At 40.7% G+C, this 115,304-nt stretch overlaps 2 protein-coding genes across 3 annotated transcripts; both read left to right on the forward strand.

The window, feature by feature from the left end:
- The first annotated feature begins 23,171 nt into the window (after positions 1-23,171).
- LOC134218258 (uncharacterized) lies at positions 23,172-79,198 on the forward strand. Of its 2 annotated transcripts, XM_062697186.1 has the most exons (23): positions 23,172-23,387; positions 24,907-25,024; positions 42,148-42,621; positions 42,685-42,791; positions 42,856-43,028; positions 43,084-43,213; positions 43,823-43,956; positions 45,168-45,239; positions 56,023-56,129; positions 56,188-56,258; positions 56,316-56,371; positions 67,335-67,406; positions 68,000-68,165; positions 68,236-68,930; positions 68,996-69,128; positions 69,187-69,344; positions 69,409-69,521; positions 71,593-72,533; positions 72,594-72,750; positions 72,811-72,916; positions 77,942-78,077; positions 78,139-78,233; positions 78,333-79,198. In XM_062697186.1, the coding sequence occupies exons 2-23, from the start codon at positions 24,973-24,975 to the stop codon at positions 78,787-78,789; spliced, it is 4,605 nt and encodes a 1,534-aa protein (XP_062553170.1). In that variant the 5' UTR covers positions 23,172-23,387; positions 24,907-24,972; the 3' UTR covers positions 78,790-79,198. The 2 variants fall into 2 exon arrangements, with proteins under 2 accessions (XP_062553170.1, XP_062553171.1); XM_062697187.1 differs by lacking the exon at positions 45,168-45,239 and having other exon boundaries at positions 23,173-23,387.
- A 16,772-nt stretch (positions 79,199-95,970) lies between these two features.
- LOC134214151 (uncharacterized) lies at positions 95,971-96,698 on the forward strand. Its single transcript, XM_062693572.1, has 2 exons — positions 95,971-96,317; positions 96,390-96,698. The coding sequence occupies exons 1-2, from the start codon at positions 96,258-96,260 to the stop codon at positions 96,678-96,680; spliced, it is 351 nt and encodes a 116-aa protein (XP_062549556.1). The 5' UTR covers positions 95,971-96,257; the 3' UTR covers positions 96,681-96,698.
- Positions 96,699-115,304: the final 18,606 nt, after the last annotated feature.

Consider the following 115,304-nt stretch of genomic DNA (forward strand, 5'->3'; position numbering starts at 1 on the left):
CACAGCAGTCTTCCGCTTTTCGCGGTGTGAACGATGGATGGTTCTTCCAGCAGCTCATGCAACTCGTGGTTCATTCGCCTCCTCCACGTACCGTCTGCCATCTGCACCCCATCATATATGGTACTAGCAGAACTTTTCTTTCGAAAACTCCAAGTGCGCGTTGGTCCTCCACGAGCATCGTCCAGGTCTCTTGTCCGTAGAGAACTACCGGTCTAATAAGCGTTTCGCAGATAGTCCGTTTGGTACGGCGATGAACTCTATTCGATCGGAGCTTTTTGCGGAGTCCAAAGTACGTACGATTTCCTGCCATGATGCGTCTCTGCTGGTATCGTTATCGGCGGTCACCAGTGAGCCCAAGTACACGAATTCTTCAACCACCTCGATTTCGTCACCACCGATAGAAACTCGTGGTGGGTGGCTTACATTGACCTCTCTTGAACTCCTTCCTATCTTGTACTTCATCTTCGACGTGTCGATGACTAGTCCAATCCGTTTAGCTTCGCTTTTCAGTCTGATGTAGGCTTCCTCCGTCCTCTCAAAGTTACGTGCCATGATATCATAATGTCGTCGGCGAAACCAAATAACTGGACGGACTGCCGCCATCTTTCGATCACCTCACGCTCGTTTGTAACAAGGTTCCCGTTTATGTAATTACATATATTGGGCTGTGGCACGTGGCTCTTGCGTGAACAGCTTAACCTTTCATAGAACTTTCGTGTGTTATTAGCGCGGTACAGTTGCTCAGTATCTTCATGGTCTCTATCTTCCTGCTGGCGCTTTTTCCTCCAAAAAAAATCGAGTTTTGTCTGTTTCACGCCCGTTTGTATCGTGCCTCGTTCGCCCTCGTGCGGTGTTGCAGCAATCTCGCCCATGCTGCATTCTTCTCCTCAACTAACTGCTCACATTCGCCGAGTTCAGTGCGTGATCTCTCTTGTTTCGGACAGCAGAGCGATCGCGCGGTGGGCCGAAGTATTGTGTTCTGCATTGCGCGACCGGTAATGAAAACTAAACAGTTCAGTGCGTGATCTTTCATGTTTCTGACAGCAGAACGATCGCGTGGTCAGCCGAATTATTGTGTTCTGCATTGCACGGCCGGTAATAAAATTAATCAGTTCTGTGCGTGATCTCTCTTGTTTCGGACAGCAGAACGATCGCGCGGTCGGCTGAATTATTGTGTTCTGCATTGCGCGGCCGGTAATAAAATTAATCAGTTCAGTGCATGATCTCTCATGTTTCGGACAGCAGAACGATCGCGTGGTCAGCCGACTTCTTGTGTTCTGCATTGCACGGCCGGTAATAAAATTAATCAGCTCTGTGCGTGATCTCTCTTGTTTCGGACAGCAGAACGATCGCGCGGTCGACTGAATTATTGTGTTCTGCATTGCGCGGCCGGTAATAAAATTAATCAGTTCTGTGCGTGATCTCTCTTGTTTCGGACAGCAGAACGATCGCGCGGTCGGCCGAATTATTGTGTTCTGCGTTGCGCGGCCGGCAATAAAATTAATCAGTTCTGTGCGTGATCTCTCTTGTTTCGAGGCGGGCTTGGTAGTCATATGGCTACTGCTTCTGCCTCATACGCAGGAGGTCATGGGTTCAATCCCAGGTCCGTTCCATTCTCCTACTTTTTATCTTTCTCTTTATTTCTTATGTTCTAGCAATCGCTAGAACTGGAAATGGACTTCCATACCGTTTCCATTACTATTCCTATACCTTCAACTTGAGTATTCTAACAGTAATCTGCCAGCATTGGAAATGAACTATAGAGCTCGTTTCCTACATCCAATTAGAAATTCCATCAGTTACCTTCTCCTATCTATCACATTGGCAGCTCGTTAACCAAGACGGACCCCTGCCTCTCCAACCTAACCCAGAAATTCCAACAAATTCCGCATGAACTCGTGGCAAGTGCAGAGGTATATTCGGCTTGCAGTGGGCGAGTGATAGCATCATCATTTCCTCCCCTTCCATACATTGACTTGCATTCTGACGTGGCTGGCGCCAGTATGACCTAACAAATGAGATCACCAGTATTTTCAGGCTATTGAAGATGTGTGCTAGTCCCAAGCAAACATCTGTTGGTTACTTGTGCAAGAACAGCTGATCTGGTCATAATAGAGTAGCAACTACGAGCAGTCAATCAAGCTCAAGCTCAAGCTCAACTAACTGCTCACATTCGCCGTCATACCAGTCGTTTCTCTGATCCGGGGGCACCGTGCCTAGTGCAGCGGTTACGGTGCTTCCAATGGCGGATCGAATATCTCTCCAGCCTTCTTCAAGAGACACTGTGCCTAGCTGCCCTTCCGTTGGGAGTGCCACTTCCAGCTGGTGCGCGTAGTCTTGGACTTGTCTGCCGTCTACCGTCTACCGTTGTACACCGTCGAGAGTTTTGAGCGCAGACATACTGAAACGAGCTAGTAGTCGGATTCAATATTCGCACTGCGGTAAGTGCGTACGTTCGTGATGACGGAGAAGAATTTACCTTCGGGGGAAGAAAGTGCTTCGGACTACCATTCCGCGGGAGGCTGCAAAGTTTATGCATCGTTGGCCGTTGTCAGCCGCAGTGGGCATCCATCGTATGTCTGATCCAGTTATATATAGAACACTTCTTTCTCGTTGTCGGGTCTCCCTTCGTGTGGGCTGAGCGTGTGCACGATGATGATGCTATAGGCCTTTTATCCTCAGCTTGCACATCCTTAGGTTGATTGGCTGCCACTCAACTACGCGTAGGCGCATCTTTCCCAGCACTATGAAGCAGGTTCTCAGCTCGATGGTGGTGCCACAGCTTTGGTAGAAAGTAGCCGGTCGATGCCCGCTTTTCCACACTTTCTGTCCTGTCCATCAGATTTCCTGCAGCGCTACGACGTCGAGGTTGTGGGGATGTAATTTATCGTTTATGCTGCCGCAACCTGCAAAGCCTAGCGACTTGCAGTTCCATGTTCCAAGCTTCCAATCGTGATCCTTTATTCGTCGCCTAGGTCGTAGCCGATTGTATCGAGTCGTATTATCTTCTATGTCGTTCGTAATGGTTGTTTTTAAAGGCGGCTTATTGGGCCTGCGCAAACCTTCTGTCTAGTCGGAGGGCCTTGCAGCGTCCCACCTGACACCAGGACTTGGGCTTGTGCGCTTTGAGCGGCAAACGATCGCTTTGGCGGAGCCTACTTGCGGATACATGCAGCTTTTTATAGAGGTTTAACAGAGCCCACTGTCAAACCCCACCACATCCTAGACAGGCACCACAATTCGCAGATGGCCTGGGGAGGGATCGTCAAGCCCTTGGACATAGTCCCTGCTGCCCCCAACATGAAAACATGAATAGACACACGAGACTGGATGTCCCAACGCCTGTTGGTTAGATTGGTATGCCAAAATTGAAAATTGGATTTTTCTTTATAAGAAAAAGGTAGTTTTTCAAATTTTTCAATTTTCCGGCTTTTTTTTAGGAGTTTTCTTACTGTTTTTCCTTAACCTTCAAACATTGATTTGTATATTTATAGATGCATTTTTTTCGAATTATACAATTTTCCAATCGTTCTTTGTATATTTTCTAACTTTTCTTTTTTTCTAAGCGTCCGTTGAGTGAAAAGGAACTAATCATCCGAAAAGGCTGTCAAGATTGGTCCAACCGTTCTCGAGTTTTTTTGCGTCCATGGCAAACATTAATTTTATTAAACAGATTTACGAATGCAAAAATTGTAACTTGGATTATAAACCTCGCAGTTTATAACTGTGGAAGTACTGATTGAACACCAAGTTGCAATGGCGGCAATGTTCCAATGGGGGATGTACTACGAATTATTAAGAATTCGAATTAAGAAGAAGAAGAATCAAATCCAGTTCCTGTTTTATTGCCATTTAAAGACATCCAGACTTCCACAGAACGACTGGTCCCTTATTCGGTTCAGCCTTTACACAGCAAACTTTACTTTATACAGTCCAATTTTAATTTTGTTTATTTGTAAGTTATAATTTCCTGCGCTGCCCATCATTTCATAGTTGACGTAACAACCATCGCACTTTCACATGTATGTGGGATGATTTAAGGACATCAATCGCGATGTTGAAACATTTTAACTCGTTAACATTTAAATAACGTTTGAAACATGCAATTCATCGATGTTTCAGTACTTACATTACCATAGTAAACCCGAAATAATCCAAATTAGCTAAAATTTTAAATGGTTTTTACATCAACTATAAAATTATGGGAAGGTCCCTCGGTTAGACCCAAGGGTGGTTCTCAGACCCCTTCACCACCAATTGCCATTGGTCTTGGCAAACTACGCAATCTTGGCAGTCTATTCTTAAAATTCACATTTGAATCTTTGCGTATAAGTCTCACTTACAATTGTTGTCAAGTCATTAAAAATTTAAAATCAAATTAGTTCCATATTTACGAGAGATGATTACAACAACTGTTTTGACTCGTTTTGTAGGATTCCCTGCCACGGGAGCGAGAAAAAAATGCGAGTTAATTGGAACAAGATTTGGCATGTGCTCCAGAGTATCAAAAGTTGCTGCACAATCCAAACATTTGCGGCTTAGTTCACGGGGTTTTGTCAACAAATTTTAATGTTATGCAAAAAGACATAGAAAATCCACTGCAAACCGGTTAGAGATGGAAAAGGTAAGGAAAAGTGGTCAAAATTGTTCTATTCGTTTCGTGCAGAGAAACAAGATGGAGTTTTTTCATTTACGTTTTATGAAACCACGAAAAGATGCCTTAGACATATTGCCATCTGAAACGTAGGAACAAAAATCAAGTTGAAACAAAGTGAAACACTTTCTCAAAGGGCTTACAGTAGGACCGAATTACCAAAAAATTAGTTTTGTCAGGTGTTGATGAACTATAGTGCCATCTAAGAAAAAACAATCATACTTTCATTGTTCATGGTGTTCGGATAAAAAAAATGGTACCGTGAACAGTAAAACATTTTATTGTTTCTGAGTTAAAAATGAAACGATTTTTACTTATGTCTCGGTGCTGACTACCACCCCCTTGTTGAAGATTATCATTTACCGCAATGAAATTAAAGCATCATGAGCTTGTTGTTTTCAGAATTCAATTACAATTCTGACGCAAACTGGCTCACCGCTTACTTCATCCAATGGACATCATATTTCGTTTTTTAATAACTGTAACCTTTATTTAGCAAGTTCTTAGATTCCGATATTATGTAACCGTTACAGCACATATTCTTAGTATGCACATGCATTGTAATTATAAAAAAAAAATTAAAAAATCCATGATGTAGTGAATTAATGAAGCTGAAATAACAAATTATCGATTTTTTTGACATGATGTGAAATATATTCCTGCAGCATCGGGGGTATCTTAACAGTTATGCTGAATCCTTCCTACCCTCAAATCATTCAACTCAATAACCAATTGAGATTTATTCTGCCAAATAACGGAACATGGGTCTCCAGATTGCCTTGCGAGCAATAGCGTAGGATTAACAATCCAGACATATCGAGTTCGATTCTCGATCTGGTCTAGGATGTTTTCGGGTGGGAAACATTCTCGACACCTTGGGCATAGTGTATCCATTGTACTTTCAATTAATAACTGAGTGAATGCTAATGCTAAAGTTTTCAAGTAGAAAACGATAAACGTATCTGTTGGTACAAAGTGATTATAGTGTAAGTAAGTGGAATAGTGAAGTCGTGTAACTCCAGGCAAAACATACTTTTGCATATAAACAATAAAGACGGATCCATAAAAAAATGAAAAACGATCCATAAATAACATCTGAATGTTTCATAAAACGCTACCATAAATCCATAAAATAGTTCAGGAGATTCCTTAAAAAATATTTTTTTGATTCATAACTAAGCTAAAATTTAGCAATTCAGAGGGAAGTATGCTCCATTAACATGGTCAAGAAAAACAAAACAATTCTTGCTATTTTCCCATGCACGTATGACAAATGATCCATAAATCTTTGGTAAATGATCCATAAAAAACTTTGATCCATAAAACTTCAAATTTGCGCATCATTTATCATCACGATCCATAATTTCAGTAATATGATCCATAATTTTAGTCACATGATAAATAATTCTGGCCATTTGATCCATAACTTTGTTCAAATGATCCATAGTTTTGGTGATATGATCCGTAAATTTTGCTATATGATCCATAGATTTTATAAAATGTGTAGATCAATTAATATAGTTTCATTGGCCTTCTTTCCAAGCATTATGGATCACATTATCAAAATTATGGATCATATGACCAAAATTATGGATCATCATCAGGATAAAAATTGCGCAAATTTGAAATTTTATGGATCATTTTTCAAAGATTTATGGATCATAAAATTATTCTTTATGGAATCTCCCGAACTATTTTATGGATTTATGGTAGCGTTTTATGGAACATTCAGATGTTATTTACGGATCGTTTTTCATTTTTTATGGATCGTTTTTGCACATTGAACGGTGCAAAGTAAGAACTGCCGTAACTCCATAACATGTTGATTTTGTCAATTTATATAAAAATATACAAATAAACAATTAATCCACACCATGTTCCTCAATCCAACATTCATTGCAAATGAGGTTTTTTTTTTCAATAATGTGAAAGTTTGAACACATGCATACAAACTATTCATGAAAGTTACGTGACTCAATTCATGTTAAAAATCTTTTTCCAACTACTAAGCAAATAATGACTCAAATATCTGCTCCATCCATACGTTTCACCTTTGCCCCTTTCCAAACCGAAACCGGAGTATCGCCACCGAACAATTAAACACAGTTTTCACTTTCAAGAAATGACCCAGCACTCGTCCCCCTGATGTTGATAACACTTTGGTTCACGGCACTAAATCTCATCGAAATCGAGTTCGACCCGCTTTTGGGTGAATCACAAGCACACGCGGAAATGCATGCCCTCTCAATGGACGGGCAGGTCCGCATCAACGACGAACGGCGGGAGTGCTCTTGTACCCGTTTGACCATAATCATAACAGAGATAGATGCTCCAAAACTAGCCGCTGACCGTGTGATGAGAGGAATCAGCATCTGAGAACGTGAAGTAATTTAATGTATGGATTGCAGTTAGTCTGGGTTCACGGATGTTGTTTCATCATTCATTTTCATGCAGTTTTCTGATTAGAAGTCGTGTCCATATACGATCTTGGTAAACCTTTTGGTAATATGCAAAAATAGGATAAGATGGATGTGAATATTCGCCATGTACCAAAATTTATATCTAACAATTTCAACATACAATTCGACACACAAGTCAAAAGTTAGAAAGGTTTGATGAGATGTTTTAAGTGCATTTCATAAAATACAAATCAATAGTTCAAACAATGTCGATATAAACTCTCAATTCTAAACAATATGCAAAAAAAGCACATTGTCATTACGTACTGCACACTAACGCAACTTGCATATCACCTATGAGCTATAGCTACCGTTTTCTAAGCCTCCGGTCCAAAAAAAATGATGGGATTTCCTTCTTACGGTGGCGACCCCAATCAACTCATGAGCCATTAACGCTGAAAACCTCAACCGTAATCATCCTAACGGTCAAGCCTACCCACAACCTTACACGAATTGTTTTGAAATTTGCGAACGAAAACCAGTCGTCCGGAAAGGGCACACGGGTTGACTGTTATCATCTCCCGGCACCGGCGAACGCGGTGCATCCAAACAAAACAACAAACCATTTTGGTTGGTACCATCATAACCATGCGGATGAAGTGTGGCAGCTCTGTGATGGGCAATCGGGAGCAGGGTTTGATTACTTGATGCGCCCGGGTGCATCTCCAATGATTGCATGGATCATAGCGTTTTTGAGTAACAACTCTTTTCGGCGCTGTAAATTTGTTTGGATTTGGCACGTGTTATCCGCAAATGAACCGAAAAGATTCACCTTTTGGAAATTCGTTTATAATTAATCATTTCCACTAGATTTTTTTTTAAATGTTCGAGTACGTGCAGCGAATCGGATCCCTAAAAGGAACAATAATAAGTTCACATTAAATTAAAGATGTACAGCGGAGGTATTACAATTGATTGAAATTGTTTGAATGATCCATATACATTTTATGCTCATCTTTGTCGATAGCAAGTTTGATTCTCATGTTCTGGCAATCGCTAGATCTTGAAATAGGCTTTCATACCGTGTCCATCTTCTATCCTATAACTACAACTTGACTAGTTCTAGCAGGTAAATGTTAGAATTCGAAATGAGCTCGTTTCGGCATCCAATTTGATTATACAATATACAATTCATTACTATTACATTGACATTCCGTTAACCAAGACGAACCACTGACATAGAATCTAACCCCAAGACTCCAATGAAATTTCGCATGATTTCGTGTCGAGTGCAGAGGTGTTCTCCGCTTGCAGTGGGCGAGTGATTGTATCATCCTCAGTCCCATTACCGATAAACCCTGAGGACGTGGGCAGCGCCGTTATCGACAATTTAAATAAAAAGCTAGACTGTGCACATTGAGGTTCGAGAGCAAATCAAATGCTTCCATTCGTTGGTTTCCTGTGAAGTTGCGATTGCTCTGGGTCAATCAGGGATAGGGAGTAGCAACTACAAAATGCACGGTGGTGTTTTTTTTTGTCATTAAAAAATGTTACTTCTTCTACAGAATTCTAATTCCGATTGTTGCGCCAATTGCTCATTAATTGCCGTAATCTGGCAAACTGACGCTTCCCAAGTCAATGTAATAGATCAATTGGGCATAAAGAGGTATCGAGATAGGGAAAACGTTTAATATTTTTTTTGCAAAATTCAAACACTTTTCTTAGAAGATGGTTATATGGTTTAGAATCATTTGTACGAATGTCATTTGGCCGAAAGGGTCGTTTGGCCGAAAGCTGTTTGAACGAATCCCGTTTGACCGAAGAGTTAACATTTGTTTTATTAGGCCGATACAAATATTAAATTTATTTTATGTCACCCCCCCCCCCCTCATCTTTCTAAAAATATGAAGGGGGCGAAAATTTTTTTTTTTATTTTGATCATGTGCATAACTGTTTTTATCTTGGTACGAAATATGTCATTTATAGACCATATATTTGTCGCCAAGAGTACACAGCAAATAATTTTGAAAATTCAACGACGTGTAAAATTGCCGCTAGTCCCGACAAACTAATAAACACTTGATGTTCAATTAAATTTGATTGAATTTTACAAGGAAGCACGGTTTAAGTTTATTTCTATTTGAAAGAAATATAAGATCAATTGAATGTTACGTTTATTTGCATGCTCCAAATATGTGCATAAAAATACATTGAAAATCACAACATATTTTTATCTGTGTATATCAAATGAAAATAACAGCATATATATATATATATATATATATATATATATATATATATATATATATATATATATATATATCTATCGGCATAATATAGATCACGCATATTAAGTGGACTCTTGCTTACAGATTCCATCTAAGCTCCTTTGCAATATGTGGCCTACCCATTTCCACCAATGTTCTCGAACATCCATCATTTGATGGCTTTTATGTTGCTCGGCACACGCTATCCAGCTGAATGGTCGTCCGAATTGTAAATTTTAAACATCATCTGCGTTATCTTTGCCTATATACTCAACACGTTTCAAGATCGAGTGGTACACTCAAATATTTGGATAACTCGCAAAGTTATTCCAAGCTCGTGGTTCCATGTCGATCCCAATTTCGCTATCTGCAGATATCAGTCTGTCAAGATATTTAAATCCTCCGATCGTCCGGCTACTGCAAAGTTTGGGGGGCTGTTCCCGTTGACACTGGTCTGCTGACTTTGATGGTTAGAAGCCGCAAAAAAGCAAACGGTCAGCCCTTTGAACCCACTCAGCATAAATGAGCGCCGCAGTCCTAAAGCCTGTCCACGTTAAATTTCAAACACCCATCTCATCAGGCAATTTTTGAAAATATTCACGAACCACTGAGACGATCAATTTACATGACAGCTGAATCTGTCTGCTTTATGTGCTGCTTTCAGATGTTTTGAACACGCCCAAATTGATAAAAATGGCGACAAATCAATTGGACAGTACCTAAGTGTCCGAAATTTAACGTGGACAGGCTTTAATATAGCGTTTCGTGATCATTAGCCAATACTTCAAATTGTATGGCTCTGATGGGTGGTTTTTGAAAAACACAGGCTAAGACTTGAAGACGCTGTTCGAAGTTCTCGAACCAACACTTTAGCTGTTCAAGTCAAAGAGCAATTGAGGCAAAAACCTCCGGTTGCTGCAGCCATCCTTTCTTCATCGATCACGGTCAGGAAGTCTACCCATGCCCGCCTGTCCTGTCTGCAGTAGCGCCCGACTCCCACTCACAGGAATACATACCCTTGACGAACTCTACTTTACTTCTCTGATTCTTCACTTTCCTCACCGTTTGCTTCTCTACGCTCCTCAATCTCCCGTCGGGTTAAATCTGTAATCCATTATTTTCGCTGAGTGAGCAGTTCAACCAAGTTTTTCTCGCCGATTACGATAAAAGCATTCATCACTGCCCAATTATCTTCTACGCTGCCACCTTCCAGAACATCCACTACCCGAGTTCTAAGATCTTCAACGAACGATTTCTTCACAGCTGGATTTTCTGGACGATCTATTTTGTTTCGTCGCCCGAGCTTTCCCTGACACCGCTGAATCCAAGCAATGCGTTGTCGCCAATTAGAAGATGATAGTCAAAAGCGATGTCAGCGCTGTGAATATTACGGACTTAAGAAGGCATCGTCTCTGTTATCAGCTGATTTATTTCCAGATGAGCTAACTAACTAAAACTAAAAGCGGCCCTGGGAAGTAAGTCAAATGCTTCTGCCTACAGACATGAGAAGCGGGCGCAGGAGGACTGACGATGGTAGGAAACCCGCAACAACCGGCGATATTCATTTACTCTTCGATATTTCACGACGCCTGAATGGAGCAAGGACAAATCCGTACATGATAGATAAAGACGCGACATGTCAGTCACTCATCGATCCAGCTGATCAGCTGGAACGTTGGCTAGACAACTTACAACAACTTCTTCAAGTTTTGACAACCTCTCCTAATTCAGATATAGGGAAAGGTTGACAATTCTCCGACGGCAGTAGGCAGGATTCCGCTTCGGACGACCATGTGAGAACTATTCTGTCACGCTTTGCATCATGCTGGAGCAGGTCATTTAATTTCAAGAGTCCCTCCATTTGGTACTGATTGACCACGGAATCGTGAGTGAGTACAAGAGTGAGACAAGGGTGCATGTATTATACCTCTTGTGCTATTTCACATCGTAGTCGACCAAATCTACTTCTCTAGCAGTCTACCTCCATAGAGCAATCGAACGAGATGATGGTACTGCTCTACTAACGCCACAGCGCTCTACCTAGTAGAGTAAACTGAGTGACCTGGTTGCATGTTCCTACTCAACAAACTCCAACTGCACAGTAGCCGGGCAAACAGTGGAGAAGGTTGAAGCCAAAGCCAGTCAACGTCGGACGGCGGACCAAGATCAACATAGAACATGGAGATTCAATCTGTCCAGGCAACGCACCAAACTTCGAATACTCAACTCTAACATGAAATCTGTGATGCTATACACCAGTGAGACTTGGTGCGTATTGGCAGAGATCACATAGATTTGCAAGTAGTCATCACCCGATGTCTATGTGTTACAGCTCGGGCCTGGTGGGTTCGCAACTGGATCTCGAATACTGAGCCCCATCGACGATCCAATATCAACGGCAACTCCACAGTGTGAATGGGCGTAGGCCGGCCACAGACAACGTTAGAGCAGAGACGAGATCTGCAAGCAAGCGCTGGAATCCTGCAGGACATCGCAGCAGAGGCAGACCCAGAATCGCCTGGCGGTAAAACCCTAACAGAGAAATAAACAAAGTCGATGGGAATCAGACTTGGGATCAAGCCAAGGATGGAGATCCTTAACGTTGTCCCCATGTACCCTAAAAAGTGCTCAGAACACAAGAGTGGTTGTGTGAATTGGATCCCACTTAATGAATGCCACATGTACATGAGTGCTGATAAAGAAACCAATCCTAGTGTCGTTTAGCCTATGAATTGTATAACTTTGATTAGTTAAGTAATAGAAATTTATTTTAGAATTTGTTTGGAAGAATTTTTTATTTTTCATAAAACAAGTGGAGCGGTATCTCTCAAAAAGCAAAGTTGTTTTCAGTGTATCGTACCTTGGAGTAAGATAAACCAAAATCTGCAACCAGACACCTGATAAGACATCTCAGATCGTGTAAGGATTGGGAAGCGCCCATACAGCAATCGCCTTGCATGAGCCGAAATGGCCTCCTTACGACTATACAGAAACCCCCGCAGCTGATCCACGCATATTTCTGGTACTTAAGATTAAGTTCAACGTCCATTGCATTCTCTCTACGGGTTTATCCGAGGCCGTATATATGCCGCTAACAAGTAGCATGGCATTTCAATAATTCTGAGAACGTGAGCATGATATGACGAGCTGATATGACGTGCTTCACCGATTCTACTTCAAACTTCACCTATCTGTTCCGTATATTCCGAACCTTCATAAAACATCCATGTTCAGACAGCACATCTCTGATCTCAAAAGTACAGCTGACCGTTGCACCAGTACATCCAATTTGAGCTTCATACTTAACTTGAACAAAAGCTTATAATTCTAGCCGTACTTTAAAAATGTTGGTGTTATGGGTTCAACAGTTTAGAGTCCATCAACAAAAACTTTTCCAAAAAGAAAAACTAAAATTTCTGTGGAAATAAGTTCCAGTATTTTTTAAATTATTTAAAGTTTCTGCTAAGCTCATTACTGCATAAATATATTACAAATATTCAATTTTTTTGCTATCATTTTCCATTAAAATTCAATTTTTTTATGCGATTATTCCCATTTTGGATTTTTTTTCGTTTCCTTGTTATTTTTTTTTATTCCCCCCCCCTCGTGTTTTCCAAGAGCTGTCGGACATAAAATAAATTTAATATTTGTATCGGCCTTATTAAGTGAATTGAAAAGTGAGATGTAAATAGTGCAAAGTTGTTACCAGCGGTAACATTTTGTTATTCTACTTAAATAATTAAAGCGTGTAGTGCCTTTACTTTTCAAACGGTGAATTTAAATTTATGGGGTGGGTGATCTAAACGCAAACCAGGCGAGTGAGCAACCTTCACCCGTGTGATTGAAGGATAGGAGGAAAGGCCAAACGCGCGCCTGTTGATAATGAGTACCCAAGCCAGAGGGGAAAAAAGATAACCAGAGCGTTTGATCGGCAGTGAGTCTTATGGCTTAGTGCGGTACAGTGGTGTCGGGTTATAAATCCGTAGTTTTTCGGCGTGCGATTCCACCAGCGACTCTAACAACCACGTTATTGGACTGCCACGTCATCACAGCCACCTCGTTGCTGATCGCTACTCCGGCCTTTTGTGGATAAACCGGAGCGCTATCCCAGTAGCTTTACCACTGTTCGGCCACATTACTTCTCCTGTCGTCCGCCATTGCTGATACGACTGCATCCGGCCATACGCCGGTTAGATCCTCGCCCAGCCACCCGCCAGCGGCCCAGGACTCGTGACCTGCATCACAGCCAGGGCAACCGTCGACTGCATCATCGTCCGACGACTAGTCGGTCATATTGTCGACCGAGCTCCTGTTGGCGGCCACTCCGTTTCGCCACTCGTAGGCCGCCTTGCCATCTCTCGTCGGTTGCATCATCGTCCGACGACTAGTCGGCCATATTGTCGACCGAGCACCTGTTGGTTTCACACCATTTCGCCACTCATAGGCCACCTTACCATCTCTCGGCGGCTGCACCATCGTCTCGGCGACAACTTCGGAGTTCGCCCGCTAGTCGCTTTATCGCATATCCGCCGGCCAGGGGCCGTATCATCCGACAGCCACGTTGTAAATCGCCCGGTGCCACCAACATTACTTCCCAGCTCTCTGCATCGCTGCCCCTCAGCAGCATCATCGACCAGCCTCCCTCCGACCGCCTTACGCCCGCGGGGCGCTTCACCGTTTGACCACCTGTCGGCTGCGCTCACTGTGTCAGCCCCAACATTGAACGATCACCCGTCGGCTACCCTAACGAATGGCCACCTAGACACCCACCCGTAAGTGTTGCGCAATAAAACCCCTAAATTCACCATAGATTTCCTCTATTAAATGGTCCACGCTTCCGAAAGCCTCCCCCACACCTAACACCCTGAGACCCGGAACAAAAGAGGTCTTCTGCGCCCACCCCAGACGGCTGCCGTGGCTAGACCAGCAGCTAGGGGTTTAAGCCAGTTCCCTTCTGGAACTGAGCAGTTCCGGGGCCATCAATTAGAGTCTTACAAAGTGAAAATTGAGAAATGAGAAATGAGATATTCGAAGTGAGTAGTGAGTACTGGGAAATGGAAGTGAGACTGAGTAGTGAGATTTGTGCTGTAACATATGAGAAGTGGGTAGTGTTTTTTATTTCCCACTTGTCACTTCTTACTACTCACTTCTCACTTCTCAGTTCGCACTTCTCCCTTCTCCCTTCTCACTTGTCACTTTTCTCTTTTCATTACTCACTTCAGACTTCGCACTGCTCACTTCTCACTTCTTACTTTCAACTTCCCACTTTTCACTTTGCACTTCTCACTTCTCACTTCACACTGCACTATTTTCTTACTTCTCACTTGTCACTTCTCAATTCACTTCCTCACTTCTCACGTCACTTTTAATTTCCACTTTAACATTTTTCATCTTACTTCTCACGTTTCATTTATCACTTCTTACTTCTCACTTTTTACATCCCACGTCTTATTTCTTATGAGATGTGAAAATGTCTCATTTCTTGTTTCTCGCTGTGCACGTCATGTGATTCTCACTTCTCATTTCTCATTTTCCACTACTTGCCATCAAAGTTTTTATTAACTATTCGGCCACATGATCCAGTGGGCCAATCGGTATTCGGTCAAATATTCCGACACCGTGTACATCATGCATATGAAGTGTTTCCAATGTTGTCAACATTGGGTTAGCGAGATGAAAATGCATTGAAAAATTACTTCGACTTACAAAAAAATCGAGTGAGGGAGATATCGACTTAAGGAAGGAACGCAGTACGGTAGATTTAAGGGACTTTGAATTTCATCGAGTACGGGAAAATATCGAGTTAGGGAGAGTTCACTGTATTTGACATTTTTGCACCACTTCAGTCACTGAAAAAAGTGAAAAGCGCAAAATGAGTAGTGAGACGTCTCACTACTCACTTCGCGGTCCTCTTTTATCACAGTTAGAAGTAAGAAATGAGGAGTGAGAAGTGAGATGTCTTACTTCTCACTCCTCATTTATCACTTCTCGCTGTAAAAAGTGAGAAGCACGAAGTGAGACGTCTCACTACTGACTTCGCGCTCCTCATTTTTTACAGTGAGAAGTGAGAATTGAGGAATGAGAATTAAGAAGTCTCTCTTCTTATTCCTAATTTCTCACTTTTGAAATGACGAAATGGTCATCTATTCGGCCAAATGACCGTTTCGGCCAAATGGCCCTTTCGGCCAAAAGACCATTGCGGTCAAAATACCATTGCTGTCAAACGACCCTTTCGGTCAACTGACACTTTCGGCCAAACGACCCTTTCGGTCAAATGACCCTTTCGGCCAAATGATCCTTTCGCCCAAACGACCCTTTCGGCCAAATGACCTGTTCGGCCAAAGGGGAAAAGTAATTCGACCGAAAGCCATTTGGCCAGAAGGGTCATTTGACCGAAATGGTCGTTTGGCCAAAACAGTCTTTTGGCCGAAAGGGGCATTTGGTCGAAAGGGTCGTTTGGCCGAAAGGGTCATTTGCCCGAAAGGCTCATTAGGCCGAAAGGGTCGTTTGGCCGAATTTGTCATTAGGTCATTTGGCCGAAAGGGTCATTTGGCCGAAAGGTTCGTTTGGGCGAAAGGGTCGTTTGGCCGAATGGGTCATTCGGCCGAAAGGGTCATTTGACCGCAAGGGTCGTTTGGCCGAAAGGGTCATTTGGACGAATAGGACATTTGGACGAAAGGGTCATTTGGCAGAATAGAACATTTGGCCGAATAGTTCATTTGAAAAGACAGAAATAAGGAATGATAAGAGAGACGTATCACTTGTCACTCTTCATTTTTCTCCTATCACTGTAAAAGTGAGAAGTCTCACTACCCGCTTCGCACTACTTACTTTTTACAGCGAGAAATGATAAATGAGGAATGAGAAGTGAGACGTCTCTGAAGAAAGTGAGCAGTGAGACGTCTCACTTTTTTCAAATGAACAATTCCGTCAAATGATCTATTCGTTCAAATGACCCTTTCGGCCAAATTATCCTTCCGGCTAAATGACCCTTTCGCCCAAATGACCCTTTCGGTCGAACGACTCTTGCGGCTAAATGAATCCTTCGGCCAAATGACCCATTCAGCCAAACGACCCTTTCGACCAAACGACCTTTTCGGCCAAATGACCCTTTCTAACGAATGATCTTTTCGGTCTAATGACCCTTTCGGCAAAAAAAAAACATTCGGCCAAACGACCGTTTTGGCCAAACGACCGTTTTGGCCAAACGACCCTCGGCCAAAGGACACTTTCGGCCAAATGACCCTTTCGGCCAAATGACCCATTCAGCCAAACGACCCTTTCGACCATACGACCTTTTCGGCCAAATGACCCTTTCTACCGAATGATCTTCTCGGTCTAATGACCCTTTCGGCCAAAAAATCCATTCGGCCAAAAAATCCATTCGGCCATACGACCCTTTCGGCCAAATGACCGTTTTGGCCAAACGACCCTCGGCCAAAGGACACTTTCGGCCAAATGATCCTTTCTGCCTAATGGTTTGTTCGGCCTAGTGGCATTCGGTCAAATGGCTTTCGGCCGAATGGTTTTCGGCCAAATGACCCTTCCCCCCAGACGATTATAGAAGAAGTGGCACGGTCAGTAGGGAAGGTGTGTAGGAGATGTAGAATGCGAAAACCAATTCCACAAATTGGAAAATTTCTCAAAAATAGCATAAGGTACCCCGGGGCAAATGAAAATACGGGGTAAGTGGGTACTATGACTGCAGATGAATCGATGAACGATTTCAATTGTAACAATGTTCTAGGAAAATGAAGCAGAACTATAAACGAATTCACCCGACACAAAAATATTTGGAATCAAAACCGTTTGAGGCACCATACTAATGCTATTGCTTGATCATGACCTTAAACTACTGGGAAAATCTATTACTTTTATTTAAATTCAATGGATTTCCAACTAAATAGTCGTTCCTAAATTTATCATTGATGTGGAGAGTGAATATTTTGAGCAATTAAATAATTGTGTGACATCGAAAACAATTTAAAATTTTTCATTAAAGAAATCTGCCCTTGACTTTTAACATACATGGGGCAAGTGGGACTTATTTGAACAACACTTTCGATAAAGCTAATTTAATTGTTTTCAGATGGTTAGATGGATGGTCTTAGTGAAAAATAACATCGTCTTTATATATAATATGGATCCTAATCAGATGCAGTTTATTAAAATTATCTCCCGCGAGAAGAAGAGCAATCGCTATACCTACGCGATATTCTGCTGTTTACAGTGCAAATAATCTATTTATTCTACAATGGGTCAACAGGATTTGTCTTGCCTTTTGTTATTTTCAAACTTCGCATCAGATTTTCAGATAAATATAGTGCTTAACACATAAATTGACTTTTCTGTTCTATTCCAAATTAAAAACACTGCGCATCGCCTGAATGAAATCGTTTCTTCTGAAGTATCGATTTATGTAATAATTTGTGTTCTTAAAAGAGAAATATTTATTCATACGAAAAGTGATTTGCTTATCCTTGCCACCTAAAACATTTGGTACAAAAGTAAGCTAATGGAGAACAAGACAACAGCCAAATAAACAGTAAATCGGCTGTTATTTTGTTTTCATATCTACTAACATTATAATCCCTTTCTTGTTGCAAAAATAAAGCCCGACATGCAACCAATCTCCATCCATGATCTGCAAATACTAATACTCAGAAATAATATTAACAGTATATCTACATTCCTCAAATTAGTTTCGTTCGACAGTAGAAAACAGAATAGGTCCCACTTGCCCCGTTTGAAGGGGTAAGTGGGTCCTGAAGGTAAATTTATTTCTTGCGTTACCAATATTTTTGTAATTGAATAAATGGCCTCCAACACCTCTACACTTCAACAATGGAAGCATATAATGGTGTATCAGTGGTTAATGTTCTGAAATAACCAGTTTTCTAAGTATGCGTTAACAATTTTGCTGAACTAGCGTTTTTTTAGGTCCCACTTGCCCCGGGGTACCTTATAAATAACATTTCCACGAAAATGACATTTACTTAATTAATGTATTCCACAGCGTAATCTGCCTTCTTTTAATCATTGGGTGTTCTTCTATCTTTTGCCCTTCTTCAAATTTAGGAATTATTGCATTCAAAAGTAAAACCTTCTTTCTTTCTATCACTTGATGATCTTGGTTTAACCTATATGTTGTGCCCTTATTTTCATTTGGTGAAATATTAGGGGCCCCATTCACGCTCCGATATGTTGTACAACTTTGACTCCGCCCCCGCAATAACCACGTTGACCAATCCGCTTCATCATTTTCCAATTATATCAGCAACTACCGTGCAAGGCAACTCCGTGCAAGGCCGGGTACATACAGCTTGTTCTCAATAAAATAAGCCCATACATTGATACGAAAAATATCACAGGATAGTCAAAAAACCGCTTGGTGCGGTTTAGCAGACCTCGTCCAAATGTACCACGCGTCTCCACATGCTCATACGCTTATGATGATGCACATTTTTGATATCTCTTCATCATCCTGGTGCCTGGGATACCAATGTTTTCTTGAAAAACACTCATGGGGACATAATAATATCAGATTATCGAAACTTAGTAGGGACATGGCAGGTATTTTCGTCTGTTCGTCATAGTCTCGAAAACCAATAAAAGAGACGCTTTTTTGTAAAACTCATACGTACCAAATCGTATGCTCAGGAAAAACGTTCTGCTATAGTGGAGTTCTAGCAAATGTACGTTGCTTTCGTTGGTTTTAGCCCCTACGACGATGGACGGAAATACCTGCCGTGTCCCTATGTAAAGTTGATACAAAAAACTAGCTAATGTAGTTCAACTAAAGATCAAACATGTAAGAGATTTCAACGCCAAAGAAATGCACAAGCGATGAATCCCCCTATTTTGTAACTAAATGATCGCGGAATCTTCCTAATCAACTCAACAATCAATCGGGAGCTAAAAATAAGGCAAATGAGCATCAGGAATACAAATATTTTTTTCTGATTTTGTCGTCCAGTTTTATCTATTGCGCTATGCAATGAAGGATAATTCACTGCTAACAGTGATTTAAACAGAATGAATTTTATCATTAGATTTCGCTTGAAAAACTATACGCTAGGAAAAGAATGAACGCTGTCATAAAAAGGAAAAGTAGAATCATGGAAAAATATTCACAGCATGATATGGGACTCTTCAACTATTTCGGAAAATTTGATAGTTTTACTTATTTGAAAAAGATTTAAACTACGAAGTTAGACTTTCGATTATCTACATTACACATCTATGGTTAATCACATGATGGTTAATGATCACATGATGGCTTATGATCATATTTTTTTCTTCTTTAAATGATCCCGGAGAAGTAGTGCCTAGTGTCAATAGAATTTCGTATCCCGTGTTATTATCATTTCAAAAAATATCTCGATTTGTAATTTAAAAAAATATTTTTCATTCCATGGGCTATATCTTGCCGTATTGAATTTCTGTGATTCTACTTTTCCTCTGATGACAGCGTTCATCCAGTTCTTCTAGCGCATTGAAAACAATGGTTTTCCTTATTAAAAATAACTCCTCACTCCCCCCAAATGGACTCCCTTTGATTTCCCTGTAAAATGTAATACTATATCATCGATTACTTCTAAACCTTCCTTACAGCCCAAGCAGGAGAGAATAACAAATTTATATCATGTGGTGTTATTTAGTTCAACAGTTTTCCTATCGTATGCTGTTATAAACTTGGTTTAGGATGTTGTTAAAATATCTACGTTATCGAATAAATCCTTAAAGCATAGCTCAAGATGCTAACTCAAATAATTCAACGGTTGTTATGAGTAACTGGTGCTCTTAAATTGTTTTATAATCTTGCTTTGGCTTCCTACTAAGGAGTGTTATAAAATAGAAGTCAGGAACAACGTCTTCGGAAATGTTTCTCCTTACTAGGGCGGAAATTGAATCCACACCCAGTGCACGTAAATACGAAAAGACGACTGTCGCACGGGCATGCGCCGCACAAATGTAATGTAATGTTCATCATATTTTGTATTGAAAGTTCCGAATAAAGCTAAAAGTTACTGAAATTAAAATTTATGTGGCTCTGGACAAAAGTTATAATAAAAACATCATACAAAATGAGGATTATAAAACGGCATTTTATATTTATTAACTTTAAATGGAGTAAAAACAAAGCTCACAATAATTGCAAATATGTTTTTAAAGACACTATTGACGAGCTGGAAAATAAGGACACCTCTACTAGGGGTAAAAGGGTCACTCTTCGAATCGCAGTTAGAATTAAATATAACCTTGAACAAAACTGTCAAACTGTCATTGTTGTGATTTCTTAGTGACCGATCAAGTATGGTACTTAAGTAATTAAAATTTTGACACAGAAACAAGGGCCTTCCGCCAGCTTGAACGCGGCAATAAGAGCAGTGATGGAGTCCAGCATGCAGGTGAAGTAAGCATTCTCTAGCATAGTGTATTTCGTCTAACGCTGATAAACTATTTGTCTCATCCGGATCAAAAGATTGATGATTGTGGCTTGGGTCGCTTGAATTCGCAAAACAAAATTTTAAAACATTGTTTAAATTCATCAAACCGTGTATTATTGGTTGCATACTTTAACACAATAAGTGGGCTAGTAGTACCTCCAAAATTTATCAAGGATTTGTCGCAGAGTAAACATCTAAACCGCTGTTGATCCTCTTTCTCGAAAACCACTTTGATATTCTCCGACAAAGTTCACCGCAAACGGGTGAAGTTTTATACCTCGATAGTTAACACTATCGAGCATGTGCACTTTCTTGTAGATAGGACATAAGAGGCCATCAAGCCAGCTCAAATGCATTTCTTCTTTCTCCTAAATATTTTCAATAACTTAAAGCTGTTTTTTTTTCGTTCAGCAGGTTACTCCCAACTTTTAGAAGCTCTGCCAAAGAACTTTAATTCTCCTATCCATTTGACACCACGAATAAAAATTGTGGTTTAGTTTCAAATGCTATTCTAATCAATGCTATGCTTATTATTATTATTTTTTTAATTTGGTACAAATATGCGTAGAAAGCCATTGCACATATTTATTCAGAGTAGCTTTTAGGAAACACAAAGGATAAATGTAGAAAATATTCATAAAACTGAAAGTGATTATGTCAAATCAAAGTTTTAGAGGAAATATTCGAAACAAGTTTCGAATGTTTTTGAAAGAGACGTTCAAATTTTTCCCGGGTTAGAAACTGTTGCATCTCAAGGAAAATGGATCAACATCAGAATAACAGCAAAGAGTAGTACAATATTCCGTGTTCTTTATGGAATATTGTACTAACCCAGTTTTATCAAGCCGCGATTTATTGATTTTAGTGGCACAGTAGAACAATCAGAACATGATATAATATAAAAAATGCTGAAAATAATTGTCCTAACCTAAATGTACATAGTAGGGAAGCTGTTCCCATTTTCATCTTACTAAACATATATTCTTCTAATCACAAAACAAATAAATACAGCAATAATATCATCGCTTCTTTTTGCCAACATGCTGTAAAAAAAATCACAAAAATTAGATACAAATCAAATTTCCTTTCATTGCTTTGTTTTTAATGAGAGCTATGAGATTAAGTCCAGAACATTTACCCTACATGTTCATGACAGAATAACAGACAAAAGAATAAAGTTGAATGTTTCTTTTTGAAACGGCTGACATGAACAAGTTTATACAGCGGGATCAATTCTGTAAATACTATGAACAGTCATCTGATTTCACAGTGATTCCTGTATCATGATTCCATTTTTTTATACGCTTTTTGAGAGCTGGCACTGTACGTATAACGTTGGTCTCATATTGTTTTTACATGATATAACGTTAAGAAAATTATTTTGAGCTTTTTAGTGGAATGTCTTCACTTGTCATAAGACGAGTTAATACAATCCCATTGAATTCCACCACTTAATTGTATCTTGACAGATACGTATTTCGACCTCAACAGTAAGGCCGTCTTCAGTGTCTCGTACTTGACTCGACTTAGTCGACGAAGTCGAGTCAAGTACGAGACACTGAAGACGGCCTTACTGTTGAGGTCGAAATACGTATCTGTCAAGATACAATTAAGTGGTGGAATTCAATGGGATTGTATTAACTCGTCTTATGACAAATGATATAACGATATAAATCGAATGTTAGGCTCATTCTCCTTGCTGGGCTTCCAACGGCAAAGTTCCAATTGGAAGTTTGGAAGGGTAGAAGTGTAGGATCTGATCTCGCCTTTTCAAAATTGCCCTCCGCTCACTTCAAATTTTTCTCCTATGTAAAAGTCTTCACGCCTGTATTATCCAAATGGACTATCAAATCGTTTCTATCACCTTTTATTCTATCACAAAAATTTGCAATTTCTCAAAATAAAATTAACACATCATTGCAAAATGTGTTAACTTCACGCAAAAGTATTGCAATTATCTCTTTAATTAAAGTGTGCTACCCTTGACGTGAGTGTCCATATATACATGCTGTTGTTGATGGACGGTGTTACAGGCAATATATTTACTCAGCTTTGTTCGTCTCCGCTTTTGCTCAGGGACTATTTCCATCAATAATCCCTTTCGTAATTGGTACATGGCCCGTTATAAATGAGTATCGTTTTGATTTATTATAATTTATCAAATATCAACAAGGCAGTTGATTGTAATTTATGAAACCTTCATGTGCCACAGACAATCACAACGAAGCGAACGACGATAATGAAGTACTAGATCGATTTCCATGCCCCTCGCATTTCGTCCCATTCGCTCACCCCTCGTTTGACAGCTGTCACCGCTACCGGGACCACCTCGCATCAATGCACCCATCGTTGCAGCGTATATCGCAGGCAAACAGTGTTACCCGATGGTGGCCTCACTACGGTGGTAGTGGAGTTTTTTCCGTCGTCTATGCCCATTAAATTATCGCAAAAGTGCTCCAGAGCCAGCCACAGTGGTTTTTCGTGTCGGAGCTAATCGAGAATTGAGATTTTCCCAGTTTTTCTGCACGGAAAAGTGACATAAAACGGTTCGGTAGTGCCGGAAGAGACCATGTAACCCGCAGGTTGTCCAGTGCTCAAAGTGCGGCCCGTAATTGTGGTACGAATCGTTCGTGAAAATGTTCACTTAAAAGTCCAAAATGTCGATGTAGGAAAAGAGCTACAGGTTCAAACTTTATTCCTCCCCCACCCTCTCTCACGCGCGCGCTCGCTCACTTGCTTGTTCGGTGTTCTCCAGTCAGTGTAGTGTCGTCACCCCCTTGCGTGGTTCTTCATACATTCCTTCCGTCCTACCCTCTCTTCACCTGTCTTGCAAGGTGGGTGCTCTCGTTTACACGCAACAATCTACCTTAGTTCTCTCTCTGTGCCTGCTCTCTGCGTATTGTATTTTTTTTCCGTACATGTTTGTAGTGTCTTTTCTTGGGGTCTCTTCACGTCGACAATTTGCAGCACTGTCTGTCGGTCGGGTCGGTGGGAGCCCAAAATCGAAGAAAGTACCTGCCGATGTGACTCGCGCATTACTGATTTCGGCATTGTGCACCTCAAATTATGCACAAATTGTGTGCAGAGTGGCACATTATCGAACGGGCCCCTCAGCATAACACTTTTGACTTGGCCGAGAAGAAAATATCTAAGTGTGCCTTGCGCGATGCAAACGAAGAGTGCTGTGCTGTTGTGTGTACGTTCTCTCTATCCTCTTCCTCATGGCTGGTCTCTTTTGGAATGATTGAAGAAAAGAAACCAGCTCACGATTGTTTTTCTTTTCCAAGCATAGCCCTTAGTGTTTGTTTGTTTGTATGCGAATACATTATGTTGCTTAGTAGTTTTTTCCGTTGTTGTTATTTTTTGCTGTGCTTCGACATTCAACAATTTTTCCTTGACATGGAATCCTTCCGCTCTCTTTTGTAGCTTCCTTTAAGTTTTTGTACGTTTTGCATCAGTGAATTCAGTGTCAGTGTTTTCTTATGTGTTAGTGTATGCTCAGCTCATGTAAACATCATTGATTGGTCCTGCCAATTAACCAAGGTATCCAATGATACGTGAGTGCAACAAGATCCAGATCGGGCTCGAGGAAGAATGAAATCCGTGAAACTGCGAAAAGCTGTGACAGTTTTTTTGTGTGTTGAAAGTGCTTTCGAGTAACTGGTTTTCCATTTTTTGTTACGTGTACTTTGTCGCTGTTCTTTCTCTCACCCTTTCTCATGAATATAAATGTGTGCTCTCGTTGAAAACGCATCGAAAAGTTTAAATGAGTTTAATTGCCTGGCCATTTTAAGTAGATAGCGAACCATCGCACCTTAATAGTAGAATAGAAATCATAATAGCAGTGGCGAGCAAAAAGAGCGAAATTCCATCCAACCCACAACGAAGGAAGAGGGGTATCAAGTGTCCATAAAGTGGTTTTGTGTGTTGAATCGTGCTACTTCAGCGTGAGCAGAAGGCGAAAATTCCAGCATTCCGCACCTGCAAGCAGTCAGAAAAAGTTTTATAATTCACACTTAACTTATTGTGTTTTTACTATTGTTGGTGTTATTGCTGCTGAAGCTTGTTGTTCTTATGATTTTCAACATTTTCTTCGTTCTTTACCCCCATTTGTGTGTATGCTTTTGCACCATCAGACGAGAATCAGTAACAACAAACGCAACAGAGATTAAACTATAAACAGTTAATTTTGCTTCCCCAAGATGGATAGCAAAGATCACCTCGCCTCGGAACAGTTGATACTGTTGTCATCAGGTAAAAAAGACTTTTTTTATTTGCTTTAGACGTTTCTCTATCGTACTGGCGTAGACAGTAAGACATTCTAATTAGAAGGTGTTGCCCTGCAGGGTTCTTTCGTAGGACGGTTGTAATCTTTCCAGTTAGTTAGTGCTTCAACAAGTAGCTTCTTGCTTTTAGATTACAATTGGAAAAGTACTGTAATTTAAATTCGCAATTGAATGCTGTTTAATTGCGATAAAAAAGCATGTTTGGCATACATTTTACGAAGTAAGAATAACACAAAACATACTAACATTTTTGAGCGCTGCAAATTAATCCTAAATGGTTGGATATTAAAAATTGCTTCTAATTGATTAACGAATAATACCTAGCTTTAGTCTTTTTTGATCAATAGTCATGAATTACTAATCATAATTTTAGTGAAGGTCAATCTATATTTATGTGCTACAGCACAATATACAGATCAATAGTCACAATGGTTCTTACGGATCAAGAGGTCAAACTGGTTTTGGCGATAAAAGAATATTTGAAATTTTCCCAATCCGTAATAGTACCATAGTATTTTCATGCTTTGTGAACATGGTAACATGGTATCATACCGGCTTAGGCAGGTTTGATTTCATTACTGGCAGTACAGCCAATAATATTGGATATTCAACGACACATTAAACATAAACTGGGAATACAAACAAATGAAAATTCAAAATTATTTTTGAATAAACTGAATTCAACTGTCTAAGAGGCAAGCCAGAGTAGACGCGACGAGCGATGTGACGCGACGCATCTCACGTAAAAGAATAACAATCATAATCAACAGGCTGTCAAATTGCACTGTCGCGTCGTGTCGCATCGCATGTCGCGTTTACTCTGGCTTGCCCCTAAGACGAGTTTAGTACTTTTCATCCAATTCCACTACGTTTTATTTTTTTTCAGATACGTATTTCGACCTCAACTGTGAGGCCGTCTTCAGTGTCCCGTATTTGACTCGACATGTACGAGACACTGAAGACGGCCTCACAGTTGAGGTTGAAATACGTATCTGGAAAGATAACAAAACGTAGTGAAATTAAATAGAAAGTACTAAACTCGTCTTAGACAGTTGAAGACATTCAACTAAAAGGGCTTAAATAATTTTTCTGTAAACTGAATTCTCCAAGCTAGCGTTTTTCGAATTCATATCGATTTAGAACTGCACCAAGTTTGCTTATTTGCGTATTTCTAATGTGTGCATTAAATACCTATGCAATGCAGTGAAATTCGTTGGAATTCGCTGAAATTCTCCAGTCACATACACACCACTAGTCATAGAAGTCTTCTATCAGTTAGTCGATCATCTGGGGACGCATGGTCGTTCATTTGCTTGAGCAAGAGCAGCAGTAGAGCAGACCCCATTCGATTTTGGCAACACGTTCGGTACATTTATGTTGCTAATATCGAATGTTACTAAAATCGAATAGTTTTTGTTTTTGCGGAATAGTAAGGCCTGCATCGTGATGCTATCAAAAAATAGGGTGGCCATCATATAAAAATATATATTTTTTTATTTTACTGGTAGTGACATGTAATGTTCTGCAAAGATGTAGCACAGCTTATTCTAAATTTTTTTTCTAAAAAAAAACTTTTATTGTAGCTCTTAAGTTGGCTGATTTAGAGCAATTTTACCTACTTGGATTAAGGTGTCCCTACAAAAACAGTATTTTTGATCTACTTTTTTTTTGTTTTTGATTTTTCGGAAAAGTCGTTCTCGTTTTAGAGCTTAAAAAATTCAACTTTTGATGTTTTTTTGCTGATCAGAAGTTATAATCGTTTTTCTGTCAAAATTATTCTTTTTTTTTTATTCGATATCTCCGATTGGGCAAACCAAAGAAATATGTGTACACGGCATTTGAAAGAGCAACAAGTCATCGTGGTTATCTCTTCTCCAACGGCTTCGACCTGGACAAATCTGCAAAATGTGCGCTCTGCGTATTGAAGTTCGTCTCGAGAAAGTATTGGTGATGTATTAGTATAGTATTGCTGAAGCTCTTCCGCTTCAGTTGTTCGACGAATCGGTGAACGTATGCAACTGTTCGGAAACAGCGTTCCCACTTAGAAAATCTGGAAAACTGCACTATTTGTTTTTTTACGCTTGTTGGGTGAACGTGTACCGGGCGAAGTTCCTCTGTGGTATGACAAGGAAATGTTGTAGATTGGGGCCAGGAATCTGAAGTTTCGTACAAGATGCTTGGACCCCGAAACCAACGGTGATGGATGGTGATTTGTAGGCCTTCCTTCCATTTGTTAGCATCATCGGCGACATTCAAGCAAGATGGAGCGTGATGCCAATCTTCCACTTTTGATGAGTCCAAGATTTCCGACACCCGACACGCTACGAATTGTCGGTATTTGCATTGATCTGAATGCAACCAGTATAAAACAGTGGAAGAATCACTTCAGAAGAACCGTTGATGAATGCGAAGAGTATGGTTCTCTGCCACAGACTTCGTCAATCTGGATCCTAGCAATGCCGCTTATAACTCGAGACGGGGTATTGAAAGAGGTTTCAACGGTGACACTTTAGTTTTAGAAGACACCAGAACACAGCGCACTTGGCTTTGATCTACGATCCGGAAGAATGCCGTAGCCACATATGCTTCCTCGCTAGCGTCGATAAAAACATGTAGTTCCAGAGTATTGAAGCTTTCTGGAAGATATCCAAGGAAGTAGTATCTTGGTATGCGAATTGCGTCCAGTTGTCCTAACAGACGGATCCACCAATGCCATTCCTGGAACATTTCGCTTAATATTTCTCCGCCCCAATCGATTTTTGCACGTCACACGTTTTGTATGAGAATTTTCTCGTGCACCACAACAAGCGACACCAGTCCAAGCCCGAGTAATATTTTGAGATTTATGATTTACTACACGAGTACTTGAATCCTACAATAATAAAACCATAGTCAAGGCATTTTATTCTTTATCGCTAACACCAAAACCTCTTGGAGAGTAGTATCTGCCTAGTTGGCCTACTCTTGAAATGGCTTTGAAGGGTAAATGCAAGACGGGTTTCAAAATATGACAAAACATGAATACGAATTCGGCACCAAAAACCTTTCGTAATCTATTTGTAAACCATTATGAAAGACAGACAGCCTCATTTGAAACCTTTTCTAAGCCACTTAATCTTGATGCCTGCGGAAATATCTAGATCTAGCTTTATGCAAACATTCACATGAAATAATAAAATACGTTCAGTCTCAGCAAAATAAATTAAAGTTTTTTGTACATTGTACAAACCATAAAATGCCATAATCAAATATTGAAATGAAATATTTATAATCATCGAGAAAAATAATCAAAACAGATTTTAAGTATGATGCTTCAATTTTTGGTGCCAAATGAGATTTATTGTGTCATATAGTGCGAAACTCCGATATAGCTGATGCGCTCTCAGTAAACACCGTTTTTAATATTATTTTCCGAAAAACAAATTGATGTTAAATTTGCACTTATCTGTTAATTGCGTATTACCCGAGTAGCACAATTTAGACCGATTTAGTTGCAGCAACTCATATATGACTGGATTTAGTCGTACATAGGTTACAGTAACTCGTTTATGACAAGTGTGCTGCTTGGGCAAAGACTAATTAAGACGTTCATGTCCCATACAACTGTCCAGTTTTTTTGCGCTCATGCAGTACTAGCATAGAAATTATCATACCCCCATCTGAAATCACCTTGCTCTATAAAAAAACTAAGCAACTATTACTTCATCTTTAACTTCATCATAGTTGCCAAGGCGATTTGGTAAATGTTTGGAAAGTCAAAACATAATGCACCGTTGAAACAGGAAGAAATGGCTTTAATGGTACCTAAAACTGGATAACTTATTTATTATTTCAGGGTGAAAAGGAGGAAACAAATCAGTAATCTTATAAATAATATCAGACGATGGAAATATAACCATTTTGAGTTGAGTGCTCGCTGAAAGTATTCTATAAGGAGTCTGTTCTGCCCAGTTGTCGACAAATCTGATATTTCACAAATGTCTAGGTCGATCCACAAAAGGTTTATTTTATCACCCTGTAGATATCGCGCATCCAAATGAGATCACATCGGTCGGGCAGCCGGAACGGTTACTCTGGTATTTTGATTAACATTTGGAATCTTTAGCACGGAAACCTTATAGCCCTGTGTGACTGGAAAAGAAAAGTCGTTGAAGTCTGAATGTTTGTTTGTAATTAAATGTGTTGGGAAAACCTTTAAAATGTTTCCACATATTGTCGACATGTATATAACCTAAGAAAGCTTTAACAACAATAGTTATATTGTAGATTGATTGACTTAATGTCATTACATTAGGGTGCTTTCGAAACTTAGTATGGGTTGGTATAGTTTGAACATGAAAGACCGCTTTTTCTCTGTACAGATATCAGACCAATCAATGTTTTTTTTTAAGACTGCGTCTTGTAGTTTGAGTGTTTACTAAGACAAATTTTGCCATTCCTCTTTTCAATGGGCTATTTTGTTTTGAAGTACTGTAATTATAATATACCATGCATATATTTGTTGAAAACCACAGATCATGCATAATTTTCCATGAGAAATCCTGTATAATAGTTGTAACATTGTTCCGACGAAATTGTATAGCAAATTCATTTAATATTACAGAATATTTTAAACGAAATTTTCTACAAGCAAAACAAACAAACTATTTGGATTCAAACAATTAGTCGTCGTTGCCATCGACTACCACTGATGCAAATTCATCGCAAGGTAGATCAAAAATGGGGGAATCTCTGAAATGTCAAACTTGGGTACCGAGGGACTGAATGCAGTACTAGAAGTGGTCCCTCGAAAGAGCTCTACAGTGACGTCTTAATTAGTCTTTGGCTTGGGTATGTATTTGTTTTATTATTTGCAGCTGATTTGTTTATAAAATGTCATATAAAATCTTGAATGTAATGCAGTACTAATAAATATTTCATTTCAAATTCTCTCCTAATGTGTAGTGCAAAAAATATGTCAATGGCATCCGAGATGATTTCTCGCCATTAATTTATTCACATTGCTTTGCCTCGATGAAATTAAGAATAAAATCATAATGCTTAGATATGGCATGTATGAAGGCTCGAATGACTGTTATAAATGCTGAATGGTCATTTTTCGACATATATGGTGACGATAATTAGAGCGAAATTGACAGTTCATGTTTACCAAATGAAAGAAAAACACAGGGCATGGATAGAATTTGGATAGCATTCAAATTGATCATTTGATACACATAAGTAAAACATGAAGTACTTAACTAGTGGTGACGGCACTTTATCAGTCGGACACATAAAAAAAACGTCTCCGTGCCACTGTTGGAAAAGTGGCAAAGTGAAACTTTTATAGCGACTGGAGCGGGTCTACGTACCGTATCTTGTATCTGTCACCTCGTGATTTCGGAAATGAATATTTCGACATCAAGTTGATTTATAAAGCTGAAAATTGGTCAGGATGCATATTATGAGTTAGCAAGCAGCGTGGTGATGTTTCAGAGCTATTTCTTTTGCAATAATGAAGGATTCAGCTCTTACTAAATTCGTCTTCACTTTCCCACTTTTTTTGGTTTTGATTTTTTGAGAGCTGCAGAGTTTGTATTTTATAAGACTCTTTATATAACAAGCACAAATGGTGTGGTGGTGATGTAAATATACCTGTTAACTCCCAAAATAATAATGTAGTTGTAAAGTATAAATCTTTACTGGAATCATATGGTTTTGTTTGTACAAATACGATTCCAACGAGGCCAGTTAGCGCAAATATTCTTGATCACGTTGTGTGCAGAGTTGATGATGTTCAATTTACGAGAAATGATACAATTCTAAATGATGAAAGCGATCATTGTATAATAGTAACATCATTTAAACTTTTTGAACCAAGAGCAAAAATTACTTTAAGTAAAACTATAGTGGATCATCGTAAACTCGCTACTGACTTTGAACAATTTTTAGCAAATTTAGGTGAAGTTGTAAACGTCAATGCATACCTTGAAAACATTGCATCCGCCTACAATCAACTATCAGTAAAACACTCCAAAACCATATCAAAAAACATAAGCACTAAACAAAATTGCTGTCCATGGATGAGCTTTAGTCTGTGGTCCTTGATGAAACTAAAAAACAATTATATCAAAAGAGTCAAAAGAAATCCCAACAATCAGCATCTGAAAGATCTTTTGAAGCATATCTCCAACAAAGTAATCACGTTAAAGCGAAAGTCTAAAAAAACGTATTATGACAATCTTTTGAGTAACACTCCTCATTCGAAGCTTTGGAAAAAAATAAATCATATCTTTGGAAGAACTTCATCATATGACAATATAGTTCTTTTCGAAAATGGGGTAAAAATTGAAGATAATCACCAAATTTGTGAAAAATTTAACAGCTATTTCACGAGTGTAGGGCAACAACTTGCTAGTAGTATTAATATTACTACAGATAACCCATTGTCAAATTTACGCCATGTTTCGAGCTCTATTTTCTTAAATCCAGCTTCAGCTAATGAGGTGACATTGATAATTCATGACCTTGAACGGAATAAAAGTCCTGGCCATGATGGTATTACTGTTGATGTGATAAAAAATAACTGTCTTGTTTTCTCCAGAATCCTCGCTCAATCTTTTAATAAAATCATAGAAACCGGAACCTACCCTTCATGCTTAAAAGTAGCTCGTGTTGTTCCCATATTCAAATCAGGTGATGCATGTAATGTAAACAATTATCGTCCTATTTCAACATTATCCATATTCAATAAAATATTGGAAAAATTATTATTAAATAGAATAACAACATTTCTCAACCAGCACAATGTATTATACGATTATCAATATGGGTTTCGTCAAGGCAGTAGTACAGCCACGGCAACTGTTGAATTGCTTGATGATATAATTAAAGCGATCGATTCCAAGGAATTAGTAGGTGCACTATTTCTGGATTTACGTAAGGCGTTTGATACACTAGATCACTCAGTACTTCTGAGAAAGTTGAACGGCTATGGTATCAGAGGGATTGCAAACCAAATTATCGGTAGCTATTTGCAAGACAGAATGCAATTTGTGGCTATTGGAGATGTCAAAAGCTCGTTACAACCTATTAGAGTTGGTGTTCCCCAGGGGAGTAATATTGGCCCCTTATTATTTATTCTATATGTGAATGACCTCAGCAGGTTACAGTTGAAGGGAATCCCCCGTTTATTCGCCGATGACACCGCATTATTTTATCCACATGTTGATGCAAACACAATTGTGAATTTTATGGCCCAAGATTTGGTAACTTTGTCGAAATATTTTCATCTAATTTGCTGTCGCTAAATGTTTCTAAAACTAAGTATATGATTTTCCACTCAGTTAGGAAAAAGTGGATCAACATAGGCAAGTCTTACTCAATTCTAGTCCCATTGAAGAAGTAAAATCATTTAAATATTTGGGATTAATATTAGACTCCACACTGAGCTGGGTTGATCACATAAAACACATCGAAAGAAAGGTCACATCCCTTTGTGGAATATTACGTAGAGTCAGCTATTTTGTTTCACGCAATATACTTCTAAAATTCTATTTTGCCCATATTCACTCTAGTTTTAGTTATCTTACATTAACATGGGGTCGTGCATCCAAATCATCACTAAGAAGCCTCCAAATCTTGCAAAACAGATGCTTGAAAACCATATTCAATAAACCTTTTTTATATCCTTCTTTGCAACTATATTCTGAAAACTTCCACAATATCCTGCCAATACAAAGTCTTTGTAACTTACAGACAGTTATATTTGTCCATGATACGTTGCACAACAATTGTTTTCATCATACCATCAATATGCCGTCAGCTCCTCACAACTATCCTACCAGGCAAGCTACCAATTTACGTCAAATTAGAGCACTTACAACATTTGGTCAAAAAAGAGTATCAATCATTGGTCCCAAGCTTTACAATCAATTACCAGAGCGCTTGAAAGCATTGAATAATCGCCATGCCTTTAAATTCCATGTGAAACAACACTTAAAACTGAATCTACACGACATTCTAGGTTAATTTACTTATCTAATGTACATATTATCCCAACTACCAGAAACATGTAAATTGAAATTTGTAAATTTTTAGTAATATTATATTTGTTTTAATTATTAGTTCTTAAAATTAAATTGCTAATTCCCTTAAAAGGAACACCGTTCCACTGGGAATATATTACATCGCCTTATTTTTGTATTATACCCTTTTTGATCTCAGCTCATAGCCTTATTGTTATTATTTGTTTTGTTTTGCTGTCCAGATAGAGCTGAGATAGTTGCGTCCACTACCAGGCGGCTCCATGGGAGCTTTTTGGTGTGGGGGATAGTGGCGGGTCAAATAAAAAAAAAAAAAATGCCAATTGATCTGATTTAAAGCCGAAAGTAACTTTTATAGTAACAAAACGACTTTAAGAAGTATTTCATCATGACAAATGAAACAAACATCAAGGAGTTTTAATGGTATTTCCCAGACAGGTTTAATCAAAGCATGAACTGCCCTAATAAATTCATATTTATAACGTCATAGTGTTCGGAATTTATAACCTGCCACAAAAGGTTTTGGCAACAGCTTGAAGATGGATCATAACTCAGGCGTGGTAAATGCTTTATCAAAACTGGAGAGCAAGCCTATTGCCATAATAAAACCATAATAAATAACATAAAATGCCAAAGAGCTGTATGAATGTTACTTGGGAGGGGATCAAATGATGACCACCCTTAGTAATTGCCGTTTTGTGGGTATACGCTGTTCCTGAATTAATGGCATCAACTCTTCCCGGAAAAGAACACTGAATTCATCTGAATCAGGATACCAACTCATTCCTAAAACACGTTCTGAAGGTGAAGATTTATGCGCTTTGAAGCACTTCACTGTTTCTTCCGCGGACTCCCCGACCCGTGATAGAACTTTTTTAGAGCCCAATGTTTCGTCCAGGGTGGGACGACCCTACGTTGTGTTATTTTTTACGGTGGACTCCAGACAGCGAATGAATACGACTGCTTTAGATTTGACTTTAAATTTATTGCCTCCGAGAGACAGCGTGCCAGCTGCCGTGGTTGCTTTCGAGACACTGCACTATGGTCCAGGATACAGATTTACGCGGAAAGATGCATTTTACGCCAAAACTATATTTTTTAGAAAAAACTTTTGTTCTACAAAATTGTTCGAAATAGTAAGGCCATCATTATGGTTTTACCAAAAAATAGGGTGGCCCATCATATAAAAAAAAATAGAAAATATTTTTTTTATTTCTCGGAATATTGACAAGTTATGTCCTACAAAGTTGTAGCGTAGCTTATTCCAATCAATTTTGCTAAAAAAACTTTTTCTGTAGCTCTTAAGTTGGCTGATTTAGAGCCATTTTACCTGATTGGATTAGGGTGTACCTCAAAAAAACTGTATTTTTGATCTACTTTTTTTGTTTTACATTTCTCGAAAAAGTCGTCTTTAGGTGACTTTTAGAGCTCAAAAAAATGCAACTTTTGATGGGTAAATACGCTCAATATCTTTTTCCGATCAAAAGTTATAATCGTTTTTATGTCAAAATTAAATTTTTTTCATAAGTTGATATCTCCGGTTAGGGCAGACCAAAAAAATATATTTACACGGCATTTGAAAGAGAAATTAATATTCTTTATTATGCCAAAAAATTGGGGATATGTTATTTTTTTATCTCAAGTTTTATCAATTTTACTAAAATCATGTTTTTTCAAATAAATTGATATAACTCGACAACGGAAAAAGATACAGACGATATTCTTATAGCAAAACACGCGTTTTGAAAAGCCCCAAAAGTCTTCAGAAGATGACATTCGTGAGAAATGAAAAATAAAAAATCTACAGCTTAAACACTTTTTATAAATTTTATCATTATCGTCGTATTGCAAAATTTACGAGAAAAGATGCATTTTCGGTCTGAAGCATACTTTTAAGAAACAAAATTTGTTCTACAAAGTTGTTCTGGATACTTGGGCCCTTATTATAGAGTTACTGAAAAATAGGGTGGGCCATTTTATAAAAATGTAAAATTTTATTTTCTTTTATTTTGCGGAAAATTGACATAAAATATTCCACAGAGTTGTAGCGCAGCTTTTTCCCATCAACTTTGCTATATAAACTTTTTATGTAGCTCTTAAGCTCACTTGTTTATAGTAATTTTACTTACCAGGATTAGGGTGTCCCTCAAAAAAGAATATTTATGATCAGCTCATTTCATTTTTTATTTTTCACGGATGCCACCTTCTAAAAACTTTTGAGGCTTTTTAAAACGCATGTTTTGCTATAAGAATATCGTCTGTATCTTCTTCCGTTGTCGAGTTATATCAATTTATTTGAAAAAACATGATTTTAGTAAAATTAGTGAAACTTGAGATAAAAAAATAACATATCCCCAATTTTTTGACATAATAAAGAATATTAATTTCTCTTTCAGATGCCGTGTGAATATATTTTTTTGGTCTGCCCTAACCGGAGATATCAACTTATGAAAAAAATGTAATTTTGACAGAAAAACGATTATAACTTTTGATCGGAAAAAGATATTGAGCGTATTTACCCATCAAAAGTTGCATTTTTTTGAGCTTCAAAAGTCACCTGAAGACGACTTTTTCGAGAAATGTAAAACAAAAAAAGGAGATAAAAAATACTGTTTTTGTGAGGTACACCCTAATCCAATTAAGTAAAATTGCTCTAAATCAGCCAACTTAAGAGCTACAGAAAAAGTTTTTTAGCTAAATTGATTGGAATAAGCTGCGCTACAACTTTGTAGAACATATCATGTCAATATTCCGAGAAATAAAAAAAAAATTTCTATTTTTTTTTATATGATGGGCCACCCTATTTTTTGGTAAAACCATAATGATGGCCTTACTATTTCGAACAATTTTGTAGAACAACAGTTTTTTCTAAAAAATATAGTTTTGGCGTAAAATTCATCTTTCCGCGTAAATCTGTATCCTGGACCATAGTGCACTGTCCAGTTTCGTAGGTGAAACCCAACTTTTGCATGGACCATCTTTACCTGCAAAGCCAGGTTAATGGCCTCTTCTGGAGTATCTAGGCTGTCCAAGTAGTCGTCCACGTAATGATTGTGGATGATAGCGGCAGCTATTTTTGGGGAACTAGGACTCGAAATCTTTAGCGTTTCGATTCTTAATGATCTGCGCGGCAGTGGGCGAGCATGTCACACCAAACGTCGCGACATCCATAACGTACGTATCCGGTGATTTGGAGAGGTCGCTCTGGAACAAGAACCGTTGTGCTTGCTGGTCTTCTGGTCTCATCTGGAACTGATGAAACATTTGTTGTATATCACCACTAATGGCGACATGCCGTTGTCGGTATCCGGAGAGAGTTGATGGAAGGGACGTCATCAAATTTGGCCCTGCGAGTAAAACGGAATTTAGCGATTGACCCCGTACTGTCGCAGCTGCGTCCCAGATCATGCGGGCTTTCCCTGGTTTTCTACAATGTACCACTACTCCTAGTGGAAGATACCACACCCTTTTAGGATCCGATGAATACAATTGATCATTCGTAATTTTGTGTGCGAATCCTTGCTCCTGATATTCATCCATTTGTTGCTTGAAATTTTCGAAAAGCTCAGGTTTCCGCATCAGCCGACGTTCTAAGGATCTCAAACGACTCTCTGCCATGGGCTTGCTGTCTGGAAAGTCGATGTAATCATGTTTCTACAATAGTCCTGTCTGAAACCTTTCGGATGGCAATCGCGAAGTAGTTTCTTCCAGAATTTTCTTCAACGCATTTCATCGGAGCCTTCCAGCAATAGTGCTATGGCAACGCCAACGTTTTCTATCGAAAAAAAAATTTCCTTCACTAAATCATGCAATTCATCGTCAGCACTGCGAACTTCTTGATAGAGATGGATGTGACACTGTTTCATTGAAAAATCTTCGTCAGAAATGGGACCGTAAACAGTCCAGCCCAGTCGAGTTTTTGCTGCAGCCGGTTGGCCGATCCTACCTTTCCGAATTTTTAGTGGAATTTTTAGATTCACGTTGTCCAAGACAATGAGGATAGTTGGAGTTGCGTTGCAATATCCTTCGATTGGTAGACCACGAAGATAAGGAAATCGATTAGATAGCTGGTCAACTGACAAACTTTGCGAGGGAAGGCGCAGTTTTTGGACAGTGTGTATGGCGAAACAAAGTGGATACACCTTGCCAGTCACTCCTAACTCACGTTGCCTCGACCAGTGTTGATGAAGACCCTTCATCCAAAAATGCAAAGGTGTGAATCTATTGTTTCCGAAGAGCGTTACTGGGACGATGCGAAATAACGTAACGACTTTCAGGGCGTTATGAACATTAATGCGTTTGTTCACTTTCGGAGACTCAACTGCAGACTCTGGCTTGCACGGGTGCAAAGTTTGTGGTGCCGTTCTTCACATCCATCCATTCCACACATCATCGCCTTACAAGGAAACTTCTCATACGCTACTAGGCACCGTCTACATAAATGGTTCTCTTGCGTCCGCTTCCAACGGTCCTTAAAATTGTAGTTCACACGCCACAATCCCGAACTTTGTGTCCAGGCTTGCAACAAATCGTGCACGGCTTCGGCTGGGTATGCTTGTCTCCGCAATAGCTGGGTTCATGCCGTATATCGGCAACCTTCGATGGATAATCGGTTGAATGAGTGTTAACGTACAACTTCTCCTTCGACTTCTGTTTGCCGGAATAAGAACGAGGCTCTTCAAGCGGTGAAAAGGATCTAACATCACTTGCAGCTACCACTAGTTGCGCCATGTAGTTCTCAAATAAGCATAGATCAATCACACGACACTTTTGCTTGAAGAGGGCCCACTCTAGTTTCAAATTCGCCGGAAGATTATTCGCTAACTCTTGGAGTAAAGCTGGGTTCGAGAAGTGGGCCAGCTGTCCACCAGCGCGAAGATGACCGCAAAGATTCTGACAGACAAGTCCAAAAGATATTAAGGATTCTAGCTTATCTAGTTTTGGAGACGGTGTTGTACGAACTTTTTGCAATAGAGGATTGATGTCTAGATCGGATCATCCGTAGAGTGTATGCAACGTAGCAATGATCATGGGCTACGTGGCCGTGTGGCTAGCGGCGTCAATCGTCTAGACGCATGGGCTATGGAACGTGGGTTCGATTCCCGCCCCGGTAAGGAGTAATCTTTTCGTGATCGAAAAATTCTCCACTGGTCCACTGGGTGTAATGAGTCCTGTCCGTTGTCTAGGTGTTAAGTGTTCAGTCTGTACGACCTATGGTCAAAGACGGTTTTCCTGTCTTTTCTATGGGAACCGATGAGGGCTCCAACAGAAAACTACGTATTGCTTCTAGAGCATTTCCTTTAATACTCCGTTGTAATCGCATAAAATTTTCCCCATGGGAGAAACCACATTACTGAGTCGTGTTCTGATAGCAACTTATGAACAACGGCCACTCGACTAGATCGCCCGAAGTTTTCTGGGAACGGCCACTCGACTAGATCGCCCGAAGTTTTCTGGGAACGATGCGTCTGGCAGCGAGTTGTTGAGCAGTGGGAGCGTTAATCCAAGATGGAGTCATTGGTGCAGGGACAAACAACAAAAGTATTGTCGATGCACCGTTGTTGACTGCAACTGATGATACAATGGGTAACGAATTGCTTTGGATTGTTCGCACATCGGACGGTATCGGCAAACCGGACGACGACGCACAGTGGGATGGCCGAAACAGTGGGATCGGCGAAACTATTGATTGGAGAATTGTGACTTGTTCTGGAGGGTGTCTTTATTTTTAGAGCATTTTATTTTAGGAGTAAGAAAAACTGACTTAAAAGGGTGCACCTCGAGATTTTTTTTTTATTTTATTGATAAAATTATTTATATTGTATGGAGACATTGTAGAAATTACAATTTCAAGACACTTTGTCGAAGACACCAGCTTTTTATCTCTGAAGTGGAAAAAGTTATAGGGGTGCGAAGTTAGTAGCCCCTTAAAATTCATTTTTTAGCTCTAACTCTAACTTTTCAGAATGTCTACGAAGTTTTAGGTGCTTCAAAAAAACATTGTGTCGTAGAAGATCGCTATCTTTTCATCTTAAGGAACTATATCAAATTTTATAGTTTTTTATCACTATTTGAAAATTATGTTTTAAATGCTGAACATTCTGCACTGTTTTAGTCTGGTAGAAGTGTAAAATGATGGCTCATTTATAAGAACCAAATACCTGTGATTTTGTCACACAAGAGTTATATATGGGGAATCTTGGAAATTCTTGGATGCGCATGTAAAATAAGTGACAAAAGAGAACTAATGACAAAGCTTTCAACCGTCTAAGACGAGTTTAGCACTCTCAAGTACAAGACACTGAAGATGGCCTCACAGTTGAGGTCGAAATACGTATCTGCAAAGATAACAAAACGTAGTGGAATTAAATGGACCGTGCTAAACTCGTCTTAGACAGTTGAATACATTCCAGAGGACATTTTTATTACTAACTTTTCATTCCGTTAATATGCATTATCTCTACAGCAAAATTAGGCTATCGTAGTTTCTGCTTTTATGGAAATATTCGAGAATATAACTCTGACTACAAAAATAGCATCGTATCCTCGGAAGTATCAGAGTATGCAAGGCAAATGATTCTTGTCATATTGTGTTAGGGTTTTGATAAAGGCTTGTTGCGACTTGCGAGGTGCGTGTATCACTAACAAGTTGATGACAGAGGGTATATTGTTAGGCGTTGCTCGAATACTGATTCACTAGCTATACAGTATCATATTGAACAAATTGTGTTACTTGGGTGAAGCTATTTTTTATAAAAAAAAACAATGCTTATCAACTAACAAATAATCCTTCCTGTGTTTTTTGTGGAGACGCAGAGGAAAACCATGGTCTTCCAACAACAAAAATCAACTAGCACACTGAGAATGTTGAGCAATCACAGTCAGTGGCGTTGCCACGGGACATGTAAACTCTCAGCAAAGGGTGAACAAGAAAGTTTATTCTTTATGAGAAAAACAAAACAAGAACTGTATCGAAACTGAAACTGCATTGTTTTTAGAAAGCTCACGGATAATTCGTTTAATTCGTCAATTAAGGGACGCTTTTAAAATTAAAATTTAATAAAAATGATGATGAAGCTTTCCAGTTTTTTTTTACCGAAACAAAGCTCCTTGCCACCTTGTCAGTTAATTGTGACATTTCCTGACATTGGTGATATTGGTGACAATAATAAATTAGTCTGTTTGCAAGTTTTTTACTGCTTTCCAGATTATCGCAGATTACATTTATGTTTATGCCGAATTATGCAAATCTCAATAAAGATTCTTCATACTGTTTTGACATTCCCTGTTTTGGTATTATTTCCCCTAACTCTTTTTGGTACAAAGCATTATCTGATTTGCTCGGTCTATTAATTTCCTATTGAAAATTGGCTCGATCGGCCATTGCCATTGAAATTTGTAATAAAAATTATCCAGGATTTGCCAAACCTTTTTTTATGAAAATCCTTGAAACCACTCCTGTTAATGCACCAACACCAATGCCTCCTGAAGGTTCTCCGTAAATTTTTCCAAAAATTAATCTCGGAAACCCTGTAGGGGTTCTGAAATTTATTCAGAAATCCCTAATGGAAAGCTCTCAAGCGTCCAACGTGGAAATCTCAGAAAAGCTTCACCGAAAAAATTACCAGGAGTTACTCTCGGAAATCATCCAGAAATTTCTCTTGGATGTCCTGGAAAATCCCAATAAAATTTCATTGGTTCTGTATAGAGTTCTTCCCGAAATTCCTACAGAAGTGCCTTCGAATATTCGTTAAGAATTCTAACCAGCAAATGCTTTCAAAATTCCTTCACTATTTTCTCTGATTTTTTCCAGAAGTTTATCCTTCAATTCTCCGGAAACTCCGTCGGCATTTTTTTTTTAATTCTTAATTAAAGTGATTTTTAAGTTTGACAAAGTTCATCACTTTCGCCGGCAATTGTTCTAGTATTCATTCGAAAATTCTTCCGAATCAAATTATTCAAAATAAAAAAAATTGCAGTTGTTTTTACGGAAATTTTTGCAGTACTTTATCTAACGTTTTTCACCTTCTTACAAGATTTTCTCCAGGAATTTCTCCGGAAATTGTTTTCATACTTCCATTTGAAAGTGCCTTCAGGAACTTCCTCGCAATTTTCTTCAGGCATTTACTCGAACTTTCTCTATGAAATCCCCTCTCAGCTTTATCTAAAAATTCTTCACAATTTTTTTCCAGAGGGATTCCTGAAACAACTGCCGGAGAAATTTCATAGAGCTATGGAATCACCCATAAAACATTAAGTTAGACATCGTTTTTCGTAAACTAATGAACGCATCGGCGTTGTCAAGCACGAGATATTGGTCGAACCTATAAAAGTTGATAGTGAATAAAGGTAAACCAGACCACCGTCAGACCAAATGCTCGTTCATTATGTTCAGTCGTGGAAGACGCGAGAGCTGACTACCGAACAATACTTTTAATTATTCCCTGATCTATATTCCATACCAAGTTGCTAATTCTCCAAGCCTCTTTTTCCTTCCTTCACCAATGATTTGCTGTTTTTGTATCTGAAATGAAACATCGATTCCTTAAATTCTGAAAATCACTTTTTTCTTGTTTTCGTTAAAGTGTTAGCCACGAGCTCATGCTATTTATACCTCTAACGCACGTCGCATTTTTTATTATTCCTAATGATATACATGCCATATGGCCTTAATTCATTTGCCTAACATTCTTATAAGTAGTAACAAACTCCTAAAACCTGTAAATAGTCCTCAATTAATATCGGGTCTATTTTGTAAGTTCAAACTATTTGCGACAATGGATTTTACCTTATAAAATAAGTTCGATTTGCTTCTTGGTGAAGTTCTGTACATTATTTTGTTCTCATTAGGCCGATACAACTATTTCAAAAAAAAATTCTCCCACTCCGGATTTGCCGCCTAAAAATAATAATTTGAGGGGGAAACATAAAAATTTCTGGGAAGTCGAGAGTTTCTGGATTTTCAGGAGACCAGTGGGAGATAGTTTTAATAAATATTTGTAACGGCCTTAGTACACAAAGTGGAAATATTCTTCATATTGGTTGAATCATTCTTCTTCTCCAATAGACGATGAAAACGATGGGGATGTGGTAATTGATTATCTGAGCTCTGCCAACCTGCCGCCACCACAATCCCCCCCTCAGCCAGCACTGCTAGCATCGGCGGTGACCACCGGTCTCTTGAGATGCAATGAACCAACTACGCCGAAGGATTCTGCACATCAGCAGCAGCAGCAGCAACAGCAGCATCTACCCACTTCCGTAGTCAACAACAATATCTACAACAGTAGCAGTAGTAACAGTAGCAACAACGTTCATAACTATAACAGTAGCAGCAACAGTGACAAGTGCAGCAAGAACAAGCTGAGTGACATCGTCATCGACACGGGTATCAACGACTTCGGTCAACTGCAGCCACTTCAGCAGCAACAGACGGTTAGCAACGGCAGCACCAGTGTTGCCGGCAACCACCACCACGCCAATATGGTGCCAATAATTAGCGTCACCCCGCACAGCCCGGGAGCCAAGTACAACTTTCTTGGTAAGAAAATTGAAATCTCTTTTAGGGGAAATTGTTGAATTCGTTTTAAAATGATTATTTTAGAGGATACACTGCATCACCTACAATGTATTCGAGAAAGTGTCGCTCAGATGAAGAACTCCACCATTCAGAATACCAACTTTGGTGGAGCCGGATTCATCGGATCATCGGTAATGCCATTAATCAAAGAATCTTTCATTTAAAATTATTACATTCACTTATTTCTGTTTAAAGCTTTCGTCATCCAAGCTGTTCTCGTCATGCCCCTCGCTACCAGATCTGACAATCTCGAACCCGGGAAGCATCTGGCCCCACCAGCAAACAATGTACGGTCTGAACACCGACCGGCGGAAGTCCTGGACGGCGATTGAGGATTTGACAGAATGTGCCAAATCTTCGCACAAAAGGTTTGTGTAATACGAACCGTAATTGAATGCTTATTTAACCAAGTGCTCGTTTCAGTGTTAGTTTGTCGAGTTTGGACAGCGAAGAGCAGGAATCGCTTCGAGCTGCCGAGAGGTTGCACAATCGTACCAGTAGAAACAGCACCGGAGGAATATCGACACATTCACTGAATGAGGCGGAACTGGCGGTGAGAAATACGAACTTTTTTCAATGACGCAACGATGGTGACATATGTGAAGAACAAGTTTTTCAACTAACGATAATCTCAACGTGGTGTGTTACGGATAAAGATCTACCCCACAATGTTCTCTAATTCTTACTCTTCTTGTAAATATTTATGAGTTATGGTCGGAATAGTATGGAACGATTATAATTTGGGTTTAGATGACCATAACTTATATTACTTAATATTTAACATAGAGAAGCACAATGCAGTAAATTATATAAAAATCCATCTTTGACTGGCGTGATGCAATCATATGATTAAAATTATCCAGATCAAAATGGACTAAAGCATTTAGAAATAATCATTTTCTAAAGCAAGATTGCTACTCTCGTAGACTGTGTTTTACTGTTCTAGAAGTTGATAAAAAATCAATGCCTCGACCCATTTCGTTGTTGGACAATAAGCGCTCCAGACAAATGTTCCATTACAGCAAATTAAATATTTCGAATAGTTAATGATTCTTATGTCATCACCGTCAGGTTGAAAAGTGCGTCACATCTGTCACTGATTGTGTTTAACTCGTCTAGTAAATTGCTGATCTAATATTAACGCATTGCTTTTCCCATTTAGAGGGACTTCGAAAAAATCGTAGCCAAGCGCAACCTTGCTCCAACAGTCTGCCGGATCCCGCTGCAGAAAAGTATCTCGACGCCGTCGATCGCGCCGGTTCGCAATCAAGGTGCCAAAGAGGATACCGCAACTCCGTAAGTATTTGCTTTTAGCTACAATTGTTGAAGTTCACAAAAAAAAAACACATCATATCATGTAGATTTTTATCAATATGAATCACGAAATGCGTAGAATCACTGCTGAACGTAACAATTATTGTCAGCCCCATTCCAGCAGTGATTACCAGCCTTCAATCGTGTAGGGTTGTAATTCCTTTATAAACTATATTTATATTATTATCATATTTGATTAAATGTTAGCAACTCAAAAACCGAATAATGATCATTTGACCGTCCAGTTATTAAAAAAAAATGGACGTGCACTTCTATTTTCATCTCTTTTTCACTATTTGCACTATTTTTTGTAGTGTACCTGAGATAAAATCGATGCAAAGAATTTAGATTTTATAGTTTTTCCACTATGGTGCTCAATGAGATCAGTTAATTATTTTCTGAATTGATTGTAACAGCGATTAATTAGTAATTCATATGATTCGAACAGCCCAACTAACCTAATGCCTTTGTTACCAAATGAGTTTCTATGTTAGGAATATTTTGTTTTGTTTTTTATTGCAGTTCTTTTTACCGCAAGTATGTCGTTTACTTAAGATACTTTTATATAGTTGTGGCAGCTGTTATGATTATTGCTAATTTTGAATAGGTTTTAAAACGAATTGATTGTTTGAATTGTTTAGCAAACCTATAGGTTATATTAAACCTTATCCTCGTAAATTTTATAAATACTTGATTGAAGATTGGCTTTTTCATTAAGTGTTCGATCGTAAAACTTTTTTATGCAGTATGAATATTTCGATCAAGCATACAAATGTACAAACAAATATTTTCAATATTCAGTGTGCACGATGTTTCGCCTTAATTGATATTTTTTAAATGACGCTTATTTTTAACTAAAAGTGTAACATTTAAGAAGAGGATGAAAGCATGTTGCATATGAATTTTTGATATTTTGTCAATGTTTGGTACAAATCGCTGCATTTCCAACAACCAATTGGCCAAATTACTCATCTAGATTCGCAGCCATAAGTTTTTTTTTCCACGAATCCACCCCCATTCCATTCCCAGCAAACCAAAACCTCACCAAAAATGGATCAACATTACAGTGCTTACCGCTTTAAATTTTGTGTCTTTCGTTTTCTTTTGCATTCTTTAAATCAAACCTTGAAATACAAACAAAATATGACTCCCAAAAAATAAACTCCCGAATCAACCCGCCAACCCAAACTCAGTTCACGGCATCTTTCCGACAGTGAAGATGAAACCCACGACGATCGATCACTGCTTTGTGTGAGAGATAAAAAGTAAGTCACCGGTTTAGTTACGCTCCTTACGTCCTACTCTGTCCCCTGTTTTGTGCTTCTGTTTAGATTACTTGTGCTAATATGTTTCTATCCGAATAGTTTAGCTCTCATCGAATCGTTACTAATCACCATTCTCTCTATAATTGGCGATTGAATCCCGTTTCCTCGACCATTGTGTGTTCTCATCAACCTTAACATAAAAGCTTCTTCGCTCACTATCTGCTCACAGGGTTTTCGTGTCGTTTGTTGAACGTTTGCATTTTATGTTTTGGGTACCAACACTTCACTCAACATCTAATCAGAACAACATCACATTTGGACAGTTTGATTGTTGTACTTTTTGGTGTTATGCGCTTCGGTTTACACTTTCTCTTATTTAACTTATCGATGTTCAACGTTTGTGCTTGTTTTCAACCTAACGCAATTACTGTTTTTCAGGTTAAATAAATGTGCCTGTATTTGGTACTTTTATAATTCTTAAATAAATTAGAACCATATACATTTTTTTTTTAACTTTTCGGCAGAAAAGCGAAACAAGCGGGAAATTCGTATTCAGGATCTCGTTCTTTATTCCATTTCAAATGGACTTCTAGTCGTTTACGAGTCGAATTGATTTCATCTTCAAGTCGATTCCAACTTCAACTTCGATTCGATTCCGATCTCTACACTGCTAAAAAAGTTTACACACAAAATACTTTTAAAGTATGCTCTTTTGACTATAAAGTGTTCAATTATGACTTCAAAATATGCTCTTTCGTGGGAGAATGGGACTACACACAGAAAGGAATCTTAACTTAAAGTCGATTTCAAATTAGAGTCGATTTAGGCTTCTAGATGTTGTAGACTTCTAATCGATTTTGCCTTCTATCCTATTTCGACTTCCAGTCAATTCCTGCTCTGAGTCAATTTCAACTTTGAACTGATTCCGACTTTGAGCTGCATTCAGCTTTTATTAGCTTATAGTAAATTTCGACTCAGAGTTTATATTTCGACATGAAGTCGATTGGGACTGCGAGATAATTTTACCTTCCAGTCAATTTCGATTAAACTTGAATTGATTCTTAATTCAATTTGATTTCGATTTCGAATTGATTAAGATTTCACATCGTTTCCGATTTTTTACTATTTGAACCAATTCCAGCGAAAGTGGTACATACTTACTTACTTATGGATCCTGTACACCTCCGGTGGTGCAAAGGGCCGACTTAAAAGATCTCCATCCTGAGCGTTGCCCGGCTATCGCTTTAACCTGTTGCCAGGTTAGATTTCGGTCGACTTCTTTTATTTCTTAATTGAGGCTTCGCCGCCATGAGCCTCTGGGTCTGCCTCTGCTGCGATGTCCCGCTGGGTTCCAGTCTAATGCTTGTTTACAGATTTCGTTTCCGCCCCTACGTAGAGCGTGGCCGACCCAGCCCCACAGCGAAAGTGGTACATAAACCATTATTGTCGATTTTGTGTTTTTTACACCAAAGGCTTCTGTTAGCAAAGATCTAGAATTTTACAGTTAAATCTCGAGATATGTACTTTTTAGTTTTTGGTATATATAACAATGGTAATTTTGTTGCCAGGAAAAGTAGTATAGTCAAACCTCTATGAGTCGATATTGAAGGGACCATTGACTCATGGAAATATCGAAATGTGGAAAAGAAAATCCTTGGATAGCTGTTTGAAGGGACCATCACAGCAACCCAGAAAATATGTTTCAATATGGCATAATTTGCTTCCACGAGTCGATATCGAATCACAGAACATCGACTCATGGAGGTTTAACTGTACATGTAAAGTTCTACTCGCTAAAACCAGCCCATTGAAAAGAAAATTTCTCAACATGGAAGTTTCCGCAACAGATTTTAACCCTATTTTGAATTTCAAGATGGTTTACTGCCGTTTAAAATAAGTTTACAAATGTACATGTACCACTTCTTCTGGTAACGATTTTCGGTTTCTGTTGCATTTTGTTTCCATCAGTAGTGGTACATGTGCATTTTCTTCCAACTAACTTGAAATTTATCAAGAAACTTCGCATATTTCTCATTACTACCTTATTTTTGCAGTTTTTTAAAAATGAGTCTAATTTCGTTCACTTTCGCTGGCACCGGTTCATTGACAGTCAAATTTTGTCTATTTCAATTTTGCGTCGGTTCTGACTTCGATTTGAATTCCATTTTCACTCGACTTCGATTAACTTCAAGTATATTGCGACTCCGAGATTAGTTCGACTTGAAGCTGAATTTCCGTTCAAGTAGATTTTAGCTACGAATCGATTACGATTTTGAGTCAATTTCGATGTTTTACTCAATTTTATTCCATTGAAAAATATGGTCTACAAAAAATACGCAAATACGCAATATATAATAAAAAATAATAATTTTTTAGTCAATTTTAACTTCTTGTCGTTTTTGAGTTGGAATTGACTACCTATGACTTCGATTTCAATTTCAAATATATTTCAGCTTGTCTCGATTTTAACTATAGCCGAGTTGTTACGATTTCGAGCAGATTTTGACTGTTCACAATTTTAATAATTACCGATTTTTATAATTTTACCCGATCTCCGATGGAAATGTTTCTGAAGCTCACTGTGCTCCTATCCTCCTAAGAAGGGCCTGGAGACGACAGTTTTCAGGGGTCTCTCAATATACGAAAAAGGTTGATCACCACCCGCATGTTTACGCATGTTTAAATGTTAAGAGATCCTTTTCAGGGCCAAAAGTTTCAAATAAGAAAATGAGAGAGTGAGAGTAAATTGGACGGCAGGGTTATATTGAGAATCATTTTCTTGTCTGCGTACTACGTGCCCGGCCCATCGTAGTCTTCCGATTTTCGCGGTGTGAACGATGGATGGTTTTCCTAACAGCTGTTGCAACTCGTAACTCTTTCGTCTCCTCTGTGTGTCGTCTTCCAACTGTACCCCGCCAAAAATAGTACGCAAAACTTTCTCTCAAAAACCCCAAGCGCGTGTTGATCCTGTTGATCGTGTTGATGAGCAGTCAGGACGTTGGACGTCAGGAACATCATTCAATTCGTCGAAACGAATTTTCTTCAAATTGCGAAGCTTATTTACTTGGCAGCGGTAGAAAATTTACTTTTAATAGTTGTAAGACTCTAATTTTGTGATCCCGGAACCGCTCAGTTCCAGAAGGGAACTGGCCTAAACCCCTAGCTGCTGGTCTAGCCGCGGCAGCCGTCTAGGGTCGACTCAAAAGGCCTCTTTTGGTCCGGGTCTCAGGGTCACTGGTGTGGGGAGGTTTTCGAGAGTGCAAAGGACCTAACCAGAAAACTGAAAAATGGATTTGGAGGCTAAAACTTACAGGTGGGTGGGGCGATAAGGTGACGACTGGGTTGGTCGGGCGATTGTGCTGCCCAACATAGAGCACGCGGTGAGGTAGTCGGCGGGCTGCCGAACGAAAATGATGCCAGAAAGAATCCGGCCAATGATGCAGTCGACGGTAGGTCAGACGGTTATGACCCCTGCAGGCCTCGTAGGGAAGCGGACTTCGGTGTCGTTCAATGGTGGCAAGACAGTGGTTCAGTCCAAGGCGGTCGGTTGGAAGTCGGCCGGATGGAAAAGCGGCTGACACGCGGCCGCGTGATAATACGGCCACTGGCAGTCGGCTGGAGGCCGAATAATGGTGCTACCGGACGGTCTAACGAAACAGCGGCTGGCACGCGGCTGGACGATGATACGGCCACGGGCGGTCGGCTGGAGGCCGAATGATGGTGCTGACGGACGGCCTAACGAAAAAGCGGCTGACACGCGGCCGGACAATGATACGCCCACTAGGCGGCGATGCAGCCGGGCGAAGATGCCGCCGACAGACGACTGGGCGACGTTTCGGTCGGCAGTGGCTTGGATGGTGAGGTGTCTGACGGAAAGTCAGCTGGTGATACGGGTAGCAAGCGACTATAGAGCCACCGGTGGGAGGCCGAGCACGGAGGCAGTCTACGAACTGCTATGCGACGGGATGGCCGAACAATGATGCGGGTCGATTGGCCTCGAAAATCTCCGGCGTCCTTATTGCGGGAATCCTTTGCACCAACTCACTATGCCACTTGGCCAATTTTCCGAGAAGGAAAAGAACTCTCCTCGTTGATTCCACAACGCTGACTACCATCACTTCTTTTTTTCGCTGTCTCTCCAGCCTCTTGCTAGGGCACTCATCTCTTCACAGAAAAGACACGTTTTATGTATCCGCCTTTCCCTCTTTTATCTATATTATCGCTCACTGGGCGATGTAGCTCATTTTGCGGCTTGCGTTTCAGCCACCCACCGCACGGTTTGAAATCACCGTTTACAAATCTTTCCTACGCACAATGTAACTTTACATCTTTACGCTCGAATGAACAAAAGTAACAAATGTTACCCGCCGGTAACATAGTAGCAGAATAACATGCGACTTCAAATAGGGTAAATCACTACTTGGGCCTATCGACCCGATTACTGGCTCACTGCACAGAAAACTAATGATTTATACTGTATGGAAGCCGTAGGTTTATGATGGATAATTTTTAAAAAGTCTCCCCTCGCAGTCTCGCACAATACCCAATTATTTTGAACCATTTGTTTTACTCCCAATTGATCCAATTATAAAAAATAAAAATGTAGATTTCGAAATTTCGCTCTTCGTTGCCACACCACTAAGCCGGAGTGATTCTTCCCACTTTTACAAAACGGTATCATCAAATAAATACCTACCTGAAAATCGTCACAGTTTCATTACAATCATTGCTTGAAGCTTGAAGCTGAAGCCGATTGCCATGAAATTTTCAGGGAAGAAGCGTCATCATGTCTATTTTTATTTGGATTGATTTGAACATGATGCTAATCCGACCGGATTTATTGAGGGGGTCCTGGGTCAGGTGCAGTCAAAAACGGGCCATTTTTCTTAAAACCATTGATAAATGAGCAAAAGTTCGCAGAATGTTTATACAAACGTAGTCAATTATTATTGACCAGTATCAGTAGTTAATTTTCATACACTTGTATCACCAGGACATGGTTGCGGATGTTCCGGAAACCTGGCTCCCTCAGAGAAGTGGACAAATTTTGATTAGCTCCCAAACTCATATTGCAACATATCAAGCTTCATGATTTTAAAAGACAATCTCAATAGATGAATTTTTGAAAGTTTTCAGACACATTCTCCACGTCCGGAAATATTCCCGGGAGCCAGGTTTCCACAGAGAAGTGGACAAATTACGTTTAGTTCTGAAACCCATCTTGCGACATATTATACTTCAGGATTTAAAAAAAATGAAAATGTTGGACACATTGGCCATTTTCCAAATGGAGACAGGTTCCTGTGAACACTTCCGGACGTGACCAATGTGTCCAAAATCTCTCAAAAATTCATCTATTGATCTTGTCTTTCAAAATCATGAAGTTTGATATGTCGCAATATATGTTTCGGAGCTAATCAAAATTTGTCCACTTCCCTGAGGGAACCAGGTTTCCGGAACATCCGGTGCCATGTCCTGGTGATCCAACTGTATCAAATCTAACTTCTGATGCTGGTCAATAATAATTGGCCACGTTTGCATAAACATTCTGGGTATTTTTGTTCATTTATTATGTTTGACTGCACCCTCCTTAAAAAATCCGGCCGGATTAGCAGCATGGTTAAATCAAGTCATGTACCAAAAAAAAGACATGTTTACCCTTCTTCCCTGAAAATTTCATGGCAATCGGATATAAAATGAGCCCACACGGGTTATCTTAATTTTGATTTCTAGGTCAGACCGAAACGGGTTAAATCAAATAAAAGCTTTTTCAAACGATGTTAAACGACAACATCTGTTTTAAGTAGAAGTGAAACCCATTGCAATATTACACGGCCAACAAAATTCAGGAGAAATTTCTTCCTGTCATAGCTATCATTTAAATAATGCAGTCGTACTCATGTTTAGCCGAGAATGGGGTAAGAAACCGTATAATCTATTACGTACAGTAACTTACTCCTACGTCACCTTTGCGTACAACCTGACAGAGCTGCACATTTGGGCCATTTGGCCGAAGGGTTATTTGGCCGAAAGGGTCATTCGGAAGAAAGTGTCATTTGGCCGAAGGGGTCGTTTGGCCGAATAGGACATTTAGCCGAATAGTAATTGAAAAGTGAGAAATTAGGAGTAAGAAGAGGGACGATTCCTCATTTCTCACTTCTCTTTGTAGTGCAAAGTGGGTAGTGAGACGTCTCACTATTCACTTCGCGCTCCTCATATTTTACAGTGAGAAATGAGGAATGAGAATTTAAACGTCTTCTTTCTTCTTACTCCTAATTTCTCACTTTTCAAATGACCTGTTCGGCCAAATGATCCTTTCGGCCAAACGACCCTTCCCCAAATGATCCTTCCGGCTTAATTACCCTTTCGGCTAAACGACCCTTTTGGCCAAATGACCCATTCGGCCAAACGACCCTTTCGGCCAAATAACCCTTTCAGCCAAACGACCCTTTCGGGCAAATGACTCTTTCGGCCAAATGACCAATTCGGCCTAATGACCCTTTCGGAACTTTTTGCTAATTCGGCCTGTATGAAGAAAAATTTCATCATTTCTTGTCGAATTGGCCTGGTTTTATCATTATTCTGCTGGCACGGATTCCAGAATTCAGAATACATGTTGGGATTTGTGATGTGTAGTCCTGCTATCTGGAGTTATTCCAGTGGGTCACTGGGTCAGATGCAGTGAATTTGACCACAGCTTTCTTTTGTGGTGATATATGTCCACAGAAGATAGCTTTATAGTCTCTTTTTAAACCATTTTGGTAGTTTTATAAATAGGGATTATATTAGAACCAAAAATCATGGGGACACCTGTTCCAGAATTGGCCAACAACACAGTTTCTTCGAAGAGACCTTTTAAGTATCGACCGTGCCTTCCACCATTGATCCATCCGTCAACCATAAATTATTACTTCAAATTGCAACGCAATATACACCGCAGCTCACCTGCCAGGGAAGAGAAAGGCCAATGCGTCCGATTTACAACTGATATTTTTACTAACGACCACGCTTGCAAATTGGATAAAAGTTACTTTTCACTGAACTGAACAACGGTTACGACGTTTTATAAATTCAATTTATTTTCTCTTCACCACGATTACTTCACGAATATTGCCGTAATCTGAAAAAGTGACGTATACGCCATTTTCCAAAAATGGTGTTATCGAGTAGTACTCATCTAACTCTTTCACAGAAAAATGAAGAAATTGTAGGTTGGATTTGGCGCAAACGTCACTTTTTCAGATAGTATCTAAATCAGAAGATCAGTAGTAAATTTTCAGTAGAGCTAAATTTAAACTTCTTCTAGGTACCTCGTTGTCCAGCAGCCTACTTAGCTTCTATGATTTCTTTGGTGTCTTGCATTATACAGTCGTCTCTCTACATCTCGATATTGAAGGGACCATCGAGATAGGGAGAGTTCGAGGAATGGAAGGAAAATTGAAATGGTTAATATATCCTAAAAAGCTCATTACTATGAAAAGCGACAACAAAACAAATGTCTTTTCCTGTTGTTAATGTGTTTGTTATTGTCCAAAGATGGTCTAGTAGTCTAAAAATTTGAACATATCGACATAAGGAGAGTAAATCATGAACAAAATATGATCAGAACACATCGGGATTGAGGGCTATCGAGATAGGGAGGTTACCGAGATGTAGAAAGCTCAAATGTATGTAGTTTGAAGGGACTGAGGAAACCTTCGACATAGGGAGAGATATCGAGATATAGAACATCGAGATGTAGAGAGTCTGTAATAAAAAGACTATAATTTAAAATTTTTGTCATAGCACACAGTAGCCTAGCAACTTATCAGTCTATGGTTGCTATGATTGGATTTTGTTCCCAACATTTATGATGTTGGTAATTTGGCTGAATAGGGTAAAGTGCCCAATAGTGGACCCCCAACCAATAGTGGACCCTCCAGCCATTTTTGCATTATTACAACACAATGTAAACATTTTGCTATGAAATTCTATCGGGAGAACCTACCTTACAGTCCTATGATTTGATTTGATTGGGAATTCTATGAAAAGTAAAATTAGATGATTTTTTACAATTCTATAAAAAAAATAAACACGAGAGTGTCCATTATAGGAATATTTGGGGGGTCCATAATAGGGAAGAAGAACGTCCCGAAACGAAACATGAAAATCAATTGAAGAGTCGACTATAGGGAAGCAAATTCCTATTTTGAACCCCCGGGAGGTCTACTGTAGGGCGAATTGAGTTAGACTTTAAAATGTTAATTTCAACGAAAAATGTCGTGTATTTGAGCGTTTTATGTATGTATCGTAAAGAGGAGATGCAAAACTTATTATTAGATATCAAACAGAATTACTTACTTTTACTTATGGATCCTGTACACCTCCGGTGGTGCAAAGGGCCGACTTGAAAGATCTCCGTCTTGAGCGTTGCCCGGCTATTGCTTTAACCTGTTGCCAGGTTAGATTTCGGTCGACTTCTTTTATTTCTTTATTGAGGCTTCGCCGCCATGAGCCTCTGGGTCTGCCTCTGCTGCGATGTCCCGCTGGGTTCCAGTCTAATGCTTGTTTACAGATTTCGTTTCCGCCAAATCAAGCAGAATTAATATGTAGAAAATTTCTACTCCTTATGACAGCAAGAGCAAAATTCCGCTACTAGGGGGTCCACTATTGGGCATTTTACCCTATGTTAACAGAAAATTACCAGAGCAAGGTCTGCTGCATTTCCTTCGTTTATTTATGTATTGATAGTCCAATCCAAAGTATCTGATAGTTAAGGTACGCAAAGAGGATCTCCTTGCACTAGTTCTGAATGATGCTCATGTTATGACAAAAACATTCATTTTTGTTCAACCATTCAAGTGACTTCACGGGTGTGTTCACTTCTTACCGGATTGAATAGCGCCAGGAGCAGCCAAGAGTATTTTTCTCTCAAGATTCGAATTTTGGTTTTGATGTTGTTGGCAGCAGAATCAGAAGTGCGCGTCGGAGGAGACGCTGCAAAACATTTTGTTGGAGAAAACGCGGATTGCGGTCCCATCATCAGCATCGGCGGAGTTACAGGAAGGAAATTTTATTCCCACTGTCGGCATGGGTCGTGTGGTCGTCATTGTCAGCATCAGCAGCACTTAAGTGAAATTTTCTCGCCACATTCGGACTATCCGTTGGCTGTTTAGCTACGATGGCGTCTGTGGCAGCAGCGGTGGAGCAACTTTCTGCAACGTTGGCATCTGAAGTACCATCGATTGGCAATTATTAGTAGAAGCAACTCTTAAGCCATAATTTTCTTGCAAATCTAAACTATTGAGCGGTTGCTGTTAGTGATTAAAAAGGCGCATTATTGGGAACAAACCGGTGCTTTTCAAAACCACAATTTTATAGAAGAGAAGGTTGAGGCGAGGCAAATTTTGTACAAAGCGCAAATCTTAATCGCTTGGCGACAGCAAAAAGAAGCCGTCGGCAGCAGAGTCACAAACGAGTGTCGGAGTGAAACGCTTTAAAAATTTATTTACATGGATGGCGTAGGCGTCATTAGCAGCCAAGTAACTGCAAATAGGGACACGGCAGGTATTTTCGTCTGTTCGTCATAGTCTCGAAAACCAATAAAAGAGACGCTTTTTTGTAAAACTCATACGTACCAAATCGTAAGCTCAGGAGAAACGTTCTGCTATAGTGGAGTTCTAGCAAATGTACGTTGCTTACGTTGGTTTTAGCCCCTACGACGATGGACGGAAATACCTGCCGTATCCCTATATGCTGAAATTGATATGAAACTATGTATTTCCGTTGTCCTTGTACGAACAAAAAATCACAAGTCAGTCGAAAAGCCGCTTGGGGCGGTTTGGTTGAACCTGACCATATATGAGTTGACTGTCAAATCCTGCCGTTTCCGTTGCTGTTACGCTGCATTGCTTAGCGGGCATTAATGATTTGAAATGTGCATTTGAAATGTGCATACAATGAATCCATTCTTTCCAAGACCATCGTTGTATGCAAAATAAAGCTGTTCTGAGAAAAAATGTTTGGAAAACACAAAACAGCATCACTTGGCGACGACAGAAAAATCAATAAGAACGAAGGATTTACGTTGTTCACAGTATGTGGAAACATAACTTGTGAGCGAGATTGGTTTGAAATAACTGGCGTCGTCGGATATTCCTTTATCCTAGGGAAGGACGATAAAACTTCCCTACCAGCATCCATGAATTTTGCCACTAGCTTAAATCTGATTGAATGCATTTAAAAGGCCACTTTGCAACTGAAGGGAGGCGTTTGAGACAAACAACAACTCATAAATATTCTGACTTGGTCTTTGCTTTGGGCGATTGTTTGTATATACATATAAAAATATGCTACTCGTCTTAGTGTTGTATTACTTTACGTGGTCCAGTTTCAGAACATTATGGCCTCTTGAAGTATTTTCAGGGAACTTGTCATTTTGTTTTATCTTACTAAATGTAAGTCTGATTGTTACTACCAACAGTTCATCAAAAATTGAATCAGAAAATATTAACTAAACACCTATGAGTTCTTATCCGAATCCTTATCTTACCAGCCATCAATCTAATCTTCACTAATCCCATAATTGTTATATGTTTCTGTTGAGACTACTGTTCTAACAATTATATACTCTCCATAGACTAGGATTTAGAGATAGATATCTATAATATAGAATGTGTTCCACCACGAGAACCCTAACACATTGTGCTCATCTGAGGCTGGGAACTTCTCATAGCAAACTACCCTAACTGTGCCGCTCCAACTTAGACGAAGCAAATAAAACGTCCAATTGTCATTGTTTCAGCGAGGGCTACACAGACCACCCGGAGAAGCGCAGGAAACGTGGATCGTTGTTCTTCCGCAAAAAGAAAGACAAAGCCAAAACCAAGGGTCAGAACTCCACCTGTGACGGTAAGATAGCCCATCATCAGTTAAATTCATTCCATTACATTCGAATTCGTCATTCCAGCATGTGGTGCGGTCATCAATCTCGCCACCTACAAGGAGCACGCCGTAGAATGCAAAGCCAAAATCGCAAAGGTGAGTAGAGTTATTCGATTATCAGAACCAACTGAGGTCTAAATTGAACCATTTCAGAAATATTTCCAAGTGCAGCCCAAATCCGGCTCCGGCAAAAAGAACTCGACCAACAGGTGAGTTATGGCTCATGTTTGTCCCTGGCATTTGTTTTTGAAATCGTTGTCTGTTGTTGAATCATATTTTTGCATTGATGATAATTCTGGGTTAACATTGGATAACACCACGAGTCACGTAGATCAGTCCACTAGAAATGCGGAACAGAATGTCTTTCGCTAACAATGCAAACGGTAAGAAGTAGAATTTTATTCATGACGCGAGTGTATCCAATCGTTACCCTGGAACTTTTTTAACAACGATTAAAGTATATTTTGGTTGATGCGATTGGCATTTTGTAATGTGAGTGCATCAAATTAGTTTAGTATATTTTTGTTGTGTACCGAAGACGAACGACGTTTGATAATACAATGATGACCTATCTTTCGTTCCGATAAAACTTTCACATAATAATCTCAACAATAACCAGAAAGAGTGAAAAGTAAGACGGATGGATTTGGTTCGCCCAATGACTTTCCGCATTTTCCTAACAAGAATAATTATAAAGAAGTTATTGCATCCATTATTATTGAATATATTTTGACCGTGCTTTTCGTCTTGCATTCTGCTTTATTTTACAAAGTATTGTTTAAAGTGAATGACATGCGACATGAATGTATAAATGGAACTTGTTTGATAACGCTATTTTAAACGCAGCGCAGAATGTTTTTTGCATATCAACATGTTGTTTTCCGGCTTGAGTTATGTTTCGATTCGCTTGAAAGCTTCAGACGTTTTGTTCGCTTTTTATAGGTTTAATTTAATTCATATTCATGACCGCTATTTCAAAATATTTATCAAATTATTTCGAACAGACGTGTGCAGTTCCGCTTGTCAAACATTCTTTCGAACATTTTATGTTTCCATTGTATAATTTTTGAGTTACTTACCCGAGAACATTGTTTCTCAATTTTGTTCCATTTCCTGTTTTTGAAAACATTTTCGTTATGTGAGACAATCTTGAATTATATTCACGGTAATAATGCCACCAATGTCTCTATTCTTGTTATTGTTAATGCCAACCCCAATCTGCAAAAATACGACCCATTGTGCGCGAAATTTCGAACAAAATGAAACCAAAAAATAATCAAAATTCAACAAACAAACAAAAAACTGTTCCACTTGTCACTCGACCTCGAAATTGACCAAACCAAACACCCAAATCCGAATCAGTGATAAAAGCGGCAAGAAAATGACTGGATGCTACTCTCCGTGGAGATTGGTCGCTAACAAGTTAGGCGTGGTTTCAACTCACGCCAGGTAACGCTAGCCAAAATTGTCACTCTCACGTTTTTTCGCTCACTTTTCTGTCTGTCTCTATCTCTGTCACGAACATTTTGTAACATTCTCTCCGGTCTCTCACTCTGTCATCTCTCTTTCGCTCTTACACGATTTTGTACAACCACGAACAGATTTTGGACCACTAAGCATTAAATTTCCACATTTTTTGAAATTTGTTCAATCAGGTGTTTTTGAGCGTGTCCATCTTAAAAAGTAAACTATCACACTTCACACACAGATTGTATGCTACTGTTGGAATTCTGTCAGTCTGTCTCTCTGTCTCTGCAACTCTGACTGTAATGTTCTCGTTGATGTAAACACTTTTTTGATGAGTAGTTGTAGATACTTCAATCTCCGGTGTTTTTCAGCTCTTGTTCACGACTGTTACCACGATTTGAATTTTGTGTCTAGTTCTGACAAATTTCAATTAGCAATTTTAAATGTAGATAGATCTATAGGCTCTTCGCGGTAGACTAATTATTGGACGTAAAGTTTGGTTATTGAGATAAAGCAGTTATTCATTGCTTCAAGCTACGAACGTTTCATAAATCTTTTCTTATCAATTTTTATCTTTTTATATGTTACTGATACATACTACACCATTTGCATTTCTTCTATTTCTCATGATCAGAAACATTCGGAATTTGTTGGAAAAAGGCACCACAAATAACATTTTGGGTTTATGAATTCTATCGAGAACACTTGACTATAAGATTGTCATTGTCCATACAGAAGCTCTGTTTAGATTACCCTCTGGCTAATACAAAGAAATATTCTATTTTTTTAAATCCTTCTTTCAATTTTGTAAATCAATTTAAAAAAATAACTTTATTTATCACACGAACATGTTTACACATTGAATCAAGATTAATCATTAATGGACTTTGTCACTATTTCTAGGAACTTTTTCAAATGGGCGTAATTGATTCTGACCTTGATTTTTGGAACGGCGATTGTGCTCTTAATTCAAACTATTTTGGTAAACTAATGTACTCAACAGAAAGAATAGATTGCGGACTATCCGGTAGAAACATCAGTTGAACGAAATTTGGTGAATAGACATTGTAAGAGTCGATTCAAAATTCAAGGTCAAATACAGTTAGGCCTATTTGAAAAAAGTTCCTAGATTTGATAGATTTGTAATAGAAACGCATCCAAGCGGCTTTCTATCTGCATAACGCGACATGCAGCAAACGCTCTACTTAAGGAAAAGATGTGGTTTGGCTCAACGCGACTTCTAAGTCTGATACAAAAAACATCATAAAAGATTCGAAAGGATGGAGATATTAATGATTTCTTCGTATAATATTCACTGCAATAGTGGTAATAAACTCTAGAGGGAGGTCGTCACTGGTGAAACGTCTTTTGCTTCGTCAAGGATTTTTTTTATTTCATTCATATGATAGGCTCGGACGTAAATAACTCTTTACGGAGCCAAGACTCTTCATTTATTTAAAGAGGAACGAAAGCTTACGGAATAGAAGGCGGAGTTGGAATAGTAGAATAGTGTTAGCAAATAAGGAAAATTGCCTAATTTGTTGCCAGGACCCCTAAATCATCAAAAAGATGCTATTAGGCATACGGGAATTGGAATTTTCGAAATTTTTTTTAAACGTTGGCTGTCCTGCTACCACATTGTGTTGGCCACGCATTGAAGTCTCCTGCAATGAGTAAAATACTGGCCTGCGACCCACCAGGTATGATGTCAGCCAATCGAGGGGGCGTAGAAAATCCAGTGGTACACTCAATTTATCTTAGCTTTGACAACGCCATCCATCGTCACGTTAGGATCGGGAATCTTTTCTTCGAATTGATCGCTGGTAGATTGGGTCCGTCGCGATGATGCGGGACGAGTCGGCCAGAATAAGGACGCATCGCTTCTACTACCGACTACCACAGAAACTGCTGGTGACTGAACAATAATTTAGGCTGGAATGGTTGTGCGCCTTGCTCCAGCTCGCACATAGCATGCACAACGGAGCTTTTTCACATGAGATCTTAAAAGGAGGCTTCCGAGCCTCTTGAAAGGAGGCTTCCGAGCCTCTTAAAAGGAGGCTTCCGAGCCTCTTGAAAGGAGGCTTCCGAGCCTCTTGATAGGAAACTTCCGAGCCTCTTGAAAGGAGGCTTCCAAGCCTCTTGAAAGGAGGCTTCCAAGCCTCTTGAAAGGAGGCTTCCAGGCCTCTTGAAAGGAGGCTTCCAGGCCTCTTGAAAGGAGGCTTCCAGGCCTCTTGAAAGGAGGCTTCCAGGCCTCTTGAAGGAGGCCTCCCGGCCCTCTTGAAAGGAGGCTTCCGAGCCTCTTGAAAGGAGGCTTCCGAGCCTCTTGAAAGGAGGCTTCCACGCCTCTTAAAAGGAGGCTACCGTGCCTCTAGAAAGGAGGCCTCCGAGCCTCTCGAAAGGTGGCTCCCGGGCCTCCTGAAAGGAGGCTGCCAGGCCTCTTCAAAGGAGGCTTCTGAGCCTCTTGAAAGGAGGCTTCCAGCCTCTTGAAAGGAGGCTTGAGCCTCTTGAAAGGAGGCTTCTGAGCCTCTTGAAAGGAGGCTTCCGGGCCTCTTGAAAGGAGGCTGGAGCCTCTTGAAAGGAGGCTTCCAGGCCTCTTGAAAGGAGGCTTCTGAGCTCTTGAAAGGAGGCTTCTGAGCCTCTTGAAAGGAGGCTTCTGAGCTCTCTTGAAAGGAGGCTTCTGAGCCTCTTGAAAGGAGGCTTCTGAGCCTCTTGAAAGGAGGCCTGAGCCTCTTGAAAGGAGGCTTCCGGGCCTCTTGAAAGGAGGCTTCCTGAGCCTCTTGAAAGGAGGCTTCTGAGCCTCTTGAAAGGAGGCTTCCAGCCTCTTGAAAGGAGGCTGGAGCCTCTTGAAAGGAGGCTTCCAGGCCTCTTGAAAGGAGGCTTCTGAGCCTCTTGAAAGGAGGCCTGAGCCTCTTGAAAGGAGGCTTCCAGGCCTCTTGAAAGGAGGCTTCTGAGCCTCTTGAAAGGAGGCTTCCTGAGCCTCTTGAAAGGAGGCTTCTGAGCCTCTTGAAAGGAGGCTTCTGAGCCTCTTGAAAGGAGGCTTGAGCCTCTTGAAAGGAGGCTTCCGAGCCTCTTGAAAGGAGGCTTCCTGAGCCTCTTGAAAGGAGGCTCTGAGCCTCTTGAAAGGAGGCTTCCGAGCCTCTTGAAAGGAGGCTTCCGAGCCTCTTGAAAGGAGGCTGGGCCTCTTGAAAGGAGGCTTCTGAGCCTCTTGAAAGGAGGCTTCCAGGCCTCTTGAAAGGAGGCTCTGAGCCTCTTGAAAGGAGGCTTCTGAGCCTCTTGAAAGGAGGCTTCCGAGCCTCTTGAAAGGAGGCTCTGAGCCTCTTGAAAGGAGGCTTCCTGAGCCTCTTGAAAGGAGGCTTCTGAGCCTCTTGAAAGGAGGCTTCCGAGCCTCTTGAAAGGAGGCTTCCAGGCCTCTTGAAAGGAGGCTCTGAGCCTCTTGAAAGGAGGCTCTGAGCCTCTTGAAAGGAGGCCTTGAGCCTCTTGAAAGGAGGCTTCCTGAGCCTCTTGAAAGGAGGCTCTGAGCCTCTTGAAAGGAGGCTTCCTGAGCCTCTTGAAAGGAGGCTTCGAGCCTCTTGAAAGGAGGCTTGAGCCTCTTGAAAGGAGGCTTGAGCCTCTTGAAAGGAGGCTTCCGAGCCTCTTGAAAGGAGGCTCTGAGCCTCTTGAAAGGAGGCTGGAGCTCTTGAAAGGAGGCTTCCAGCCTCTTGAAAGGAGGCTTCCTGAGCCTCTTGAAAGGAGGCTTCTGAGCCTCTTGAAAGGAGGCTTCCAGGCCTCTTGAAAGGAGGCTTGGGGCCTCTTGAAAGGAGGCTTGAGCCTCTTGAAAGGAGGCTTCTGAGCCTCTTGAAAGGAGGCTGGAGCCTCTTGAAAGGAGGCTTCCTGAGCCTCTTGAAAGGAGGCTTCCTGAGCCTCTTGAAAGGAGGCTTCTGAGCCTCTTGAAAGGAGGCCTGAGCCTCTTGAAAGGAGGCTTCTGAGCCTCTTGAAAGGAGGCTTCCTGAGCCTCTTGAAAGGAGGCTTGAGCCTCTTGAAAGGAGGCTTCCAGGCCTCTTGAAAGGAGGCTTCTGAGCCTCTTGAAAGGAGGCTTCCTGAGCCTCTTGAAAGGAGGCTTCCTGAGCCTCTTGAAAGGAGGCTTCCGAGCCTCTTGAAAGGAGGCTTCGAGCCTCTTGAAGGAGGCTCTGAGCCTCTTGAAAGGAGGCTTCCAGGCCTCTTGAAAGGAGGCTTCCGAGCCTCTTGAAAGGAGGCTTCCGAGCCTCTTGAAAGGAGGCTTCCGCTTCTTGAAAGGAGGCTCTCGAGCCTCTTGAAAGGAGGCCCCCGAGCCTCTTGAAAGGAGGCCCCAGAGCCTCTTGAAAGGAGGCCCCAGAGCCTCTTGAAAGGAGGCCCCAGAGCCTCTTGAAAGGAGGCCCCAGAGCCTCTTGAAAGGAGGCCCCAGAGCCTCTTGAAAGGAGACACCAGAGCCTCTTGAAAGGAGGCTCCGAAGCCTCTTGAAGGAAGGCTCCAAAGCCTCTTGAAAGGAGGCTTCCGTGCCTCTTGAAAGGAGGCTCTGGGCCTCTTGAAAGGAGGCTTGAGGCCTCTTGAAAGGAGGCTTCCAGGCCTCTTGAAAGGAGGCTTCCGAGCCTCTTGAAAGGAGGCTTCTGAGCCTCTTGAATGGAGGCTTCCAGGCCTCTTGAAAAGAGGCTTCCGAGCCTCTTGAAAGGAGGCTTCCGAGCCTCTTGAAAGGAGGCTTCCGAGCCTCTTGAAAGGAGGCTTCCGAGCCTCTTGAAAGGAGGCTTCCAAGCCTCTTGAAAGGAGGCTTCCAGGCCTCTTGAAAGGAGGCTTCCGAGCCTCTTGAAAGGAGGCTTCCGAGCCTCTTGAAAGGAGGCTTCCGAGCCTCTTGAAAGGAGGCTTCCGAGCCTCTTGAAAGGAGGCTTCTTGGCCTCTTTAAAGAAGGCTTCTGAGCCTAAAAGGAGGCTTTTGAGCCTCTTGAAAGGAGGCTTCCGAGCCTCTTGAAAGGAGGCTTCCGAGCCTCTTGAAAGGAGGCTTCCGAGCCTCTTGAAAGGAGGCTTCCGAGCCTCTTGAAAGGAGGCTTCCTGAGCCTCTTGAAAGGAGGCTGAGCCTCGTGAAAGGAGGCTTTGAGCCTCGTGAAAGGAGGCTTCCAGGCCTCTTGAAAGGAGGCTTCTGAGCCTCTTGAAAGGAGGCTTCCGGGCCTCTTGAAGGAGGCTTCTGAGCCTCTTGAAAGGAGGCTTCCGAGCCTCTTGAAAGGAGGCTTCCAGAGCCTCTTGAAAGGAGGCTTCCAGGCCTCTTGGAAGGAGGCTTCCAGGCCTCTTGAAGGAGGCTTCCGAGCCTCTTGAAAGAGGCTTCCTGAGCCTCTTGAAAGGAGGCTTCCGAGCCTCTTGAAAGGAGGCTTCCAGCCTCTTGAAGGAGGCTGGGCCTCGTGAAAGGAGGCTTCCGAGCACCTCGTGAAAGGAGGCTTCCGAGCACCTCGTGAAAGGAGGCTTCCGAGCACCTCGTGAAAGGAGGCTTCCGAGCACCTCGTGAAAGGAGGCTTCCGAGCACCTCGTGAAAGGAGGCTTCCGAGCACCTCGTGAAAGGAGGCTTCTGAGCTCGGAGATGAGCCAGCCTCGGGCTGAAAGTCTCCTAAATAAAGACAAAAAAAATGGCTTCTGAGCCTCTTCAAAGGAGGCTTCCGAGCCGCTTGAAAAACGGCTTCTGAGCCTCTTCAAAGGAGGCTTTCGAGTCTCTGGAAAGAAGGCTTCGAGCTTCTTAGAAGGAAAGGAAAGGTGGCTCCCGAGCGAGGAGGCTTGCAGTGTCTCTCTACGACGAGCACTTGCGCTGCTACTGACGCCAAGCAACGCTGGTTTTGCACGGCAGCACTGATATCGAACAAACGAAAGGCGCATCCAGTGAGCCAATGACACCGGTAGTCGAAGGGGTGGGACTTAGGTATCCATTGCAATCGTATACTGGCAATCTGTGGTCCGGTTTTTACGACCAATCCGCAGAAGCACTGGAACGAAGCACTGAAAAACCAATCATTATAGTACTAAAAGACGACGGAGGAAAGACCGTGTAAAAGGCGACACTGGCGATAGCTGCACCGGGGAGCGGCTTATAAAAACATCATCAAGGGCGTCAAGCAACCGAAGCGAAACCCACGTAGGAAGGAAACCTATGCCATCTAATTTTTTTTCCAAGATCAGGCGTATATAACACTTCACGGAGCTATGGTTCTTTGTGATATGTACAATCAATATAATTTTTTTCAAGTTAGTAAGAGAGGGGTACAAGCCAACGTACTCGTGGGGACTCGAGGTTAGTTTACAATGTTTAATTTAGTCTGCTCATCCGGGCAATGCCATCTAAATTTACAAGGTGTTGAAGCAGGTCCACCTGGACACAGGCGTCTCATCAATGGTGATGATAATCATGAACAGCTTCGTAAACCCCATCTTCGAGCGTATCGGCTGAGGACTCCCCCTCTGACACACTAAAATAAATGCTCAACGATCACCAGCCACGCGATTCAGATCGTCGTGTGCCTCCAGCTGTCATGCGCGAGCCGGACAAGCACGTCGTCTTGGAGGGAATCATAGCCGCCGCGAAGCACACCAGCTTCAAGTCAACGAGAAGGAGGAAGTAGATCCACCCAAAACGGCTCTTTTCAGGGTCCCAGCCGCATCCATAGTATAGAGCAGTTTTCGTACCACGCACGCGTTATAGTTGTGGCAGTACTGTACGGCCCTTGTGTTCGCCCTCTGTGAAATCTTGGATGAACTGAGGTTTAGAGCCCAGCCCGCAAGCTGCACGATTTTGATGTCTGTGCTTGCGATGCACGTACGCGATTGGTTGGTTTATCGATTTTTGGCTTGGCGAAATTCAATTTTTTTAACGCGCTTTTAACCCACTGTTTTCAATAGTTAGGAAAAACCGATCGATTGATACAAAAATATCTTAAACCGATGGAACGACGGCTTAAATATTAACCCATACATTCTGATCATTTTTCGTGACGGTCTCAAATTTGAATTGGAAGAATACGTTAAAAGCATCACCTAATAATGTGAACAGAACGGTTGGTAAAAGATATCCCGTTCTATTCTTGTATATTCCAATACGCGGATGGCAGACATTAATACAGCTCTGTGTAAAACCATATACATATACAATATACAGTTTTGGAAAATTTCAAAACAACCATTGTATTGAAATCCTTTAACTCTGTATTGTTATAATACAATAGGGAAAGTGCACTGGTTTTGGTCAACATAGTGCCTAATTTAGCCAACCCTGAAAAATGCACATTTTTCCAAAATAATCGATCAGTTGAAAGCAGCGTTGAAGCGTGAGGGATATATCTGTTGTTAGAACTAATAAAACCCTTGCCAATTGCTTTATTTTTGGAGTTATTCGCAAAATTGGCCAAATTAGGAACATGGCCAAAACCGGTACAGTTCCCCTTTCTGTATAAAAAGCTTTTTACATCTTCTTCTATGGTATTGCATTCCCCACTAGGACTTTGCCGCCTCGCAGCTTAGTGTTTATTAAGCAATTTCTTAGTTATTAATTACGGGGTTTCTAAGCCAAGTTACCATACCATTTTTGCATTCGTATATCATGCGGCCAACACGATGATACTTTTATGCCCAAAAAAGTCGAAAAGAATTTTAACCCGAAAATTTCCTGGATCGTTCCGGGAATCGAACGCAGCCACCTTCAGTATGCCCTTGCTTTCTAGCCGTGCTTTCTTATCGCTATCGCTAAGGAACGCACCAAAAGGTTTACGTGCTTTGTATAAAAACCTTGCGGAATTGGAGGGCAGTATTTTGACGTAAAGTCATTTGGCATAACGTGATTTGGCATAAAGGCCATTTGGCATAACGGACATTTGGCATATTTTTTTTGGTGTTCACTAAATTAGTTGCTTGAATAAGTGGTGCTGGAGAAAAATCGGGATGGTGAATATAACACCGGTAATAGTATTAACATATTCTAACATAATCCCTTCTTTTCAAATAGGCGCTCGCCCGAATTGGTGGATGTGATTTCTTCTTTAAAAGTAAATGCTTGCCCAGATTAAGGCATGGATGTTATCCCTTCTTTAAAAGAAGTCACCTGCCGGGTTCTGCCAGGCAATAATGGCGGATGTGATCTCATCTTTAAAAATAGGCGTTAGCCCGGATCATGGTAAAGATCTGATCCATTCTTCAAAAGTAGGAGTTTTCTCGGTGTAAGGCAATGATGGATCAGATCCCTTCTTTAAAAGTAGGCATTTGCCCAGATAGGGCATGTGATCCCTGCTTTTAAAGAAAGCGCTTGCCCGGATTGAGACAATGGTTGATGTCATCCCTGCTATAAAAGAAGGCGCTTGCCAGCTTAAGGCAGTGATGTATTTGATCCTTTATTTAAAAGTAGGAGTTTTCCTATAATAAGACAATGGTGGAAGTGATTCTTCCTGTAATAAGCAAATGACGAATTTAATTCATTCTTTTAAAATAGACATTGGCTCTGAATTAGGTAAAAATTGATGTAATTTCTTTTTTGAAAGTTGGCGTTTGCCCGGATTGAGGCCATGGTGGTCCCTTCTTCAATAGAAGGTGAAACAAGTCAATGCTGAATGTGACCTCTTCTTAGATACTAGTTCTGCCGTTTCGTTTGTCCGTTCTTTCGAAAAATATCTTCCATGAGTCTAAATTTATTTGAACGTATCCTTGATCCACTTTATCTATGTGAAAAAAAAACGTCAAATAGCCCTTCCTCATTCACAGTACCAAATTATGCCAAATGACCGTATGCCAAATAACTCAGACCCGCAGAATTGTATATGCCATGATTTTATACAATAATTGTAATATTTGGTTTTCTGGGTGTGGAAAATAACTTTTTTTTAATTGAAAAAATAGACACAAGAATGTGGTCAGCTCTACATACCTGGTGCCTAATCAAAAGTATCGACGCACTATGTATATTTTATCAAGGGTTAACTATTGCATCATCTGCTTCTTTTTTAGCCAATTTATATTTCACTTTGTACCCTACCCTTTTTTAATTGTCACAATTGTCGCTACCGCTAAATAAATACTATTGCCAACACAAACTCCAGTCGATGATGCCTTAAGATCTACCGAGCTTATGAACAAACTTACATATTTCTTTTGCAAATATCATGTTATTCTTGTTTTGTTCCATGATACAAATTCTACTCCTACACTTCAAATATTACACACATATGTACAATCAATTCATAATCGTTTACTGTTGTTGCACTGTAAGATACTGCTAACGTGTTATAAAGTGTAACATAACTTCTGTTTGTAGCAAATAAGTCTTCAGTTTTATATGATTACAGATAAATTTTGTAAAAACATTATATATGTAATAAGCTACACAAAACTGCGTTAAAACAAGACCTACAATACAGAACTTCCACTCAGCATACGACACAATCGTTACTCAGTTCACTCCTCCCCCCATTAGCAATGCTTTCACAAGAGATTTAGTTCCGGTATCTGAGTTCAGTTCTAGTCGTCGCTGAATTTTTTTGTTCAGCCCAACTACACACTCTTACTCTAACTTTTAGACTTGTTAAATCTACCTGCCACACTCTACCAACTTGCCCACTTGTCTCACTCTCTCCGGCTGCTGATTCACCGTTGTTTTTCGCCTTTGAGTTTTGGTTTTATTTATACGTTTTCATGTTTTGTCTTTCTTTCTTTCGTTTCCGTTTTGCGCTTGCTATAGCCACAGTTCCTCGCACCACGATGATCAAGGTAGAGACTATTACGATGGCCACATACAAAATGACAATTCAAAGTGAGTATCTGTGTATAAAACATGTATGTACGAAAAGTTTTGATAAACTAAGATCAACGTACTTCGATTAAAGTGGAATCTACTGAAATGTTAGCGAAAATATAAAACGAGTGAAGATCTCCTTGTCATGAATGCATTGAAACTTACACAAATTTGTCTCGATTTTAGTTTGTAGAGGATTAACAAATTCACACTTCGCCTTACCACATATACTTTTTAGTTAGGTTTTTTAGGTTGCAACTTTTATTTAGTTTTGCTACAACTTTTTCTCTACATAATCCTTTATATTGAAAATTCCAAATGCATAAGCGAGTCCAGTTGTGAGAAATTGCATGAATATTTTTCCTCTCTTAAGTATCGTTTTAAATGTTGAAATTCGTTTTAAATTCTAAATCTAAACCTTAAATGAAACATTCTGTAAACGAAACCAACCATGTAAGACCTGTGGTTCAGAATCAGTGAACAACGCCACTCAAGGTTAAGAACAGTATATTGGATAATCTACGTCCATGCAGATTTAATCTGTAAGACAACATGCGGGACTGTAGCCTGGTTCTGTGATCAAATTATTTAAAAACCGCATTCAATTTCAGTTGCTCGGACGAAACACCGCTAATACGGGACGAGTTCCTTCACGAGGCCCCCATTGGACCGCACGATCTTGGCGCGGAACCGATCCTAGGGGTCGCCATCGATGAGCACGACTCGTGGAGTCCCAGTGTACCAAAGGAAATTGTCAAATCGCTCAAGGATAAGCAGGTGCGCATCTTCTGGCTCGGTATAAGTTTGCCAACACTTTCTCAACTTGTTTCTCACTTTCCGCGCGTAGGTCAAACGCCAGGAGCACATCTACGAGTTCATAATGACGGAGAAGCATCACTGCCAAACCCTACTAGTCATGCAGAAGGTTTTCGTCGAGAGCCTCCAGAAGCACTTCAGTCATCTGAATTTGAAGAGGATGTTTCCCCGGCTCGAGGACCTCACGGAGTTGCACACAAGTTTCCTGAAAAAGCTGCGGCTGAAACAGCGGGAGCACCACATAGTCGACAGCATCGCCGACATTCTGTTGGACTTCTTTTCAGCCATGTCGGCGCAGAGGCTCAAGTCGGCGTACGGCGAGTTTTGCTCCAACCATCGATCAGCGCTGAGCACTTTCAAGTGCTACATGACCGGAGATAACACGTTCGCCGAGTGGTACAAGCACTGTCAGCAGAACCCCCTACTAAAGAAGAAGGGCATCCCCGAGTGCATTCTGTTCGTGACGCAACGGTTGACCAAATACCCGCTGCTGATCGATCCGCTGCTCAAGAGTTCCCGGGAGGACAAGATCGAACAGGAGAAGCTACAGAAGGCGATGCAGCTGGTTAAGGAGATTCTGGTGGACGTGGATGCCCGCGTTGCGGACAAGGAGAAGGAGGACCGTCAATTGGAGATCTTCAAGCGAATCGACGCCAAGTCGTATGCGATCTTCAAGAAGGACAAGTTCAAGAAATCGGATATTATTTCCAGTAATCGGAAGCTGAAGTGAGTTTGCCGAAGTGTTTCAAACTTGTTGAATGTTACGAGAGCTTTTGCGTTTGTATTCGTAGGTTCGAAGGAGTGGCCACACTGATGCAGGGGAGATCAAAGATGCAGACAGTGTTGGTCGTGGTTCTGTCGGATTGTTTGTTCTTTTTGTTGGAAAACTCACACAAATACTCATTTTTCACGCCGGAGAACAAGGTAAAATAGGATTCTTTTCAATCGAAATTTATCGAGTCATGTTGGGATACTTTTCTAGGCTGGAGTGGTTTCGTTACAAAAATTGTTGATCCGCGAGAAAGCCGGAACCGAATCAAGAGGAATCTACATCATCTCCTCTAATCCGGCGTATCCGGAAATGTTTGAACTGAAAGTGCAGAATCCGAAGGATAAAAACGTGTGGATTCAATCAATAAGGTATGTTGCGTTACGAAATGATTAACATGAAATGCGTTCAGTACTAATCGCGGGACTCCCACAGAGCTGCCGTACTGGACTGCCCTTCGGATGAGTCTGAAGTGGAGGACTACATGACTGCTGAACAACGCCAAAAATTGATAGATGCTAAGCAAGCTAATATTCGTGAGATTATTTGTAAGTAGATGGACTTGTTGTATCACTTATCGGGAATGTAGAGTAGAGAACTTGCCGTAATGTTCCTTTCTTTTTGGGGTGTACCAATTAGTTCCAACGTCCACTTTTTAACTTTGATCCCACACTCAACAAATATATTATCTGTTGCAACCGGGGTCAAACGCGAATCATCTATGAGAATTGGTATCAGGCTGAAGGTCATTAAGCCGAAGATCATTAGGCCGAATGGTCATTAGGACGAACGGTCACTATGGCGAACTGTCATTGTGTCGAATAATCATTAGACCTAAAACGAAGTAAGTAGTGACAAGTGCGAAAGGAGAAGTCTGTGTTTCCTTCTTCCTACATTCATCTTTCTTCTTTTCTCTCCATTCTTCATACCTTTTCCCTTTCTTACTTCTTCTTTCTTTTGACTTCTTCCTTATCACTTTTATATTCTTCCTTCTCACTCCTTCCTTCTTCTGGAGAAATTAGAAACCTGTTCTCCCTTCTTCCTACATTCATCTTTATTCTTTTTCTCCCTTCTTCATTTTTTTACCTTCTTACTTCTTCTTTCTTCTGACTTTTTCCCTCTCACTTTTTTATCCTTCCTTCTCACTTCTTCCTTCTTTCTTCTTCCATATTCATTTTTCCTCTTCTTTCTTCTTTCTTCTATGTTCCTTCTTCTTTATTCCACCTTCATATATCTTCCTTCTCATTTCTCATTTCACTTTACTTCTGACTTCTTACCTCGCACTTCTCAAGACTCACTATTCACTTATCACTTCTCATTTCTCTCCTCTCACTTTCCACTTTTTACTTCTTACTTTTCAATATAAAATTCTTCACTTATCACTACACACTGTTCACTTCTCTTTACTCACTTCTCAGTTTTCATTTTCCATTTCTTACTTTTCAATATTATTTTCTCGTTTTTTCACTTCTCTTTACTCACTTTTCACCTCTCATTTCTCACTTTTTACTTCTTACTTCTCACATCTCACTTTAGCTTCATTTTTCACTTTTTTTCTCACTTTTCCCTTTTCACTTCTCACTTTTCAATTCTCATTACACACTGCTCACTTCTCTCTATCCACTTTTCGTTTCTCACTCTATCTCTCTTTGCTTCTCACTTTTCACTTATCTTGTTTTACTTCTCACTTCTCTTTACTCACTTATCACTTCTCACTTTTCACTATGCTCTTCATACTTCTCTTCCGGCCTTATGATCAAGCATCAAGAGAATTGCATAACTCGTTTATCAAAAGGGTAACCCATGGAGTGCAAATACTATAAGAGTGTAAGGTAAGGAAAGTGTGTCTGAGATGGGAAGGAGCGAACCCTTCAACAACGTAAACTAGAAAAGATTTTTATATCAAGCTTTTATATCTGCAGTTTGACAAAATTCGTTCAGCCTCCATTTTTATTACATTTACTAAACAGACTTTCAGCACGAGGAACAATTTTTATTGCCTTATGTACCATGATTTGGAACTTGGTAGTGGATGATCCGCTTACTTTTCATAAGACATCTGTCATTGGTGTGGAAGTGTTCTCTACCAACATTCCTCAAACTGGCATCGACCTGCTCATAAACTTTGGTACACCTCAAAATTTACTGTAAGATCAATGTAGGACCTCACGGGAACATCTTAAATACTGTTGATATCGATGCACTTGATCGGACTGTTAAAATAAATCTCACCAAGCATGTTTATCTATAACCTGCGACTTCTTAGCAGTGTATCTATCAGAATAAAAATAATCCGATGAATGTATTGATGAATGGCGCGTTACCTAATATCGTATCCACGTTGAATATATTCCGAAGAAATTGATTTCCGATTCCGGCTAGAATTAGATGTATTTACTAAACTAGACCATGCTTGTTCTGTTTTTAACCACTTCCACAATATTGCTAAAGCGATGGGAACGACCGAATTGGAAGGTAAACATCCTGATGGACTCTGACTATTTCTATTTTGTAGTAGTTCTTTGGTTCTCTGTATGGTTTTACTGTAGTTAATGTTCAGTCGTTATTCCTTTTCCTACAAAAGATTTCTCAGTAACGAATCTTTCTCCCCACCCATAGGCAAAATGAGGCAAAAAGACTTCGAACAGGCGATTCTCCTGGAGGAGAAGATCGCCCTGCAGCTGAGTCTGCTGTTGGACAACGAGCACAACTCGGAACAGCTGGGCCCCACCGTGGAGGCGTTCATCTCCAACTACGGCTCCTACCGGGATCTGGTCTCGGATGACTGTGATACGATAGAGATATGGAAGCGAGTGTTGAACACGATCCAGGAAATCAGCAACCTGGCGGCGTCCCTCTACACGGCTGCCACCGGGTTGCCCCTGTCGCGGTCCTGCAGTTCGGTGGGCGAACGGCAGAGCGAGCTGTACATTTCTCCCACACTACCAAAGCGAGCGGAAACGTTCGGAGGTTTCGACGAGCGAAGATCCAAGCAGCAGCAGTGTCTGACGAACTCCTCGAGAGATGCCGTTCTGTCGACACTCTCGGCCGGGTATTTCACCAATCGGGAAAGCTACGAAAAGCGTGAGTCAAACGCGTCCGATTTCGACGGAGGACCTTTTTCCCCCGGGGCTTCACACGTTCCGGCGAAGCTAAATTCAGACGTGCTGACGACCGAACAAGCGAAGGATAATAACTACGCTGCGTTACACGTGTCCAATCACCTGCAAACCCTGCTCTGTATAATATCGCAGCAAATGACCACGATTCAGAGTCTACAGCACCAGTTGAACTCGTTCCGAGAAAACCCCAAGAACATGTACCGGCATAACGACCAGCTGGAGGAACTCCGCAATCTGCAGGATAAACTACAGGAAGAGAAGACTGCCTGGCAGAAACAGAAGGAAACTGAGGAACGAGAATTGGACGAGCAGCGGCTCTCGCAAAAGACTCTGCAGGAGCAGATTCGGGCCGAACAAGAGGACATCAAGCAACAGCGGGAACAGCTGTACCGAAAGATGGAGATCCTCTCCAGCCAGGGCTTACTGCTGTCACCGAGCGTAAGTTTCATGTTTGATTATTCATTTGACTGAGGATAAGGTTGTGTTCTCTTGAAACAGGTTGCCCTTCCGGTATCGGGTGGAGTGATACCAACGCAGCATGACGAACAATCCAGCAATAGTGAGGAATACCACGTGGACAGTGGAATTGGTTCGGGTTCACAATCCGTTGTGTCAACCATCGATCGAAGAAAGGACAAGTGGAGAACTGCTAGCAGTAAGATATGATGTATGATGAAAAATGTGTGAAGTTTCTGACACTGTTTTCTTTTTGCAGTAAACAAAGCTCCTCCTGCAAATCTGGTCAGTGCTACCAACGCACCAAAAATGAACGCGGCAGCCATCAAACAGCAGCTGCCGCTGAAGTTGTCCTCATTGTCGAGGTAAGCATTAGATTACTGAATGTTTCCGATGACCTCTGGGCCTCTCATCGGAATAAATTTCATTTGGTCATTTGGCGAAAAGGGTCATTAGGCCGAAAGAGTCGTTTGGCCGAAAGGATCATTTGGCCGAAAGGGTCATTAGGCCGCAAGGGTTATTTGGCCAAAAGGGTCGTTTGGATGAAATGATCGTTTGGCCGAAAGGGGGAAGGGTCATTTGGCCGAAACCCATTCGGCCGAATGCCACTAGGCCGAAAGTCATTTGGCCGAATGGGTCATTTGGCCGAAAGGGTCATTTTACCGAAAGGGTAATTTGGCCGAAAGAGTCGATTGGCCGAAAGGGTCTTTGGCGAAAGGTTCGTTAGGCCGAAAGGGTCATTTGGCGAAATAGGTCTTAAGGCCGAAAGGGTCGTTTGGCCGAAAGGATCATTTGGCCGAAAGGGTCATTAGGCCGCAAGGGTTAATTGGCCGAAAGGGTCGTTTGGCCGAAAAGATCATTTGGCTGAAAGGGTCAATAGGCCGCAAGGGTAATTTGACCGAAAGGGTAATTTGGCTGATAGGGTCCTTTGGACGAAAAGGTCATTTGGCCGAAAGGGTTGTTTTGCCGAAAGGGTCGTTTGGACGAAATGGTCGTTTGGCCGAAAGGGCCATTTAGCCGAAAGGGCCATTTGGCCGAAAGGGTCATTTGGCCGAAAGGGTCGTTTTACCGAACGGGTTATTTGGCCGAAAGAGTCGATTGGCCGAAAGGGTTATTTGGCCGACAGGGTAATTTGGCCGATTAGGTCATTTGGCCGAAAGGGCCGTTTGACCGAAAGGGTTATTGTTCCGAAAAGGTCATCAGCCCGAAACGGTCATTTGGCCGAATAGGACATTTGGGACAATTGCCGGAAAGGTCATTTGGCCGAAAGGGTCATTTTACCGAACGGGTTATTTGGCCGAAAGAGTCGATTGGCCGAAAGGGTTATTTGGCCGAAAGGGTAATTTGGCCGATTGGGTAATTTGGCCGATTGGGTCATTTGGCCGAAAGGGCCGTTTGACCGAAAGGGTTATTGTTCCGAAAAGGTCATTAGGCCGAAACGGTCATTTGGCCGAATAGGACATTTGGCCAAAAGAGTAATTGCCGAAAAGATCATTTGGCCAAAAAGGTCGTTTTGTCGAAAGGGTCGTTTGGCCGAAAGGGTCATTTGGCCGAAAGGGTCATTTGACCGAAAGAGTCATTTGGCCGAAAGGGCCATTTGGCCGAAAGGGTCATTTGTCCGAAAGGGTCATTTGGCCGGAAGGGTTGTTTGACCGAAAGGGTCATTAGGCCGAAACGGTCATTTGGCCGGATAGGAAATTTGGCCAAAAGGGTAGTTTGGCCGACCTTTTCGGCCAAAAAACTCTTTCGGACAAATGACTTTCGGCCAGATGGGTTTCGGCCTAATGGTTTGTTAGGCTTAGTGGCATTCGGCCGAATGGGTTTCGGTCAAATGACCCTTCCCCGTTTACCGCATATCAATTGTCATCTAATTATTATTTGAATTAGGTTAAACTATAAAGGGTCTTTAGAAATATGTTACATTATTTGTGTGATAAATTGAAGTCACACAATCAAAAATACGACCGAAAAATATTGTAAAACCGTTCCCCATTGGGACATTACCGCCTCACAGTGTTTCATCAGCACTTTACCAGTTATTAACTGCGTGGTTTACCCGAAAATTGTCGAGACCATCTGCGAATCGAACCCAACCACGTTCAGCATGGGGTTGCTATAAAGCCCCACGGCTAAGGAAGGCCCTACATTCCTGGATACCTGGTTGGCTACAGCGTCGATACACCTATGCCTGGCGAATTGTAGAGCTCCATAATCGTCGGTCTTGAGCGATGTTCCTCCAGTTTCCTCGAACGTTCAGGGTCCCCAGGTCCGATTTCATCTAACTCTACATCAGCGGTTCTCAACCTTTTCCTTATGAGGTACCCCTTCGAACCATTACATTCATTGAGGTACTCCCAATTGTTTTTAGCTGTAAATGAATACAGTGAACGTTCGCTTATTGTTTTTTTTTTCTAGTTGGGGGTTCGCTAATTGGAGCGAAATCCAATTAAAAAGCAGCTAAACGTCAGAATGTGATGTCAAAAACGCGTTGACGTTTTGTTTCCGTGTTTGGCGGGATTCATATTTTCTGGCGCGTACAATTTTTCTTTGTTCAATGCAAAAAGTAAACAACATTGACGCTTGTCAAAACGCCCCAATAAGCGAACGGTATGTGGTGAGGTCGTGCCCTAATTAGCGAATGATCACTGTAATTTAAAGAAAAAGCTAATATGAAAAACGGACTTTTGGAGGCTTCCTATTAAATTTGGCTTCCTAATGAAAGGAGGCTTCCGAGCCACTTGAAAGAAGGCTTTCGAACAACTTAAAAGGAGGCTTCCGAGCCTCTTGCAAGAAGGCTTCCAGGCCTCTTGAAAGGAGGCTTCCTTGCCTCTTGAAAGGAGGCTTCCGAGCCTCTTGAAAGGAGGCTTCCGAGCCTCTTGAAAGGAGGCTTCCGAGCCTCTTGAAAGGAGGCTTCCGAGCCTCTTGAAAGGAGGCTTCCGAGCCTCTTGAAAGGAGGCTTCCGAGCCTCTTGAAAGGAGGCTTCCTGGCCTCTTGGAAGGGGGCTTCCAGGCCTCTTGAAAGGAGGCTTCGAGCCTCTTGAAAGGAGGCTTGAGCCTCTTGAAAGGAGGCCTGAGCCTCTTGAAAGGAGGCTTCCAGGCCTCTTGAAAGGAGGCTTCCTGAGCCTCTTGAAAGGAGGCTCTGAGCCTCTTGAAAGGAGGCTTCCAGGCCTCTTGAAAGGAGGCTCTGAGCCTCTTGAAAGGAGGCTTCCAGGCCTCTTGAAAGGAAACTTCCAAGCCTCTTGAAAAGTGGCTTCCGAGCCTCTTGAAAGGAGGTTTTCGAGCCTCTTGAAAGGAGATTTTCGAGCCTAATGAAAGGAGGCTTCCGAGCATTTTGACAGGAGGCTTTCGAGCCTCTTGAAAGGAGGTTTCCGAGCCTCTCGAAAGAAGGCTTCCGAATCTCTTGAAAGGAAGCTTCCGAGTCATTTGAATGGAGGCTTCTGAGCCTCTTGAAAGGAGGCTTCTGAGCCTCTTGGAAGGAGGTTTCCGAGCTTCTTGAAAGTAGGCTTCCGAGTCTCTTGAGAAGAGGCTTCCGAGTCTCTTGAAAGAAGGCTTGAGCCTCTTGAAAGGAGGCTTCTGAGCCTCTTGAAAGGAGGCTTCCAGGCCTCTTGAAAGGAGGCTTCCGGGCCTCTTGAAAGGAGGCTTCCAGCTCTTGAAAGGAGGCCTGAGCCTCTTGAAAGGAGGCTTGAGCTTCTTGAAAGGAGGCTTCTGAGCCTCTTGAAAGGAGGCTTCCTGAGCCTCTTGAAAGGAGGCTTCCTGAGCCTCTTGAAAGGAGGCTTCTGAGCCTCTTGAAAGGAGGCTTCCGAGCCTCTTGAAAGGAGGCTTCCAGCCTCTTGAAAGGAGGCTTCCAGGCCTCTTGAAAGGAGGCTTCTGAGCCTCTTGAAAGGAGGCTGGAGCCTCTTGAAAGGAGGCTTCTGAGCCTCTTGAAAGGAGGCTTCCAGGCCTCTTGAAAGGAGGCTTCTGAGCCTCTTGAAAGGAGGCTTCCTGAGCCTCTTGAAAGGAGGCTTCCTGAGCCTCTTGAAAGGAGGCTTGAGCCTCTTGAAAGGAGGCTTCTGAGCCTCTTGAAAGGAGGCTTCCAGGCCTCTTGAAAGGAGGCTTCCAGGCCTCTTGAAAGGAGGCTTCTGAGGCCTCTTGAAAGGAGGCTTCCTGAGCCTCTTGAAAGGAGGCTTCCGAGCCTCTTGAAAGGAGGCTCTGAGCCTCTTGAAAGGAGGCTGGAGCCTCTTGAAAGGAGGCTTCTGAGCCTCTTGAAAGGAGGCTTCTGAGCCTCTTGAAAGGAGGCTTCCTGAGCCTCTTGAAAGGAGGCTTCTGAGCCTCTTGAAAGGAGGCTTCCTGAGCCTCTTGAAAGGAGGCTCTGAGCCTCTTGAAAGGAGGCTTCCGAGCCTCTTGAAAGGAGGCTTCCGAGCCTCTTGAAAGGAGGCTTCCGAGCCTCTTGAAAGGAGGCTTCCGAGCCTCTTGAAAGGAGGCTTCCGAGCCTCTTGAAAGGAGGCTTCCGAGTCTTTTCAAGAGAGGTTTTCGAGCCTCTTGAAAGGAGGCTTCCGAGCCTCTTGAAAGCATGTTTCCGAGCCTTTTCAAGAGAGGTTTCTGAACATCTTGAAGAGACGCTTCTGAGGTTTCCAAGCCTCTTGAAAGAAAAATTCACTTAACTTTTTGTCATTTTGATCTTTTGCTGCACAGCCCTTTATACACTATGCTGATTATAGTGGGATTCGATAGGTTATAGATTTATTAAACGCCTTGTACATCATGTACAATATAAAGTTTTGGAATCTAAAAAAAAACAAAAAAACTTGATCAATAAGTTTCATTGGAAATGTAATACTTCCGCCATTACGCATTTTGGTCCGAGGTACCCCCCGGGGCCCTCAAAGGTACCCCGAGGGGTACATGTACCCCAGGTTGAGAACCGCTGCTCTACATTACTATGGTAAATTATTGTTAAACGTGATCAATCGTTTTGATTAATTCTGTGACACGTGTTAAGAAGATGACGGTGTAGAGCATAATCCCCATCCAAGCCTTTCTTATATGTTTGCATGGGATAACATAAATTTATCGAGTTCGGCTTCGTTTATGCACTTTCACGCTTCAAATCCAATTACAAATTATTTTTCTGTAACTTGGCAATACATATTCCCTTTGTTTTTGTATGATAATTGGAATGAAAAAAAAATCCAGGAATTTCATTTTAAAGGGGATGTGATAAATAATCGATGGTTTTCTAGCCAAAAGTACCGTTTCAGAGAAAAAAATGTTGTTCGAGACCCCTCGGTAGACTTTTTTCAAATAGTCATTGGTTAGCTCAGAGGTCAACGAATTAATGTTTAATATAGATGGGAATGGTAGTTTATATAGATGGGAATGGTAACTAAAGCATCAAATCGATTTAATTTTCAGCACCAAACCTAGCTCCAGCAACAACAATTCTATCACGTCACCCAGCGGAAGTAGTCCCAGTCTGATGAACAGCAGTGGCAGTGGTGGAGCAGGTGGGGTCACCCAAATGTTTCCTCTCAAACTAGCTGATAAGAAGGTAACAACTACGTTTTCACATTCTGGATGATCGTTGACTAAAATTTCAATCGGTTTTGTAGATTAACGCGAGCTTACCAAATCACTCACGAACCGGTAGCAGTCCTGCAGTGATTCAACAGCAGGTTCCGGTTCAAACAGGAAACCCTGCCACTAGGTTAGTATTGATTTTTTCCTCCAATCTTTGAGAGTAAACCATAGTTGTAGGGTAATTTAGGAATTCATAACCAAACATCTTTCCTCTTCCTCCGCACAGAACTAACACCTACCCGAAAATCCCGGAACGGTATCGGCTGCGAAGTTCCGATCAGTATCAGTCTCCGCAACATCACTACGGCACTGGGGCCAGCAGTTCGCACTCGCATCCACACTCGCCTTCATCGCCGTCGCCGTCATCCTCGCACCGATCCGCCATTCACGAGCAGCAGCATCTCCTCCAACAGCAGCAGCAGCAGCAACTCTACCATCATCATCTGCAGCAGCAGCAACAACAGCAGCACCAATACCACCCGCAGCACCATTCGATTCACACGACTCCGCTATCCTCGCGCCACTCCAGTCTGCAGTCGCCACCGCCGCTTGGGTCGTCTCCTTCGCCAAGCGACATGATCGGGGCTCCCGGCAGCAGCAGCAACAACAACATCAGCACCCAAAGCCCCAGCAAAAAGGACTCCTCCGCCAAAGGCAAGGAGGAAGAGGTGATTTATTTTTGATACATGCCGGTCGAGGTCGAAATCTAATTGCCACGCCTCCGAACCGCGTGGGCGTGGCGTTGGGCTGGCCGTGCTGGACTGTGTGCTGCTGGCTGCACTGGTCGTCTCGCTGCTACTCTACGTTGTGATTCTGATCGCTCGACTGATCCTTCCCTTCTTCGCGTTATGATCTCACTGGACTGACTGGTAGTTTTTTTTTATTAATTGTTTGCCCTGCTTTTCCTCTTATGAACTGATGACTTTTGAAGGGGTTGACGGACATCCAGGTGGGGTGGGAAGCCGCATCCCTATATGCATTCGGGGGTTGCGGCCCGTAGATTGATTAGTTCGTAAGTTTGAAAGCATTCCTTTGTTTTTGTATAGATCGACGAAATTCTAGGCATCAATAAAATTGATTCAAAGTTTAAAAGGCAGCTGTGAGAATAGTTGAGAGAAAGGTGGATGAACAATCGATTATTGTTAAGAATAGTGATTGCTCAGGTCATGTTCCGAATAACGAAAAGGTTTCGAAAAATCTATTCAAAAAGTTGTTAACTGCATCCACCGTTCAACAGAGTCAGGCCTTCGCAGCTTGGTGTAAGATTACTTTTCTTACAGGATATCGACAATTTTCATGGTATCAAAGAACTAATTTCTACTGTAGATCAGGAAGAGTGATGAGTTTTTGGTTCAGTTAATCACTTTGACAAGGTGATTATCATTTGTTACATCAGTTTATTATTCCAACCTATTTCATGAGTATCATGAATATTGCAATACACTTTGTTCAATATATAATCGATTGTTAATCCACTTACGTTGTGAAAATTTCGATCTACTTTTGATCATAGAATTCACCTAGGACCGAAAACTTGCAATACCATGTGCAATCTATTTTCCTTCTGTTAGTGTTACCCAAATTGTTCGGAACAGTCCCATTTGTTTGGTAGTTCTAAACGAGCAAATTTAAAGGCCTATCTTTTCGAAAAAAATAATTTAAAAAATCAAAATCAGAAGCAAGTATGTAGCGAATGGTATAACTTGGATTAAGTGAAATGGCAAATCAACTCAAAGACTCATAAAATACGTGTACTTACAAGAGAATAATAACAAAAATAACAAAAATAAACGTGTGTAATAAACCATCAGAGTTAGGACGTAGTGGAATTCGTTAGCAAAGTTGACAAAATCATTTAAAGCAAAAAATAGTTCGTTCACATATCTGTTCATATATGTTATGCAAAACGCAAGAAACTCCCAGGCCAACTAACCTTAGCTGCGTGTCTGTGTGTGTGTGGCTGGTTGTTTAGCTGAGAGTCCTTTGTTAATTTTCTCGAATTTCAAGTGCTATCTTTCGAATGTCGCACAACTACCCACTAGTGGAACTTCTGCCCATTCCGTCTCTCGTGCATTGTACAATAGTCACATTCCACCGCGGTCTTGAATCTTCTCGATGGTAGTATTCTTACTCTCTTGCGCCACGAAGCAGTGTTATAATCGATGACAAACAAAACAAAAAGACTCGAAATACATTACCGTCGTGTGTATGTATGTGTATATAGAATTAAACGGTTACTTCTAGTTGTTAATTTGAATTAAGGTCAACTGTAAGCTTAGGGAAGTTTCCGATCATTCATTAAAGAATTCCGCATGTTGAAACATCTATACAAAACAGTTCGTTTCTCACAGTTTCATACACAAACACTGTTGGATGCAGCCTCGCGTCGGATGTGATCGAGTTGTTGGTTTTCTACAAGACATATGCGAAACTTCAACCATATATGAATACTTTAATTAACATAGAAAACGTGTTGATCAAGTAAAACAGAAAACAAGGTCGTTGCATTTATAGGAGGTTAGTTTCAAAGTTCTTAATAGATACATATACTCTTTACTATATTTACTACGTACTGATTCTTAGCAGAAAGTTACGCACACGCATACAGAAATACACACATACAGACACATACACACATACAGACACACACACAGATGAACACATATGCAATGGATAGCCGCAATGATCATGATCTGTCGACTACATCAGTAGAGCTTAATACTGTTGTTAGTTGAGGGATTAGATTGCATGAAGGCAGACATACCAGTGATCTCCTCTCATCAACTTATGCTAGGGCAGCTCTAGAACTATTTGAAAGAAAAAATTAACAAGACTGGAACTGGATTTAAAATGAATGCATAATAAAGCATTACACATATTCCTTAACACATACACGAACCATTTTAAAAACTACCCACGGCTTTGTGACACATACACAAATCCACTTACAAAGCAACAAAAACCGAATACAAGACTACCTTTGGTTGTTACTGAGAAACCATTAGCGTTAGTGTCAAACTAAATTTACCATTACAAACAAGCTTATCGTTATAATACAAACCAAACAAACGAACCCCATGTAACGTTAGAAATTTGTGAAAACATCGCTGGACAATATATAACACATGTAGCAGTTGAGTGACATCAATTATAAAGAAAAAAAACGAACCCTTTTCACTCAACAAGCATAAATAATTGCAAGCTCAAAACAATCAATTCATCCTTTAACAACGTAAAAGGCACCATTTCGAATACTCGCTTATCTCAATAAAACGTGCATCCTACTCGGGCATTATTCCGCTTCCCGTTACATCCCAAATGAATCCTAGGTTGATTCCTCCCCCTCCCTTTTTGAAAACTCCATGTGAGCCAATAAAAGTATTATTAATTCATAAGGTCAACGGTCAACTGTTTGGTACTCTACCAACAAAAAGCGTAAGAAAAGCGAGCAAATAAAAACTTCTTGACAATACAAATGTTCTATTTAACCCTTAGAATCGAAAGGAAAGAAGAGATGAAACATTATATCCTTCAAAAAGACATTTACTGTGACTCAATTACCGCGAGTCGAATGTAGTCAATGTCTGATCTGAACCACTTGTATGTATGTATAGAACCGTGGTAACAAAACACTAGAAATAACAGAAGAAAAAATCCACAATTTCCTGGAAGGAAAGAAGAAAAAACAGTTATGAAAACATATGTGTAAATAGTAGTGAACAGAGACTATTTAATGTTCCAGAGAACAACTATTTTTAAGGAACCTGGGTAGAAGAAAAAACGTAATGCTGAAACAAACACAGATTATATATTATATACACTATCACCGATTGAAAAAAAAAGAAAACACAACTCAAATCAAAGTGCGGAAGGGAGAAACAAATCACAAACAAGACTTAATCTGCTCAACTTTTCTATCGCGTATCGTTGCGGATGTGGACGCAGCAGAACAGTAGTTCTTCGATTCGAGAGCCGACCGTTCAACCGTTCCAAAACCATTTGCTGTTTCCGCGTTATGCTTCTATTTTCTTCAGAATATAAAACTTTAAAAATACGTACAACCAATTATTGCCAAGACTATTTGCAACAGATACTACAAACTGTGAACAGTTGAATCATTTGTTTGAGAAACTGCATAAGTCCATTTTACACTATTTCGAGAAAACATCAAAAAACTGTTTTTGAACAAATTCGCACCGAATCTTTCGATTTCTTCGATACAGATCAATAGTTTTTGGCAAAACTCAACACCCTGGGGAACTTTCAGTGCAAAAAATGTAAGCAGTACTCCACAATTGCTCTTCAAAGTACGTGGACATATGTAGTTTCTCAAACAAACGAAAAAAATTTCATACATTCCTGAACAAATTTTTTTTTTCGAGTTTTTTGCCAGAATACGTATTTTTGGACGAGGATTCAGAATATATAAAAATCTCATTTTGGCCAAAAATGTTACATATGCAGTTTCTCAAACAAACGGTTCAGTTAGCATCGGACATGCACGCAGCCAAATTGTTATACTCGAACGAAGGCAGAATGTTGTGTAATTGTCGATTGGTATTTTATCGGAATTCAAGCGTGATTTTTGGTCCAGTGTGGTAACTGTTTTTTATTCGGTTACTTATCAATTTTCATCCATGGCCTTACATCTCACACTACCTGCTTGGATGTTTGACGATGACTTTCTCCTGTGAAATGCTTATTAGTGATGCTGTCATTAGAACGCAGCTTGGATATTGATCCGAAAGAGGGAGAAGGGCCATTTGGCCGAAGGCCACTAGGCCAAAAGTTGTTTGGCCAAATATACAATTTGGCCGAATAGGACATTTGGCGAAACAGATCATTTGGCTGAATAGGTCATTGGACCGAACATGTCATTTGACAGAGCAGGATATTTGGCCGAATAGGACGTTTCAATTGCAAAAAGTGTAAAGGGCGAAGTGAGTAGTGAGACGTCTCACTATCACTACCCCCTTCGTACTACTCACTTTTCAAAGTAAGAAGTAATAAATGAGGCTTGATAAGTGAGACGTCTCACTTCTCACTCCTAATTTTTCACTTCTCATTGTGAAAAGTGAGTAGTGTGAAGTGAGAAATGAGACGTCTATTCACTTCTCACATCTCACAGTGAGGCCCTCCTTAGCCGTGCGGTAAGACGCGCGGCTACAAAGCAAGACCATGCTGAGGGTGGCTGGGTTCGATTCCCGGTGCCGGTCTAGGAAATTTTCGGGTTGGAAATTGTCTCGACTTCCTTGGGCATAAAAGTATCATCGTGTTAGCCTCATGATATACGAATGCAAAAATGGTAACTTGGCTTAGAAACCTCGCAGTTAATAACTGTGGAAGTGCTTAATGAACACTAAGCTGCGAGGCGGCTCTGTCCCAGTGTGGGGATGTAATGCCAATAAGAAGAAGAAGAAGAAGAAGAAGAAGAAGAAGTCTCACAGTGAGAATTGAGAAATGAGGAAAGAAGAGTGAGACGACTCAGTTCTCACTCTTCATTTCTCACTTCTCACTGTGAGAAGCGAGAAGTGAGTAGTGAGACATCTCACTTCTTACTTTGCACTACTCACTTTTCACAGTGAGAAGTGGGAAATAAGTAGTGAGAAGTGAGACGTCACACTTTTTACACCTCATTTCGCACTTTTCATATGACCTATTCGGCCAATTGTCCCATTCGGTCAAATGTCCTATTCGGCCAAATGCCCTATTCGACCAAATCAAGACAAAATTTTCAAAACGACTTATCTGCTTTTGTAAACAAAGTATCAAACGAAGATTTGACGAATCTGATAGCTCTCCCACGCAAACCAACACCATCAACAGGTAGCGGAATCCTTCACCTACCTATTGATGGTGTTGGTTTGCGTGGGAGAGCTATCAGATTCGTCAAATCGTCGTTTCAATCTTTGTTTACAAAAGCAGATAAGTCGTTTTGAAAATTTTGTCTTGAAATGTCATATTCGGCCAAACGACCCTTCCCCCCAAAAGAGTGCGTTGCCAAACTATTTCTTTCCTAAATATATAACGAAACGGTTATTGGTGATTCGATTTATTTGAAATCCCGATAAGCGTCAGTACCTCTGGTATTATTTTTCTTCATTTGAACATAAATTCATTCATGAGATTAGATACTTAAATTAAAATGATTTCGAATACTTTTTATTTATTTTTTATTTCATACAGATAAGTTATTCATATCCAACATTATTATCATTTTAAAGAATATTACCAGTTTCGCTGTTCAATTGCAAATCACAATATTCGTTTCTTCCAAGCGCAATTGAAATTCACCACCGAAAGCAAAATAAAGGATCAAACATAAGAACCAAGTGATTACAGAAAATAAATTGAAAGACACAATCGGACTCTGAATGATTTTTCTTACATTGAAACAAAAGTACACCGTTCGACAGTTTTAGTTTAGTGATCTAAACTTGATAATATGGTAGCTCAGTGTTCAAGAAATTGTTTTTATTTAAATTTTACTTACTAATATGTACTCCTTCATAAGCCTTGATTTGTGGTTTGAAGTAACCGTGGACTTGTTTGTTTTCCTAGATGGTCTCAACTGTAGTGAATAATGATTGATTTTTTTCTATATTTTATTTTTTACTGTGTTTACTGTGTTTGCGACTGTGATGTTGAAGAATGTAGTTCTATAAGTATGATTGCTGACAACCTAAGACCAGTTACGCCGAGTCGCACAAATGTTGTATAGAAGTTTCTGATACAACTAATTTTGGTCATATTTCAGTTCTTGCATCCAAGCATACTGAATTGTGTTGCTGCCAGTACCTTTGGCGAAACCATGACTGGGGCCCCTTTGAAAATAAAAATGCTAAAATGTAACATTCAGAGACAATTTGAATATTAATCAAAAGTAAGATTAGAAAGCTTAGTGGTTTAAAGATGCTTTAAAAATCATTCAATAGGTACTACGAAGAGTACAAGAGCATTGTTCCTGAAGTTCACATGCATTGCAGAATGCCCTGTTGAGACCCCCGTAACGCTAAGTAGACGCCGTTTCATGGTATATTCCGTTGTACGATCTACCATGGTCACATTACCAGCTACAAACAAATTCTGAGTTTTGAGCGGTAAACGTCACTGGTGGAATATGTCCGGTCCGTAACAATAAAAGAGACTTGACTACATTACTCAATTCGAACATACTACAAACAACTGAATCAGGTATGAGTAAAAGCAGTATTTACTACTGATTTCTTATAGTCTGCTCTAGACGTTGCTACCCACGTCTTAGATGCAGGTTATCAATCTGTTTCGGAGAGATGCGTCGATCTTTTAAGAATAGAATTTGATTTGAAAACAAAATAAAACAAATCTAGTCGAATCAGGAAAAACCATATGTTTGAGTGGATTGGGTGATGGCCGGAAATTGGATCAAGATCAAGTTGAAGATATTTGGATCAAGTTAAATTCAACTTTGGAGTGGGTCTGCACCCAGTTGGGACAAATTAAATCTAACTCTAACGTGGGTAAGTTGATCGATGTTCAAAATCGTTTCCGGACGAATCAAGAAAAAAATAAATCTGGTATGGCTTGGTCGGTCGTTTAAAGGAACTAATTGGTCGATAACTGTATAGTGAGTAGGTAGCCAACGGATCTACTCGGATAAAATAAAATATTATTCTGGATTGTGACTGTCGATGGTTTGGAGGCACTTCCTGTTCATATTTGGGTCGATATAATTAAACTCTGCCCTCAATGGTCGAAATCGCCGTGCACCTCAGGAACAAATTGTTCCGGACAATCTACATTTGATTATAATTAGAAGAAAAGAAAACCCATGCTACTACTTCCGGACATAACAGTAAAAAGCACATCTAAATTTGGTAATTCGATTCATTATGGATGTAATCCATTAAAAATGTCCATTTAAATAAAAACTGAATAAATTAAAACCAATGAATTTGAGTGTAAATTGTTTCGGAGGTCTTTGAGAAACCGGAATAGCAGTCAAAACTAGAACCAATCTATATATCATGTTGATATGGGAATAATGCTCATATCTAACAATGAATCAACAAGTTGACATAACAGTACTTTGGCCGCGGCCACATCTTTGGTCGCCCACCTAGCTGGTTGCGTTTCACGCCTTTTTCCACAAGAGAACCCCGTAGTTCTTGGAGGAAATTCTACAGGGGTTCGTTAATGAATATATAAATGAATTCCTGGAGAAATTTCGGATACCTTCAGTCACCGTAACATCATACATGATCAAGCCATATTTTAGGAATTTTTTTAATGAAACATTCATTTGAAAATATTAGGCCTCTTTTTGAAGTGCTGCAGATATATTGACTGAAATTCGGAAATGTCCCGGAATGTTACCAGATGGATCAAATACCCTCAAAACCCATTCCTGTTTTGCAGAATCGTTTTATTTGGTACGACGCAAGCCCGATTTTAGAGTTGAGAAAAAATGCTACTTTCCCCAGGGAACTAGCATTTCAAAATGTCCCCTGACCAGAGGGACAAAATACCCTCAGAACACATTTCAGTTAACTTGTTTTGCAAAATCTCAACGTGATGTGACGTGACATGTCTCAAGGAAATGCCCATCTGTATATGGATGCCATTGTTTATGTGTAAGTCAGTCAGTAAAAATTGTCATAATTTATAGTGAATTGTTCGTGCTTATTTCAATTTGTTATTGCTTGTTTACTATATAAGTGATATTCTTTCGCTGGAGATTGAAAATCATCGAAATCGCATTCTTATTTGAGGCCGGATCACTCATCCAGTTTGAGTATATCGTACTTCTTTTGCTTTGTGCCAGCAACCAACGATGGAATCGAAACAATGCGGTGCATGTCAGAGGCATGAAATCGAGCAGTTGTGTTGTGGCTTCTGCGATATTTATTACCACATCGGCCCACAGTGTTGTGGTTTCAACCTTAGCAGAGCGAGCAAAGATTTGTTTTTACAAGGCAAAGCGATATTTGTGTGCACTGGCTGTAGGGAGAAATTGAATGGCAAAAGCGTAAAATCTTATTTCGCCGATTCCCATGCCCCTAACGATAATATCCCATCGTCAGACCTGCAAAATCAAGTGCAACAATTGTTCAAGTTGGTTGAAGCTTTAACCGACAAAATGGATCGCTGCATTCCTCAATACGCATCCACTGGTCATGCTGCTCCTCGTCCTAAGGAAGCTAGTAGCTGGCCACGTCTAGGTGTCAAGCGACGTCGTGGTAATGATAACCTACCGATTACCATACAGTCTGATCGTGGAACAAATATTATTGACCTGAGTGATTTGTCTGTTTCGTGTCTGACACCGGCGGTCTCCCCTCTGAGGTTTTGGATCTACCTGTCTGGATTACATCCACTAGTGGCTGCTGAAGACATTCGAAAAATTGTATCCAGCTGTTTGAAGCTTATTGTTCCCGCCGACGTTGTGCGCTTGGTGTCTATGGGTGTGGATATCGCCAAACGTCATTTATTTCCTTCAAAGTTGGCTTGGACCCATCGATAAAGGATCTCGCCCTAGATGCTTCGACATGGCCTAGTGGAATACTCTTCCGTGAATTCATCCACCAATAAAAAAAACCGAGGCTTGTTGACCAACATTTCTCAACCAATCGAAGCTGTTCCGATCAACCCCTAATGCTTTCTACTGTGGACGGTGGAGACTCTAGGGTTGACTCCATCTCTAACAACTCATCTCTGCGTCATTTTTTGGATGGTGGAAACCCTAGGGTTTCCACCAAAGGCGAGTATCCTCTATTTTCTTCTGACATTTCGTCACCTGATGTTCCTACATTGCAGAACACAACCTGTGAAGATCGTCACTTGTTGGTGTACTTCCAAAATGTGCGAGGGCTAAGAACCAAGATTGACACTATTTTTTGTAACACTCTTGACTGCACCTACGACATCATTATCTTGATTGAGACGGGACTCAACGCATCTATCAACTCGACGCAACTTTTTGGGGAAAATTTTATCGTGTTTCGTTGCGACCGAAGTGTGAGGAATAGTACTAAATCAAGCTTTGGAGGAGTTCTTATCGCCGTACATCGTCGTTTCGTCAGCTCGAGGATCGACATCGCTAGTGGCGACGCTTTAGAGCAGGTTTGTGCCTCTGTGGTATTCGGTTCCAAACGACTGTTGCTCTGTACAATTTACATCCCTCCCGATAAGAGCAAGGATGTACACGTAATGAGCAAGCATATCGATACAGTTCATGAGTTATGTAACATGAGCACCGAGAAGGACTGCGTGCTTGTGTGTGGTGACTACAACCAACCAGGATTATCCTGGATTCAATGTAGCAACGAAGTTCGTTTGGATTACCCTGTTAGTTGTACGGCAGCTAGCGCGTTGCTTATTGATGGCATGGGTTTTTCAAGCCTTCGTCAAATGAACACAGAACGTAATCATCTAGGACGCATACTCGATATGACATTTTGCTCTTCTGATTTAGCTCCAGTTGTCACTCGTTGTTCCACGCCTCTCTTACCGATTGACAATCATCATCCGCCATTGGAGATCGCTCTGCCATCCCTTGTTTATTATAGCATTCCGCAGCAAGATGATGCTATTACACTGACGCTAGATTTTCTGAAGATCGATTTTGATGCACTGACTGCACTGAGTTTTTCTTTCCGAAATTGACTGGAACTCACTTTTCGATGGGCTAAATTCTGATGACATGGCTGAAACATTTTGTGCCGTTTTGGAAAATTGGATGGAATCACATGTACCGATCCGGCGACCAGCCCGTTCACCTCCATGGAGCACAACACTGTTGAAAAAGGTTAAACAAAAGCGCAATGCCCTTCAACGAAGGCTTCGTCATCACCGTTCTCCTGAAAACAAGCATAGCTTTCATCTTGCATGTAATGTATATCGAAACCTGAACTCGTCGCTCTACAAGTCATATGTATTACAAGTCCAGACAAATCTACGTCGAAATCCTCGCAGCTTTTGGAACTATGTGAACTCTAAAAGAAAAATCTCTACAATTCCTACGAGTGTCTTCTTAGATAATGCTGAATCATCAACCTGTGCGGAGAAGTGTGAACTGTTTGCAACTCATTTCTCATCGGTTTTTACATCGGAGCTCGTAGCTTCGTGTGAGCTGGACTGTGCCATTTTCGATGTGCCACGCAATCTGCTGGACCTGGACACGTTTCACATAACACCAGTTATGATTACTAATGCTGCTAATACTCGCCTGGCCCTGACGGTATTCCTTCTGCCGTTTATTGCCGCTGTATCGGTGCACTATCGGGGCCACTTTCCAAAATTTTCAACCAACCATTTAATGACTCCAATTTTCCGGCAATTTGGAAACAATCGTTCATGGTTCCGGTACATAAAAAAGGTGATAAGCGGAACGTGAAAAACTATCGAGGTATAACTAGTCTTTCTGCTGCATCAAAGCTGTTTGAGATGATCACGAGTGCTTTTATTCTTGAACATGTCAAGCGCTACATCGATGCTGATCAACATGGTTTCATGCCTGGCCGTTCTGTAGCTACAAATATGCTAGACTTCACTACGACCTGTTTTGAACAGCTAGAAGCCGGATATCAAGTGGACGTTATTTACACGGATCTCGCTGCTGCATTTGACTCAATCAATCATGATATTTTGATTGCAAAGCTTAAGAAGCTTGGAGCCTCTAATAGGTTGTCAAATTGGTTATACTCATATCTGTCAGGAAGAATACTGCGAGTTAAGATTGATGCCTGCACATCCTTACGCTTCACCAACTCTTCGGGTGTGCCCCAAGGAAGTAACCTAGGACCACTTCTTTTTCTCCTGTTTTTCAACGACGTGTTACTACTGCTTGGTCCAGCCCATAAGCTTGCCTATGCCGATGATTTGAAGTTGTACATCGTTGTTCAAACCATCGAGAACTGTATTCGTCTGCAAACTTTGCTGGACATATTCGTCGATTGGTGTTGCAGAAATAAGTTGAAAATGAGCCTTCCAAAGTATATAGTGATTTCTTACTTTCGAATCACTAGGCCAGTATTGTATGATTATGCGATTAACGATTTTACCTTGAAGAGAACGGATTCATTTTTCATTTATTTAGTTAACATCTAAACAGATAACACTGAATCAACAATTTGACGTCACAATGCACGGTTCTAGGCCGCATCTCTCCATCCTCGGATACGCCCCACGCTCGCCAAGTCGTTTTGCACCTGGTCTGCCCATCTCGCTCGCTGCGCTCCACGCCGTCTCGTACCTGCCGGATCGGAAGCGAACACCATCTTTGCAGGGTTGCTGTCCGGCATTCTTGCAACATGTGCTGCCCATCGTACCCTTCCGGCTTTAGCTACCTTCTGGATACTGGGTTCGCCGTAGAGTTGGGCGAGCTCATGGTTCATTCTTCGCCGCCACACACCGTCTTCTTGCACACCGCCAAAGATGGTCCTAAGCACCCGTCTCTCGGATAGATGAAGAGAACGGATAGATTCAGCGATTTGGGAGTGCTGCTCGATCACAAGCTTACATTTAACTTGCATCGGTCTAATGTGATCTCTAAGGCCAATCGTCAATTGGGGTTCATCTCAAAAATCTCAAAAGACTTCACCGATCCCCATTGCTTGAAAGCTCTGTATTGCTCTCTCGTACGTCCAATTTTGGAAAATGCCGTATTAGTTTGGATGCCTTATCAGGTAACATGGAGTTTGAGAATGGAGAGTGTGCAACGTAAGTTCATCAGGATAGCATTGCGAAATTTACCCTGGCGTGATCCATACAACCTTCCGCCATATTCTGATCGCTGTGGCTTGCTTCAACTAGATACGCTGGATCGACGCCGAAGAATGCAGCAAGCACTCTTCATTTAGCTCTTAAGCTCTTGTTCTAGGCTGTTATCATTATTGCACATCCGAGTTGCACCAAGAATTCTACGAAGTGGTTGTCTACTGCAACCGAGGTTTCACCGAACTGGTTTTGGATATCATGAGCCGATGACTTCAATGATTCGTACATTCACGGCTGTCGAGGAACTCCACGATTTTGATGTGTCTTCTAATTGTTTCATGTCCAGATTGAAAAGATCCACGTGCTTATAGATTAAAATTTTTAATTCATGTAGACAACAGTCAGATGAATATAGTTACCAAATAAAGAAATAAAGCCAGATTCCAGAACTTATAAAAAATTGGCCTACCCCCCTAGGAAACCAGTATTCTAGCGTGTTTCTGAAAGTGATGAGATAGACCAATAAATACCCTCAGAACACATTTCTATGGCCTTCATTTGCAAAATCTTGAAGTTTGATACGTTGCGAGCAAGGTTATAGAATTGATCAACTAAGTGGCCACTTGCCCGAAAGAACCAGCATTGTAGGGCAATCCGGAATGCTACCAGATGGACCAAATACCTTTAGAAAACATTCCGCTGAGTTTGTTTGCAAAATCATACAATTTGGCACGTCGCAAGTCAGGTTTTAGAATGCATATAAAAGGGGCCACTTTCACCAGGGAACCAGCATTCCAGGGCATTCCGGAGTGTGACCAGAGGGACCAAATATCCTCAGAAAACATTCCCATGGAGTTGATTTGCAAAATCATGAAGTTTGGGACGTCGCCGGTGTTTCGGAAAGTGATCAGATGGATCGAATACCATCAGAGCACATTACTTTGGAATTGATTAGCAAAATAATGAAGTTTTATACGTCGCAGGCCAGGTTATAGAATTGGAAAAAAGAGGCTACTTTTCCCAGCAAACCAGCTTGTCAGCGGGTCCCGGAATGTGACCAGACAGACCAAATATCCTTAGAAAACATTCCCCTAGACTTTTTATTGCAAAATCGTGAAGTTTAGTACGTCACCCGCCATGGTGAAGCATTGATCAAAAAGTGGCCACTTCTCCCAAGGAACTAGCATTCGAGGGTGTTCCGGAATATGACCAGATTAACCAAATACGATTTCTTTGAACTTTTGTTGCAAAATCGTGACGTTTGACTCCCCGGAAGTCGTGTTTCCGGCTCGATCAGGCCATTTTTTCGGGACGGGAACCATGTCAATTTTCAAAATGACGAACAATGCGCCAAAAACTATAGGAATTTTTTGGTCGATTGCAGAAAACAGAACCAAATTCCGATGCAAGACTGCTGGGAATCATAATTTTCAAAAACTTAGTTTTCAATGAAATTGGGGGTCATTTTTTTCCGATTTTTTTCTCAACAAGGCATCACCATAATAGCGATGCTCAAAGCTTTTTATTGAAGAAGCAGGTGAGTTGGCCTTATTTTATTGAAAGTGGATACTCAACGCAATGCTTGTAAAACTGTTTAAGCGAAACATTAAGATTCGAGTTCATTGTGCAACAGGTGGCGTTGGTATTGGAACTTTTTTCGATGACTTTTCATCGCAATTTATGCAAACTTTGTGTTATTTGGTAGTCCAAAAAGTCACAAAGGCATTGCCTGTGAGTATTCATACAAAAATATTATTGAGAACACGTTATAAAGCTTTTTTTGGAAAGTCATGAAAAAATGAATTTCAAAAAGTACCTGGGCAAAATGCCCCACCATAACCAAAGACGTTTAATAGTCCTACATTAGTATTTTATCTATCCCATAATATAAAGGTTATAAGGCCCTTCTTAGCCGTACGGTAAGACGCGCGGCTACATAGCAAGACCATGCTGAGGGTGGCTGGGTTCGATTCCCGGTGCCGGTCTAGGAAATTTTCGGATTGGAAGTTGTTTCGACTTCCCTGGGCATAAAAGTGTCATCGTGTTAGCCTCATGATATACAAATGCAAAAATGGTAACCTGGCTTAGAAACCTCGCAGTTAATAACTGTGGAAGTGCTTAATGAACACTAAGCTGCGAGGCGGCTCTGTCCCAGTGTGGGGAAGAAGAAGAAGAAGAAGATAAATCCCAATGTGCTTGACATTAAAAAACCAACATAAGTCCATTTGAGAAGGTTTGAATTACATTTCAATAGTTTTCATATGATTAGGGAGCAACTACTGCAAGCTCGTCGCGCTTGTGTCCAGTTGGTAAGGGCATATTGTTCTGCCCACACTGGGGCGTTTTGACCATTGAAACATGTTTTCGAAGAACGTAACATTTTTGAAGAAGGAAGGCATTTTATATCGTATTGAGCACTGAGAAAAGTTATTTTGTTGCCCAACTGAGTGTTCCAGTGCAAGTTTTGCAGACAGGTGGGGCGCATTATACCGTCTTACCCTATTGTTCAACTCACTTTCACTAACCGTTACGTCCGTTTGTCTGTGCCCGGCGATTCTATCGTTAGGTCGCTGCAGGCAATGTTCCATTTACGCTTCCATACCAGCGGCAACAGAATCGCAGTCGCCAAACGATACAATCGTGTGTCGTGATTATCGCGTCGCGGTTGATTGAAGGAACCTTCAAATGAGCTGCAGCCGCCGTTTTGTAGTGATGGAGAAGCATGGCCATTCATCATTTCGTGATTTTATTGGCCAGATTGATAACTTGACAATTTATTCACGCTGCTATCCTTTTCCCATCTTATGCAGAAACTAAATAGTCTTGACTTTGGTAAGCTTGGTTAATTGATTAATGCCCGTTTGCCTGAGTCAAGGAAAAATTACGTACATCCTATATGTACTCGATAGGCGGTCAATAGTTTATGGATTCTCATCTTTTTCTGGTTGTTTTGACAGAAGATTCATCGGTTTCGCTTCTGAGATGGGTCAAACAGTATTTGCCTGTGACGATAGTCCAGTTACGATCGGGTAGGTCTGGAAGGAGCATGACCAAGGGCATGGTGATAGTAAACAAGTCGCTTTCACCGTTTTGACCGTTTGCGGCATTTTGTTCAGGGATAATCCGCTCTGCTTTGCTTTGGCGTCGAAAATGACACGGAGCTTGGTTCTGATATATCCTTCAGTCAAGACTATGCTGTTTTACGCTTGGTTAAGTTTCTTCTGTTCTGCGTACGTGCAATGCTGATAGATGATTAGAAAGCATTATCTGCCCTTCCTTGAAGACATCGAACATATCTCAACTCCAATCAACAATTCGATTTCCCGTGGGCAGTGTAATGAATTATCGGCCAGTATTATACCCGGAGAATCGTCTGCTGCTACTTGAGTACGTTGAACGCAATTGCTGCAACAGCTTAATTCACTTCATGGGATTTGGCCTTGTTGGTTGATTCACGATCAAAGTGCACCAATATGTGAAGGGTTTTGGAGCATTTCAAACGCGATTTATCACTGGAGCAGCCTGCGCTACGATGTGTCTTCCCCACACAGTTGAAGCACAGGTTTGATTCCTTTAATTTGACTTGCCGTTGATCCCCAGTCATCTTCAGAAATACCTAGAAAGAATTCTAGTGTTGCCCACTAGTTGGATACTGGCACCTTCTGATATTGGTGATTTAGATTTCGATGAGAGAGATCCACCCTTTCTACACCTTTCCAGGATAAGGCAACACTGCTCTGCTTTAGTTACAAATTCACTAGGCCAAACAAACTTCGCGCCACACTACTCACTTCTCACTTTTCACAGTGAGAAGTAAGAAATAAGTAGTATGAAGTGAGAAGTGAAATGTCCCACATCTCACTAATCATTTTTCACTTCTCCCTTCTCACTGTAAAAAGTGAGTAGTGCTAAAGTGAGTAGTGTGGCGTCTCACTACTCACTTCGCACTTCTCACTTTTCACAGTGAAAAGTGAGAAATGAGTAATTCTAAGTGAGAAAAAAGACGTCTCACTTCTTATTCCTCATTTTTCACTTCTGAGAAGTGAGAAATAAAAAATGAGAAGTGTGATGTATCATTTCTCACTTCTCACAAATAATTTCTAACTCCTCATTTCTCACATTTCGCAGTGATTGAGAAGTGAGACGTGATTGAGAAATCCAATAACCTCCTTGGCCAAATGATATATTCGGCCTAACAGCCTATTCGGACGAATGACTTTTTCAGCCAAATGACATGATCGACCAAATGACCTGTTCGGCCGAATGTTAAAAATAAATACTGTAATTTGATTAATTTTTATGAGAGACAAAATACCGTATATATCACGGACTCATTCGTTATTCCAGTACTGACTATCTTTTTCCTCATACTATAGATGAATTACTTTTCACTTTAGTGTACTAGGATTCCTTATGATCTTATTCACTCAGCTGAGACCATCAATACAATTTCCAATAAGTTCAAAATATTAACGTAATCAATTCCGTGAATGTAGAATTGCGTATACTTCTTCCCCGTATTAAAATTTGTATTGTAGAAAAGAAACAGTTCAACAGAATCAATCGGTAAATTTCATATGCGATGAAACGTTCTGCAGTAATGTCTCCCGCAAAAGAAAAATATACAACAGAAACAAAACCACATGTGTGAACAAACTGAAAAAAGTAATACCGTAACGCGTAACCAATCAAAGCCGACGAAAGATGCAGAAGGTAAATCAACTATACAGAGCAACAACTGAAACTAGATGAAACACATTCTATAAAAATAAACTGAAGAAAAAAACAAGAAGTGAAAAACAGAGGTAAAAGAAAACAAAAATATAATGTTATTCAAATGTTATTTCAATCACTGTTGAAATGTTAGAATAAATTTAAATAAAACAAAAGCTGCCACTGTTGTCGCAATTTCCTCCATGGTGAATATCACCCTCTCTGCTTAGGAATTGATAGTAGCTAATCAACAAATTGATTTTTTGTCGTTTCGTTTTTTCTGGTCAATGAAAAAAAAAACAAAACACAATTAATCAAACGATTAAGCTTCCGTGTGAGCCTTTGAAGTCGATGATTTAGAGGCTCTTCCTACAACATTCTAATCATTTCGAGATGCATATTCCACTTGCGTTAGCGCGGCTATCAATCCTTCCAGAATTTGCTGCGGATAGTAAACGAACCATCTTTAAAAAACAATCGATTTAGATTAAAACCCTCGAACTCAAGACACCATAAGCAGCCTCACATGATACGTCCTCTCCAATCAGTGCTCCTAATGTTGTTCGGGACTGCCGCACTACGATTTGTCATAACCCAATAAATTCAATCGCTTCGCGATCGTCACATTACACTACAGAGTCAATCACCGCGTGCAGCTACTTTTCGATCTTCAGTTCTGAAGGACCGCTGGTCGGAAGCGAACGTTCTTCCTCTCGGCAACGCACGCTTCAAGCCAGGCAGCATGATCTTCATACACCCGGCCCTGATAGGCGCTATCGCGTTATGCTGCGTGTGCGCCCTGGTGAGATTAAATCGAAAGTGCAGTCAAATGTGAATCCGGTTTTTTGTGATTTTTTGTTTAAAATTGTTCCAGCTCTATTTTTGTACGTTTGCATCCTATTTAAAAGGCATTAAGGGATCGATAGGCCAAATGTTCAGCCTGGTACCAATGGCTGCGCTCAGTCCCAAAATGCGCTCGACGGCAGTCAGCGTGTTTGTGGTTGAGGTGGAAGCAGGCAAGGATCGGAAGAATCACAACAAAAGTGCAACGTTAAATTTGGAAGCTTTAATGATGGAATCTCTAACGGAGAATAGCAGTGCTATAATGGGAATGTCGGATAGTTCATCTAATCTGTTAGAATGTGGAGTGAATAATAAAGACTGATATACCGTATTTAAATGATTCATTATTGTGTCTTAAGTCACGTACGTAGTTAGTTTAGAGGGGAAATCGTTGTTCTAATCATTGAATAGGCTCTGAACACATTTGAAAATTGTCATCTTAATGTGTTCAACTCGAAACATTCAGTTCCAAATATTTTTTTACCCAGATCGTTAAACATGTGTATTGAGCACACCATTTTGGCAACCAACAAGTTGATCATCAACCGTTGGGCTTCCCAAGATCTCAACTCAATTTTTATGGTACAGTATGATATATCGCAGAACAGTCAAAGGCCAATACACTGTGTGTTTGAAGCTCGTTTCGCAAGCTCGTCTGCATTTTCATTACCTCCAATGCCACAGTGTCCCGACACCCAGTACAAGTTTACGGAGTTCTCTTGGAAATGAAAGAATGCATTCCTTAACAAGTTTGGCTGTACATTTATAGCTTCCCGACGCTGTGAAAATACAAATATTCGTATATCTATATTTCCTCTCATTATAGCATTAGGATTTTTTTCCAGCCTTTGCAGTAAAAGCAGCAAAAATGAGTTTCACTTTTCATCCGACGGTTTCGGTTTTATATTAAACCTTTTTCAAGGAATAGTTCATGTTCATATACAAGTTCGTCTGACTATACAAAAATGGCGTCCACCCCGGTGCTGCTGTGTCGATAATTTTGGGTTCACTGTAATTGCCACTGAACTAGGGGAAGGAGGGGCAAAATTCTCTAGCTGAGCAAAAACTGCTTTTTAGCCTTAGCTGTAACCATTTTCATGAATATTTTTACCTCATGCTACAGCTTAGCAATATAGCCAACTGATGCCATTTGAAAATTGTAGGAAATGTTAATCATATCTTCTCTATTTAATAAAAATCAAATGGTCTGTGTTCGTATCCGCATAACTAAAAAACGGCTGGATGGATTTTCTTCATTCCTTCAGCAGATATGTTCGTTATTTTTCGACGGGTTTATATGATATTTCCTCATGGTAACATCATTATAAAAGATGAGTGAATTGTGAAACTATAAAATTAAGAATCGTATGGAAATTTCGCATGGGCGGCTCAGAAAGCGCATTTTCGCCTACTATGCAGGACAACGTCTGCCGGGTCAACTAGTTGATAATATTCATATTTAAAAACAGTCATGGAATTTTGCTGCTGAAATGTTAGATGTTTCATCAAAATGTGGAAAATTTAGGTTTTTCAAACTTTCTTTTCGATTATTTTGGCATTTTTTTTCCGCCTAACCTACATAATTTCAGTCCTAGTTTTGTTAAACACAGTAAATATGACGGAATACCCAAAATGCGTTTTGCATCGGGGAGGCATTTTGGGGCATCTTCCCCTACCAACTCGGTGACCGATCAAACGGTGACACTGCCGCTTTGATCACCTATACATCGCCGATTGCGGTTAGAGCGGTTGACCTACACATACAAAATAATGCGTGTATGATGCATGACAAAGCGTTCCCGGCATGACAAAGCATGTCGAAAAACATGTGGTGGCGGTGGGTCGTTTCAGTATCATCGTAGAGTAAAATATAACGCGCCCCCATCGCTTTTTCCATATCTTAACTGAAAATTGCCATTTGAATCGTTTCGACCCATTTTTCTTAGGTACTACACTTCCCAGAATATCAAGACTTTCAAAACAAGACCTGCTGGCGACGCATGATTTGCTTTTTCAGTGTTCCTAAAACCCTTTGAATGCGATTGGCAATGATTTTAGTGAAAATTTAGTAAACGCAGTTCAAATGTCTAATAGGTCGATAGCCTGAAATGTTTTTGGAACAACCCGATTTTGGAATCAATGTTATACATATATCCTTAACAGAAAACTGAAGAAGGAATAACTTCACCATTAGGGTGGCTCAAATTAGTATGGGAAAAACTTGTTTCAATTTTTTTGATAGATCGCTCTCTTATTCGGTTCTATTTGATGTCTTGATACTCTGGACAAAATTTCAGCCAAATCGGTTAACGTTTGGGCGGTGCTAAACTCGTTGGAAGTTTATATGCCAAAATGTATGCAGAAACATCCAAAAACAGTAAATTGCAGCTGGACTACACAACTTACGATGAAGAACTATGATACTCATTCAGATCTTGGAGAATTTAATACAGAATGTTATGCAGAAAACCGCGAGAAGATTAGAGTTTGTCCGGCTAAGTTGTTAGCATTTCTCTGAAGTGGGGTTTGAGCGAATTTCGTTTCTTTTACCTTTGAAAAGAAATAAATTCACCCCTACAACACTCCAGTAAAATGCTAATATCTTTGCGTAAAAACGTCTAATCTTCTCGCGGTTTTCAGCATAACATTCTGTATTTAATTCTACACGAACTGAATGAGTATCATGGTTCTTGATCGTAAATTGTGCCGTCCAACTGTAAACCACTGTTTTTGGATGTTTCTGCATACATTTTTTCATATAAACTTCCAACGAGTTTAGCACCGCCCAAACGTTGACCGATTTGGCTGAAATTTTGTCCAGAGCATCAGGGCATCAAATAGAACCGAATAAGAGGGCGGCCCATCAAAAAATTTGAAAAAGTGTCTTTTGAGCCACCCTATTCACCATGCAATAATTCGTTGAAAAGTTGCAACATATCATTTTTTTAGCAAATCAAAATATTTCACTTTGAATTCATATATCACCAGAGGCCCCGGTGTTTTTTTTTTTTCGTACAGCTTAGAACAAATTCTCATCAGATCATCTTCGTTAATATCCTATATCTAGGGACGTTCCGATACTTCCGATATATCGGAATATCGATATTTTTGTTTCAATATCCGATATTTTTGTATCGATATTTTACTTTCAATATATTTTTGCTTTCGATATCGATATATTGAATCAGAACAAAGTAACACATAAATAACAATTGCATTGTATTTTGTGAAAGAAAATACTTCAAAATAGATCTGATGCCGTGTTTTCAATGTTTAAGATGATTTTTCTCGGTAGCGCGGATGATGTGTGCTGCCATCACAAATCGTTTCGGCAACTCGACACTTTGCATTGACGTGCCGTTGTGCAACATCTGCTGGATTCAAGGACTTATATGTTTGACGTGTTCCTATTATATATTAAATTAATTATCGATTTTTTCACCGAAGAATAGAATCCCGTTCAAATTTGTTGAAGTACCAAAACAAATGTGCGCATTGCACAATCCAAAACATCGTTCTTGTATCATTCGTCACAACCCAATAAGGCCTTTGAGACGTCATCCATATATGGAGAAACTGGTGGGCACATATTTTGGTGAGTCAATATTTTTTGAAATTGCAATATCTTTAGAAATTAGAAAGAAATTTGTGGAAATGGGAATTTCGAAGAATTGGAAAACATATGAAGAGTTCCTTCCAAAGAATTAAGGAGAATTTCCTTAAAATATTTCTACGGGTTTTCTGATGAGAGTTAAAAAAAAAACTGATTAAAATTTTGGGATAAATTTTGAATGCCCGTGAAAATCTAAGAGAATTTCCTGTAGAAATTCAAGGGAATTTCATGTGAAGCAAGAGGATAATTTCTCGTGAAGGTTTAAAATAACTTTCTTTTTTAGTTAAGAATTAGTTTTTCTTTGAAAATTAAATTTAAAAAAAACTTCCGTAGAAATTCTGAAGAGAGAATTTTCTATTGTTAAGAATCAGAATAACCGGAGGAGAAATGCAGTAAAAAATGTCAATGGAATTTCAGCAAATTTCTCGAAACTTCAGTAGATTTTTTTCGAGCAAACAGAAAATAGTTAGGTCAGTATTAGCACTAGCATTAGCATTGAGCATCCCGTAGGTGGTACCAGCCAGGACTATTGTATGTGAGTAGCAACGGCTCCATCCGTTACCATAGATATTAATTTGGAACTAATCACTATCTCTCAGATGGAAGCAATGCATTGTCCAATAGGATGGCTAGTTGGACACTTACTTAAGTAAGATGCAGAGAACTCTACGACCTCTCATAGATGCCACGAGAGGCTTTGGAATTGTTAGTATGGAAGGTTATAACAAGTTGGAATTGTTTTGGTAGTACGTGAAATACCGAAAAGACCAAGCTTGAGCTTGAGCTTGATTGACTGCTCGTAGTTGCTACTCCATTATGACCAGATCAGCTGTTCTTGCACAGGGAACCAACAGATGTTTGCTTGTGACTAGCACTCATCTTCAATGTACAAGAACTGGTGATCTCATTTGTAAGGTCGTACTGGCGCCTGCCACGTCAGAATGTAAGTCAATGTAGGGAAGGGGAGGAAATGATGATGCAATCACTCGCCCACTGCAAGCCGAATATACCTCTGCACTTGCCACGAGTTCATGCGGAATTTGTTGGAATTTCTGGGTTAGGTTGGAGAGGCAGAGGTCCGTCTTGGTTAACGAGCTGCCAATGTGATAGATAGGAGAAGGTAACTGATGGAATTTCTAATTGGATGTAGGAAACGAGCTCTATAAGTTCATTTCCAATTCTAGCAGATTACTGTTAGAATACTCAAATTGAAGGTATAGGAATAGTAATGGAAAACGGTATGGAAGTCCATTTCCAGTTCTAGCGATTGCTAGAACATGAGAAATAAAGAGAAAGATACAAAGTAGGAGAATGGAACGGACCTGGGATTGAATTCACGACCTCCTGCGTATGAGGCAGAAGCAGTAGCCATATGACTACCAAGCCCGCCTCGAAACATGACAGATCACGCACTGAACTAATTATTTTATTACCGGCCGCGCAATGCAGAACACAATAATTCGGCCGACCGCGCGATCGTTCTGCTGTCCGAAACATGAGAGATCACGCTGCGGGCAGCAGGGACTATGTCCAAGGGCTTGACGATCCCTCCCCAGGCCATCTGCGAGTTGTGGGGCTTGCCTAGGATGTGGTGGGGTTTGACAGTGGGCCCTGTTAAACCTGTATAAAAAGCTGCATGTATCCGCAAGTAGGCTCCACCAAAGCGACCGTGTGCCGCTCAAAGCGCACAAGCCCAAGTCCTGGTGTTAGGTGGGACGCTAAACAGCCCTGACACGAAGACCCTCCGACGAGACAGGAGGTTTGCGCAGGCCCAATAAGCCGCCTAGAAAACCAATCATTACGAACAATATAAGAGATAATGCGATGAGAGATCACGCACTGAACTGATTATTTTTATTGCCGGCCGCGCAATGCAGAACACAATAATTCGGCCGACCGCGCGATCGTTCTGCTGTCCGAAACATGAGAGATCACGCACTGAACTCCGTGAAATACCGAAAAGACCAAGATGGAAAAACAAAGTCGGAAAGGGACAAGCCTGGAATTGAACCCACGTCCGTTGTAAGGCAGAAGCGGTAGCCACTAGACCACCGAGCTCGTCAATAGTGAGGTCGGTATTATGCGAAACCGTTCTCAAAGTTTTATGCAAAATTATCATAGCCAGGATTCAGGAGAAAATCGAAGCGACTCTCCGGCGGCAGCAGGCAGGATTCCGTGCCGGAAGGTCCTGTGTGGACGATATTGTAACGCTCCGCATCATTCTGGAGCAGGTCAACGAATTCCAAGAGTCCCTTTACTTGGTATTCATTGACTACGAAAAGGCTTTCGACTATGTGGGGCGCCCTGAGACGCAAAGGGGTTCCTGAGAAAATCATCGGCCTCATCGAAGCACAGTACGAGGCCTTTTCGTGTAGAGTGCTGCACAACGGGGCCCTGTCCGACCCTATCCGGGTCGTAGCTGGCGTAAGGCAAGGATGTATTCTCTCACCATTGTGTGGCAGTGAAATAGCACTTGCCGTTTACTATATAAGTAAATATTCAATGGCTTTGAAACCATCAAAGTAGGCCTGATACCAATAATCGAATAAACAATAATCGAAGCAGTCGTTGCACGTGGATGTCAGTCACATGTGCTGCACCATCCAAGGTAAAAGGTTTTCCTGGAGACTCCCGCTTGTATATTAACGGAACAAACTCCACAACCATTACTGTTCCTCATCGTAATCGACGAGATTCTGGTAGATGCGATTGACCGTGAACCAAACCGCGGGCTGTTATGGCAGCCTATAACCATGGAGAACCTCGCGCACTCCTCGCGCAACGGCGCTTTGATATGCAGAGTAAGCTCAACGACCTTGCTGAGCGCTCCTCTTCGGCAGGTTTAGTCATCAACGCCAACAAAACCAAATCGTTGGATGTAAATACGGTGACTCCTTCCAGTTTCACAGTAGCCGGGCAACCAGTGGAGAATGTTGAAAGGTTCCAATATCATGGTAGCCAAATGGCGTCAGACGGCGGTACCAAGATCGACATACAGGGGTGTCCAAAATAACTGGGCAAATTTTGGACATAATTAGATGTGTTGTAACTATGTCAATTATTATCCGATTTGGACAATTCAGGGATGCCTGAACTAGAAATTTAATATAGTTTCACCATATTTTCATGGAACCGATCATAGCCATCGGATACCGGAGATATTCCGGGGTTTTCGAAGGTAGGTTTAGAACCCTTAATTTGTGGTGGGTATTAGAATAAGTTGTGGTTAAAAAAAACAGAATAATATTAGTAACCACAATTAAATGAAAATGAAATGAAGAATGAAAAACCAACCAAAAATACGAATTCTGAAGTCGCTGGGGTGCCCCCGGGGAACCCGTAGAGGGGACATTTCAGTTTTGGCACCAAAGCTAGCCATTCGACGGATTGTCCCCTATGGATTCCCCCCGGGGAAACCGTAGAAAGGGACAGCTATGGTTTAGCGCCAAAACTGGTCATTCGACGGTTCGTTTTCCATGGTGTTCTATCAGATAGCAAGGTTTGAGTATAAAATGGACAATTGACGGCATTCGAAAACCATGAAAAAAGAACCATCGAATGACTAGATTTGGAGCCAAATCTTTAATGTCCCCTCTACGGGTTCCCTCGGGGACAATCCACAGGTCCCGGAAGCGGCAAAAGCCTTCAATGGTCTATTTTATACTCTACCTCACTTTCTGATAGAGAACCATGAAAAACGAACCGTCGAATGACTAGCTTTGGTGCCAAAACTGAAATGTCCCCTCTACGGGTTCCCCGGGGGCACCCCAGCGACTTCAGAAGCCGTCATTTTGGTTGGTTTATCATTATTGACGTGACAGAAGACTTCTGGAATGTAATCATATTGGAAGATCGGTCAAAAAGCTTGATTCAAATGAATTTGTGGCCTGGTCCCTTTTAAAACACCCGATCTGCACCGATTCTAAACAAATGGCCATATCGCACATATGGTTCCAAACAGAAAGAGCTCTACTTTATTTGTGGTTACTAATATTATTTTTTTGAGTTTATCCTAATACCCACCACAAATTTAGGGTTCTTAACCCGAAAAACCCGGAATATCTCCGGTATCCGATGGCCACGGTCGGTTTCATGAACTAATGGTGAAACTATATTAAATTTCTAGTTCAGGCATCCCTGAATTGTCCAAATCGGATAATAATTGACATAGTTACAACACATCTAATTATGCCCAAAATTTGCCTATCCCAGTTATTTTGGACATGCCCTGTAGGCGCACGGATCTAGAAAGCAAGGCACTATGGGGAATTCTCATGAAAATGAGTGGCCAAAATTTTTTTTCAATGAAAACTGTTTCTAAGCAACATATATTATGTGAAGGAACATTTTGGAACTCTTTTTTAACCCTTCAAGGGCCATCGTTAAACCTTCAGTAAAACTACACGTAAAAAAATTTTTTTTTTCCTAATTTTTTTGGGCATTTTTTTTATGTTCGTTTTCAAAACAGCATGCATAAAATAGAAAATCAACATATTTCTAGTAATAATGTTGTTTATTTTCCAATCATTACGGGGTATGAAGAATAAAAACCACAATTTTCAAGCAATATTTGATCACAGCGTTCTCGTAAAAGCGCAAATATGCGCAAGAGGATCACTCACTAGGGTTATATTTCATTCCCCCACTTACAGATAAGGGGACTGTGTGGGGCGAGACAGCCCTGTTGTATACCACTCTATTCTATATGCTGTTTATGCCGTCTTGGTGTTGGTGACGAGCAAGCAGCCAAGCATCGTTCTCCCTCAGTCAGAGTCCAACAGTGATCCGAGTAAGGCGATACCTTCGCCGAGTGCAATAATGCGCAATGGGTGATTTCCTGGCGCAGCAGCAAGCTACACATTTGGCGACAGTGGCAGGTTTTACTGCTCATTTTTTGTTAGTATCAAGTGGAATAATGTTAAAACTAATGTGTCTGATAAAAATACTGCGTCATGGAAATCACCCACTGCGCAATCTCAGAGGAAAGGTAATCCTGAACCAAGAAGGATGTTTGCATTTTGCAGTGTTTACGTGGGGACCGGTGCTCCAAATTGGGAGAGACGCGGTTGCGTAAGTAAGTAAAACGGAGAAGATTCGAAATTGTTTGCGTGTCTTGAGTACGGCAATGGCGTTTGGCCAAGAAAAGATGAAATGATTGGCGAGTTTTGAGGACCGCAATGGCGAGCTTGGAGGACCGCCAAGAAAAGATGAATTGTTTTGCGAGTTTGGAGAACCGCAATGGCGTGTTTGGAGGACCGCCAAGAAAAGATGAAGTGATTGGCGAGTTTTGAGGACCGCAAAGGCGTGTTTAGAGGACCGCCAAGAAAAGATGAATTGTTTTGCGAGTTTTGAGGACCGCAATGGCGTGTTTTGAGGACCGCCAAGAAAAGATGAAATGATTGGCGAGTTTTGAGGACCGCCAAGAAAAGATGAAATGATTGGCGAGTTTTGAGGACCGCAATGGCGAGTTTGGAGAACCGCCAAGAAAAGATGAATTGTTTTGCGAGTTTTGAGGACCGCAATGGCGTGTTTTGAGGACCGCCAAGAAAAGATGAAATGATTGGCGAGTTTTGAGGACCGCCAAGAAAAGATGAAATGATTGGCGAGTTTTGAGGACCGCCAAGAAAAGATGTTTGGAGGACCGCCAAGAAAAGATGTTTGGAGGACCGCCAAGAAAAGATGAAATGATTGGCGAGTTTTGAGGACCGCAATGGCGAGTTTGGAGAACCGCCAAGAAAAGATGAATTGTTTTGCGAGTTTTGAGGACCGCAATGGCGTGTTTGGAGGACCGCCAAGAAAAGATGAAATGATTGGCGAGTTTTGAGGACCGCAATGGCGAGTTTGGAGGACCGCCAAGAAAAGATTAATTGTTTTGCGAGTTTTGAGGACCGCAATGGATGGCGTGTTTGGAGGACCACCAAGAAAAGATGAAATCATTTGCGTATTTTAAGAATTGCTGTGGTATGTTTGGAGGACCGCCAAGTAAAGATGAAAGAATTTGCGTGTTTTAGTACCGCAGTGGCGTGTTTAGTGAACAGCCAAGTAAAGATTAAATGACTTGCGTGTTTTGAAGACCGCCAAGCAAAGTAAAAATGATTAGCGTCGTCGAGTCAAGTACGAGACACTGAAGACGACCACACAGTTGTGGTCGAAATACGTATCTGCAAAGATATCGAAATAATTGGTGGAATTGGAGTTATTTAACTCGTCTTAGACGGTTGATGATTAGCGTGTTTTAAGGACCATAATGGCGTATTGGTAAGCTCGCTAAGTGAAGCTTGAATGATTGCGTGTGAAAGAACTGAAATGTCGTGTTAGGTGGACCGCCAAGAAAAGTTGAGATTTTGTACGTGTTTTGAGAACCGTAATGGCGTGTTGGGAAGACCGCCAAGTAAAGTTGGAATGATATGCGAGTTATGATGACAGCCAGATAAATTGAATAGCTGAAGGTTTGCGAGTTGGAACACAGTTCAAAGCATGTCGTGGGCGATTTGAAAGGTCCGTTCATAGTTGAAATGGTTTGATGACGAAAAACACAATGGTGTGTTAAAAGCACTAGAAAACACAAAGCAAGTTTCTGAGGAAACAACAATGGGGGGTTGATCCTAAAGTATCATGCTATGTTTTAACCGAGGTTTCGACAAGGCAAGTAATTTGATCATTTCAGTAAAATTCATTTGACTTGCCAAAGGTTGAACATGTTCAACTTTCTTTTCGTGCAAGTGAGTTGAACGGAGGAGTTTAGATGTTCAAGTCAAGCGACTTGCTCAATTCACTTGCGTAATCTAAGCTTAGTTCAAAATTACCAATGACTCACCTGGTCACGTATCAAATATCTAGTTTACCTCAGCCTAGCAGCCAAAGTACCAGTACCATAAGTGCCAAATCGATGTTGGTGATAAAACAAAACACACACTACAACATCTGCCAAATTCAGCTTATTGTAGCATGGTTCTACTGAACCACCGAATAAAAAAATGCGAATTAAAAAAAAAACTGCAAAATCACGTTGTAAGAAAGTAATATTGAAGTTGTGGATGCCGCAATGACACTTTTGAAGAGCCTTGATTTCAAATTGCAAGATAAAGTAATGTTTAGCAATTGTGATATCCCATCTATGGCTCTGCATTTCATCTTCGTATTCTATAAGCATTGGCAATCCTACGTTTTTGCTCACAAGGCTAACTGGCTAAGGCTAACTTGGTGCAGCTAATATCGAATGTCAGGAATAACATTGGATGTATCTCCAACCATGGTGGTTAAATAATACCCAGAGCCCTGCCCAGATCTTAATATTGGAGTCCTAATGTTTTGGAAAACTTGCTCGCAAATTTGAAGAAATGGATTATGCTTGAGTTTTAATTCATGCGAAATCACGATGTTTCGCTCTAAAAGCGAATAGAATAAGTCGAGGTTCTTGTCTTATGAGAAGAACACTGCATTAACAAAGTAGAGCCTGAGCATGATAACCTTACATGACGTAGTTGCTACTCCGTGTTTTACCAGAATAATCGCAATTGCATAGAGAGCCAATGGCTAGGGCATGGGATTTGCACTGAGCACCTCAATGTGCTTAGTTCAAAAGCTCTAGGGGGTTAACAAACGGCGCTGGCCACGTCCTTTCGGGCTACCGTAGATGTAAAGGAATTGATAAAAGATGCAGTCACTATTGTAAACCAAGAGCACTTCTGCACTCGCCACGAGAATATTATTAGAATCTAGGGGATAGGTTCTATGGAAGAGGCTCATCTTGATTAACAGGTTGCAATGGATGCCAAAACGAGCTTCCTTTTGCTCTTTTCGATTTCTAACAGTTACGGCTAGAATTAGTCAAGTTGTAGATAAAGAATAGAAGATGGAACCGGTATTCAGTCTATTTCTAATCTTGCTATGGCATTTAATGCACGAATGTGAACTTTCGGATAAATTAACAAGATTAGTTAAGGCGACGTTGGAAAGGGGAAAAACGAGTATTTCAAATTACACGAACGCTTTCGATCCTTTCGGGAACATTCAAAGAGGATACATGACAGGAAAAGACATAAAAGAAGGCAATGTAGCTGCACCATGAGTTTGCATCGATGGTGATCAGTCTTGTCTTGAGATGTATTTATCATTCAGATACAGTTTCATATAAAAAAAGAATTTGATATTTCGTTAGCTCTGATGCTTCCTAGAATATCGTGTCAAATTTGATCAGTACTCGGAAGTCGGAATATGGCACATATAGTGATGTCGATCACTATTTTAGAGAATGTGCGTGATTTAATAACAAAAAAAAAGCGGATAATAAATGCAGAATTTGTTTATCTGCTATATGTGGCCGATAATTTTGCTTGTGTAAGGAATGAAGGCTTTTGAACGAATGCGAAGATGCACAAGATAGTGGTGCACTGCTAGCGTGTTTTGTCGATGCGAGATAGCTGGTGTTTATGCCATCATAGCATGCAAGATATAGGCTAGAAACCCAACTTCGGACGAAGTGCGCTAGATTCTCATAAAATTGCACTAAAAAACGCATCATTTAGTTTGACAGATCAAACTCCGAGAGAAAGTTCGTTTCAGAAGAAGTTCGGAGCTGAAACTAGGGCGGTTATTGTGTTCGCGTACTTTGTTTGACTGCAGATTTACGGAATCAATACCAGCGACGACAGATCCAGTCAATTTATTTGTTTCGCGGGTGACATGGACATTGTCGGCCGAACATTTGCAAAGGTGGCAGAACTGTACACCTACCTGAAACGTGAAGCAACAAAAGTTGGACTGGTGGTGAATGCATCGTAGACAAAGTACATGCTTGTGGGCGGAACCGAGTGCGACAGGGCCCGCCTGGGAAGCAGTGTTACGATAGACGGGGATACCTTCGAGGTGGTCTAGGTATTCGTCTACCTTGGATCCTTGCTAACGGCTGATAACAATGTTAGTCGTGAAATACGAAGGCGTATCATCTGGGGAAGTCGGGCCTAATACGGACTCCAGAAGAAACTGCGGTCAAAAAATATTCACCACCGCACCACCATGTGACATGACATGTACAAGACGCTTATAAGACCGGTTGTCCTCTACGGACATGAAACATGGACAATGCTCGAGGAGGACTTGCAAGCACTCTGACTATTCGAGAGACGGGTGCTTAGGACCATCTTTGACGGTGTGCAAGAAGACGTTGTGTGGCGGCGAAGAATGAACCACGAGCTCGCCTAGCCCTACGGCGAACCCAGTATCCAGAAGGTAGCTAAATCCGCAAGGGTACGATGGCAGGACATGTTGCAAGAATGCCGGACAGCAACCCTGCAAAGATGGTGTTCGCTTCCGATCCGGCAGGAATAAGACGGCGTGGAGCACAGCGGCGAGGTGGGCAGACCAGGTGCAGGCCTCAAACCGTGTATTGTAGCGTCAAATTGTTGATTCAGTGTTGTCTGTTTAGATGTAAACTGAATAAATTAAATGAATGAACCAGCGACGAAATTCGGAGACGCATCTGTAGGGATTGAGACGGGTATGGTAAATGACATAAACCGAATAAAGGGCATATATATTAGCCATTAGCATTAGCCCTAGATGGGAAAGTGATAGATGAGAGAGTGGAATATTTGGTGGGCGGTCGTGGTGTTGAGTTGATGTGCTTCACTCAGCAGCTGGAGATTGACGGGCCAGAATTGTAGTAGAAAATCGTACTAACAACCACCTACAAAGTGCGATGGCCCTCTATGGGTTAAAGACCAGGAAGACCAACGTTAAAATTGAATCTTGGAGCATATGAATGAGGTGAATGAACAACCGTTGGAGGAAACTTCATCTATTCTAACCGGAAGTATCTGTTCGTTGCCTGAGTATAAGACAATATTCCGTAGAAAATGGTTTTCGATTTCCTTGGCCTTTGAATGGTTCCTTCGGCAAATAAATCTTTATAGTGGTATTTTTACCGAGTGTTTGAATAAATATAAGCTCAATAATACATTTACAATAAAAGAGAAAACCAAGGACAAGTTATAATTGCAAGAGACTAATAAAAAAAGCCGGAGAGAAAGGGGGATGTGTGGGGCGAGACAGCCCTGTTGTATACCACTCTATTCTATATGCTGTTTATGCCGTCTTGGTGTTGGTGACGAGCAAGCAGCCAAGCATCGTTCTCCCTCAGTCAGAGTCCAACAGTGATCCGAGTAAGGCGATACCTTCGCCGAGTGCAATAATGCGCAATGGGTGATTTCCTGGCGCAGCAGCAAGCTACACAGGGACATTTGGGGACATTAGGTTTGCGGGACCATTTTATAGCGAAGAATTAATATAATGATAGTTTTTCTTCTAAAACTTTTTGATATTAAACTTTGCGAGCAAAACAAACTGAACTATCGAAAAGCTGTGGTTTCAAGCTTTCAAATGGTATATAAAAACCTCATATTTGGAGAAAAATTGACCTCATAACATACAAATCAAAGTTAGGAATTATTTTTTATTTTTTCAGCTTTTTTCACTTCGCCAGCTCATATCTTTTGACTGGATAAACATAACGCGTCAATATTTCCCGGTTCTTTTATCTAGGCTATATCCAGTATTTTGCGCTCGATAATGGCGGCGTGAGTTACCCTTGATTTGACATCCAAGAGGTAGAAAATATTTACATATTTTAATCAATGTAGGCTTTGATTCATTAAAGAATACTGGCACTCATCAGAATTCTTAAAAATTTGTTTGTTTTTTGTCTGTCAAATGTTTTGTTTGTCAAATGTTTTCCTTGATAATTATTTTCTAATTTCCTTAATTCTATTTTTTAAATAACATAAAATTTATAATTCTGTATCAACGAAAAAATGTGTTGCATCATATTACAGCGGACTGTGAAAGCTGCTGATTGATGCTCCTGAGTGGACATAATACTTAATAAATCTCATAACTTCAAAAATGATCCACATAAAGAAATCAAAAGCGGTGGGATTGTATGGCACTACATTATAGCATACAAATGCGCGTCATCGTTGGAGACTATATTATGATCGAGTCGAATATTCAACCCCCGCAGAAGTTTATGAAGATTCTGAGAAATAGAGGTCTACCAGGGATTGACATTATTCTGGCCCTCTCCAGTACTTTTAGGATGCGTTGGGTTGGCGTGCAATATGAAGATGAATATTCATGTTTTGATTAGTTGGCTGTAGGAAACGACATTTGCTACTGGATTCGTGCAGCGCTTTTGCTTTATATTCATTTTTGTAATCGTCTATCATTATACTGTTGGCCGATTGCGTCGGTTTTTTCTTGCTAATAAACTTATTATTCTAGTGAGCATGACATGGGTGATTCTGGCATTCCATGTTTTCTGATTGATATATTTGAGCAACACCTATTACGCAGTCGTACAACAACCAAATTTCTTGATTTTCTGAACATAGTATCTAGGAAGAATGTAACTATAAGGAAGTACGCGTACGTAAATAGTTGTAGCCTCCCAAGCAAATCTTGAACTGCAAAGGTTCAAATATGGATTATTTTGTGTTTTATGTCTGTAATTAAACATCGTTGTTTTCATCGGTTAAGCTTCAGTAATCCTGGAATACATAGAATTATTGATGAGATAAATTTTTAAAGAGACTGTTAATTAGGCACCGATTTAAACACCATTTACGTAAAATGACATTTGTTTATAAATACACAAAAAAATTATCAAGGCAGACTAGATGAGTTCCAATGTTTTCTACCTCTTGAATGTTAATTCCACGGGAGCTCACGCCGCCATTATCGAGCGCAAAATACTGGATACTATCATATGCTATATAAATTAGACAAATTGGAGATAGTCAATTTTTCGATTAATGACCACCCTTTTCCCCATAGTGCAAGGGGTGCCTTTGCGAGTTTAAGAAATATCTGGAAAAACAGGCAGATAAGTGAACGCACCAAAATACGAATTTTCAACTCTAACGTGAAATCTGTGCTGTTATACGCTAGCAAAACATGGTGTGTATCAGTGGAGAACACTTAACGGCTGCAGGTGTTATATATCTGCATTAACAGATGCCTGCGGTATATAATTCGGGCCTGGTGGCCTCACAACTGGATATCAAACAACGAGCTCCATCTTTGTTGTCACCAGAGGCCGATAGCAACTGAAATTCGGAATCGGAAGTGGGACTGGGTCGGCCACACCTTGCATAGGGACGGAAACGAAATCTGTAAACAAGCATTAGACTATGCTCAGGATGGAGATCTTTCAAGTCGGCCCTTTGCACCACCGGAGGTGTACAGGATCCATAACTAACTAACTAGAGGGTCTACTGAACTTGAAGAATGGAGGTTTAAATAATTTTGAGAATCTAGGCCATTTCCGTATAAGTACTGACAAATCAACAAAAGTTGAAATAATTTATCAAACTCTGAATAACGCAGGAATCTAAGGAATCTGAAGTATTTGATTACTCAGGATGGTTTAAGGGGGTCCGCGACGTTAGGCATAAGTACGTTAGGCATAATGGACGTTAGGCATAACGGACGATAGGCATAATGTACGTTAGGCATAATGGACGTTTGGCATAATTCTGCCTTCTTTATGTCATAGGCTGTTCTTTGGGTCATATTATGCCTAACGCCCATTATGCCTAACGTACTTATGCCTAACGTCGTTATGCCTAACGTACTCATGCCTAACGGGGTCCACCCGGTTTAAAGAATGTGGGAATATTAAGAATTTGTATGATTTATGGAGTTAAACGTGTCCCAAGATATTCTGTACAGTTAAGGTCATGAAAATGATCCAATCGATGCTCTATAATCTAAGAAAATGGGATATCAGAAAATGTGAGAAATCCTTTTGGAGTATCCTTAAATCTGCAAAGATCTACAAATCTACAAAGTCAGGAAAACGTCTTCAAAATCCGAAGAATGAAAAATTGACAGTGATTGTTAAGACTGAACACTTAAGAGCGGAACAGAATGGATACGTTTGCGTGCGTTTTGAAAGTTTTCCTTTGACAAAACTTTAGCTCAGCACGTAAATAGGGATTTTGTGTGTTTTAAACAGCAATAAAAATGTTTAAAATAATCAGCAAAAGGCCGGATTATAACGAAGTATGTATTTACATTTTAATAATATATTTACAGGTCATGTAAAAATGGAAAATGAATTTTTATTATTTTGTTAGAAAAATCTATATGTAACGAGATAATACTATAGTAATGCAGCGAATGGTAAAAAATATGTGTGTCATCCTGCTGCTGTACGCGTATCTACAACATGGTACGTGTCAAGATTTGCCTCGACAGGTTATCCGACTTGTCAATATCCCCAACTCAGCCATCTTGGATTTTTGTATGGAATTTTGTTTACGTTTTGCACTGAAAATGTATGTTTCCCCCCCGCGCTGGTTATTCCCATCTACTGATGAAGTCGGATAACCTGTACATGAAAAAAATCTTGGTACGTGTATCACTGTACAGAAATCATATGTCTGTCGATAGTATTAGTATCTTATGTTGCATCAGATACGATTTTGTGATGGCTGAGCAGTGTTGGCATTTCCGTACTTCAAGTTTCTGTAGCACGAAAACGTTTTGTTATCTCCTCGACCACTTCCTTATCGACGAATTTCACATAAAATGTATTCTCCGTTGGATCCCGGTACACTGTGTGCACATCCGTGTCCTTGATTGGAATGGCGATTGTGCCATGATTTTTAAACTATTTTGGTCAACTAATGCACCCAATAGAAAGAATAGATTGCGATCTATCTGGCAATCACGTCAGTTGAACGAGATATGCTGCATCGACAGAGTATGAGTCGTTTCAAATTTTAAATAAGTCGTTTCAAATACAGTTACGCCTATTTGAAAAAAGTTCCTAGAATTGTGTTCTTCTTTTGTACACGATCCATCTTTTGTTCAAATCGGTGTGCCTGCGACCTATCTATGTTGCACTACCTATCTACGACTCTTGATATGTGGAGTAAAAGTTCAAAGCATGTGCACACGATTGTGCTCTTTATTCAAGACAACTCATGTGCTCAATAAAATAAAAGATTCCGTTCTTCATATTTGGTATAGTAACGTCACAAAATAGACTGAATAAAAAGTGTATTAGTCGTTCCAAAATTCAATGCCAATCTTCCAATTAGTATTTCTGCCTTTCTCGTAGGGACACGGCAGGTATTTTCGTCTGTTCGTCATAGTCTCGAAAACCAATAAAAGAGACGCTTTTTTGTAAAACTCATACGTACCAAATCGTAGGCTCAGGAGAAACGTTCTGCTATAGTGGAGTTCAAGCAAATGTACGTTGCTTTCGTTGGTTTCGTTGGTACGACGATGGACGGAAATACCTGCCGTGTCCCTACAACAAACTTGAACCAAAAGGCTCACCGAAATCTCAACAGCAGAACTGTTCAGTGAATAATTTTACAGATTTTTGTATGTGTATGTATGTGTGTGTATGTGTACAAACTTTGTAGACACACTTTTTGGAACCTAACACTACCCGATTAACTCGCAACAAGTTATATTTGACCGGAAATGCGGTCCCATTGTTTGCAATTGAAAATTGACCCGATCGGACATAGACATTGTTTTATATCTACAGTCAAGCGAGCCTACTTTGCTTATTATCGAGAACATCACACTCTATGCCCCCAACAACGGATTTGTATAGAGTGTGAATCAATCCCACTCAGCTGTGCCAAAGACTTGCAATGACAAAGACAATGAAGCACATGTGACGATTGAACAACTCAAACATAAGAAAGATATTCAATTTGCAAAAAAGAGCTAACAACGGTGGAGGTTGGTACTCGGATTCTGATGGCTTTCCAGTCACTTTTTTTTCAGTTGTTTTTATTCGTTTTCATACTCTTGGAGGAATGAAAGTGAAAATTGAAAATTCACGTATTACCAATTATACAACAGCTTCTCTTGCTGCCCTATTAAAATTAAGCATCTTTTGTCAACGAATACACATCATGTTTGCCGTCCAGCGCGGTAGCGTGTGCGTGGTTGGCCGGATCACCGAAAGCATTCGGGGACTTCCGGAAGCGGCTACAAGGGGCCAGTTTAATAAAAAGAAGCCAAATTTTTCATCTTCTAATTATTATTTGAATATACTGAAATGTAATATCTGCACTGCGTTGTCGGATTAGTTCCATTTTGAGCTTTACTCAGTACATTCCTTCAGGGACCACAGCCCAATGACCAGCTAGTTAAGCAAGTTCTAAAGAACCATTTTGCTCTAAAACTGATACCAGGAAAAAGTAGCATGGGTTTTGTGCAGATTCAATATTATTATTGTCTATATTATGGAGGTTTGTAGCCCTTAGCTGGCTCATCTCTAATACGAGATAAATTTGCTTGTTTTAA

This window comes from Armigeres subalbatus, chromosome 2 (assembly GCF_024139115.2).
Source record: "Armigeres subalbatus isolate Guangzhou_Male chromosome 2, GZ_Asu_2, whole genome shotgun sequence".
Taxonomy (NCBI): domain Eukaryota; kingdom Metazoa; phylum Arthropoda; class Insecta; order Diptera; family Culicidae; genus Armigeres; species Armigeres subalbatus.

Excerpts from the sequence above, each read along its gene's own strand:
- LOC134218258 (XM_062697186.1), top strand. The coding sequence starts at position 24,973 with ATGGATAGCAAAGATCACCTCGCCTCGGAACAGTTGATACTGTTGTCA. Across the intron at positions 25,025-42,147 it reads GTTGATACTGTTGTCATCAG|ACGATGAAAACGATGGGGAT; the intron begins GTAAAAAAGACT and ends CTTCTCCAATAG. Across the intron at positions 69,345-69,408 it reads GTGTGGATTCAATCAATAAG|AGCTGCCGTACTGGACTGCC; the intron begins GTATGTTGCGTT and ends GGACTCCCACAG.
- LOC134214151 (XM_062693572.1), top strand. The coding sequence starts at position 96,258 with ATGATCTTCATACACCCGGCCCTGATAGGCGCTATCGCGTTATGCTGC. Across the intron at positions 96,318-96,389 it reads TATGCTGCGTGTGCGCCCTG|CTCTATTTTTGTACGTTTGC; the intron begins GTGAGATTAAAT and ends AAATTGTTCCAG.